This window comes from Nansenia antarctica, assembly GCF_963989245.1.
Source record: "Nansenia antarctica genome assembly, chromosome: 9".
NCBI lineage: Eukaryota > Metazoa > Chordata > Actinopteri > Argentiniformes > Microstomatidae > Nansenia > Nansenia antarctica.
In genome coordinates this window covers 12,533,438-12,677,616 of record NC_137679.1, presented here as the reverse complement: position 1 = coordinate 12,677,616, position 144,179 = coordinate 12,533,438, and the positions used below count along the sequence as shown (strand labels likewise).

The window sequence follows — 144,179 nt, the reverse complement described above, 5'->3', positions numbered from 1 at the left end:
GCACCGTGGTCTACAGTATGCCATATGCCCATGTCGGCGTAGGTTCGAATCCGGCCCATGCCCTGCTGACATGCCCTCTCTCCCTTCTTCTCCTTACTTTCCTGTCTACCTTCACTATATCTTTCCAATAAAATTAGAAATATGAGTGGGACTGCCCCACTCAGAATTAAAAAATAATGTGCACAGGGACCTAAAGGGGAACAGCTGAACATTGTCAATGTGCCTTAACCTCAGTGGAAGGCTGCCTGTCAGGGTGCACACCTCTCTCACCTCAGGGGGACCAGGGCTAGAGCGAAAACAAGAGCAACGTCACAACAAAGTAGAGTAACAGTGAAGAGATTACGTTTGAGAAGCCCAAACGATTTTGATATACAGTAATGTGTATGGCATATCCATTTAATGGGACATTTATGTGACAGGGTCTAATGAAATGTTCCCAAGTAGGGCAACGTCATTTTCAGTTTGTTCCAGATTAAAACAACATAACATAACATGAACATTTCTGTATCATACCACTTTCACTCAGGATCTTAAAGTAGACATGTACCTCTGACTATGACTGTACACTGTACTCTATTGTGAACTAAATGCATGTTTATAAATTCTTCAAAAAGCTTAACAAAAAGCTTACTCATAGACATAACATGAGACAGGTGCAGCAGATGTAAGTTGTGGGAATCCACTCTGTTGCTGTCTGAGAGGGGCAACATTGCATGTGTGTGTGTGTGTGTGTGTGTGTGTGTGTGTGTGTGTGTGTGTGTGTGTGTGTGTGTGTGTGTGTGTGTGTGTTAGTGTGAGTGTGTGTGTGTGTGTGTGTGTGTGTGTGTGTGTGTGTGTGTGTGTGTGTGTGTGTGTGTGTCAGTCGGCTACTATTCAAGATACTCCCAATATGCCTGCAGGATCTAATGCCTCTGTAATGCAAATTTCAAAATACAATAAGTAATACTATAATATACTGTACAGTGCTGCTTGAAAGTATGTGAACCCCTTGTGCAATTCTAGATTTGTTTTGCTTTTACCATGAAATCTTTATTTAATCAGAACCACAATCAATTTTTACCTGACATAACAGGTTTATATTTACCAATTCCATATGTTGGTTTAGAGGGAATCATGAGTGTAGTAGGAAAACTAAATTATAAAGAAATTAGTGCAGGTGCAAAAAAAAGTGAACCTCTTCAGTCAATAGCTTGTGGCACCTCCATTAGCAGCGGTAACTTGGAGTAAACTTCTCGCATAGCCACTAATCAGTCTCTGACATCGGTTTTGAGATATTTTTGCCCACTCCTCCTTTCAGAAGAGAGGCAATTGAGTGAGGTTTGAGAGGTGTCTGGCATGAACTACCTGCTTCATGTCCTGCCACAGCATCTCAATTAGATTTAAGTCAACATTTAACTGGGCCAATCCAAGACACAAATCTTTTTTATCATTCTCTCATAGATTTGTTTGAATGCTTTGGGTCATTGTCTTGTTGAAAGACCCATTCTCAGCCCAGCTTTAGCTCCCTTGACTGATGGCTTGAAGTTCTGTTAAAAACTCTCCTGGTATACCTCAAATTACATGGTTTCCTTATTGATATGGAGTTGGCCCAGAGGAGGATCTGAGCCCCAGATCATGACATTTCCACCACCATGCTTGACTGGTGAACTTGGTAAACAAGAAATCAAAATCATTATTTTACTCACCGAAACGTACATACTTACATACATGTAGAGTAGTGGGGATTACTCACCGAATCCATTGCATTGCAATGTTTTGGCTTGACTAGCAAGTGTCATTGATTTTCAACAAGGTTGAAATGTATTTACATTGTTCAGAATAAAAGTCTTGATTGGTTGCCCACTTGCCCGCTTTCACCAGCTGCTGTCACAAATGTTATCCTACCCAAATCGACAGAGACATTGTGAGAATGAGCTGAACTAAATGTATCCCTCTTGTTGACGGACAGGTTGAGATGAGCCGAAACAAGAGCAGAAGGAGCCGGAGAAGGGCAGCGCGGTTGACACGGATGCAGGACTACTTTTCCCAGAATGAGGAAGAGGCTAACGAGAAAGACATGGGAGTTGTAGAACCATCACAGGCTCAAAAAGGAGAAAACATACCCCCATTGAAAAAGCTATCTAATGGCGCAGAGATACAACCACTGCCACTTGAGCACAGCAAATCTGATGGGCATCAGATTACCTTGGATTCTATGGTTACATCCAACAAAATGTCTCCCGGTGTCCAGCTCGGGACATTGCCAGTACAGGACAGCACATCCAAGGAGGATTCAGGGAATCTTAAGGACATAGACTTAATGGGCAGCCCAGCCACAGCAGTGCTGAGAGGGGAACATAAACACACAGCGATCCCTGATCAACCTGACCCTCCTTCCAAAAATGGCAAGAAGTTTGTTTGCAAGGTGGAGGGAGGTGCACTGATGCAGACTGAGACTTATAAGGGGAGTGATATAGATGAATCTGACATTAGCACAGATAGAGCATCAGAAATGTATATAAGGTTAGAGAACAGTACTGCTGTCCCAGTCAGTCAGACCAATAGCTTTACCTTTGAGACTGTTGTGGCTCCACTTTATCATCAGGTGTTTTGTAGAATAGAAAGTGAGAGTCTGCATGTAACGAATAGAGGGGGGCATCAAATGAGGGGAAGATTTTATGAAGGGGATTCAGTAGCATGCACCTCTCAGAGTTACCCAATCACAGAAACAAAAGTGGAAACTTGCTCCAGTGTTTCAGCCTCTACTTGTGAAACCCATACAGAAAAGCCTGGGGATCAGAGGGAATCTCTGGAATCAGACCCAGAACATGTCATATCTGGATTTAACACACACAAAGAATGTGGTCCTGTCTCAGAGGAAGCACAAGGGCTTGTTCCCAGGACTCACACTGCCTCTGTCACGAAGGCACAAATCTCGAAGGCACAAATCTCCAATGCAAGCTCAGGTCTCTCAGGGCAAACAGAGCCTCCACAGGCTCATCTGCATCAAGACCACAAGCTTTTCCAGACACAGATCCAACCCACAGACCCAATACTTTCACAAACACAAACTCCAGTAGACACAACATCTATACTAACACAACCCCCACCAGACATAACACTTAAACAGACACAAACTCTAGTAGATGCAATACAAACCAGTGCTGAGATGACTGCACAAGGGATCAGTGGTGGGGCATCAGAATCTGGGAATCTTGATGAGTCAGAGGACATTGAGAACCCTCACTCAGCCAACACTGCTGAATGGTCGACAGGCACATACACAGAATTAGATAAACCCAAAGCCATGCCAGAGCCTTTGGATGACAACCTAAGACGTTGCTCTTCTGCAACAGAAGCAGAGAAAAAGTTCATTGAAGATAAAGAAGATCTTCGTGATGTGAAAGATGTCATGTCAAAAGACAATGTCAATGAAAGACATATTATGCCAATACAAACAACTGTAGATGTGAAAGAAAAAGATTGGGAGGGGATTGTGGAGGAGGAGGAAGGAGAGGGGGTACTACTCATGGAGGAGGAGGACTTATCAGAAGAGGGTAGAGAGGAGATTAGACGTGTTAAAGAAGAGCCAGATGAGATCGGGGAGCTGGAGGAAGAAGAGACTGAGATTACAGAGGAGGTGGAGGATCAACTGGTTGTGGAAGAGAGGTTTGAGATGGAAGGTGGGAAGGTGGAGGAAAAGGAGGTTGATGAGATGGTGAAGGAGGAGGAGGAGATAGAGGAAGATGTAGTTGAAGAGGAGGTGGAGGAAGAAGAGATAGGGGAAGAAGAAGAAGAGGAAATGGTAGTAGAAGAGGAGGTGGAAATAGAGGTTGATGAAGGGGAGATAGAGGAGGAAGTACTGGAGGAAATGGTAGTTGTGGAGGAGATAGAGGAGGAAGTACTGGAGGAAATGGTAGTTGTGGAGGAGGTGAAGGAGATAGAGGCGGAAGTACTGGAGGGAATGGTAGTTGTGGAGGAGATAGAGGAGGAAGTACTGGAGGGAATGGTAGTTGTGGAGGAGATAGAGGAGGAAGTACTGGAGGGAATGGTAGTTGTGGAGGAGGTGAAGGAGATAGAGGGAGAAGAAGAGGAGGAAATGGTAGTTGAGGATGAGGAAGAAGAGGAGATGATTGTTGAAAAGGAGGTTGTGGAGATAGGTCAGGGGGTGGATCTAGAGGAGTTGGACGAAGACAGGGTGTGGAATCAGAGGTGGGATGATGCACAGAATGAAGCTGTAGATCAGTTATCCTTACAAATGAACAATGCCTCTGACAGCGAGGATGAGAGAAAGGACACAGAAAACACAGACAAAGAAGAAAATGCATATGAGACAAATGTAGCTCATCTCTGCATGGAGGGGGATAATCCTTACAGCAATGAAGCTATCAATCAAGAGACACGGGACATTGACCACCCTGGTGGAGAGGAAATTGATATCAATGGAAATGGAGAGTCGACGTCCTGCGTACAAACAGGTGAAACTGCCAGGGAACTAGAGGGCGAGGATAATACTTCCACAGAATCTCTGTCTGATGATGAGATGGAGTTGTACATGCACAGTCTGAGAGCAGCGCAGAAGCAAAACCTAGGGCAGCCCAGACAGGATATAGCCTCAAGTGTTGGGAAAAGACCTTCAATAAGCAGACGCAGGTCATCCATGCCCTCCATCAGTGAGTCAGTGGATGAGGAGCACCCAAACAACTCTCATGCTGATCAGCTAGACATGGAGTCAGCGGAGCTTCAGCAGACAATTACACTGTCCCCGTCGGAAGGAGGACAGGACAGGGCCAGGAGCAATTCCATGTGGTGGAAATATAGATTTTCTTGTAATAATATCTCAAAGACACTGCTGTACACACTCCTGTTTTTGGTGTTTTTTGTTGCAGCTTACCGTTATGGTTTTCTCGCCTACTTTGCCCTTTACTTGGTCTCTGTGTTCTGGCTGTGCTGTCGGGGAGAGACCATTGAAAGAAAATAATTTAACAGGTTGAAAAACATTTTTAAATAACCATGGAAATCTGTTCAACTGCTGATGTTTCATATGGGCAATAATGTTTTTAAACACCTGATAATGTCTGTGATCTGCTGTCTTGAAGAAGAGATTCTAATAAACACTTTTACCACCTTCTGGTGGCCGATTGTTGTAATTATACCAGCTTAGGTTTTCTCTAGAAAATGGCTGAAATCTGTAGAAAGTCTGTAGTAATTCTGCTCCTCCTCTGTCTCTCAGTTTCCGAAATTCATACACGCAACATTGGATCTTCTTCCCCAATGCTACCACTACCCTGATCACGCAAGATTTATTATAAAAATAATAATAATATTTTTTTTTAAATGTATTGCAACATTTATTAATAAAACAATTATTAATATGAGTGTTTACTTATTTCCAGAAATGTGTTATTTGGGGTCTAGCTGGGCAATCCTCATCACTGCTTAATTTTCATCTAAGGAAAACTGGGTCCAGGTGTCTCAGAGTTAAACAAGTTTCTAACATGCATGTTTGTTTTATCTGAAAGCACTATATTGCATTACTTATTTGATGAAATGAATGAATAAAATATAAATGATTTTAAACAACCTCCAGAGACTTTGATTATATCCATGTACAGTACAGTATGTTACCTTGATTACTTTGTTGTTGTTTTAATGGTTAACAAAAGAACATAGATTTTCTGCTATAGTAACACACATTCACAATTTGCATTTACGGTCTCCTTGTGGCATAAATCTGAATACAATTTATTAAAACGTTCAGTTCATTTAACTGAAGATTACATGCCTTGGCTTATACTTATTGTGGTACTCCATCTGGCATACCATTGACCTTTAAGAGGTGAACTCTGCATGGTAATGTAGGTTGTCAGGGACTGAGGCTGTATTTTAAGCAGACATATTAGATTTCAGCGTTCCTGTGATCACTTGCTCTCACCCAGGCTTGTTAGGCCTTTAACAGCACAGGGAATCACAACTATGCACTGTTTATTGGCCCCAAATCCCTCATTCTAGTATTTTTTTCAAATAGTCTGGTATGGTAATAGTCTATCATCTGTAGATACATAGGTCATACAATCAGTGTCAACATAGTCTGAGTCCATATTATCAGTATATATACTGTATATATATATATATATATATATATATATATATATATATACATGTGTGAATTTAATACAAGAGGCTTAATCCATACTCCTTCAGTCCACCCAATATCTTTATTATACACAATAGCAGACCACCAATCTTTTTGTGGTTCACTCTTGGTAAATATGCAGAGTAAAATATTTGCTGCATTTCAGTGGTTGAAGATACCTGCGCAGTAGCCTACAGTACATACAACACTATCTTGTGTCAATGTTAATGAATGACTGATTATCCTTCACAGTTCTGGGGTCATACCCTAAGAGCTCCACTCAGTCTGAAAACATCTCCCTGCGTCATAGTGTTTGATTTGTTCAGCATATCAAGACAATGCTGTGTATATTTGTATTTCTGGTGTGTTGAAATGGTTGGCTTAACTGTGGTCAGATGGATAGTGGATGGATACTCTGGTATCGTTCTATTGCTTGTCTACATGAATGTTTAAATGCGTATCCTTCCCTTTATCAATATAGGGAAATAAATGTTTCAATTTCACAATGATACTTACAGGACAATGTGGATTCTGCTGTTAAGAAGTCATCAACATTTTGTCTGTGAACTATGACAGTCCAGATATTTAAATATTCTGCTAGTAACAAATACTTTGGCTGTTGCTGCCACAATCGCTGTGTCATTCCCTATAGGAATCTTGGAAGGCTGCTCTCCAAGGTGCAGCTGTTGCTAAACAGAGCGGGGGTACAAGAAGAGATGCAGCCAAGCGCACGTACTGTACAGTCGCAGACATCCTCTTACAGCGTCACATTCCTCCCCAATCAATCTTGGCTAAGCTAAGATCTCTTGCCACATACACACTACATAATACTTTTGTCATACTTGTGCAGTGCAGTTATTTGCGTCATGACATAACAGTACTGAAGAAGTCAAGATCACCAATAAAAAAATATGATGAAATAGATGGTCAATATCAGGAGGTCACTTGATAGTTACTGCCAGAGGCGACCTTTTAGCTTTAGCGGTCGCTTCTAGCAGCTGCAACGGCTTGTCAGGGCTCTCAGCACTGTCATCTGCAAGGATTATCACCCCCTTTTGGTTCACAGTCAAACACGTGGACATTTCTAGCTACCAAGAGGAGCACAGTGGCATTTTTGGCAAGTTAGATATGTAAGCATCTAACTGTATTGAACATTTAAAACGAAGGGTTACAAAAATATATTTGTGTACATTAATTTACTGACATATACAAGTTATATTATTGCTGATGGCAAAGAGGTGCATACATGGCTGCTTCTAAATATGATGTAACATTATGTCAGATGTAACATTACCAGTGTCATAATTATGGTTTGGTTACCCCCTGAAAGTCAAATGTTGACATGACTGTGTCTGTCAGAGCGAGGTGTGGTATAAGAGCTGGGCGTGCACTATAACTCAGACATGTGACAGTCTCTCATCTGTGTCACTGAGACACTTTTACGTCATCAAAGCATTCATGCTAAACCTTCATTCTCCCATGTTTCTATACACGGTGATGATAGATGACAATGTTTCAGAGATCATCATAGAACTTTAGAGCCTGTTGCCCATGTTCTGTACCTCTACTGCCAGATAACAAGTGTTGAACAAACATAGGACCTGTCTCATTTTACTCAAGCACAAGTTAATGGTTTATAAATACATCAATGCAAAAATATATATAATGTTTTAAAACAACACTTTGTCTCACCTTGGTTTTGTCACTGCTAATTACAGTTAAATGGTTAATTATTTCTTTAAACATTTAACTGTGAATATTACAGAATTTCTTGCACATGATGCTAAGAGTGTGTTTGTGTGTGTGTGTGTGTGTGTGTGTGTGTGTGTGTGTGTGTGTGTGTGTCACATGAAGTCGATCTGTGATGCCAATTAATATAGTCAGCCTAATGAAATAGGATATATCCCCTAACACAGTACTCTATCTAGCAGCTGTGCATTACCACATCAGAGGGGTGTGTCTGTCTAATCCCAAAAAAGCAAAAGAAAACAGTCAGTCATAATCACATGACCAAATTTTTAGGAGGGGATGCTAGTTAAAATTCGGCCAGGGATTTGAACAATAATTTACAACCACTTATGGTTCTGATGTATTTGACTACTATGACTGCAATTCAGTTCACACACATTATATTAACATCAAAGGCAATAGTAATATAAACTTAATTATATTTAATTAATTAAGTATATTATTATATATTATGATATTTTGCTGATATAAGCCACCCTGGTGCTGCGCAATCTTATTGCACTGATTCAAGTATGAAAGGTGACATTTCGGCCGCGTTCGTGAATTAGCTCAGAGAGCGTCGGAGCATCCACGTGACTGCCTCTTGTCCAATCAAATGACTTGGTTCCTTTATGACGTTGAATCCAGTGTGCGCTCCGGCGAATTTACGAACGTGCCAACATACAGCTCAGAGCTCCAAAGTGTGACGTGGCTATCTTCAAGTTCTCTTATCTTTTAAGTTCACATTTAAAATAAAAATAGAAAAACACCTTAACTTTGTCTTTCCATTGCAATAATACTATGTTTTGTTGCACTTCTGTGCTTGTTCAATATTACTTTTTTAGTTGTTAGCTAGCCACAGATCAAGCATATTGGTAAGCCAACAGCATAAAAGCAAACCAATCTGTGCAACTCAGCAACTTTTTTGAGGGAGATTTGGAATCCATAGCTAGAAAGACTCAAGACTGTTAGCAAGATTATTAGCTATTAATAATGTTGACACAATGAAGAGGAAAAGGCACCAGGCGGTTAATGTGCGTACACCATGACGCACATTTTGGTTGACAAAATATTTGTAAAAAAATAATTAAGACGTGGAATGGAATGTAGCCAATAAAGAAGTAAGCTGACTGACGCACTTTTGCTCTGTCGCACATGGCTGCCTCGTACAGGTCAGTCAGGGTACTACTACCCTGATCACGCGAGATTTCTGGCTTGGGGGACGAGACTCTAGTCTAGACTGTTGTAGGACAGATCTTTATGTATTATTATTATTATATATGTGGTGTGCTGGGAATATCAGCGCACACCACACATAATACGATCAAAACCTGTTCAATCCATGATTTTTTTTTTTATCTTCATGTGTGGGGTCTCTCTCAGATTAAAAAAAAATATCTGTTAAGATTTAGACAATCTTTATGTGTGTAGGCTTTAAGTGAGCTTGAGAAAATCCTGCAATGCTTGATTTCTTTTCGTTATGACGCCAGAAAATGACAGGTCGGAAACTCGGGACCTCGAGGATGATTCCGAGTTTGTCACTTATAATTACGACTTGGAGGGATGTTCAAATGTTTCCCACTCGGAGATGATCGTATTTGCGAGTTTCTGACTTGTCTTGAACGACCCACCACGAGAAGGTGTTTCTGTTCCCGCCTCTCTGATTGGTCAACGAGCTGTCAGCACCGCAAGCACGTGTGTCCAAGGGAAGCAATCAGCGCCCGCGTTGTTGGCTGGTGAAGTGGTACGCCGCCGGTTCGTAGGTAGATAGCTAGCAAGCTAATATATCTATCTAATCTCTCTCTTCTGCAGAAGGAGAAGTGGCAGCGCAGTACCATGGACCCGCTGAACAACGCTGAGACAGGAGAGACAGAAACCACCGAGCCGGAGTCGCCGTCCTACGTCCTCATACCGAGGGAAACGCGGTGCAAAAACAAGGAGCAGGAGAAGCTCTCTGGGGTCGTTAAAAACGTCCATAGGAAACTGCGAAGGAAATACAGAGAAGGTAGAGAGAGCTAGGCTGGTTAGCTGCCCAGGCTACCATGCAGCGACGGGAGGGGGTCTGTCTGTCTGTCTGTCTGTCTGTCTGTCTGTCTGTCTGTCTGTCTGTCAGAGCACAGTCACGGTGTTGAAACATGGAAAACAAGGCCCTGAGCCGGCCGGTGTCGTGTCAGGTAGTGTTGTCTTGTCAGGTGGTGTTCTCGGTGTGACAGAAAGAAGAGTGTGTTTCTAAGAGCGATATAATGACAATTGTTGTGAAATAACAATGATCGTGGCTTAGGTTACATCATGACACTTCCTCGAAAGCTGTTTTACGATGACTAATTACAGTTGTTGATACCATGATTATTACCATCTTGTTATTATATAACGAAACATTTGCAATTATGAGTAATTACTACATCAGTAATGATTGTCAATCATGTTCATTTTTCCATTCAATTGATTATTATTGATTGCGTCTGTAATCTTATATCATTCAAATAGTGTAATTATATACATAGTCAAATTGTGAATTTTGGTGTCAAATTGACACATTGCGATAACGTCAACTAAAGTCCTCAATTAAATAACTAATGTTTAATGTTCTTAAATGCATAAGCGCTTGGAACACAATGGTGACATACGTGTTGCCTTGGATACCTCTTACAACTACAATTAATAGAGGGAACACTATCTGACATGGAAACACATACTAACACGACATGAAGGTATTTTTCACAAACTACAAATGTAATGGTTGTGTAGCTATGCTGTGTTGCCAGCCAGTGCTGTCTGTCTGTCTGTCTGTCTTTCTTTCTTTTTCTTTTTCAGTTTGCCTTATCATATTTAGATAGATGGCTGGCTTTCAACCTTCTATGTCTCTTTGGAAATGTCATGCAATTAGCCGAAGTATGCAGAACTAATCGGGTTCAGCGAATCAGACGCTGTCATCTTCAAGCAGTGTAGTCATGGCAACAATGTGAAAGTAGCAAGTCGTGGTGAGGGCAGCTCCCCTAGCAGCTCTGTGTCCAGTTGCTTATTGTAGAGTTCAGTTGGCAGGGAACAGCAGCACCAGACATGTGAACTTGGATATAGGAGTACCCAGTTGGCATGCATGTGATGGGTTAGCTGCAACTGTGACATGACTGCTTCCCACTTGGGTTGCACACAATTACACAGGCGAAAACAGAAAAACACACAGCAGCTCTGTTGCAGAATAAAAACCTGTGTCAGGATATCCTGTCTTTTTGTGTTGTTCTTTCGTATGCAAAGTTGAAATTAAGTCAACAGCAATCAGAAGAGATGTTTTATCCATGTTCCCCCTGTGGCAGTCAATGACGTCACGTGTTGTTGGAAAAAGGACAAACAGTCTTGTTCAAAACTGGTAGTAATATCTTGAAGCAGGTTTATATTCAGTGATGGAGTGCGTTGGTGTGTTTTTCTGCTTTGATTAGTTGCAGCTAGAGCTAGGCTAGTGTGATGTCACTCTACTGTACATCACTGGTTTCAAATCAAACTACTTAAACCAAAAGTTCAGCAAATACAGTAAGACAAAAAACAGCATGCTGTAAAATAAACACAACAGAAACATGAGCGCTGAAACTCATAATGGGTCCTTGGCAGTATATACAGTGTGTGAGCCGTGCCTTAGAGAAAATGTAGCCTTTCATTATTTTTACTTCCCTCTAATCACAAAGCAAACATTAAAAAAAATCAGAACCCCAGAAAGCATTTTTTTTCAAACTGTTTCGACATAGCCCATGAAGGAAATAGGAAAAATGAAACCAATTCGGAGACTAGGTTCCTCACAGGCTTATGTTGTTCACGAGGCCAGTCACGCAAAAGGAAGTATGGCCTGGTTCTGTATGGTCTCGTTTGTGTAACCCACTGACTTGATGATGATCTGATGGAACCCACGGATGCTCTCTTTGGTTGGTTGATGTTTTTTTTGTGGTTGGACAAGTACTTGTGATGACTGATCAGCATGTCAGGAGGCTAATGTGCAGTAACGACCTACCTGGATTTTTGTATAGATAACCAATGGTGTGACTTGGTAGGCTGCTAAGAAATGGCATTTATTATCATCCCGTCTAAAAAGAGAAACGGCAGTTTCCTACAGTAGGCCTACTTGTTGTCATTATTGCATAGCAGCAAACAGGCTACAGTAGGTCTTACAGGTCCCTTCCATTTCGCCAGGACAGGCTGCTTTACAAGACACTGCACAGTGGTCACAGTTGTCTAGCCCCATGATTGGTTAATAAGTAAGGCATGGTCTGGTATGCTTGGCGTTGTGTAACCGTAGTCAAGCTTTATAGGGCAGCCCCTCTTGTTGTTGTTCTTTAATTTCTGCAAATCTGATATAGTTGTTTTTTCTTTTTTTCCCCTCATGGTCATGGGATTTCTCCCTTATCAGCATGTTCATTCTCACAAGCAAACTGCACACTGCTGCAGATCTGTGAAGACCTGGTCCAGGGAATTCCAGCTCTATAACTAGTATGAAAAGGGCTATTGAAAAAGTGTAGTTTTTCAGACATACTGCTTTGGTAGGATAGGTGCTTACCAAGTGATGAGGGACTGTTGCAGAAAGTAAGGGACATGGTTCTTAACATTTGGGCCATGATTAGCTTCGGCTGTTTTGAGAGAGGGAGAGAGAGACTTTAATTCCTAGTTCTGTTGGATGGCCTCACTTTGCAAGTAGGTACACTGTTGTTGTCTTGTGGGAATGGATACTACATTAATGCAGGCACAGAGCATCTGTACTCTTCAGATTACCACAGAAATTGCATATTTGCTCATGCTAAAGACTTCTAAAAACATTGGTTAATTCCTTCTTAATGAAATGTGGGGATGAATTTGAATGAATAATCTAGGCCTGCATTCTACTTAAGTGTGCGATGCTAAATACTTTCTTGTTAGTCTATGTGTGTGTCATGCTGTATATTGCAGGGATACTAAATTGGTGGCTTATGGACCAAATGTGGCCCACCAGACTTTTGAGTGCCCCCCCCCCAGGAAAACCTTTTTTTTAAAAACATTTTTAAAACATAAATTATGACTAAACCAGGTAGATCTGAACTTTTATTTATAACAATATTTGGAAGATTCCACCTTTTGACACATTTAAATTTGATCTTCAATTGTTGCTTGCCAGAACAGCATCGTCAGCTCAGTCCTTAAGTCTTAGAGGATAATCATGGTGAATGGGTTAATTTGGTACAAGGTGACCAAAATTGAACGAGAGGGTACTTAGGGCAGGGACAGGTACTGAAGGGGGAGAGGGGGTGCTCAGGATAGGAATAGAGGTATTGATGGTGGAGATAGCGGGGTACTTAGGGTCTCATTGATGATGAGTGTAGGGGTAATAACAGACCCACAGCTACTGATGGAGGCAAAATGTGTATTCAAATAATATTTATATGGTATCGTTTATGCGTGTGTGTGTGTGTGTGTGTCTTGCCCCTTTTCCTTCCACAGTGGGGGATTTTGACAAGATATGGCGGGAACACTGTGAGGATGAACAGACGCTAAGCGAGTACGCCCTGGCCATGAAGAACCTGGCTGACCACCACTGGGCCAAGAGCTCCGAGGGGGAGGGACGCATCGAGTGGTGTCGCAGGTAAACCCTTTAAACATATTCTACCGGGGCGCTTAGGTGGCGTAGCGGGTTAAGCGTCGACCATGTAACCGCAGGGTCCCCGGTTCGATTCCGGCCGGGGACATATCCTGCATGTCATCCCTCCTCTCTCTCTCACCCATCCTTCCTGTCATAATCTAAACTGTACTGTCAATAAAAATTTTGAAAATATGAGTGGGACTGCCCCACTCAGAAAAAAAGAAAGAAAAAAAACATTCTACCAACTGAGAAACCCTTTAAACATATTCTACCAACTGAGAAACCCTTTAATCATATTCTACCAACCGAGAAACCCTTTAAACATATTCTACCAACTGAGAAACCCTTTAAACATATTCTACCAACTGAGAAACCCTTTAATCATATTCTACCGGTAAACTCAACTCGACTGCACTACTGCACTCTGCAGATGGCTCGGCCAATACTGTCTACTGTGATGTTTTATACCTCTATTTTTCCAGTGTTTGTCAGGAGTACTTCCTGGATGGTGGGATGAGGAGAATGTTGGAGAAGGATGAGAAAAGTACCAGGCTTGCCTTGGCCATGACTGCAGCAGCTTTAAGTGCCCAGCCGTGCAGCCCCATCCCCATCCCCAGGTACTCTGACCCTGTTACACCCCAGTGGGTCAAGTTTTAAATGACCTATTTTGTCACTTGTGTTAATTCCCTAATGTGATAATGAAGCTTCCTTTTAATGTTCTGTTTTAACCTGGAGTACAGAGATATAGCCTCCTGTTGACTAGGTCCAGAAAGTCATGTCATATCACTCCCATCTTTGCATCCCTACACTGGCTCCCCATCAAATATAGAATTAATTTCAAGGTTCTGGTTATCACCTACAGAGCCCTCCATGGTCAGGCACCTGCCTACATCTGTGACCTACTGTGTCCTTACAGCCCCAGTAGGTCTCTCAGGTCCTCTGACCAGGGTTTGTTGGTTGTCCCCCGTGCCAGACTGAAGACCAAGGGTGATGGAGCATTCCAAACCGTGGCTCCCAGGCTTTGGAATGCTCTTCCCTTGGATCTTAGATCAGCGGTCTCGGTCGAGGCTTTTAAAAAAACAACTAAAGACTGTCTTGTATAGACAGGCTTTTGGATAGCCCCAAAAGCCTGTCTTTCTGTGTCCTGTTGATATTGTTGTACACCGGTTGTCTGTTACGTGTTCTTATTTTCACTTGTTTGCCTATTTTAACCTGCTATGACTTTCGCTCTTTTATTATGTTTTGTTATGTTTCTTCTTTATTATGTTCTCTATATGTAAAGCACTTTGTGACCCTTGGTCTGGGAAAGGTGCTATACAAATACATTATACTTACTTACTTACTGTAATCTGGATCCCTTCTAGACACCACCCTTCTTCATTCACAAATGAGCCCCTTATTTAAGGGTAAGCAACATGCATTATTAATATCATGACATGTTAGATCATTGACTTTAGCTTGATTGATAGAAGAGTATTCTATGAATACAATGATCTCATGGTGAGTCAACCAGTGTATTGAACTCCCTAATTCCCCCCTCCATAATCACTTCAGAAGAGTAGTCACAGCGCACACCTGCTTTTGTGTTTGGAGCGTTGAAACCAATTGTACCGCATTAAAGTTCAAGAAAGGATGGTTCGCAGTCAAACATCTTTTAAGTCTAAAGAGTACAACATTCAAGTCATCTATTCAAGTCATCTGGTGTATATTCCTGTATTTATTGCAGAATTTCTTTTTTATTTGCCATGTCGGTTTTCTCCAATATTGTGCAACCCTATTACGGGGTCAACCCATCCCAAACCATACTGCAGGCTGGGATATTTTCCTTTTACATCCTTTCCGGCACTGTTTCAGAAACTTTGGTGGATGTGTAACCGGGCCAGCCCAGTACAGCTCAACTGAGTTCTGCTCTGTAGAGTGAATTAGGGTTATGTAAGAGGTTCAGTGTGGATTTCTCTGTGTTGCAGATCAATCCCTCAGTCAGCAAAAATGCGCCTGCTTGACGTGGGAAGCTGTTTTAACCCCTTCCTGAAGTTTGACGAGTTTCTCACTGTCGGTATTGACATTGTGCCTGCGGTCGAGGTATGTGCCATTTAGATTAGATTAGATTAGATTCAACTTTGTTGTCATTGGCAGAGTACAAGTACCAGACAACGAACTGCATTCCAGTCACAACAACAATCTTCAAAAAGGTCCTGACTCACTGACTCACCCACTGCTGAAACTAAATTAGGGTCAGCATTTTTCCAGACTGGTGTCTCACATTGTAGTAACAGAAAGCCAACAACAATAGAACCAGCTTATAAAGTAAGTAAGCTTGGTTGGAAGAGACAGCAAGAAGAATAGAATCTCTATTCATTGTATTTATTCATAATAATAATAATAATAATAATAATAATAATAATGCATTTTATTTGTATTGCACTTTTCATTAAAAAGAATCTCAGAGTGCCACAGAGAAAAATAAAGAGCCTAAAACATAATAAGTTCAAAACCAAAAAAGCATGAAACAGATAACAGACAGACAATAAGTGGAAAAAAGTCAAGTTTCCATTCATAGAAAACATCTTTAAGTTTCTATTCTGAACCTCTTCCCCTCCAGAGCGTGCACAAGTGCGACTTCCTCAACCTGCAGCTCCAGCAGCCCTTGCAGCTGGCGGAGGACGCGGTGGAGGCCTTCCTCCGGCAGCTGCACAGCCCCATCGACGCGCTCCCCGCCCAGCTCTTCAACGTGGCCGTCTTCTCCCTGCTGCTGTCCTACTTCCCCTCGCCCTACCAGCGCTGGATCTGCTGCAAGAAGGCCCACGAGCTCCTGGAGCTGCACGGCCTGCTGCTCATCATCACGCCCGACTCCTCCCACCAGAACCGCCACGCCCTCATGATGCGCAGCTGGCGCGTGGCGGTGGAGTCGCTGGGCTTCCGGCGCTACAAGTACGTCAAGTTCTCCCACATGCACCTCATGGCGTTCCGCAAGGTGTCCCTGGCCACCACCAGCGACCTGGTGAGCCGCAACTACCCGGAGATGCTCTACATCCCGCAGGACTTCCAGTCCCCCGAGGGGGAGGACTACGCCGACGTGCCGCCCGTCCAGTGCCCGTCGCGCTCCGACTCGGAGGACGACCAGCTGGCGTGGGGCTTCACGGAGCTGCCCGACACGCCGTACGACTCGGACTCCGGGGAGAGCCAGAGCAGCTCGGTGCCCTTCCACGAGCTGGAGGACCCCATCCTGCTACAGAACTAGACCTGCTCTAGAACTAGACCTGCTACAGAACTAGACCTGCTACAGAACGAGACCTACTCTCTCCCTCTCTCTTACCTGTACCCCGCCCCCAACTCTTACATGTCTACCTGTTCCCCCGCTCTTACCTGTATCCCCCCCTCACCCACTCATACCAGTACCCCCCCAACTCTTACCTGTCCCCCCTCCCCCAACTCTTACCTGTCCCCCCTCCCCCAACTCTTACCTGTATCCCCCCCTCCACCCACTCTTACCCGTACCCCACCCAACTCTTACCTGTCCCCACTCCCCCAACTCTTACATGTACCCCCCCAACTCTTACCTGTCCACCTGTCCCCCCACTCTTACCTGTATCCCCCCGTCCTCCACTCTTACCTGTCCACCCAACTCTTACCTGTCCACCCCCCACCAACTCTTACCTGTCCACCCCCCACCAACTCTTACCTGTCCACCCCCCACCAACTCTTACCTGTCCACCCCCCACCAACTCTTACCTGTCCACCCCCCCAACTCTTACCTGTCCCCCCCTGTCCCCCCACTCTTACCTGTATCCCCCCCTCCTCCACTCTTACCTGTCCCCCCACTCTTACCTGTATCCCCCCCTCCTCCACTCTTACCTGTCCACCTGTCCCCTAACTCTTACCTGTCCACCCCCCACCAACTCTTACCTGTCCCCCCAACTCTTACCTGTCCACCCCCCACCCAACTCTTACCTGTCCACCCCCCACCCAACTCTTACCTGTCCACCCCCCACCCAACTCTTACCTGTCCACCCCCCACCCAACTCTTACCTGTCCACCCCCCACCCAACTCTTACCTGTCCACCCCCCCAACTCTTACCTGTCCACCCCCCCAACACTTACCTGTCCACCCCCCCAACACTTACCTGTCCACCCCCCCAACTCTTACCTGTCCACCCCCCACCCAACTCTTACCTGTACCCCCCTGTACCCCCCAACTCTTACCTGTCCCCCCCCAACACTTACCTGTCCCCCCAACTCTTACCTGTCCCCCCCCAACACTTACCTGTCCCCCCAACTCTTACCTGTCCCCCCCTGTCCCCCCAACTCTTACCTGTCCCCCCCTGTCCCCCCAACTCTTACCTGTCCCCCCCTGTCCCCCCAACTCTTACCTGTCCCCCCCTGTCCCCCCAACTCTTACCTGTCCCCCCCTGTCCCCCCAACTCTTACCTGTCCCCAAACCGCTGCAGTGCCAAATTAACCCTTTGCATTCTTCTCACACTCCTCCTCTCCCTTAACAAACCAATGCAGTTTGCACAGAGTGAAAGAAAGATGTTTACAGAAGTTGTTTATTTTCTATATCTTAAAAGGTTACTTTCACCACAACTGTGCACACACACAAACTCTCTCTCTCTCACACACACACACACACACTCATTGGGCCGGTTTCACATACAAGGCTTAAGCCTAGTCCTAGACTAAATCACACTTTCAATGTAAAATCTCCATTGAAGATGTTTTTTAGTCTAGGATTAGGCTTAAGCCTTGTCTGTGAAACCGGCCCATAGTGTAATAAATGAGGTATTTTTTTAAATAATGAGTTGGTAGCTGAATGCCCTCAGGAGAGAGAGCTAGCCTGCTCCTTGATGTTCATCCCATCTTCCAGTAAGTCTCTACTAACAGGAGACAGTCTATGCTCCTTCAAAGGCTTCGTCTTAGTCATTTCTGTGCCAGCAGGTTGCTGAGTTTAATTCCCGCTTAAATGCCAAATACCAGAGTGGTCTGTCAAGCCTGGTCCCAGCGGAGAGATGGATATGAAAGAAGGCTATGCTTACTTCTGTCAGTCATGTTAGATTTTCTCAAATTCTTGGTGGATCATTAACAATAAAGTGATATTTGTAGCATTTTCAGCACCTGAAGGTAGGCATCTGTTAGTTTTACTATTGTGAAAATAACTGTTTTCTCATTGTGTAACAAGGTACGAATGTTGCAAAAAAAAAAAAAAAAACTTTTAAAAAAAAAAAGGGTTATAGTGAAGTCTCATTAGGTAATATATTCAGAAAAATAAGAATGCTCTGCAAGTTCAGTCCACTTAGGTTAAACAAATACATCGACCAAGAGAAACCTCTTTCAAACAATTGATGTTCATCTCATTTTACTGTACTTACATCATATCAGAGGAGTTGGCAGCATTGGCCTTAAATTCAGACATTTCTACTTTGTAATGAAGTATAACATTAAGCTGAAAATGTAATACTGCTAATTTTTGTATGATTGTTTTATTTAAATGTTTTTGACTTGTGTGTTTTCATGAATGGCGTGCCACAAAGTATCAATGAGTATAATTGCGTCATTTCATTTGACGTTATCCCTTGAGATGTCTTTGTATCAACATGGAACTGCTTAGTGTGTACTGTGCTTGAAGTTAAAACTATTTTCCAAATGATCTTGTTCTGAGCTTGTATACCTTTCCAAATTATTCGCCTCAATGAGGTTTTGCACTAAAAACCTGTATCGTCACAGTCACGCAATTTCTGATCTAAGTGCATTTTAGCAATAGCAAGGTGTAACCTTAAAGTACTGTATTTTATGGGGGGAGGTTTTTCGTATAGTACCCAATGACACTAGCGTGTGTGTTTACGTACGTGTACCCTTGTCTGGCACTTTACTTCATCATTAGTCATCTCTAAGGGTGCCATGTGTCAAATGTGATTCCTGTTATGGGGATGTGAAAACATTTGGACACCCCATGAAATATTTAATTATTTTTAAAGAAATATGGACATATCAATATTTGTTCTTCTTTCAAACAATATCTATAGATAAAGGTGATGTAGTTGAACCATGGGGTCCAACATCAAATGTCCATATGTTTAAATATGGTGAGAAAAAGACAGGTTTTCATGGGGTGTCCTATCTTTTTTCACATGCCTCTAGTCTCATTCATACAACCGCTATGATGGACCTTATCTCACATCAGGATTACATGTAATCCTAAAGGTGCCTTCTATGTCCGAGTAGTTTTGTTTAAACCTTTTTGTTGCCCATATGTTGGAAAACTCACACTTTTCACTTGGCAGCATACAGTGAGCTTCCTTTGCCAAATGATAGTGTTATGTGCAACTGTCCCAATTAGCAACCATACTGCATAGCTGCAATGTTTAACCCTAAGATCAAAGTATTTAGTTGAAATTATGTAATTTGTTAACAATTACATTTTACTTTCAACTTACTATTTATATGTGTTAGTTCTGGTCAGTTCTTGTTTGGTGTGCTTTTCAACTATTTCTCTCTTAGGTAACAGAAATTATATAGACGTCACAGTGCATTTTACACTGTAAAATGTACCAGTTTGCATTTTTGGGATAGGCCTACATTGGTGTGCTTGTCTTCCCAGGTTTCCATTATTTGCATGAATATCTTCATTTTCAGTATTAAGGATTTAGACAATTACAGGACAGTACAGTGTTTTCTCTTTTATAAATGAATGTAAATGCAAATTTCATGCGTGGTTATTGAGTCCTCACTGCAATCACTTTACAGGGTTCCCATACTTCCTGTGTCCACTTTAAAACTCCTCCTGAGGTGTCATATCCTGACATATACAACTACCTTATTGAATCTCCAGGTAATGTACAGTATCTCTGACATCTATCACTTTTTTGTCATTAAGACATTATTTTTGATAAATCATAGCTAGCTAGCTATAACCTCTTCATATACTGTAGACATAATACTTTATATACACTGCTCCAAAAAAATTAAGGGAACACTTAGTCTCACAGGTTCTGGCAAGAGCCCAGGGGCCTCATTTATAAAAAAGTACTTGAACGTCATCTTTGACTTTCACGTAAGCACATTTTTCTAAACGGACGTAAGCATTATTTATAAAACGGGCTGTGATGGTTTAAAATTGCGTACGTGCTTCCTTCTATAAATACCAACGCAGGTAAAATGAACGCAGGTGAATGAGGTTGTATTAACGCCCTGTGATAGCGGCTGAATTAAGACAAGTGCTATAAAATAGGGTAGGCGTTTGTCTGGAAGCGGGTTAGGGCAGAGAAGGGTGGCTTCTCGGTAAGTTGCATTTGTAATGTTTGATCATGGCAACTAACCAGGCAAATGCTTATACTCAGTACTCAAGTTGTAAAAGAAAATCAGGGGAGGTGGTGGATTTTATCATGAGGACAATTTTAGCATCCCCTCAGCATCAGTGACTTCAGTGTCGGTAACTTGGTAAAAATGTCATTGCATGTGTGCGTGCCCCCTCGCACCTTGAAATAGCAGTAATATCACGTTCATTGATAAAATGGAAAGAGGGGGACGATATAAGTGCTGCTTATACTGTAATAATATAATGGTCTTATTCTTATCAGGTGGTCTTATTTGCTCACTCCCTTTGTGAACTCCCAGACACCGGAGAAAATCCAGTATAATTTAGCGCGTGGCCGGGCAAGGTCCGTTGTGGAACGCACTAGGCATGTTGAAGGGGAGATAGACAGCTCCGGAGGGATATAAAGAAATATTGAAATACAATCATAAACATCAGTTCCTTTTAAATCTTGAATTAAACTAATTTTCTCGGCTGATAACAACATCGTTCATTTTATTACGAGCCACTTGCATGAATTACAGTAGGCAGTGCTGCTCACATGCCTGTAATAACTCTGCATAACCAGTAGGTAATGTGCGTACGCAAGGTCAATACTCGACGTAGAGCTACTATCGTTTCCATGGTCAAATTGACTCACGTTGAAATTGTATAAATCAGTACGTTGACGTGGTTTTCTACGTACGACACGGGTAAGATCAAAATTTGATCTGAGTACTTTCTATAAATGAGGCCCCAGGACTAAGGTTGCTACAGAGTAAACCCTTCCTCTGGCATGGATCACCGTGTTTGATGCCACTTAAACACTCAAACTCTCTCTCTCTCTCTCTCTCTCTCTCTCTCTCTCTCTCTCTCTCTCTCTCTCTCTCTCTCTCTCTCAGGTGCCAGGTATGAACAGTAAACAGGAGAGTGTATCAGGTCATACAGTATGTGAAAATACAGTATGTTGAGAGCATCTTATTTATAATAATGTGAACACCCTGAGAAGTCAAACAACCTCGATTATGTAGAGTCATATTTTGATAGATTTTTATTAGGAATTTACAATAGAATCATTTACGCATTATGACACTAAGTAATGTCCAGAGGATAGCACTTGAAAGTGTAGTGGTTTTATATCATGTTATACTGAGAAATGTGGGTCTCTCTGGAGTAGGGGCGAAATCGAGCACTCAAGGAAGGCCCATTTCCTTCCTGTAAGCCAGGGATGAGCCAAGATCTGTGGCGCAGTGAACAATTCTGACTGGACAAGGCCCATAACTTATGGAATCACAGATTTGTATAATATGATTGGTTCCCAAGAATGGTGACCTCATGACCAAGGACAGTTCTATAAATATGAGTCCCACCCATCGTTGGGGGCTTTTTTGGCTTCCTGCTTGCTTCTTGCTGCTGCGCTCATGTAAACATTGGCTTAATAAAAGGCCTCTTTGGAGACAATTGATCTAAGCTCTTTGTGCTTTGTAAGTTCTACTAAATCTATTAAGAATCAATTATATCCACAACAAAAGCATTATTTAAAACACTTATTTCCAAAGTGGTCCTCGATGGAAACATAAAATGAATAAAATAAAACATCACACAGTAAAAAAACATAAAATGAATAAAACAAAACATCACATCATAAAACAGCATAAAAAACAGTATAAGAACACAGCATAAAAAAACACATATTAAAACACACACCATGGAAACATAACATCAAACAAACATATCTTATGAGGCTGGAGAGGCTGGGCTATATCTGACATTGCTGCTGCATATTCACCATCTCTAGCAGACACACTGAGAGCACAAATTATGATAACAAACGATAACCAAGTAAAAAATTACTCTGTTTGGTAAATTACACCATAATCTTCCCTAATGAGTGACAACAGATAAATATAATTCTAAATGTGCTTATTTTTCTGCGTGGTCAGAGTTAGAGGTTAAAAATCAGTCAGAGTGATTGACAGGAGAGATGATCAGAGGGGCAGTTTTACCACCATGATTCAGGCCAGGGCAGAAGAATGGATAGAGTTTCTCAGTGAAGGTGCAGCCAGTGAAAGAGTAGATCAGAGACCTGGCCTCCACATCATAAAAGGAGACCTGGCCCTCCTCATAATCCACAAACACCCCCACCTTCTGGGGCGTCTCTCTCAGGGACAGGGGGACAGTAGGGCCAGCATAAGCCTGGTACTCATTTCCATTCCTCAACACTACAGTCCAGTATCCATCCTCAGGGGTCAGTGTTATCTGCCCCTTCCTGTTGATGGACTCTCTGGCCACTCCTACATCCCACTCCTTCCCCTTCACCTCCACTTCATAGTAAAACCTCCCAGAGGAACAACCCTCCTTTCCTAAAACACAGGCACACAGAGAAAACCTCTCTGCGTTATGAGGGAGCTTCTTTCTTGTGTCTCCTAATCTAACTTGTTTCCCATCCTCAGACAGAATGAGATTGGGATGTGCTGTATCAGGGTCCAGAGTCACGTCCACTGCATACTGCTGACTTCTCTTCAGCTTGACTTCAGGCAGCTTCTCCATCTCTGTATTCAGTGTCTCCTCCAGCTCAGACAGAACTCTCCTCACAGACTCGACATTCAGATCACTGTGGACACTGACCTCAGACCAGTCCTTGGTGTGTGGAGGGGTGGACAGGGATGGGAAGCTCTGGAGGAGGTGGAGGTGGTCCTCAGTGTGTGAGAGCTGCTCCAGCTCAGTGCTTCTCCTCTTTAGCTCAGTGATTTCCTGCTCCAGCTCTTTAATCAGCCCCTCAGCCCGCCTCTCTGCTGCTTTCTGCTTCTCCTCGATCACGTCAAGGAGCTCAGCCTGGCTTCTCTTCATGGAGTCCACCAGAGCAGTGAAGACCTGTACGCTGTCTGCTTTCTCTCTCTGTGCATCTTTCTTACTAAGATCTACTGAGTGTTTGATCTCTGAAACCTTCTGCAGTCGCTCCTGGATCATCTGCTGAACATCTGCCTCTGTCTTCCCCAGCTGAGCCTTCCTCTCTCCATACTCCTCCTCTATGGGGACGGTGACATGGGTCTTGTGGTCTGTTTTCATGCACAGCAAACACACACACATTTCATCACTCCTACAGAACAGCTCCAGGAGTCTGTCGTGTTTCTTACACATCCTGTCTTCCAGGTTCTCCACAGGGTCGATCAGCTTGTGTCTCTTTAAGGCTGTGACTCTCTGATGAGGCTCCAGGTGAGTCTCACAGTAAGAGGTCTGACACACCAGGCAGGAATTCAGAGCCTTGCGCTTCGTCCCAGTGCAGATGTCACAGGACACTTGTCTAGGTTTGACAGGTGTGTCTGGGGCTGGGCTGCTGGTTGCCTTCACTTCAACTGACTTCCTAAACTGAGCGGCCATCTCAGAGATGAAAGTATTGACAAAGAGATCTGGTCTCTTATCAAATGCTTTTTTACACATTGGACACTGACACAGGTCATTGCTGTCCCAGTACTTTCTGATACAGGCCATGCAGAAGTTGTGTCCACATTGAATAGTGACTGGGTCAGTGAACACATCCAGACAGACAGAACACAGGAACTGCTCCTCAGACAGGAGACTGCTGGAGGAAGCCATATCTAGAGAGACCAGAGGTGACACCATAAAGCATTTCCTGGAATCAATCAGATCTCGATAGTTTCAGCTATGGAGCTGTCAAGACTGTCTTATGGGATTATACAGCGACCAATAATGATAACATTATTCTACATCACATAGAAAATAGTCCTTCAACCAAATCAATACGTTTTACATACTGAACCGTCTATAAAAAGAGTGTGAACACAATAGTTTATCTTGACTTGTCACTGTAAGTCTCTCAACTCACCTGTCTGTGATTCTGTGAGAGTGTGGATGCTGTCTCTGTCCTTTATACTGTATGTGTGATTATAGATGTCTCTGTCCTTTATACTGTATGTGTGATAGATGTCTCTGTCCTTTATACTGTATGTGTGATAGATGTCTCTGTCCTTTCTACTGTATGTGTGATAGATGTCTCTGTCCTTTATACTGTATGTGTGATAAATGCCTGTTTGAGGACGATATCTAACAAGTTTGAGAGAGTCTGCCCTTGTCCACGATACACTTAACGCCTCTACACAGTTTAGTTTCATTTCAGCAAACTGACGTTGTTGAGATGCTCCTCCCCTCCCAGTACAGCTCTCCTCCCTGGAACAGAGTTAACCCTTTACAGGCTGGTCTGTTTCTAACATGTGGTTTTACAGATACGCTCTTCTTACCTGTCATTTCCAATCACCATATTGTTCCCAGTCAGTATAAACTGTAATCAGAATAATATTTGTGATCAGGACTAAGGTTGCTAGAGTAAACCCTTCCTCTGGCATGGATCACCGTGTTTGATGCCACTTAAACACTCATACTCTCTCTCTCTCTCTCAGTGCCAGGTATGAACAGTAAACAGGAGAGTGTATCAGGTCATAGGTTGCTACAGAGTAAAGTCTTTCTCTGCCACAGATCTCAGTGTTTAATGAGGCTTAATTCACTAATTGACAAAGAATTCCGGAACACTCACCACATAGAGTGCCAAGCGTTTTATGTGGTATTTACCTAGCAACAACACTTTGATTGGCTACAGGGTTAGGATTAGGTATTGTACCAGGGTTTCGTTTCCGCCTGACGACGGAATGAAGACTAGTGTCCAGTGTTTTATGTGGTATCTACCTAGCAACAACACTTTGATTGGCTACAAAATGAAGAGTCATAATTGATGCATTTTTGGTGAATAAAGTCACCCATGGCAGTCTAGAATGTTGACAATGTGGGCGACTGATGATGTTTGATGTGCAGTGATGATAAAACCACCACAGAAACAGACTATTAGACAAACGTATAATATCACATAGAGAAGATCTATCTCTCTCATATTACAATCACAGTCACCCTTATTAAACCGTTTTTAAGCATACTCGATTCCCTTTGCAGGCCATTAAATCATTATTATTATTATTATATACATTATTATAGGCACTGGTCATCTCCCGCCTGGACTACTGCAATGTACTCCTGGCTGGGCTCCCCGCTTCAGCCATTAGACCTCTGCAGCTCATCCAGAATGCTGCTGCCCGGCTGGTATTCAACCTCCCCAAATACTCGCATGTCACCCCTCTCCTTCGCACCCTGCACTGGCTCCCGATAGCAGCTCGCATCAGATTCAAGACCCTGGTGCTTGCATACCAGGCAGCTAAAGGGACAGCCCCTGCCTAGTACCTGAAGGAAATGGTAACCCCAAAACCCTGCCCGCTCACTCCGCTCCTCCACCTCGGCTGGCCGACTGGCCCCACCTCCTCTACACAGCAGTCGGGCTGCCCGATCACGTCTCTTCACAACACTGGCTCCCCGCTGGTGGAATGAGCTCCCCACGGCTGTCAGAACGGCAGAGTCACTACCCATCTTCCGTCGTAGACTGAAGACCCATCTCTTCAGGTTACATCTTAACTGCTCCTCCTGAGACATCTTCTGACCCACTACGTCTCCTAAAGACACCCGCTTTCCCCTCTACTGTGTCCCTAAGAACTTCTATTGCCCCCTTGTACTGTTTCTCCAGTTAAAAATAAAAGTAAAAAAAATAAAAAAAACGTTTTAGAAGAAGGTGATAGGGAGAAGGTTTTTCCTTCTATCAGTGGCCCCGGGCCCGAGCTAGAGTACTCTTCCTGCAACGAATGGTGGATTGCTGATTCACATGCTTAGTATTCAAATGTATTAATTGTAAGTCGCTTTGGAATAAGGCGTCTGCTAAATGCCAAAAATGTAAATGTATATTATTATAATATATATTATTAATTATTATTATTATTATTATATATATATTATTATATATTATTATTATTATTATATACATTATTTTCAAACGTACATTCTGTTAAATGTAATTACGTCACACACATGCAGAGACTGAAGGACAACTTATGTTTTTGTTTTATAAAAAAAAAAACGTATGTTTTTGCAGACAGACAGTCTGCTACCTCACCATCACCATTCTAAAGCTCTGGGACCTGGACTAGACTGATTATTAATGTGGTCAATGGATCTGATCAATCCAAGTGAATTTAATCGTCTGAACATCCTCAATTTCACTGTGTACACACCCAGTATTCATTACACTCAAAACCCCCAAAATACTTTAAATTTAAAGAAAACATTAAAATGATAACTAGCTAATAACTAAAATACAGTATGTTGAGAGCATCTGATTTATAATAATGTGAACACCCTGAGAAGTCAAACAGTTTCATATATAGAGTCATATTATTTTCTTATGAGGCTGGAGAGGCTGGGCTATATGGGGTGCAAACTGGTGATGGCCCAAAAAGGTGACAATTATCAATGTGTGGATAACATTTTTGTTGATGGGGTTGGGGTGGATAGCGCTAGCACTAATGGTGGTCTCAGCGGCGGTCCTAACCTTAACACCCGCATAATTATGTTGAAAACAGGTTGCTTACTGTGACTGTCCTCCACACTGTCTAGAATTGTATCTAGCTGCATGAAGCTAAAAGTTATTTCAACAGCAGCGGAGTTTAGCAGACAGGAAGATTAGTTAGAAGAATAGTCATCATGTGACTTGGATGAGACGTAGACCCCCCCCCCCCCCCCACCCCAAATATTTTTTTTGCAGATCTACACGATTCACATTTCACGTGGATGACCTATTTTTAAGTAAAAACGGCTAATTTAGCAGAAAGGTGACAAGTTTGCACCCCTGAAAAGCAGCCAAGCAGCTCAACACTTCTGGGAACTCCTTCAAGACTGTTGGAAAACCATTCCAGGTGACTACCTCGTGAATCTGATTGAGAGAATGTCAAGAAGTGTGCAAAAGCTGTCATCAAAGCAAAAAGGTGGCTACTTTGAAGAATCTAAAAAATATAAAACATATCCTGGTTTGTTTAACACTCACCATCAATAACCTGCATCATAGCTAAAAAGATGGTTCGAAAACGCATTGGAAACTGCACTTGCCCATTCCCTCCAAAAAGTGAACAACGTCCACACATACAACACCAGAGGAAGCTCCACGAACCACGTTCAACCGCGTTGCACCACAAACAAGGGGTTAAACTCGTTTGCAAACTATGCAGTAAAAATGTGGAACGCCCTTCCTATAATCTTAAAGGAGTGCAAAACACTGCCCACCTTCAAAACCACTCTCAAAAAACATTTACAGGAGGCTGCAATCCGTAACTGGACCCTCTAAATCAAAAATCAGATTAAAAGACCCGAACTACCCACTGTACATACTTTGTGTTTTGTCCCCCGCCCCCACCTGTGGTGTATGTCCCCACCTGTCCTACCCGCTGTACATACCTTGTGTTTTGTTGTATTGTTCTTCCCATGATGGATGTATGTTTATCTTGTAGATAGTAATAGTTATTTGTCTGTATTATCTTGTAGATAGTACTAGTTTTTTTTGTCTGTCTTACATGTAACGATGAATTGAGAATCAAGGACCCCAATTGAAATAAGCCAGTGGCTTTCTTGGGTTTTTATCCTGTTAGTTGACCTTGTATGTAATATGTACTTTCATGTACCTACTTCTGCAAATCTTCTAATAAAGTTTTCAATCAATCAAAAACCTGTGAACGTCACGCCGGGAGTGTCACGTGTCACAGCTCACGTGCTCACAACAGGAAACACTATTTGCGTCATTCCGTATTTACCGGAAAAGACGAACGCTTATGGAAACTACCAGAAAACATATCGAAGCCAACCTACAAAAAAATAAGAAAACTCGACTAAGATTCAGGCGAGGCCTTGTTTGGAGTTTATGTTAGGAGACAGTCATATCTAATAGACAGCTGGCATATTATGATACAGTGAATAGTTACCCGGGTTTTGTCATAGTTACCAGGGGGATTGGCCATTTTCAGCTAATTGAACCTAGCGAGCTAGCGAGCAGCATAGCTGGGGAGATAGTTAGTAGTTGTTATACACCTGCTGGTTGTTTCCACCCTCTTACAAACACCATTACATAGATCATCTACGGACAACAGGGTTAGGGTTTAACAGTTCAATCGGTGACATTTCTGAGGTTGAGAAGAAGAGGCTAACGTAGCTAGCTGTCAAACTAGCCAGGCAGCATAACTACAAAACAAACATGTCCATTTAAATGGTCCTGTTTCGAGATTGAAGGCATGACAACTGAATAATGTCATTCATCATAGCTATAGGTTTAACCTAGCTAAGCCAGTTGTATAGTTAGTTACAACAAGAAGGAATTGCGATCGCAATTGTATAGTTAACCTAGTCGTCACACCTACGACCTAGCAGAGTAGCTAGCTAGCCCAGTAGGGTGTGTGTGTGTGTGTGTGTGTGTGTGTGTGTGTGAAGATAAACGTGCGTGTGTTGACCTTAATCTCCTGACTATCCTCTCTAAACGACAGACAGGGAGTGCTGCTCTGTGGGCTCAACCCCGGGCCGAAGTTGTCATATAAGACTAGTACTTAAAGCCTAATGGTATTTTGTCCACTGTGAAGATTTTGGCGAAACACTTACCAGGGTCAACATCATGCCCTTACTGTTTTTGGAGAGGTTCCCCTGGCCCAGTTTGCAGACCTACACAGCCCTGAGCGCTGTCCTGCTGGTGGGGACTGTCCTGAGTGCCTACTCCACTGTCACAGAGCCGGGGTTTGACTCTGACCTTCCTGTGTCAGAGTCTCAGGGCATCCTTGAAGAGGAGAAGGAGGATGAACTGACCAGTTATGAAGACGTGGCGGCCAATGTCCTGTTGTACTTGATTTCAGACAGTGTTTTTGTTTGGGTGAGTTTTTGTGGGGTACTCTCTGCTGATGGTATCTGATGGTTAGGGTAAAGGATATGCAGTTGTCATTATGTCTGTGTGGACAGAGACCTTTATCTTACTGCCAATTTGGTAAAAGAGTTGGGGGTAGCATCAACATGCTGTGGTTCATTGTAGGGTGTAACTCAATCTGCTACTGTATGCCCAGGTGATGGTGAACACTGCCTGCTGTTTCCTGATGCTGATTGCAAAGGTCATCCAGTGCATAGTTTTTGGGCCACTCAGAGTCAGCGAAAAACAGGTCAGTTCTCAGTTCCAATATGTCAGTAATGTTGTTTCCATATAATGAAATCCTTACCCTGTTACTTGAATAATCTCACTCCAAATGACCTAATGTTTTGTAATGACTAGACTATGGATCCTAGCTAGGGTATGTCATTTTTAACAGCCAACCAACCATTCCAATGGGATCTGTATAACTTAAGACCATTTTATGATGCAGCTCTGTGTTGTAAATGCACTGAAAGACGTTGTGCTCTCTCTCCCTCTCTGTCTCAACAGCACCTGAAGGACAAGTTCTGGAACTTCATCTTCTACAAGTTCATCTTTATCTTCGGGGTTCTGAACGTGCAGACTGTGGAGGAGGTGGTCATGTGGTGTCTCTGGTTCGCTGTTCTGGTGTTCCTGCATCTCATGGTCCAGCTCTGCAAGGACCGCTTTGAATATGTAAGTTCTACATTCAAAGATATGAATACAATAAGCAAGGAAATCATTCCTGTCAGAGCCTGTCAAATATATCAGAGCAAAGGTATAATTGGCTTGAGTTCAGTAAAAAAACAAAAACGTTATTATTATATATATCGCCAGACATATCGGTTGTCAGTGAATCTTACCCCACATAAATCGGACCCAAAAATCCACTATTGATCGGGCTTTGATTAGGGCTGCAACGATTAGTCGACATAATCGACGACGTCGGTCATAAAAACTTGTCGACGTGGAATTTTAGTGTCGACTAATCGTATTTTTAAAAAAAAGACGGGAGCCATGCAAGAATCAGCTGGGTAAGTTTTAGCTAACGTTGTTAGCCAAGTGGCTAACGTTATATTGTTAGGGTCGTAATGTTTATGTTAGCTTTACTGTTACATGTTGGAAAACAACGTCTCATGTACAGGGCTGTACATGCTATGAGCGTTTGTGCTATTAATTTATTTGCCCTGTGGCACGCGTGTGACAGACAGAGGCGCTTGTATGTAACGTTACGTAGCAGGGGTTTTCCATGTTGAAGCCAGGAGAACGCGAGATGAAATGAAGTGAGGGGTGGTCGCTATTAAAATACCAGGTAGTCATGGTGGATGATCATGAATGATGCTTGATAAGTGAATGCTATTTCAATTATGTTGAGTCCACCAGCGAGCTGTCTGTACGATAAACAGCACCAAGCGTAGCCTACTAACGTGAGCTGTCTGTAGTCTAGCCAGCAATGCTAGCTAGCCAATCAACTAGCTCTGTGAGCAGCTGTAGCTTGGCGTAACGTTAGGTTAGATAGCTAGTTAAGCCGGATTTATGCTTCTGCGTCGCCATTTACGCGCAGCGAAAAGCCACACGACTAATCGGAAAAATAATCGACAGATTAGTCGACTACCAAAATAATCGTTAGTTGCAGCCCTAGCTTTGATTCACATTCAACAATAGATTCACATCCTATTCCCTCTGGCACCACTGCCCTCTGTAATCATCAGAACAGTGAAGCATTTCTCTAACTAGTTAACCCTAACCTCAAAGTATTGTTTGATTTCCAATCCATAAAGTAGATTATCAGCTTTTATTTTAGGGTATTTGTATACATATTGGTTTCACAATTTTTTAAAAACAGCTTTATACATAGTCCCCCTATTTACATTTTTTTAAGGCACCAAAAGTATTGGGACAGTTTGCTTGACGTGTTCCTGGTTAATCAGGTGTGTGACCGTCTCTTCTTTGGTGCAAGCATAAGAGAGCTCTCAATTTCCAGTAGATTCCAGGCTTTGCGTTTGCCTTTGGAGTTCGCTATTGGTGTCTGTCAACAAGCCATGTTGAGGCTGTGAAAATTGGATTCACAAGAAAGCCTGATTCTGAGTCAATAGGATTCACTACACTACAAACGAGTCATCTCAAAAATACCAAACCAATTCTAAGAACTCGTGGCAATGCGTGGCAATCCGCTACAATATAAACCGTGTCGTTGTGTCATCATGTCAGTTTCTGTGTTCTCATACGGGGTGTGTCTGTGGCTTGCAGCTGTCCTTCTCCCCGACCACCCCGATGGGGAGCCACCTGAGGGTGCTGGTGCTGCTGGTGGGCATGCTGCTGTCCTGCTGCGGCCTGGCGCTGCTCTGCGGCCTGCTGGGACACGCCCAGGGCCTGCACACCGTGGCCTTCATGGCTGCCGAGGTACCTCCCTCCCTTATTTTATATACATCACTAAAGGAAAACCCTGGCTCACGAGACTTATAAAAATTCTTGTGAGACTTAAGCCAGGGTTTTCCTGTAGTGACCTTGATGGAATACCCCTCTGTTCTGTTTCATTATGCTTCCTGTTGTTATTGTTGTTGTTGTTTTTTTCGTTTTCTACCTAAACTGCTGTTTGATATTGTCTTTTTCTTTTCAGTGCCTGCTGGTTACTGTCAGAACAGGACATGTCATTATTCGGTAAGGGTTTGCACCTGTTCTTTGCTCAGAATGCTGTATGTCTGAAAGTGTGAACTGCCTGTTAATCTTGAAAAGGATAAAGCGCATAGCTGAGCCACCTTGACCCTTCTAGGTACTCTATCCACCTGTGGGACCTGAACCACGAAGGGACCTGGGAGAATAAGGGCTCCTACGTCTACTACACTGACTTTGTGATGGAGCTGGCTCTGCTGGGTCTGGACCTCATGCACCACATCCACATGCTGGTGAGGTTACCCCCTCCGGTCCTCCACTGTCACCACGGGTGAACAGAGTGCTGAAATAGAAATAGTACTGCTAACTTCAGTGAAAGTGTTGTCAAGAAAAAGGTCATGTCTAGGAAACAGCTTGAGAGTAAACAGTAGATTATTATGAAGGACAGTTTTGACACCGTTGCTATTTTCTGTTTTCTAAAAACCTGCCCTTAACAGGCAAATGCTGCTGGTATGATTCTCCTATGAGTATCATTGTACTCTGTAACACTAGACAGAAGAAATATAATACTTTATTCAAAAATATACTCAAGTAAATTATAGGCTTTCAAAAATACAAAAAAGAATGACAAATCCTTGAAAGATCTACTCAATTACAGTAATGGAGTAGTCCACCTCTGGCTGTCACACTAAACACCCACACAGCAGTTTTATATCAAAACTCTTTATTTGATTCAATATGTAAGTAATTCATCTGTAGGCTTAACCCCGCATTGATGTCTAATTTCCCTCTTCCTGTCTCTCTCCATCCCTCCTTCCCCCCTCACTCTCTCCATCCCTCCTTCCCCCTCACTCTCTCCATCCCTCCTTCCCCCTCACTCTCTCCATCCCTCCTTCCCCCTCACTCTCTCCATCTCTCCTTCCCCCTCACTCTCTCATCCCTCCTTCCCCCTCACTCTGTCCATCCCTCCTTCCCCCTCCACTCTCTCCATCCCTTCTTCCCCCTCACTCTCTCCATCCCTCCTTCCCCCTCACTCTCTCCATCCCTCCTTCCCCCTCACTCTCTCCATCCCTCCTTCCCCTCCTCACTTCCTCCTCCCAGCTCTTTGGGAACATCTGGCTCTCCATGGCCAGCCTGGTGATCTTCATGCAGCTGCGCTACCTGTTCCACGAGGTGCAGAAGAGAATCCGCCGCCACAAGAACTACCTCCGCGTCATCGACAACATGGAGGCCAGGTCTGCTGCTCGACTAACGACCCTTCATCTGTGTTTTGCGCAATACGAGTGTGTGTCTGTCTTTAGATTGTGGTTTTTCTGACGGAGGTGTTCTCTGCCGATTGGTCGATTCCAGGTTTGCTGTGGCCACCCCCGAGGAGCTGACAGCCAATAACGACGACTGTGCTATCTGCTGGGACTCCATGACGACGGCACGCAAGCTACCCTGCGGCCACCTCTTCCACAAGTGAGCAGCTGCCCTGAAATGTTCCGTGCTGTGTACTTTGTGGTACATTATCTATCTGGTTACTGTTGAGTATAATATACCAGCATATTATATTAAGGCTCAATAGCCGTGTGTGTGTGTGTGTGTGTGTGCAAAGAAATACGGCTGATGAGTCAGTCATTATCATGACCTGTGTGTGTGTCTGTGTCTGTGTCTGTGTGTGTGTGTGTCTGTGTGCGTGGTCAGCTCCTGCCTCCGCTCCTGGCTGGAACAGGACACCTCGTGCCCCACCTGCCGCATGTCCCTGAACATCAACGAGGCGGCCGGGGAGGGGCGGGAGGAGAGGCAGAGGGAGCCCCAGGATGAGAACCTGGGCCCGGGCCCCGGGCCGGAGGCACGGCCACACATCAACCAGCACAACCACTTCTTCCACTTCGACGGTGAGGCTCCAACACTCTCCCACCACACATGTTGTACACAGGGTTCCCGCGCTGGTCCTAAAAAGCCGTCAAGTCTAAAATCCAGCAATCCAATTTATAAGGCCTGAAAAGGTCACACATTCCAGTTATTAGGTCTAAAAAATGAGGTGCTAGGTCTAATGAGATTAGCTTGTCCTGCAAGGAAATCAGTCCGACCACATCTATTTACGCAGAAATGAAAATTTACTTTGGAGTAATTATGGGACTTATTTACTTTATAATAATTATCCTTCAGACTTTTTTGTCTGTATGGCAGTGAAATCCCTAATTTCATCACCTCGAGGATGACAAAAAGCTATCACATGGTGTCGAATAGGTCTAAAATTAGGTCTAAAATTATATTCAAAGAGGTCTAAAAAAAAAAAGGACTAAAAAGGTCTTCTATTTGACTTGTGGAAACTTGTAGGAACCCTGTGTACAGTATGTCCTCCAGTATCATATAACGTAGACATAACACCTCTCATGAATGTATGATGTATTAAAGTTGGCTTGACTTGTCATTTCCCTCCTAGGTTCTCGCATTGCCAGTTGGCTCCCCAGTTTCTCAGTGGAAGTCATGCACACGACCAACATCCTGGGCATCGCTCAACAAGCCCACAACTCCCAGCTCAACGCCATGGTACGTGTCGTCACCTCGCATCATGCAGTCGGATCGAAGATCATTTTCCTTGAGCGCGAACGTTCGATGAACGTGAAGAAGCGCTAGATATTTCTGATGACACCAGATGAACGTGTCTCAGTTGCCTACGGCGGTGATTTGATGAGATTGGATTGGTTGAAATGGAAATGAGTCACACCACATGGTTATCTTTCACCTGTCCAATTCTGTCATCACTAACAACAAGGGGACAGTGAGAAAGTCGAGGTGTGTTGTTGAGACACTGTTAACACTAGGAGAGCTGTGGGTGGGGTCATTTGACCATGTGAGTAAAACAAAATGTTATATCTTTGCACTCGATCAAATTTCAGGACCCTCCTTTTATGACTTTTCCTAGATATGTGCGTTCTACCACCCAGTATCCTTACATTTTCAAAATCACACCAGGATAAGCTAGTAAGAAGCTATTTAGCTTTTTTTTTTCTGTGTAGGAGGCAGGCTAATTTACAAGACGGACAACTAGTGGTCGTTGTGTGTAAACAGTATCTTCCCATTGTAAAGACTATGGTCATTTGACCCCCTGAGGCGGCTCTTATAGTAGGTAAAAAAGGCATGGCTGTTCTAGTGTTAACCCTCCTCCTGTCCTTCCTGCCTCAGGCCCATCAGATCCAGGAGATGTTCCCCCAGGTCCCCTACCACCTGGTGTTCCAGGACCTGCAGCTCACGCGCTCTGTGGAGGTCACCACCGACAACATCCTGGAGGGCCGCATCCAGGTGCCCTTCCCCATCCAGGTCAGTCACATCCAGGTCCCCTTCCCCATCCAGGTCAGTCACATCCAGGTCCCCTTCCCCATCCAGGTCAGTCACATCCAGGTCCCCTTCATCCATCCAGGTCAGTCACATCCAGGTGCCCTTCATCCAGCCAGGTCAGTCACATCCAGGTGCCCTTCATCCAGCCAGGCTCGTAGCTGGTAACTAGCCTTGGCAGTCCTAACTAGTCCTTATCACAGGGTTCCCACAGGTCCTTGAAAGTTTGTGAATTTGAGAAAGAGAAATCAAGGTCTTAAAACGTTTTTTGAAAATAGACATGGGTCATTGAAAGTGCTTGCATTCCCCTCTCTCCCCACTCTCTCTCTCTAAACATTTTTATTTTAATTTTTTAATTAGCTAGTCAACTAGTTCTGTCTCAAACTATGCCATGTTGGGTCCTTGAATTTGAGGGAATTGAGTCTTGAAAGCCCTTGAAAGTGTGGTGAATGAGAGGCCGTTGTAAAGCTCTTTGGAGCAGCTTTGGAGCAGCAAAGAAGGCACTATATAAGTGCAGTCCATTTACCATTTAAAAGGTGCTTGAATTTGATGTTTCAGAAGGTGTGGGAACCCTGTTATCAGCTCTGCTGATGAAGGATGCTAGTGAGACTTTGTGGTGACGTTCACGAAACAGGAGCTTTATTTCCTCCGCAGCAACAAACACAATGGCCTTAATACACAGCCTTATCACACTGTTATGGTGTAATCCAATTATATTCTATACTATAGTGTGTTTATATACGTTTCTATATCTATGTAGTTCATCATCTTTCGGGTTCTATCGCACACGCTCACGCTCCACCTCCCCAACAGAGCGGGCATTTTAGTCCTTTACAAATCCTTCCGAAAACTCTTTAAAATGTTCCCCGTTTTTAATGTTTTGTCATGCCCGTCACGCTTCACCTCCACTTCTACCACCTAAGCCTTATTTATATATATAAAATTAGGCAGGAAAACCCCCCCCCGCATAAACAGTCCCCAAAATGGCTGACTTCTTCTTCTTCTTCTCCTCCCTGTCCCGGTCAGCCCCCAGAACGCTCAGCCTCCCAGGTGAACTCCCCCCCTGAGGACGGGGCCAGCGGGAGCTCAGAGGCGGTGATGACCCCCGGGGTGGAGGACTTCGAGGTCAGGGGCAGTCGCTTCTCCAAGTCGGCCGACGAGAGACAGAAGATGCTGCTGCAGAGGAGAGACGAGCTGCTGCTGCGCGCACGCAGGTACGACGGTGTCACGTTCACACTACATGAACACATGCACCACGTGTGTGTGTGTGTGTGTGCGCGCGCGCGTGTGTGTGTGTGTGTGTGTGTGTTTTGCTGCGTCTTCACTCTAACCCGCAACATTTCTCGGATGCTATCCTATCCTTTTTCTATTTGATGCTTCCTGTTGTATTCCATTATGGCCCATTATGGTATCTCTCTCTCTCTCTCTCTCTCACTGCTAATTGTGCTCTCTTTTTGGAGTGATGCCTAGTTGTAATGATGATGATGATGAGGCTCTGAGTACTGACCTCGTTAGCAGCACATCCATCCAGCAGTGTCCCTGTGAAACACACTCTCAGTGTCCCTGTGAAACACACTCTCTGCTCCTGCCTCCCCCCCCCCCATCAGGAGGTACCTGAGCAAGAGTCCTGAGCAAGAGGAGGCTGCCGCCGCCGCCGTTAACGACGACGACGAGTACGACGACTACGAAGGCCTGCCCTCGCTGGAGGGCGACGCCGTCCCCTTCTCGGACTCCATGACGCTGCGCCGCAGGATGCTGGCGGCCGCCGCGGAGCGACGTCTGCAGAGGCAACCCGACCCCTACCATTAAGGACAAACTGGCGACCAGTGAAGAGTACTACTGGTGCACCTGCCCCCCTGCTGCACCCCCCCCCGCCCCCCCGCTGCACCTTCTGTCCCTAAGCGGAGTCCCCCCACTAGGGACGAAGTAGCCTACTGATCCGGAAGCATCCGTCGAATTCATCTGAGCAGACATGAGATTGATGCATGACATTTGCTACTGCTGTGTTTTGTTTTTTGTTTTTTTAAACATACTGTCTTGGTTACAATAGCTAGATAAGGTTATGGGGGGGTTGAAATCTTTTTTTATTAATTGTCAGTCTTGCCCCATGAAATACCAAGAATCGAAGTAGGCTGTCTCTGAATTGAATCATAATTTGCCCACTAAAATCTGTGCATGAGTAATTGATTTCGATTTTGATTAAGAGCGTATGTAATCTGGAGACCCTGGAGAGCTCTGTACAGAGGGAGGTCCTCGGCTCCAGAAGGGATAGGTTCTCAAGCTAAGCTAGTTGGTTGAATTCAGGCCCCCAAAGCTCCATGTTGCTCTGCTTGTACCAAAGCAGTCTTTGCTATGATTCAGGTGTGATATAGCCTGTAACGCACCCCTGAGGACTGGAACCATTTGAAATATCCACAGCACTGTCGCGTACACACTGCATATGAAGGGAGTACACGGTTTGGAGTAGTCGTAGAATGTGTTCACTGGAAAAGGTATGTTCGCCTTTCACGCTAGAAGTTTGGGCTCGCAATATCGTCACCTCAATGTAACCCTCTCTACCACCACTAGTGCTAGAAAATTAGGCAGATTTCAGAACACGTTTTTCAGTTAAGGTGGAATAAGAGGGCTAAAGTTAGTTTCTGTTTTTTTAAGTTACGGGGTAAGGTTGTTACAGAGTAGGTTTCTGTCAAAATGTCCCTGAAAATAAGTCCTCAAAGTTTTTTTTTTTTTTTTATCCCTTTCTTTTTTAAACTTTGCATCCCTTCATGTTTCTGCAGTTGAAATCACAGCAACCCCCCCAGTCTTAGCTGATGAGCTCTGTTGGCCTCTTGTCAGTATTGGCTGTTATTTACTATAGTCTTCTGTATTTGTCATGACTGCTCCTGTCTCTGGCATGAGGAGTGAGGAGATACGTTGACTTGCATTAGTCATCACATGGGTCTTCATCCCTTGATGGGTTCTGCAGAATGCAGTTAGAATTACATTCTCTTTTTTTTCTCTATTCTGAATTCACAAAATGTTACTTTGCATGATAAAGTGCTAAAAGCAAGCAAAAACGTTTGAGAGCAGCTTAATGATCCATGTTAATGTCGAGAGCAGTAAGCAACTAATTCTGAAGATAGATACTCTTTAGATGCACATTAACTTTGACTATTAAAATAAGAAGATGTCAGGTGCCCATTTGCCATATGATAGTGTACCAGTTCTAATATGTTTAAACGTTAATGCTAATTAGGAGGTAATTAGGAGGTATTTTAAGTTGTTTTCATTGATTCTTTATGTTGAGTAAATGTAATAGGTAATATGGGCTACACGATGCTTCAAAACACAGGCTTTAGCTTGACTGGATCACAGTTAGATTGCTTAGTCATTGTCCTTTGCACTGTGAGATGACTATTTTAAATGGTATTTTATTTAGATCATGCTATTGTCTTTTTATTTTGGATGTCATTTTCTCTATGCATGAATCTGTGCATCCAAGGCGTAAAACAAATCGTCATGATACAGTATGTATCCGTGACGCTTCTCTTCCTAGTATTTCTCTAAGAGTGTTCTGCAGATAAAGCTCTCTGGAAATGGACAGCGATACAGATATGTTTCACAAGGTTGGGCAAGGTCTTTGTGGACCTTGAATATGACGTTGGTTGTGTTTTTGTGTTTTAGTTGCACATTGCACCTTGAAACAGTATTTCTTGATCCATAGATGACAGGGTCACCTGGATGATGTATCTGTTTACAGACTGGTTTGTACCATACTTTTGCAAATGATAATAGAAAACTAAATAAATTAATGGAATGCATTTTGTAACACAATTCATCTGTGCCTAAATTCTACAGTGGATAAAGAATTGTGATTTTGTAAATACTTTTGTAATGACTGTATTATAAATGTGAAATGACCGTGTACAAATACAATTCAGAGCTACTATAGAGGCTTTGGATCAATCCCCATATTTGCTGTCTGTGTCTTGATTGAAAATGGCTGCAGAATGATTCAAAGAAACAGTGTATTCAGTAAGGTGAAATGTTCACAATATCACAAGTAGAACTTATTGTTCTATTCAACTCTCATTTTACTTTACAGACCCTCAAACCAGTTGTAAACTACCTTTCCATCAGAATGTTCTGTTGTCTACTCGGTAGAAGATGCCTGACGTCTATAAAAGAAGAAGAGTAGATGAAATACCAAAAAAATGTGGAAATGGAATTTGACTGTTTTAGATTTGATGTGTGTTTCTTTCACAACTGGATGTCGGTAAATATATTTTTAAAAAAAATGATATTGATCATACTCTGGGACTAACTGCAACATGGCACTAGGGGGCAGTAACATACTTCAGTGTCCATGAGGAACCTTTGCTGAATACTGTATGTGCATTATAAGGCCCAATCCCGATTCCCTTTTCTACCCCTATGGCTCGTTTTCGAGTGCCACTCGATTTTCAGCCAAGGCCTCGGAAAAGAGCCACAAGCCATAGTGGTTGAAATGTTTCCCTATGAAATGGGACAACCCTTCAAGACCCTACTCATCAGTAGTATCATAGAAAAGCATTGACGCTCGCAATTAATTCACAACTTAATCGCTATCAATCGATCAAACAAGTCATCAAATAAAAAAGAACAATGCTTCATTATCAGACCATGACAGAATAACGGCGCTCTAATCTGTATGAAACCTGTGCTCCTACCCTGCCAGTCTGCACTGATATAGGAACAACAGTGCAACAACTTCGCGGCTGAACTTTAGTTAAATTTACGGCGTCATATGCCATCAAAGGGAAACATGGAAAAATGCATGACTTACAGGGAGTGCAGATTTATTTTTATGGCGTTCCGAAATCCGATGTGACAGGAACGCTGGAGAAACAGCCGCTGTCCACTGCATTAATCAACTACATGATGAGTCTCCCGCTCACTGCTCTCCATCAAAAATGGCACATCCATCAATAATATTACATAATAACAACTGCTTGATTGCAGGTTGTTTTGGTTTAATAAGTGCCGCTATACAGCTGTATCGTCATATACCATCAAGTGGGGGAAATGTTACATGGAACCAGTGGTGTAGTCTAGTTTTTTCTAGTGGGTATACTGTGATTTTGCCCTCCCAGTCAGAGCGACACCTGTCCCGTAGCGACACCCCATAAGCACCACCACAGCCACACTCACTTATGCATACAGTATGCATCTACACCAGTGTTTGCTGCCTTGGGGGGGGGGGGGGGTGGCATGGACTGTACTTGTACATCAAGCTGCCTCACGCTACAGAAACAGGAGATAGGCTCCTGCCCCCTAAGGGCCGTTAGGCTCGAGAACCATCGGTTCTCAAGGCTACTTACTTATCCTATCTAGATCCAAGATGGCGGCGCGCTTAGACGCGAGGCTCGGAGTGGCTTCCACGCTGGTGTTTTTTTAGTGTTTTTAAGAATATTTGTATGTACATTTTTATTTTAATACTTATTAAAATAACGTGAAAAAATACTTTTGTGCAATATGACAACCCTAGTTGACTATCTGTGCAGTATAGTACAGTGGATTGTGTACATAGCCTTTATTTATGTAAACCAGCTCCTTACCTTACCTTGTGATTTTGTGCTTTTTCTAAAATAAAAAAAATAAAAAATCCCTTTCCTAACACCAGGGGAGCCACCCCTCCTAAATTTCGTTGTTTGGTACCTGTACTGTAGCAATGACAAATAAAGTCCATTCCATTCCATTCCATTATGTGGTCTTGACTACCTGTCCACTTTCTCACCTGGTTCTTGCTCTCTCTCTCTCTCTTTCTGGTGTGCCGACACCATCCTGCTCTCTCTCCTTCTCTCCCTCTCTATCCTCCTCTCTCCCTCTTTTGCTGTCAACCAAAAGGCAAATATAACAACCAAAGTATTTATAATTTAATAAGAGGTATACATTGAATTCATATCAAATCATAACATCATTCTAATTGAATATTGGGTTGCTGTGGGCAATGCAGTCAGATACTGTCTTTACTTACTCTCTCACCTGTAAGAAAATCGTATGTCCAACTACAAAAAACAGACATTTCCAATGAGTGAGGGTTTGTTCCAATGCTTCAATCCACTGTCCATGTACTGTAAATATACCATTATGGTATTACCATAAAGCCCAATTCTAGCAGAATAAGAAAGATTGTATATCTACTTTAAGTAAAATAATAAAGTGCCTCCAGTTAGCTCTTTAGCTGGCAAGTGTGCAGCAGACTAGCTCATCTCATCACCTCTGAGCACGCTAGCTAGCTTGCTAGTTCTTTGACACTATTATTCACACCATGAAACTATAATCAGACACTTTCTAATCACAATAATAACGACTCATTTGAACCAACTTTCTCTGTCAGAACACAGTAATTATATTTGCTAACGTTTCAACTTGCTTACTTTCTTCTGCAGAGCTTTCACCCTGCAAAAACTCTCTCGCGTCGCACGCGCACACAAAACAAAAACAAACCATTCTCCCGCGGCACGAAGCTGTGTGTGGAGGTCTGGCCCGCCCGCGAATTTGCGAAACCTAGGATAGTAAGGGGAGGCAGGGCAATACCGCTACCTGATTGGTTGGCGAAGCACTCCCTCATTGCCCCCTCATTGGCTGGCGAGATTCCCCCTACCATCCTAGGTTTCGCAAATTCGCGGCCCGCCCACCCCAAGGCTCTGTAGGGGAAATACTGAGACATTCTGAACGACTGGTTATGCGATAACAAACATGTCAGAAAGTTCGAAGTAAGTGCTTCGTAACACAGACGGGGTGAATTTTATGAATGAAAGTGAAAGTTCTGTCACAAAACGCCGTTACGTATTCTCGCGCATTTTTTAGTGGGTGACACGCAAATCCTTGGCCGTTCCTAGTGGGTATACGCAAATCCTTGGCCTTTCCTAGTGGGTATACGGCGTAGTCCTGCGTATCACGTAGACTACACCACTGCATGGAACTAGGTCAAAACGTGTGACTAATCATGCAAAAATCTGCCTAATGTTAGATAGATTACTTAACATTAAATATGTCTACCATCACCCGCTGTCAAACGCCACAGGTAATAATTTATTTCTAAATAAACAGGATTGTACATCTCGGAAATGTGAATCGCGCTCCGTGCCGTGCCTTCTATGGGAAGGCTGTGCTTGAGCCAAATGCCGGTAGATACCCGTGTTGCTCCCTTTCACGCATGTCGCAAATTCCCTGCGCGCTGGACTGTGTTATGCTTGTTGTAAAGAAAAGGTATATAATGCATTGAAATGACATTAGTAGGTGTCATATGCCATCAGACATGGAAATAATGTCAATATGCGCAACTGTCATCCACAAATCAGCCTGTAAGGGTAGACACAGCATGTCGCCATAAAAGCGTTTTTTTTGTTATGCTTGTTATAAAGAAACGGTCTATAATGCATTGAAATGACATTAAACTAAGATAATAAGATGGTTATCATAATTTGTCAAATCTTTATTAATAAGTAATTACAGAGAAAGGAAATGACATTTGTGGCTGTGTTCCGTATTGAAAAGAGCGAAATCAGACTTCTGTAGATGATTCGCAATGCATCCTGGGAGCAAGGCAGTGGTGTGCCGTCAGGGCCAGCAAGGCCTTCTCTGCTGGCCTAAACATCATCAGAATATACATTTTATTTTAATATATATTTTCCACAAATATGTATTAATGATTCCCCATAGTCTATTCTCTTCATTTCATAGCTTTCCTCTTGGTTGCGCTGCTTCCAGTCTCCGATTGAGATTTGGAGGGCTGGCCTTTATGTTAGAGCTTTTATCCAATCAAAATGTGTTGCTAGGGGGCTCAAAAATCTGCCCGCCTTCACATTAAACGGTGCTGCGGATTCGACCTGTAACTTAACATTGGAACGAGAAAACCTGTGGCGTACCTAGTAAACCTACGTAGATGCGAGCAAAAGCAACAACGGCGCCTGCTGTAAGGCTCAATGATGTCAGCACCCAGCACGTCTTTTGATTGGATACGCACTATTGCTACGCACTATTGATACGCACTATTGATATTCACTATTGAGATGCGGAACTATGCCGGAAGATGTGAAACTTTTGAAAGTGCGCAGGGAAACGGAGCCTCACAACGAAAGCTTTCGTTGACTGATCGATAATACTGATCGATTGTGTCCTGTTTTTGGGTAAACAATAACTTTCATTTAGGGGACACAATGAAAGCGCCAAGTCCACAAACAGAGGAAACTACGTTGAGCTTCTTTCTTTTCTGGCTGAAAACAACCCAGATTTACATTACCACCTGTCCACAAACAAAGTGTTTACTGGGACGTCAGGCAAAATACAAAACGACCTGATTTTTGCTATTGCTGAAGTGATGGAAGAAGAGATCAAAATGGAGATTAAAAAGGCACCCTTTGTCGCTATTATGGTGGACGAGACGACAGACGTGGGTAATGTAGCGATCTTAAAGATGTTAGTTTAACACTCTTCATTGTAAATGCGGATTTATTGATTAAAAATGCTTCGGAAATATTAATATAACTCTGTTGTACTTGTCTGACTATGTTAAGGTGATGCAACGCCCGGTTATACTGTGTTTCTGTCTAGTTTCTAGAGCCATGGCGTCATAACGATGGTATTAAGAGGTAGAATAATTCAGGTAGGAATGTGTCGGACATCACTGAAGGCCTAGGTGTGAAATGCACCGCCCGCCACTGGAGCAAGGGGTATGGCTCCGAAGCTAGTCTGGTCCTGAAATCGCTCCAAACGAAGCCGTGGATAGCCCTCCCCCTACCCCTTAGCCCTTGATGAAATATGAATTGGGACACCCCTACCCTAAACGTGAACGTGCAAAACAAAGCCATAGGGGTGATAACAAAGCCGTAGGGGTGAATTTGGATTGGCCCCAAGTGTAGAAGTCTGCATTATGTGCAGGGTTCGAGTTATAAGCTGAGCTTTGTGGGGGTCTCCAAAATAACAGTGCGAAATGTTCTTCGGAAGCACTTGATTTTGTTTGAGCTCTGCTATTTCAACAGTTTCAACGTTAGGTGTCATAACAGGTGCAGCTGAATTCAAGTTTGGTTTCTTGGATGAAAACCCGAAACTTTCCAGGCTTGTCGACTCGGTCGGCAGCAGTGGCCTTTTTTGGGGCGGCATGATAGCTAGCTACTGAATGTTTTCTTCTCAATAATCGTGTTTTCACGTTCGCAAGCTCTCAACGATCATATTCTGCTGTTGCACAATATTCTACTGCGCCCCATAGTGTCTTGGTGGTAAAGTGCAGGCAGTCAAAGGCATACTGTCATCACAGGAGATTAATGCTGGTGCGCGTAGTTCTTTTGGAAAACGTGTTTATTTTAGAATATTTATCATATAAATAAATATAAATAATACTCATTACATTGACATTTTTGATCAAATAATGGTTGTGGTAATGTATTATTAGCGACCCCCACAGATGTATGATTTTACTGCTTTCATGGGAGCTCAGACCTTCCTTATGGGAGCTCAGCTTCCATTGGCTCCCACATAACTCGAACCCTGATTATGTGTTCCGATTAATTTACTCAGTGTGATGAGTGTGGAGAAGAAAAAAAAAGAGACTCAAATATTTGCTCGTTTTTTCACTGTGTACAGAGAATGAGTCTGGAGAAAAGCAAACACCATCAATGTCTTGATCAAATGAAAAGGTTAACACCGCGGTAGTAGCATCACAATATGTTCATAAATACATCTAATAAACATATTTACCTTGTTTACACCTAAATTACCCAGTGTTTGCATTAACAACAGATACCCTCATGGAAACCAACATGATATGAAAATGTGTAGGCAGACAACACAAAACATACAGCCGTTGTTGTGCCTTAGTTAATTAGCCTCTAACCCTCTGCAAATTGCCTGTTGTTGCCACCAGTGTTGGAGACAGCATAGGGGTCTAAGTGGGACTCTAGCAGTGAAATATTGTGGTAATGCTGCTAGTATAACAGTATGTGCTGAGCCTCTTATCAGGCTGACCATACTGTCATTCTCTCTGCAGGACTCTGAGCTGTTGAATTCAGTTTTAATTGGTTCTGCACTATACCGGGGCTGCCAGGGACAGAACCAGTTGCCGGAGGGGTCCGTGTGGCAAAATCCGGGGTTTTTGCTTGTTGCTGTTGGAGAATCTTAGCTGTGAGTGGTTGCTGTGGGGGAGCTGTGAGGGGTTGCTGTTGGGGGGCTGTGAGGGATTCTTGCAGGGGGAGGTCAGACTAGCCAGGGTTCCGGATGAGCTCCCAGTCTGTGTGGCCATAGCAGGTTTTTAGGCACAATGAGATGGATGACTCATTGCAGTAACTGAAAGATCATATGCTAGCTACCCAACACAGTTTACTTTAATTTGTTTGATGTCGATGTCTCTTCTATTTTTCTACCTTAAACAATCATTTGACAAGAGCTGACCAGATTTGAACATTGTTAATTATTATTTATTAAATCTCTCTCTCTCTCTCTCTCTCTCTCTCTCTCTCTCTCTCTCTCTCTCTCTCTCTCTCTCTCTCTCTCTCTCTCTCTCTCTCTCTCTCTCTCTCTCTCTCTCTCTCACTCTCACTCTCACTCTCACTCTCTCACTCTCACTCTCACTCTCACTCTCACTCTCACTCTCTCTCCCCTCCCCCTAAAGCCCTAGGTAGTGAGTTAGGGCCTGGGGCTAAACGCCCCCTGTGACTCCCTGCATGTGTGGGTTTCACTTGTCAGGTGATTGAGGATATCAGAATCCATAATTTAGCTCACGATGCCCCTGAGGAGGCTCCGGTTCAAGAGCTGGTGACCTACGTCTCACAGCTGCACATTCACTGTCATAAGTTCTTGAATAATCACATTTCATGAATACGTAATCTGCATGGATATGAAATGCAGAGGTATTCCTACCGATAAAAACAATGCAGATTTTTCCAACAGATTCTCCCTACAAAACATCATTTGCGTAATGCTATTCTGTGAACTATAAAGACTCGGAGAACCGTGTGCAGCTGCAGTGCACTGGCAATGTAAATTAACCATATAGCTACTGGTGTTTACAAAAATGAATAGATCAGGGTTAATAATCCTATTGAATAAAAGCTGGAGTCGAGGTAGCCTCTCACACAGGGGAGGGGGATGGAGGTAGAAATCGAAAGACAGGATCATTGTAATGCATGGAATGGAATCAGGAATGGTATCATTTAAGGGTACCATTCCTCATTCCATTCAATCTATGCATTACAATGACTCAGTCCTCAGATTATTGCCTCCCAACCCCCCACCCCCCCACCCCCCCCACCCCACACCCCAGTGCAGCTTGACGATACCAGGGCAGTCACTGCTGACATTTGGAAGTAGCGCTCTTCCAAGCACAGGGGAATTGAATTTCAGATGGGCATCGCTCATAGCGTCATGACCTGTGCTCAGTTCAGACATATAGCAGAATAAATAAGCAGTAGAGTGTAAAAGGAAATGTCTCGGGCTCCCAAAACGCCGGGACCAGAAAATCTTCTCCAGTGATTTTTGCACAAATATCCACTTTCCTCAGCGTTCACCACTGTGAAAGCCACATCGGCCTCATGCGGTTAGTGTGAATTCAATTTACCATTTCATTTCTATTGCCTGTGTTGGTAATGTAATATGATTGTCATGTTCAAAGAGACAATGTTGCTCTTCCGAGGGGTTCCTGTGTTTACTGAAGTAAGTACAGCTTGACTGGTTTTCTGGTCATCCTAGAGCAGAACACTAGAACAGCCATGGGTGGGGTCATTTGACCTTTGCACTCGATCACATTTCAGGATCCTCCTTTCATGATTTTTCCTAAGATACAGTGGGGTGCAAATCATACGCCATCATCTGGAGGGACTGCATTTATTGCAGTGAATATGCGCCATTTCTTGAATTATGTGACCTTGCATAATCATGCGCCATTTACATTTACATTTACATTTACATTTTTGGCATTTAGCAGACGCCTTATTCCAAAGCGACTTACAATCAATACATTTGAATACTAAGCATGTGAATCAGCAATCCACCATTCGTTGCAGGAAGAGTAATCTAGCTCGGGCCCGGGGCCACTGATAGAAGGAAAAACCTTCTCCCTATTATCGCCTTCTACTAAAACTTTTTTTTTGTTGCATTTAGCTGATTATGCATTGAATTATGCGATCAAAGAATCAAGTTTTTTTCTGGAGGGACTGAATAGCTGCAGACTCCAAAGGCAAACACAAAGCCTAGAATCAATACTGACATTGACACCTCTCTTATGCCTGCACAAATTATGTGACGGAACACACCGGAACACCTGTAAACAGTAAACAGTAACACCCATTACATTTGTGTGCCCTGAAATAGGGGGACTATGCATTAAAAGTGTGTAATTTCTGAATGGTACAACTAATGTACACAAATACCATCAAATACAAGCTGAGAATCTCTACTTTAACCTCACAGTCATTCTTGGATCTCAAATCCAAACTTTTGGAGTGTATTAGAGCCAAAAGAAGACACAATGCTTCTCTACTCCCATTCCTTATGTAGGGCCCTGTACAACAATAACAAGTCAAACAGACCACAGATAATTCTGTCGGGTCTATGCTCCACCAGGCGAACCACATTCAAAACAAATATTGATTTTGTCTGCTGGTTTACAACAAGCAATCAAGTTACTCACAAAGTGTTCCAAATGTCTATAATCAGGGCGGATTTGCCATGCCCGTGGGTATTGCACAGCCAGCTGAGACTATCTATGCAAAATGATGGCTTGTAAAACAAAAGTAAGAAGCATACGTATGTTTAGAAATATGGGTGAGGAAGGGGACGTGACTGCTTTTTGCAGGCTGTGTGCGTGCGGCTGTGCGGCCTTCTACGCACATGTACCGTAATCGCTTTAATCATGCAAATAGTTCTAGTCCGTCTGTCTGTGTTGCTGATATCACCATTACGGTTGAAATGGTTAGCGATTCATAACTGTAAAGTACATTTCATAAAACCGCCAGACAACACGTAGAAAGTGTGTTTGTCTCATCCATTATCCACATCATTACCCTCATTACCATGTTCAGTAGTACTGTTATCAACATCTATGGTGTTTACTCAGATACACATACTCTACTATGGCCTATAGTACATACACACACAAGAGGAAATGTCACAGGATGCTCATTAAAAACAAGGTCCAAACTGACAAACTAGAAAAACTGTGTTTTGACATCCAGATGCCTCTTCTTCTGAGGCTGTAATTGTGCACTGATCATGCAAATAACTGTTATTGTCTTTCTGTCTATATGTGCGACCAATCATGTTTGCCATGGGTATGGCATTCATAACTGTAAGGTCAGTTCAGATTCACCGTGATGAGTGTAAAAGCTATGGTGAGGGGAGCAGGTGTTAATCCCACCTCAGGACATGACTTGGCTATCAAGAAAAGCTGTGGTAGTCATGAAATTCTTCTTTTTATATATGAAAAAGATTATTATTATTATTATTATTATTATTATTATTATGTTACAAACAGACATTTAGGAAGAGTCAGGGAAGGAGGATGGCATGGGTTTCACAATGGTAGAGTTATTTTATTGTTGTCAAATTTGTGTCAAATCGTGGCCGTGGACGTCTGGTATGACTAGTATTAAAAGCTCTTTGGAATGTTTATGTTTTCGAACAAACAAAAAAAGCAGTTTGTTTACTGGGAAGAGAGGCCATTTTGAAAGGTTTTACAATCCTCCATGTCTAGGAGCATCCATCACATTGGCAAAAATCGTCTAATTGCATATACAGATGTCCTTAAATCAATATAAAGAGAAATACATGAGTTATTTATTAATGCACAGGCATCGGGTAAATAAACAGCCATCTAGTGGTATGTGTGCCTTATCGAGCTTAGCTGGATAATTATTTTGCCATCCCATGACAATTATGGCCCTTATGTTTAGAAACCCATTAAAAGCCAATCAGAAAGATGTGCATGGTTGATACAATAACAATGTTTCAGTAAGTATTTTGTTGACTTATTCAGTCAGGCATCACACTTCTGGACTTTCTAGGGCTCTCTCAGTAAACAGCGAAACCAGCAAATGTTGCCTCGAACAACCCCTCGTTGCCAACAGAGGCACACAGAGACTTTGAGTACTGCATGAGTCATTAGGTATCAATGGCACACAGAGTTCACAATAATGATCCTGCCAATACTCTATACTTAATGACTATCAAGGGCTTGGCATGGCAGGGTAAAGCAGTAATGGTGCTTTTCCAACTCAAATCCTTCTTCCACTACCATCAATCATACTGTGAGATTGTTCACTCTCGTTGTGTTCTAGAACTTCAGAGGATGCCTCTCCTGATTTCTGTTGGACAGACGTTGAACATAACATCACAGGCTGATATGGAAATCTGTATTGACCTGTGCTGGACACATTAGACCCTAATGGGTTTATATATCCGACCTTCCTGAAGGAGAGAGAGGGAGAGACAAGGAGAGGGAGATGCAAACAGAGAGGGAGAGAGATAAAGAGAGAGAGAGAAGGGGAGAGAGAGAGACAGACAGACGAGGCAGACAGACAAGACAGCGGGGGCTAAGATTCAGAGGTAGGGCTGACACCTTTGAGCCAAAGCCTTCATAGCACTTTAAGAGTGATTGGTGTCATAACAAATGCTATTAGATGAAGGAACTGTGTTCTTTGCAGAAAAGAAAATGTTGATACCCTTGAAAAAGACATATACATGCCGAGTGCCTAGTCTCTTATTTGCACCATTAAGCCTTTGTACAATTGTATTGACCTACTCCACGCTACATTTACGGTCAGTGATGTAGTATTGCCATTCACATTAGAGAATACTCTCTAGTGCCACTCTTAACACTAGGACAGCCGTGCCTATTTCACCTACTCTTATTTTGCCTCAGGGGTCAAATGACAATAGTCTTTAGAATGGGAAGCTGCTACTTACACACAAAGACCACTAGTTGGCCGGCTTGTAAATTAGCCTGCCTCTTAGCAAAATAGCTTCATACTAGCTTATCCTGATGTGATTTTGAAAATGTAAGGATACTGGGTGGTAGAACGCACATATCTAGGATAAGTCATGAAAGGAGGGTCCTGAAATTTGATCGAGTACAAAGTTATAATCTTTTTTTTTTACTCACTTCAAATGACCCCACCCATGGCTGTTCTAGTGTTGATTGTATTGTAAGGCAGATGAAGCAGTCATTAAAACAGGCTGTTTTATGATTTGTGAGTTCCTTCTAACCTCCAGACCAACAGGTGTTCAATATGACTTATGCCCATGGCGATTAGGTAACAACTGCATGACATCTGTAACCTCCATTACCTCAGTTGCATGTGGCTCAATGGAGTAAATCAACAGATATTAATGTCATCCTCTTCTCCCAATACAATTACTTTTCAATAAAACGACAGAACAGTTAGGCTACCATATCTCTTGAGTTTTATCCTGTCAATGTGATTTTTGCAGCATGTACAGTATTTGAGAGCTAAGGCTAGTTTCACTGGGACAATGGCATCATGCAGCCATGATTTCTCATTTAAGATTCAAAGCGAGTCTGTTTGTACTTCACCACTACAGAGACAGTTATTACATGAGAATGGCTGGGCCTTTGATGGTTTGCTCAAAAACAATGTGCTACACTGCCCATTCCATCAGTGCTCTCTTATGAGAGGAGCAAAGCATAATGTGCAACCTTCACCCACCGTTCAAAGTGTATATCTTCATATTTCCTCTTCTTATGCTTCTTATTGGTATTTGGAAGATCCGCAAAGCAGTTTCTGATATTGTTAATTGAATCCTCAAACATTAGTTGATAATCTTTAGATTATTTAGAGGAGGTAATACATAAATATCTAATATACTGTATACTTAATTATCTTCTTTAGATATTACATACCAGGATACTTTTACATCAAGAATTTATGAGATGTTCTTCAGCAATTAAGAGAGATGCATTCAAGGTCATAGCACAGAGGAGATAGAGATCTACAAAGCTTAATTCAACATGGATTGTAATACTGTATATTACAATATTATTGTTACAGTTTTAAATTCCAATAAGAGCATACACTTTTTTCTTTTTCATTGACATCATCTTTCCAGACGGCCACGTCTCCAGATAATGAACTTTAATTCATGTCAGAGACTGCAAAGAAAACGTTATTGTGCAACTTTAAATATGCAAGTCGTCATCAGTTGTCTGACTAAACCAGTGTTATTGTCATTGTCAGAGAATAATTTACCAATCTAGAAGAGCAAAGCGTTGGACAAAGTTCTTCTTGTGCTAAGTGGGATTGATAAAATAAAAAATAAAAAAAAGGATCAAAGCAGCATAGATATTGCCGGAAGCTTTGAAAGAAAAAGGGGTGGCTCAACCTCTCAAATGAAGTACGCTTGTTATGTTATGCTATAGGCGTTTTAATTTTTTTTGATTACTTTGGAGACTCATACAGTACATGACTCCTGGAGCCAATGTCCTTCCTTTCGACCCATTTCCAGTATAAACTTTTGACTTCAACCCTGCTGCAACGCTAGTATCAATGATGGCCAAAGGCTTATGGTTTCTCCATACTGTCACTGTGTGAACTAGCACTTACCATGTGCAACTTTGGCCTTACAAGATGGAGAACTTCCCCTACCAGGCCTTAAGGACACTGACTCTGACTCCGAAGTGTGGATCTACTGCGAATGGACCCAGTTACATATGCGGGGGAGGAAAGGGTCAGCTGTAGAGGCATAGGTGGAGGCGGGCAATATACAGTACTAGTGTGTAGGTGCAGGGGCGTTTGTAGGACTAGAGGACACAATGTATGTTAACAGCTAAATAACTCAGCAATCTGGCGCACTTCAAAAGTCATAAAACGATATAAATACAATACGAGACATTTTATTGTTAGGTAATTTGCACCTTCCCACATGACACAGCAGACACAACCAGTACTCAGTTCAAGTGTGGGTCTGTACTCTGGAACACATAGGCATATCTACAATGCAATATCTACAGTGTATCGTACCTCCATACCCCTCAACAACTTCCCACACACACACTAACCTATCCAATGAGAGACTGACAGGCCCAGGTCACTGTATAGTTAAGGGTTAGGGTTAGACCAACCTGTATAGTTAAGGGTTAGGGTTAGACCAACCTGTATAGTTAAGGGTTAGGGTTAGACCAACCTGGATAGTTAAGGGTTAGGGTTAGTGAAGTGGACATGGAGTGGCTAATTCTACAGTATTGGTTATTGATATTGGGCTAGGTTTAATAATGATATTGATACTAGATATAATTGCCTAGGTTTAATCATCTAGTAACGTCTTTGGAAAGGCTAGTAAAGGCTTTTCTGTCTCTGCTTCTTGTCTCTTGTATTCACTAGTCATTCTTCTGCGATGGTCTCCTGAGGGGAGGTGTGGTGAAGTGGATCAGGAATAGAGGGTTCAGCCTCACACTAAACATATACAATTAGCACCGAAGAACCTCTCAGGAACATGCGAGGGTCATTACCAGCATGAGCCCAGGACACATTTAATCAAGGGCATTCAAAACACATCTGTGATCTGTAGCAGCGTGGCTCTGGCCGAACACTACCATGCTAATGACTCACAAGCTCTATTCCCGCAGTAACCAGTGACTCATCAGGTCAGAGACTACTCATTAAGGCTACTCAAACATAATCTTGATGGGCCAGTGGCTGTTGCTCTCAGCCTTCTCACCCTTGTAAACCACATCAACATTCATTTGAAGTAAAAGGACAGACACTATTTAACCTAAACCATGTGACCTCAGTAGAGGGAAGGTTCATTAGACCTAAAGGCGGTACAGGACCTTGGCCGCAAGGACAAACAGACTGAAGAACAGCTTCTACCCCAGGGCCGTCCAGGCCCTGAACACAGCAAAGACCTAGGTTCTGGGCCCTGGACAGTCTGGACGGATTGATGGCAGCTGCTGGACTGAAAAAATCAGGTGTAGTGCTGAGGCACAAATATGTACATTTCAAGCCTGCAAACTGCGACACTTTAAATAAATGTGCAATAACACTATTGTGCAATATGACAACCCTAGTCGTCTATCTGTACAGTATAGTATAGTGGATAGTGTACATAGCCTTTATTTATGTAAACCAGCTCCTTCCCTTCTTGTTTTTAGTTTTTTAAAGTTTTTTTTTTCTTTTTCCTAACACCAGGGGAGCCACCCCTCCTAAATTTCGTTGTTTGGTACCTGTACTGTAGCAATGACAATAAAGACCATTCATTCATACAGGAGAGAAGGTTAATTCTCAGGTCTACATACAGGAGAGAAGGTTAATTCTCAGGTCTACATACAGTAGAGAAGGTTAATTCCCAGGTCTACATACAGTAGAGAAGGTTAATTCCCAGGTCTACATACAGTAGGGAAGGTTCATTCTCAGGTCTTCATACAGGAGAGAAGGTTAATTCCCAGGTCTACATACAGTAGAGAAGGTTAATTCCCAGGTCTACATACAGTAGAGAAGGTTAATTCTCAGGTCTACATACAGTAGAGAAGGTTAATTCTCAGGTCTACATACAGGAGAGAAGGTTAATTCCCAGGTCTACATACAGGAGAGAAGGTTAATTCTCAGGTCTACATACAGGAGAGAAGGTTAATTCTCAGGTCTACATACAGTAGAGAAGGTTAATTCTCAGGTCTACATACAGTAGAGAAGGTTAATTCTCAGGTCTACATACAGGAGAGAAGGTTAATTCCCAGGTCTACATACTCACTGTTTAATATCTATTACAGGGCCGAAAGATACGTCGTTTGATCACCCACGCGCCTTTGGGGTGCAACCGTCCTCAGAAGAGGTAAAAACCCTGTAGTGTCTGAGAGACCCTGGACTGTCCTCAGATCAGCATAATTGCATTTCAAACTGGTCAAGACCGTAGCAAGAGAGGAGCAAATCACACGGTCAAATGAGGCATGGAGCGCTTCAGACGGCCTCAGGATTTCATTACAGAGAACAGGAAGATCCGACAGAGGGCAAGCCCATTGAAATATGGATGAACACCTGACATTGAAACGGGAGAAATGTGTTTCTCAATGATGGTCTTTATTCCCCTCTCTCGCCCGATGTGAAGGTTTTAGCCGTGATTCATTTCTTGCTATTGTTCTCTTACTTTTCGATTGACGCTTGGATGTTAAAGGTAGAGCTTTTTCCTGCATTCTAATGCCTCCCTCAGGGAACTAAGGAATAGTAAAGAGAGACAGACCAACATCAGCAATAACAGCCTAATAAGCAGAGGGAGCTGTCCTTGAGGAAAATAAATGTCATATTGACATATGGTTGAATTATGTTCCTTATTATCTTCAGATTTACCGTTCGGTGGGAATTCTTAAATTGCTTCATGCATAAAATCTCCCTCTGAGTGATTTAATGTATTTCATAGATCCTTAATACCCCATAAATTCGGAATAAAAAACAAGACAGAAGCATCCCTCTGTCCGTCAGGTGACAGCAGATGGTTCTCTGTAACATTGCAGGGTTTTGTTATGTTTTTCAAAAGATTCTTTACCGTCATTGCGTTGTCTGTAAGCAATTGTTTGTCTAAATAAGGGCATGTGCCAAGAGAACCAGAGTAACCTAGCAGCTGCAGTATGCCTTGTTTGTTGTTGGCAAGGTAACAGAAAATATGTTCATAAAGAGGGCAGCTTTTTTCCAATTCTTTGCAAACAGGGATACAAGTGAAACGTTTAAAGATGCATTTAAAGTCCTTAGCGACAAGCAGCAACAGGGAGAGAAAGTACCAGGGTCTGGTAGCTAATGCTAATAGTTGAGATGTTTTGGTGCATTAAAATTAGAATCAGGTGGTGCTGTTTGCTCACAAATTAGGGTCTTGGGAATGGAAAAAATCATACAGAATCACATTCCTAAACATGAGGGGATGATTCTCTGTGAATTAATGATGCATATTTTAGCCCAGCAATGTAGGTGTTTGCTTCCGTGAGTGGGTGGTGACACAGACAGCAGCGCTGAGCCTCTCCTCTGTTGGGAGGTCTCATCACAGAGTCACACAGCTGCTACTATTTCACAGTCAACAACCAACTCAGCTACATTTGCTAAATGTACTACAAATGTTCACCCATTACTTTTATATAAATATGGGCTCCAAAATAAATGTTTATTTTAAGAGGGCAGTTCTCCCACTCAAGATGATCCTAAAAACTAAATAACTACTGCATAGAAACATTTTAGGATATTAAAGATGATTATAATGATAACAGTACAATATTAAAAGAGGCAAACACACACACACACACACACACACACTCACACACACACACACACACACACACACACACACACACACACACACACACACACACACACGAGGCATTTAACACATTCTAGTCTTTTGTCAGGAATTTAGCAGAACAACGATCCATCTTACAACTACATCTTGAATTGCACTTAGAATGTACAGAATTTCAACATGTATGAATGAATGAATGGTCTTTATTGTCATTGCTATAGTACAGGTACCAAACAACGACATAAATAAAGGCTATGTACACTATCCACTATGTAGGACATGTATCAAGTCTCTATGCGGTACAGGCTCCTTCAAGGCTGTTCGAACAGCAATGTCTCTCTGAAAACATGAAGAAAAAAAACTCTCATAACATGACCCTCCACCTATTGAGAAATTCTGATTCCAAATCACAATATCTTGGTGTTCATCATATTGACAGTCACTGAGCCGCTGAGATGCTTCTGATCCATAGACATATTGGGACACAGAAGGGCAGCTTCGGGGGGGGGGGGGGTCTATCACAGCGTGTGTGGTGTGGGTACTGTATGTACAGGTACATGCCCGTGGACAGCCCTTCCTCAGTCGTCCTCCTCATCCTCCATGGACTCCGTGTTGCCGTGAAGGAGGGGCCTCCGGTCTGGCGGGAGGGACGCTGCCATCCTCTGCCACCGATTGGGCGGCCAGATGATGTGGGAGGCCCGGCCGTGGACCAACCCCAGAGACACCTTCAAAGGGAAAAGGGGTCAGGGGAAAAAGACACTTAATGCTTAACGATATCCAGAACCTAACCGGGGTTGATAAGGGGTTAGTAGCATTCCGAGGCCTCTGATGTAAAGTTATTTCTGCCAGGAAAGAGATGATATTCAATTCTGTTCATGCTTGTTGTTGTTCAATTTGCTAAATCCACATAGGGATAATTGCACATAGGCCATGTTGGACCAAGAGCTAAATATGCTGTTTGTTAACGTTTTCCTCCTGCACAATTCTTGTCTGTCAATTAAGCAGTTTGCATAAGGTTTACAAAACACACTGGCAAATGTCAACAGCTATTCATAATGCCTGTTATCATACAGGACGCAGTGCCTATATTTACAAATGAGAAAAAAGCAGAATAATTATTGCCGCTATTCTTGAAGGTAACCTTTTGAAAAAAGTTGGATTCGGCTCGTGCCCCAGGGCTTGTTGAAGACACAGAGAAGGAGGCCTTGCTGTTTTAACTCCCATGGTAATGCACTGCCCGGGGGGATGGTTTCAGCACAAAATTGGCCTCACTTTTGACAGCTAATGTTGAAGACATTTTTAACTACCCAAACAATGCCCATTAATTGCATGGGAAGTTCAAGATTGCAGCATAATGAAATAGCCTACAAATAAATACCTTCATATTCTTCACTCCACTCCTTCAAAGGAAGAACTTTTTTTTTTCCCAGGGTTAGCAGTAGAAATTATTTCAATTAAGTCATATTCCTGTATACAGCTGTTATGGGAAACCATGAGATATCTTCCCTCCCTTAATACAGTATATAATACAGTATATTGCTCATAAACCATCTCCCCTGCAGCATGTGAGAGTAGGGACTTTAGATTGAACCCTGGTCTGGGGATCAGAGATTTCCCTTCCAGCTACCATCAATGCTCCACTGAGGAGCTCTGCGTGTGTGGACACACGCACGCACTCACCATTGGGAGGAGGTTTTCCATGTAAGTAAGTAAGTAAGTAAGTAAGTAAGTAAGTAAGTAAGTAAGGTTCTCGAGCCTAATGGCCCATAGGGGGCCTGTTTCCATAGCGTGAGGCGGCTTGAAGTACAACCCCTGGATATGACGCTGGTATGTCGCAGGGTCTTACCCCCCAATCCATCCCTTAATCCTGAGTGCCAAGCAGGGAGGCATCGGGTACCATTTCTATAGTCTTTGGTATCGACTCAGCCGGGGATCGAACTCACGACCTCCCAATCTCAGGGCGGACACTCTAACCGCAAGGCCACTGAGCTGAAGTTTGCCCTATAAACTACAAACTATGAGGGCAAAATGCACAGCACACGCCATAACAATGAACCACTGCACTACAGCAAGATAGCACAAACAACAGGCCGCGGAACTGTATTCACAATAACATCTTCAAATGCCAAGGCTGCTAAAGTGAGCAGGGATGGCCTGGAAGGCTAAAGTAACTGTTCCACTCACACAAGAGGAATGGCTGCCAAGGATGCGCAGACACCAGGGCCGCTGACAGATGACTGTAGAATACCAACACCCAACACTTCTGCCTCAGAAGAGCTTGTGAGTGTGGAAAGGAGCTACTAAGGGCGTAATACAGATGCATTTCTCATTCCTTGTCCTGTGGTTGGATCGTAAGCGCTGCGTGATATATTGACTTGACATCAGGATGTCTTGAAGGACAACAAAATGTGCTTGCTTTTTTTAGTTTCAGTTTTATGGAAATGCTCACAAATCTGGCTCAAAGTTCTTAAAATGTCGACTTCTAGATTTGCATGTCAGGGAATGATTTGAGTAGGAGTAAGACATGAAAGCGTCACGATGTGATAAACAACATTTATTTTATGTTGTTTGCTCTCCCATACCGATAGACACAACCATTGCACGTAGTTTGAGGAATTCAACACATTTAAAGCTACAATAAATACACCGTCTGATTTTAGTCGAAAAGCATGACTGTGACATTTGTTAGGTGATATCTGACCTGACAGCTCACTCGGTGGCTACATCTCACACAGCACTTCATTCTGCCCCTACCCTCCTATGGGAGCACTAAGAGCTTATTGGGTTATAAGACCAGTAAAAAAATAACAGAGAGGGAAAGAGAGAGAGAGAGCGAGCGAGTGGGAGAGGCAGAACAGGTACTGAGAGGCATGTTAATTCACCTCCTAGCGAGGAGCATACATACATTTGGGGAAGAAAACAAGGTTTCCTGTCCCAGTAGACCCATTCAATTGAAGTCAACACAACACCAAATTGGACCATTTCTTCCACTTTGGTTGTTTTCCACCGAAAAATGTAGTTACTAACCTTCGCTTCACCATTACCCAGAAATTCTTTAGCAATAATAACTACTAGAGTGTAGATTAACACTCTTTTGTCAGGAGAGAAATGCAAATTCTGCACTCAATAATGTTAGAAATATGTTTAGAATTCTAGAATTCGTGGGTCAGAGAAGTTTACAAAGCTTTCCCTTTCAAATGCATCTTAGTGTATTAGGATCCTGTACTCCATCTAGACCATTATGTGTGCAGTCACACATACCAAAAACTCGTTTTTTTCTGTTGAATATTTCATACATTCTGATACTGCCAGAAAAACATGAATAGTGCAGAGAGAGAGAATACAAGAGTCAAAATGAGGACGGTAATAATCTCAAGTCTCTGCATTTGGGACTGGCATCTGGAAGTACATCCACACTGTCAGATGCATTCCTTTTGGAAATAAAACAAACAAACAAACATGCCATGTCAGAACGATCAATGCATTTCTGATTTAGACGGTAGTTGGCCATCATAATAATAATAATAATAATAATAATAATAATAATAATAATAATACATTAGATTTGTATAGCGCTTTTCTAGACACTCAAAGACACTTTACAAAACTGAAAAGATTGAGTATTAATAATAGAAAAACACAACAAATAAATAAAAGAAAGTATAGGGGCCTAATTAAGGTAGTGCTGGGGACACGTGGGAAGGGGAGGGGGAGAGGGTTAACTGGTGAAGGCGAGCTTGAAGAGGTGGGTTTTGAGGGCCTGTTTAAATGTTGGCAGGGTGTTGGCCTGTGTGATGTGGTTGGGGAGGCCGTTCCAGAGGGACGGGGGTGCGGCTGAAAAGGCCCTATCACCCCAGGTCCGGAGCTTGGTCCGAAATAAAACAAACAAACATGTAATGTCAGAAGGATCAATGCATATCTAATTCAGACGGTAGTTGGCCATAATAGAGCAGTTCCCAAACGTGGCATCCCCTGAGAGAATCTAACTAACCTCAGTGATTTCATAAATAAGACTCAGACACTTTTATTTCTTCTGAAGAGGAAGAAAAAAAAAAAACGTTTGGGAACCCCTACCTTAATATGTACGCAGAGTATTCATGTTGTATGTACTCCATAAGATGTGACCATATAAACATACATGTAAGACACGGTCAGGCTTGTCGATTTTTCCAGTGGAAAGCCTCACTAAACCTGGGTATCATTAACCAACCCCCCCACCCCACCCCCCCACACACACACATAAAAAGCCTGTATCTCTACCCATACGCTGAAAAGTTGACTCAAAACTCAAGTCAAGACTCTTATCTGGGCTCATTTGGTATATACTGTATATGAAAACCCAGAGAGAGAGAGAGAACACTAAGGCTTCCACACAGCCACCGCTGCAGGGTGTGCCCAGTGAGGCCTGTCAGAGACTAATAGAAGGTAGGTGTGTTAGTGTGTGGAGGAAACAGCCTCCAGTTTCCTCTGAGGGAACTTTGTTTTAATAAGCCCACCGACAGTAAATACAATCCAGGTTTGTTCGCCAATGCATACCATTCAATTATTTTCACACAGGCACTTATTAAGACCTCCTCGGGGCCTATTGTTGGGGTTCTTAACAGGCAGCTGGACACAAGACATAAGCTGTGTGTTTCACTGGGCTGTGCTATTCCCACCGTGCAGAGGAAAAAGGCCGCAAACAGAGATCTTACCGGTCCAAAGCTGTTGCTGTCCAGACTGTGTCCGTGATGGTCTCCCTCGATCCAGAAGTGTCCATCAGGCACCCTCACGTAGCGGTTCTTATAGCCAAGTGTCCTAGAGAGGAGGAAGAGAGGGCGACAGAGGAAGAGAGGATTTAGAGGAAAACATTAGGGACACAAGTGACGGCAGCTGGTGAAAGGGGGAACAAGTCGGCAACCGATCAAAATGTTCCTGACTTTTATTCAGAAAATGTTTCATAAATGTCAACGTTGTTGAAAATCAATGACGCACTCGCTAGGCTCAAGCCAGAAATATCGCAATGCAACGGATTCGGTGAGTAATCCCCACTACTCTACTCTAACTAGGCAATATCCCTTTTTTTTATCAGTATGGGTTTTATGGAAGCTGCTAAATGTTGCAGTGGGAGGTTGAAGGGAGTTTAATGGTGTATGGGGCATAGAGGATGGTGAAGGGGAGACAGGCGCCAGGCTCACACTGCACTGTGCTCCCCTGTTGGGGGACAGCTCCTGGATGGATCTGACAGGTCAGGTCAAACGGAGTCTCCTGTGTCGTACAGCCTGGCACACAGCGCTAGGTCATACTGTAACTGCATAAATACTCCTCTCTGATTCTGAAGACACACTCGACACACACTTCTTAAACTCCCCATTTCCCTCAGCGAGTGCACTCAGCGGATAAGCTTTTCAGCAGAGCAACAATACCCGCAATACAGTAGAGTAACACTTCTTCGACTTTTTTTTCCTTTTTTTACATGGGGGTGGCGGCGGCGGCGGCGGGCGGGGGTCTAGATTGCGACCCGTGATTAATGTCCCGTAGCCGTCTTTGTTTGGAGATGAATCTCTGAAATAGCCCTCTATCTATACCTCCGGGAGCAGCCTCCGCTCTCCCTCCGAGTGGAGAGCGGTAATTGGCTGAGAGGGGGCTCCTCTTCCTGTGGCAGCAGCAGCAGCAGCAGCAGACAGTCTCCTGTGTGCGTGGCGAGATTAAAAACCATAGCTGTGATTTATGGCAGGCTGGCCAACAGGCAAACACACACAGCCCACCGCTGCCCAGCTCCTCCCGCCAGTGAAGCCATCAAACCTGTGTTAATTATTAATCTCCTCCCCGGCATAGCGACCTGTAATTTGTTCAGTTGGCGGCCATCACAAATAGTTGCCAGGATGAATTACACGGGGGACAATGTGTTATGAGACGTGGCCCGCCTGTCTGATTCTCTCAGGGATCCTTTCAATTAGCGCCCGCTCGGGCTATCGGGGCTGTTCGGGCTACGGCTGAGATTGGATGCGTTCACTGGTTTCGAAAGGAGCGAATGCAACGTCTTAGCATGAACTTTAACAACACTTACTAACACTTTAGCTAGCTACAGTAGATAAGAGCACGTAAGACAAGCAGTATGCTGGCTGGGTATAAGAATATATGTCATGACATTATGTGGTACACATATCACAACACAATGCAAACCCCATGATACGATACGTTAGATTAGATCGACTCACTCACTGGATGGAATGAATGTGTTCACAGTAACTTTTCAGGTCACCTACTCCCATCATCCCTATGACTTTGGTGGAAGTCAGTCATTAACAGGTAGGCTAATAACCAAGCCTGAGCCCTGTAAATCGAAAAATGTTCAAGCGGTCTGGCCTTTGATCAAGATGAGAGATAAATGGGGCGCTTAGGTGGCGTAGTGGATTAAGCGCTGACCATGTACCGCAGGGCTCCCGGTTCGATTCCAGCCGCGGACATATCCTGCATGTCATCCCTTCTCTCTCTCACCCATCCTTCCTGTCATAATCTATACTGTATCTGTCATTAAAAAGAAAAATATGAGTGGGACTGCCCCACTCAGAAAAAAAAAGAAGAAAAAAAAAAGATGAGAGATAATAGTCATCGGGGGCCAATTCCTTCGTCTTAGTCTCATAACCATCCGGATGGTATCAACTCCTCACACCCATCAGCGCAGACCTCGCTGAGTGTGACTCCCACATCACCTTGAGGGAGGCCACTGAGAGAGGACATGGTCTTTGTGATGATGATGATGACTCGTATAAACCAACCAACACCTATGCTACAGTCTGACACAGACCTGCCTTGGATAGACTCCAATTGATAGGTTAGTCACCATGGGATAATACTGTAGCAACCGTTGAGTCACTCAAGTCAGACTCTCGATTTAAATTAAATGCGGGTCATTTTGGTATGGCAGGTGTCAGGAATAGCTGGGCTAGGTGGCTATAAATGGCGTTTTAGAGACAGTATTATTATCACATTTCACACGCTACACCTGGTGAAGTGGGCAGTTGAGGTCGGGGTGGGCGTGGGGATAATGAAAAGCTTTAGACGTCAGTTGGCTGCTGTTTATCTTGCGAATGAAAGGAGGACAAATGCAATATGATTGCTGTGAGAATGAACGGCTCTTTTATACTGTGAGAATAAATTGCTCTTTCTGATTAGAATCACATTAATATACACAGCATGTTGTTTTATAATAATAGATTTATCATATATTACGCTGAGATCTTACATGTCACAATATTCCGATTCAAACAGGCATATGGGGTCTTAATCTTAGTCTTAATCTGAATATTCTCCAATCGGAATATGGCTTTAATCGGGTTCGGTACGTGTTTACATGACTCTTGCCCAATCGGAATATTGAGCATATTCCGATTAATACAGGAATATGCTGTGCATGTACCAGGTCTTCCGACCAAATAGAGATGAGGGCCTGGACCTCGCTGACTGTCCAACTCGCTGAACTTTTGTTTTCCATGTTGAGATTTAGTAAGTAAGTAAGTAATTTAACTAGATTTGACAAGTCATTCGCTAGGTACTGTTGTACAAGCCTGTTGTGGTATTTAAAAATGGTGGTTAGCGGTGAACTCGAATATGAACCTGGGATGACGTTATTGTGACGATTTCCATTGACCAATCAAAGGTCTGCAGCGTCACATCGTAGCACGGATAATACCTTTCGCTCTGAGTCAGGAAGGGTAGCGGGTAGCAGTAATAATTACGCACATAAGCCTATCCATTAGAATTGCTCAAAGATGTCCCATGGATCTGTCGATATATCATTAATGGTCGACTGTATTTCACTCACTGTTCCATGATGTGACCCCAATTACCATCGTCATTACTGGACTACTGTTGTATGCTTCTCACTGCTCCAAGACGTGACCAAGGATGTTGTTTTGTAATGTTTGAGTAGTTTGTCTTATTGTGTGTCCTGTCGTAGCGTTGTCGGAAATGTGAAAAAAATAAGTATTACAAAAAAGAAAAAAGATGTCCCACGGTGGTTGTTTTGCAGAGGTGTAATACCCCCCAAAACATGTGGGGAAAAAAGCTAATAGTTGACAAATTCATATATTAAACACTGACCTTATTCATGAAAGCAATATTATGGATTGTGGTTTTATTGTAGCTGATGGGCATCACTAAATTATGGCTACATGCTAAGAGCTGAACTTTGTACTGTAAACAGTTAGTTGTCTTGTAGCAGCAGTCCTATGAGTTGTGTGAAGCCATTAGGAAAGCACTCCTACAGTAACTGTACTGTACGTACTTGATGAAGTCTCCCTCCAAGGCAATGACCCGCTTGATGATCTTCTGTTGGGGGTTCTTGGGCGATCTGAAATCAACAATAAAGATATATGAGCTTATAACAATAAACATGTAAAACACTTAAGATATCTGCCCTCTAAAAGCAGCTCTTATTCAGACAGTCGATGCATATCTCTCTCTCTCTCTATCTCTCTCTCTCTCTCTCTCTCTCTCTCTCTCTCTCTCTCTCTCCCTCTCCATCTCCTCTCTACCTCTCTGTTACTCTACAACACTTGGTCATACTGCTCCTAACCGCCTACACATACGCAGGGTTCCACTGAATAAAAAAGACGAGAGACCAAAAAAAACTGATTAAGAATCGGCGGTGCTCCTTGTCAGCAGGGAGAAGGAGACTGCAGTGAGTATCGAGGGGGTTATGAATGAGAATTCCACTCGTCCTCCCCTCATATCGCCTCCTCGCCTCTCTTTCTGTCTGCTTCTCAGCAGGTGTACCTCAGACACCACAGGGGAACACACACAGCTCTGCAGCAGACTCCACAGCCCATGGAGCAGAGAGAGAGCTCATTCTCTTTACGTTCGCAGTAAACGGTTTATAACTGCAACTTTCAGTTAATTAATTCGACAGCCATAAATCCCACTGCAATGACCTCTTTCACAAGTCCATTTCTGTGAAGTCAGGACACAGAGGACGAGATTAATTTGATACCGATACCTTTTGAAGACCAACAATACAGCAGATGTATATGTTCTATGCTTGTGCATTATGTTTAAGTCTATATGATCAATAATTCTGTGCTATATTCATCTGAATTACGTTGAGTCACCTTTTACATTTTAAATTTGGTTTGGAATGTATATCTTAAACAGTCAAAGAGAACAGTTAGCATATTTAGCATCAACCATTTACCATTTTACAGTGCCCTGTGTAAATAATGGGACAGTGAAGCATTTTTTCTTTTGGCTCTATCCTCAAACGGTTGGAATTTGAAATCAAACAATTGCTATGAGATTAAAGTATATTTGTCAGCTTTTATTTGATGGTATTTGTGTACATATTGGTTTAATCATTTCGAAATGACTGAAGAGTGACTTGGCCAGCCAAACACTTTTTGGCACTGGAAAAACTCTCTAGTTGGAGGCATTTGCTTGCACACGAGCAGTGCGGTTTCGGAACACTTCAGAATCCATTCTGCTGCTGCTGCTGTCGGCAGTTACGTACGTCATCACTTAAGACAAGTTAACCAGTTCTAATGGCAGTTAAACATCCCCAAGCCCTCCACTATGTTTCAAAGATGAGGTGGTATGCTGTAAATCTTGGACAGAACTTTCCACTTGCAATCACTCTGGTACATAATCATATTTTTCAGACCTCTGCAGGCTTTTTAGGTACTTTTTCAAATCTTTTTGGAGAATAATTATTGATTTGCATCTTGCAGCGAAGCCTCAGTAGTTGGGCTGGTGACAGAGTCTACCTTCTGGAGAACGTTCTTGATCTGTGGGACAGTCGTTTGTTAGTTTTGTCTTAATCGTGGTGGTCTTCGGCCAGCCACATCCTCCTTGACCTACCAGCCTGGTTGTGATTACTGAGGTCACCAGTGATTTCTTTCTTTCTAAAGATGTTCCAAGCTGTTGATTTTCACAAACCTACGGTTTCGGCTAAATTTCAGATTTCTATGTTTTCCAGCCGATTGTTTCAGCCTAATAACCTCTTTGGTCCTCAGCAGGCTCCAAAGGCTAACACAAAGCCTAGCATCAGTACTACGTATTCACAGCTCTCTTATGCCTGCACAAATTATGTGACAGAACACACCTGATCTACCAAAAAAACTCCTGTCAAGTCGCCCTGGAATAGGGGGATGTATAAGAAGTGTTGACATATCTAAACGGTGTAACCAATATGTACACACATACCCTCAAATAAAAGCTGACAATCTCTTTGCTTCACTTCCCCATTACTTATCATTCCATTACTTACGCAGGGCACTGTAAGTCTTGGCCTACAGGGTAGTCTATCCCGAGACCGAGGCCACTAACTCAAATAATCATTCCTTGGCTTCTTTAGTCTAGCCGTATTCTACACAATGCGTTGAATAATGTCCCCCAGAAACACCGTTTGTTAAACGTTGCCTTCAAACCCCGGGAGAATCAAACAGAACTGCCAGTCTTAATTAGGAGCCACATCCATTCTCCATCCCTCCCGTTTTTCTCTCCTGCCATCCCTCTCCCTCCATCTCTCTCGCTCTCTTTAACACACACACCCCCCCTCCTCACCCCCACCTCCACCCCCCACACACACACTCTGTCACGCCCTTCCTCCCACTCTCTCCCACACGTACACACATTTGCTCTCCCTCTTCCTCCTCCTCCTCCCTCATATCTCTCACCCTACCCCCCACCCTCCCCCCTATGGAGATCATGACTGATTGACAGCCTGCTCAGCCAATCAGACACATCGGCAGCTCCAAGAAAAGAGCCCGGGAGCTGAACAGTGATTGGCCTGTCTCTGGGGAGGCTGGGCCTGTGTGCCTGTGTGTGTGTGTGTGTGTGTGTGTGTGTGTGTGTGTGTGTGTGTGTGAGTGTGCCTGTGCCTGTGTGTGTGTGTGTGTGTGTGTGTGTGTGTGTGTGTGTGTGCCTGTGCCTGTGTGTGTGTGTGTGTGTGTGTGTGTGTGTGTGTGTGAGTGTGTGTGTGTGTGTGTGTGTGTGTGTGGTTATTAACGACAGTGGAGCAGGCAGCAGAGTGAGCAGGCAGCAGAGTGAAGGCTGATCAGCTGAGTGATCACTGTGTTGGAGGAAGGAGGGATAGAAGGCTCTGCTCTGCACTGAGCATCTCTACCAGAGACACACACAGCCAGTATAGTCTCTATCTCTCTCTCCACTCTCTCTCTCATACAACACACACACACACACACACACACACAGACACACACACAGACACATACACACACAGACACACACAGAGACAGATACAGAGACACACACACGCACACGCACACACACACACACACACACACACACACACACACAGTGGAACAGGAGGATCAGAGCTGAAGCTACCCATCGCTCCCTCCCTCCCTCCCTCTCTCTCCTCTTTCCTCCTCTCCTCTCACTCTCTCTCTATCCGTGAAACAGAGAAGACGTACGCTCTTGGAAATACACGGGATAAAAAATAAAACATCGGCTGAATCCTGAATCGTCAAACCTGCTGGAACGAACGACGCGCTAATGCCCACATGTACCGTTAGCCATGCGAGGGATACCTGCTGCTCCATATGTGAGGGGGGCTCCCGCTGGTAAGAGTTATCCACTTCTCTTCCTATGTGTATGAGTCATATTATGTGTTGTGTGTGTGGTGGTGGTGGTGGTGGTGGGGGGGGGGGGTGTATAAGATTTTCTCTGTGGCACTGCGGTAGTCCTTGAGCACAGATTCTGTGTGGAGTTAGCAGAAGGCAGAGCCTGCGGTGGTGTGGGAGGCTCGGCTGTGGGGGTGGAGAAAGAGAGACAGGGGCTTTGTTGCAGGTTTGGGTGAAGAATACGAGGGGAGCTGCGGTTCTTTCTAGAACAGTGCTCTGGTCCGGCCAGGAGAATCGTTTTCTTTGCGTCTTTCTGGCGGAAATCTGTGGTATTTTTGAAACAGGTAAAAAAAGATTTGTCTGTTTGAGGAGGTAGTTGTTGTGTGTTGGCATGAGCTCTACAGGTTACCAAGGATACCAACTCTGAAGTAGGCTGTACTTGTGCCACTGTTAACAGGCTGGAATTTGAGACGTCTAAATTCTGTGACGTTGCTTAACCTGGACAGGAAAAGACTGACTATGAAAGACCCCAACATTTTTTGAATCACATCAAATATACACTGCATGTGGCTGTTCAGCGTATGTGACGGGAAACAAAATATAGGATCGAAACAATATTTTCCCATCCCTCAGGAATACATGAGGTGAACAGGAGTGGAGTGTCAGAGTGTTGGGCTGCAGGGAGCTCTCCTCAAACCAGAGGACAAGACATTCCCAACACTGCGTGCCTAATTTACCAGAACGACACGCTCTCTCCCCCTCTTTCTCCCTTCCTCCCACCCGTTCCCTCCATCTCTCTCCCTCTCTCATCCCCCCCTCCTCTTCTCCCATCACTCTTGCCGTATTTAGGGCTTGTTCATAATTAACCACATCACACTGAGGCATTTTTAGTGCACAGACCTGGTTCAGCTCATTTACAACGTAGCTTAAATTGGGTCAAATAAGACGACGGGGAATCACGCCGTTCTCCAGAGATAATCATGCTAAACATTTTGGATTTTTAATGCTGAAATGCACCAATGTCATGGCTAATAGCCTAGCAATGAATAAATAGAGCTTTTAAAGAGGTAACACTCTCATTTTCTCTCTCAGAGGATGACTATAATAGAATGGGATAATTCACGTTGCCTTGATTAAATGTGTGAAAATGTGAAATGACAAAAAAACAGCCCAATTATCCATCTTACATTGACAGTGGCTTAAGTTCCTGAAGACTTCCTGTCTGTCCTTTGCTCAATGAATAGGGGAACTAAATGGTAACCAGACCCACAACATCCCCACTAGGAATATCAATGTACCGTAGCACATGGGATCCCAGGGCTAAACAAAGATTGATTTATACACTACTAGGAAAACCCATTCCCCACAGATATGACATATCTGAAGCACAGATTCCCAAAGTGAATCCGTAAGTATTTTCCAGCGCAGCAGAGGGACACGGTACCTGAGGCTTTGGAAAAGAGGAATGGTCTAACACAGCATTCATTTCCACTTAATGCACTTACATTACCTATTTATGCAACAATCTGTCATAGTCATATAGCATAATCCAATGTGAAAACTTCATAAGAGGCAAGTTAGCCACATCCTGCAGATACCTGATTATGGTGTTGGAAAGGTGTCATCAATCAACAGACTAGGTTTACCTGTGGGTTTGTATGTGAATATGCATACAGTATGTACTGTATGTATGTAAATGTGTGTGTGTGTGTGTGTGTGTGTGTGTGTCCTCCTAAGCAGTAGAGAGCGTATGAAGGGGGGGTCTGGAAGCCGGAGGGAGCTGACAGCTTAACATCGATCCCTAATTAATTGTTGACTTGCTGCTTATTTGTAGGCGGCGTTGAGCAGATGTAAGGGGGAAGCGCTCCTCTCCAGATTTCATTATGCATGTGTGCCACACAGTGGGCCGTGCTAATGAATGTAGCCATAGAGCTAACGCTAATGACAGGCACATAGCTAGCATTGGTAATGCAGGCAGCAGTTGGGCTGCTCAGCTACAGGAAGCCTAGCAGGTGGTGTAGTAAGGTTCTGGTAGAGAACACAGAAGGAGCAGGTCATGTTGAAAGCACACACAGTTTTAGCTCGGACAGATTTAATGGTAAATCAATGAGAGGGAGATGGGGGAGGAGGGGGAGGAGGGGGAGGGGGCAGGTACCTCACTTCATTTACCTCACCCCACCTCCCACTTTGGCAAGCCGCGGCCTCTGATGTAGTTAAGACTAACATGTGACACGGGGGGGGGGGGGGGGTGATGAGACAGAGAGAGAGAGAGAGAGAGAGAGAGAGAGAGAGAGAGAGAGAGAGAGAGAGAGAGAGAGAGAGAGAGAGAGAGAGAGAGAGAGAGAGAGAGAGAGAGAGAGAGAGAGATCAATAATTCCCTTGGGTGCTGAAAGGTGAGACTGCTGAGCGCCTGGTCTACTGTGTAACACAAAAGAACACAGGACATCACAACTGTTCACAGCTGGGTTAGACTGTAGCTGCACACAGCTGGGTTAGACTGTAGCTGCTCACAGCTGGGTTAGACTGTAGCTGCTCACAGCTGGGTTAGACTGTAGCTGCTAGTTAGCGGTGTGGTGCCTCATATAAAAAGGAGGGAAGTGTGGAGTAACATTACCAGTGGCTGTAGCTTTGGGGTTTGGCCTGTGGTCAATTCCTTTAGGCCTCACTTTTATCTTCATGCATCCATTTCACATTTATTTTACATACAGTAAATAGTGAAAAACAAGTAGCCTACAACAACGTACAAGACCTGAATTAATGGGGCATATCCAATAGGGATGCAGTGGTATATAATCCAAAAACAACTGTAGCTTTCATTCAAAACCATGAGGGTATACATGTAAACCAAGGTCAAGACCTCAAAGAGTCCAGTACAACCCCATCTCAGACAGAGAGGACGTTAAAGATCTGCTCAGGCTTTTTAGGAAAGAAAGGAAAAGGAACCCTCACACGAAACCAAACGTGAATAAAACGTGAATAATATATTGAATATAATAATAATAATAATTTTTATTTTTATTTTTAATTTTTTTTATAATAGTAATAATAATATTGAATGAGTCTGAGTGCGGGTCACACATACAGTAAGTCTTATAAACTACATACATTTGACATATCAAACATTCGAAAACATTCTCTATGAAAGCTTCACACTCTGGACAGGACGTGACCGAATTAAACTGGACATCGAACAAAGACCAGAAGGCTTTAAGTGGTCACTATTTCCACCTACTCTCCATTTTGTTTATTACACTGTCTCTGGAACACACGCTTTCATCTCTCTACTCGATACGGGGTGCACTTTAAACACAATCTATCCTCGCTTTTCAATTTCCCCACAATTTGTTGTGAGGAAAACAAAAACACATTAGCTGACAGAAGATTCATTCCAGTAGGCTCACACCATATAGACAAGGCAGGGCCTTGTCACAATACGCGTCAGCTCCAATCGCCCACATCCCTTGGCATGCTCCTAGTAACGCTCACGCTTCCTGTGTTGTTGGTGCTGTGTGACAAAGCCTCGCTGCTCTTCACTCCAATGTAGTGATCCTACAAGTTCCAACAAGTCAAATTTAATACCTTTTTAAACCTTTTTAAGACCTATTTGGATAGAATTTTAGACCTATTCGCGACACAATACGATAGCTTTGTGTCATCCTCGAGGTGATGAAATTAGGGATTTCACTGCCATACAGACAAAAGTCTGAAGGATAATTAATATAAAATAAAGTCCCATAATTACTCAAAAGTAAATTTATTAACATGAACAGTTAACTGTAGAAAGTCACTTCAACGGGAAGAGAACAAAGTGCACAAAAGCTTCCTTGCAGGACAAGCTAAGACCTAGCACCTCATTCTTTAGACCTAATTAGACAAAATCCCTTGCATTTAAGACCTTTTTAGGCCTTATAAATCGGCTTGCTGGATTTTAGACTTAAAGGCTTTTTAAGACCAATGCAGGAACCCTGGAATAAAAGATGGTAGAATGGGACCCCTTTATGAGGCTGCACACGTAAAATTCACTCTGGAAATCTGATCATCACTCATGGAATGCTTCTTGTCCAATCAAATTTCTTGGGTCCCTTTATGACGTTGAACCCAGTGTGCGCTCCGGCGCTCTCAGAGCGAATTTACGAACGCACACTGAGTCTACCACATTAGCGGGGAGAAGTGAAAGAAAAGTCTGTGGCCCATGGACTCTCTCAGTACAGAGTACGGTTCACTGTATGAAACAACAACATCAATATTTCAGGTATGGCCTAACCCATTTGGAGAATGTCAATATTCAGCACTTAAAAAGTGCCCTGGCGTGCAACCTTGCAGGGTTAAATATAACTATTGTAGCTAGGTGGACAACTTCATCTTTTGTTACCATGTTGGTGATGTAATGCATTACCTAAACCACTGAATTATAATTAACAAAACAAAACGCTGTTTTTGCAGCGTGTGAGTTTTTTTTTTAAGTGTGGATTTTCATTGTGTAAGCTGCAGCTTACGAGACTTTGGAATGAAACCAACTTTATTTACTGGCAAGCAGTTATACGCTCATAGGTCAACACTCTGGACTTCTCCACACAATGAAATTGTTCCATGTTACCACAACCATTCACCCTTAAGGTCACAACAGAGGAAAACATGATTATTATTATTTTTACTGTTTTCTGAATAGCATTCTATTTCTATTTCATTTCAGAATGAGAGTAAAGGAATATAACACAACTTCAACAACAAACAACATCAGATAAGCAGAGTTCATTACCACTCAACCACTGTGGTGTCTGAAATACTGGTCAACATATCCACAATGTAAAATAAACTATTCAGTGAGCAAAAAGAGTTGGCTAAACAGCGACGTAATACAAGTCATACAGGATCATAATAGGGTGTACCAAACTGAAAAATACAGGGTGAAGAGGTGAAATCTGATCACAAACAGCAGCTTTCCAACTATTGAATCTATACCCTTGCAACACCATCCCCAGAACCACAGACACAATTACTAGTACAATATGTTGGGAGACAATCTACTACCACTCAAATCTCCATTTTATCTAATTGTGTGCAAAAGGGATGTGAGTGAAGTTAGTGCAGGCTCTCGGTGTTAAGTAATAAAAGGGAAATAAGCATTAGCGTCATGGAAACAAACAGCTAATATTAAATTAGCCCCTGTGGGCGTCTCTGGAGAACAGAAGAGAACACTTTGAGTATTGCCCACTTTGGAATTCAATCCGTGTTCTCCTTATTAGAATGCATGTTGTTTTTGTCCAAAAATATATTGCTTCCATCATAGTGAAAAACATATTTGTATACAGTTGTCCACCTGGGATGGATGGATGAGGCTGGATCCCAGTGTTTAATGAGGTGCATATAACCATAACACAAAGGGATCTGGGAATAGTAACTGCAGCACTGCTACAGTGTGTGTTTCATATATCACCAGCATCTGATACAAATAAATAATCACATGAATTCATTGTGATTACATTCATTCAAAGTTCATTGTAACTGCAATTTCCACTCCAAAAACCACAGGAGAGCTGAAGATTGCATATGTAGAGTCACGGGTATAGTGTCAACAAAATATAAAGTGTCTCCTAAAAAATCTTAAATGAGAATTCCATGCAGAGTTTGGGGAATTCAATGCATAAGTTATTTGGTGTGTAAATTGAACACCTATTCTTTACAGAATAGAGCAGCTAGGATAGAATCTGCAAATGTCTCCCACAGACTGCTGAGCAGGAAACTGGATCTGAATAAAAGAAGGAAAAAGCCACAGGCAAAAAATCTTTTAACGACACCTGTGTGTGTTGACTGCCATAAACAAGCTAATGTATGCATGCTCTGTCATAGCACGTATTCATCACCAACCTGCTCTTATAGCCTTACCGACAGCTTCATCTACTATCTCACACAGAGTCACGGCTTCTGCACTCAAGGTCACAAATTAATCAAGACATCAATATGTGCAGTCCACACAAGCAAACCTGGCACAGACCTGGCACCTGTAGGAACAACTTTGATTCAGTTCTTCATAAATAATGCAAGAGGGGCTGAGGAGGAGTCACAGCAAAATACCTGTGGCAAGCTTCAGAGATCTTTCTGGTGAATCTAAAATACCTTGGAGTGCCATGTATTTACGTTTGAGCAACTTCTGGGTGATTTTGTGTGTGCGAGGGTTGATGTGTGTATGCGAATATGTTGTTCACTCAAACAGGTTGGGTAAATATGTGATAGGCTCGCAGTGTTAAGCTTTTACAACTTGTTATTTTGTGATCACAGGGATTTCTTGGGATGTTGCCAAGCAGTTACTGCTGTGAGCGAAATATGAAGCATTGTTAAAATCCTCTGTTCCTGAGTCAGATCTTGTGCCCTTCGGTGATATCGAGTGACTCAAACGTGCTATTATTAGTCACAAAGCTGCCAAATAATATACATAAGGTCAAGTCTATCATAACTCATCACTTTGATGGCCAAGTGAAAGCAATAAAATCAAAAGAGCTCGAATTATGTCTCGATATTTCCTAAATGTCAATATGCCTCAATCTATCAATAATGCCTTGTTGAATGTGGCGTATTTTTCTTCTCTTTTTTCCCCCCAGATGGAAATTGACACCAGCGACAGTGATCGAGGGTAATAATGATGGAAGACGGTGTGATCTGTCCCCCAGGCGAAGCCAGAGCATTCCTCAAGCTTTCCTGTGCTCCACAGACCCGCTCCCTGAAGGACACATTGACCTTCACATTTCCAGCTTGAATGACAACCTGGCAGAGGCTAAATTGAAAGGTTCTCTCCTGCCAAGGACGTGAAGACAACAGGGCCAAAGCTTTGGGGACCAGGCGTCAGCGAAAATCCACTCAGTCTCGCTGTGCTAACAAATGAGCCTTTATTTGTGAAGTTAACAGTGCTAACAGCTGACTCCATAAGGACCAATTACTGACTGAAGGGAATAGGGGGCCAAGATGAAGGAGACAGCGTTTGCAGCTTGTTTGTTAGTCGAGCTTGCTCTGACTGCCTTTGTTCTGGCCTCAGATGAGGGCGCACATTGCCCTGCATTGTGTCGATGTGAGATACGAGCCTGGTTCTCTCCCAGCTCTATTTATACAGAGGCTCCCACAGTGGACTGTAATGACTTAGGCTTTTCAACACTGCCTGAGGGACTACCCCTGGACACACAGGTATTACTGTTACAGACAAACAATATCATTACTGTGGAGAAATCCTTGGATTACCTGACCAACGTCACTGAGATCGACTTGTCTCAGAATAACATATCCTCAGTGAGCGATGTCCATCTCGGGGCCATTCCCCAGTTGCTGTCACTGCACATGGAGGAGAACTGGATTCAGTCTCTGTCTGACAGCTGCCTCCCTTCCCTACCCAACCTCCAGGAGTTCTATATCAACCACAACCTGATATCCTCTATCAGCCGCGGGGCATTCCAGGGGCTAGGGAGGCTTCTACGACTCCATCTCAACGCCAACCGCTTGCCAGGCATCAGCAGCGAGTGGTTCCAGCCCCTCCCAAACCTGGAGATCCTGATGATCGGGGAGAACCCCATCCTTCAACTATCAGACATGAACTTTAAGCCCCTGGTCAACCTCCGCAGCTTGGTTCTGGCCAGGATGAATCTGTCAGAAATCCCAGGCGACACTCTGGTCGGCCTGGAAAACTTGGAGAGCATCTCGTTTTTTGACAACATGTTTGACAGAGTTCCCCGAGCCGCTCTGAAGAAGGCCCAGAGTCTGAAGTTTCTAGATCTTAACAAGAACCCCATTGAAAGGATCCAGAGAGGCGACTTTGTGGACATGATCCACCTGAAAGAGCTGGGCATCAATAGCATGCCTGAGCTGGTGTCCATTGACAGCTTTGCCCTAAACAACTTACCTGAGCTGACCAAGATCGAGGCCACCAACAACCCCAAGCTGTCCTACATCCACCCCAACGCCTTCCACAAGCTGCCCAGACTGGAGACGTTAATGCTGAACAGCAACGCCCTGAGCGCCCTGCACCGCAGCACTGTCGAGTCCCTGCCGAACCTGCGCGAAGTCAGCTTGCACAGCAACCCCATCCGCTGCAACTGCGTCATCCGCTGGATCAACATGAACGGGACCGGCGTGCGCTTCATGGAGCCCGACTCTCTCTTCTGCGTGGAGCCGCCAGAGTACCAGGGCCAGCACGTCCGCCAGGTGCATTTCCGGGAGATGGCCGAGATCTGCCTTCCGCTCATCTCGCCCGGAAGCCTTCCCGATCGCGTCACCACCGGGAAGGGGAGCGCGGTGACGCTGCACTGCCGGGCTTTTGGAGAACCGGAGCCAGACATCTACTGGGTCACGCCCTCAGGTGACAGAGTACTGCCCGGCAGCGGCTCTGATAAATACTACATGCATCCCGAGGGAACCTTCGACATCTACGGGACCACTGAGAGTGAGGCCGGGCTGTACACCTGTGTCGCTCACAACCTTATTGGAGCAGACCTCAAAGCTGTATTAGTGGTCGTGGACGGATACTTTCCACGTCCTGCCAACGATTCTCTACATGTACATATCAAATCTGTACAGCCTAATTCTGTTTTGGTGTCCTGGGGAAATACTGGTGGTTTTGTATCAAATATAAAGTGGTACATGATGGCAGATGCCAACCACCCATCCATGGCATTCACTGCTAGGGTTCTGTCTGATGTGAAAGAGTACCGTATCACCCACCTGCATCCCTCCACCCAGTACCGTGTGTGTGTGGAGGTGACAAGCATGCAGCTTGGACATAATCGGGACTGCGTCAATGTCACCACAAAGGGACGGGCTCTCCCAGTGGAGAGCACTGAGAAGTGGGACACGGTGGTGATGGCTGTCTGTGCTGTGTTTTTCATTGTGGTCACTGTGGCTTGTTCTGTCATATACACATCTCTACAAAGCCAACACTTTTACAGGAAGTTGATGGTGCACCCCTCCGAGCCAGGGTTGGGCCCTGTTGGCCTCCCTGTGTCTTCTCTCACAGAACAATGTGTGTCTGGTGTCAAGGTGAGAGCAACAGTAATAGACTTACCAGATAATTCTGTTTAAGAAAATGTCCTTGGTCATGGAAAAGAATGCTCTGGATTAAAAACAAGGTGAAAGTGATGGACACAGAACTATGTGATGTATGTGCCCTCTCTTGGTGACATTGACAGGACACCTAATTCTGGAGCTTCACAAAGAAGTGGAATCAGAGGGGCTCATGCATAAATATGTAACCAGCTAAAATCAGACAGACTCTTTTATACAACAAATGTGTCATTGCAGCAACATTTTCACAGACAGGTACCTAAATGGTGATCTATATGGCTTCTGGTCATTCACACGGTGCAACCAGAATAAAGCACAGCATAAAGACATTGTTGTCTCTGTTATTGACCGTGGTTTATAAGGTCTTGTGGAGTCTTTGAGGGCCACAAGGACTATTTTCTGTGCTGTTTAACACTCAAGGGCATGAGTAAGAAATGCCACTTAGTATAGTTTATAATGGGAGAAACTTGTTAGACTAGTATTCAATAACAGTGGCTATGATGGTTTGATCCATAAATATTTTGAATAAAATAAATAAAAAAACAGTACATTTTCTTAGGGTTGGGCTGGTGTAAGGTATTACTGGTAGCATACAGTGTACAGGTGTAATTTCTGCCACACTGTCCATTCAACTATATTGCCATTACACCCACCGAGCGGAGGGGGCATTTATTAAATGAATAGCAATGGCATATGCAATGGTGAGGCATGATCAGCGACACTGTGAGCCTGCTACGGTAGCCAGAACGAGAGAAAACACGGTTCTGAAGATAAGCAAACAAACCTACACTGACTGTGCTTCTTGTGCTACGATGGTTGGGTCAAATTACACTCACGTGGGGGGAGTGGAAGAGGTGTTTTGGTGTAAACATTTTTAAAAATGCAACCGCCCCAGTAGGGCAATATTCTGGATCCATAACAAAAGGTAGGCACCATGAGAGCTGGCTTAAACATTAAAACGAAAGTATGTAGGCCTATGTAGAAGCTAGTCTTATGTAGATAAAAATTGCTTTTCAAAATGTAATTCAACATTAACTGCAAAGCACATAACAGAATACTACCTCGATTACTTGTATTAATTAAATAGGCTACTATAGGCCACTAGATTCAACTTGTGCACATGGCGACAAATGCCGGAGGAACACATCTGCCGTCAAGAGTCTGAGAGGCTCGTCTGACCATGACCGCTGCGCCAGGAGGCACAACACTTTTTAAAATGTAAGTGTTTACTGGTGTGTGTGTTTTTTTTTTTTTTACAGGTATTAACTGGTGTAACAGGTATTTTGGCTGGAAGGTTTACTGGTTTTGGGAATTCTGATACTGGCCCAATTCTACATTGACTTGAAAGGTAGGGGAGACGAGAACAAATGTGGGTCAATTGTAACACCCTGCTTTTCTCTAATCAGAAAAACTAGTTAGAGAGATGAAACTCAGTCCATGTATAGTTTGGTTTACTCCCTGCATGAACAATTATAATATAAATAGTCAAATATTTCAGAATTTGCCGGTTTTATTGGCAAAAGGGGGGGTAGAATGTAACTATAAGGTTTAATGTCTTTGAATCCTGACTTGTATAATTATGATTACTGTTCTGTTAGCTACAAATTCACATGAATGACATGTGTCAGAATTCTTGCCAGTTAACTAGCACATAAGATTTGTTATGGTTGCTAGGGTTGGGGGTAAATGTAACAGTTTTACCTGAGGGCAATTCTAAAATAGTGTTGGGCAAGTCCTGAGCACAAGGGGACTGCACAGATGGGAGAATGAAGATATTATTTTTAAACACCACGGATCAAAATAGTGTTCAAATTAAACCGTCTCTACAGGATTTAGCGATTCTGCAAATGCATAAATCAGTGCAAAATCAAGTATTGCCATTTTAACCAATCACTGTAAACATCACATAAAAGGGTCCAATCAAAAAAGGGTATGCAAATGTAACCAATTACCGCATTATCCAGTCCAAACCACATATCAACAAACTGTTTTTGTCCGTCTCATTTGCCTAAAAAAGAAACAGTGGAAGCAATTTGTTGTTGTAGTACTTAGTGCAATATAGTGCTGGAACACAAGAGAAAGCCATCAATTATTTAGAACTAAGCACATAAAACATTTTAATTGCTTTAAGTGAAATTAACATAACAAAACATTGCAAATTGCCTCGCAAAATTTCAGAAAAGTCGAATCAAGCTTTTATATTAGGCTTAGATATCACAACAAAACATTGCGAAATTCTGGAGGGACTGATTAAACAGAGCATTATTGTGTCTATTTTGTCTTGTACATTGTGTTTGGAGTTCAGTGGGTTTAGCCTATTTGGTGCTTTTGTGTCCAAGTTGTTACATTTGCCCCCGCCTACTGTTACGTTTGCCCCTATTCACAGACTGGGATTAAAATCAATACTGTGATCCACGTGTCCTCTTTAGAGACCTACACATTTAGAAATGACTAGTAGACATGTATGTTTCTGATATTAAAATAAAGCACTGGATACATCTAGGTTGAATGGTCTCTGAGTACCAGAAGTAATTGCAATTTTTATTTATTTATTTTACAATTGCCCCCTAACGGGTCTCCCCTAAAGCGCTATGTACTTGAAATCATACTTGAAAGGGGTGTCTTGCAAAACCATTAATAAAATACTGGAATACTCAAAGCAAAAAAAGTTCCCACCATCAATAACATTGTTGTCCATGAAATGTAAAATGTTATAATTCATAAATATGAATCCCATAAATCTCTCTGTATCACTGTTAAAATCATACAAGAGGAAAACCGTGTGATGTAGACAAACACAATTACTGGGACTGCCCTTGAAGGCAGACATTTTAACATTGTTACAAAAATGCAATCTCAAGTAGGAGGACGTGTTTAGCCAATGACTGGGGAGGAGTGTGCGATGTCATGCTTTTGTGTGTGTGTGTGTGTGTGTGATTTCATGCTTTTCTGTGTGTCTGTGTGTGAGAAAAGAGAGAGAGAGAGAGAGACAGAGAGAGAGAGAGAGAGAGAGAGAGAGAGAGAGAGAGAGAGAGAGAGAGAGAGAGAGAGAGAGAGGGTGTGTGTCTCCACTGTATGTGTGAGGCATTGGAGAACCCATTGACTTTGAATTGCATTATATTCTCTTTCATTAAAAATCCAATATGGATTCCTAACACAAACCTCAGAGGGGTGATGAATCGGCGTCACACGGGGACTGATGGGGGGCATTTATCAGGGGGACTCAGCCATATATCAACTGAGTTTCAGCACCTTGGACAGGGCTTTTAGAGCGTGGCCATTTGTCACCGCCACAGGAGCTAAAATATGACCCATTAGAGCGCAGGTAGTGAATAGGTCAGCAAGAACGTGCTCCCTCTCCCTCCCTGACCCGGGCGAGACAGAGCCGCCATTACAGGAACAGCTCAGCAGATCCTCTCAGGCTCGTTTGTTAAGCACTTCACTTTGAACCGGGACGGGGAAGGAGACAAATGGACCACAAAATGAGGAGAAAGTGGGTCTCTGGGTGTCAGGGACAGGACAGACAAGGACCAGGTAGCAAAGCAAGTTAGCTACCTAGCCATGTTCACTAGAGAATTAGGGACCTCAATACAGTGTATTCACTACTTAATTAGAATACTATCGTAAAAGGATGGATTTCTCAGTGGAAAAAAACATGCAGCTGAGGCATCATAACATGGCCACCGGCCACTTTATTAGGTACACCTTTTGAACTGCACGCTAACGCAAATATCTAATCAGCCAATCATGTGGCAGCAACTCAATGCATTTAACCAAACATCAGAATGGGAAATAAAGGTGATTTAAGTGACTTTGAACGTGGCATGGGTGGTGGCATGAGCATTGAGTATTTCAGAAAGTGATCTGATCTACTGGGATTTTCCCGCACAACCATCTCTAATGCTGTGGGGGATATTTTCTTGGCACAAATCTTCAGCAACTGTGTGATGCTATAATGTCAATATGGACCAAAATCTCTGAGGAATGTTTCCAGCACCTTGTTGAATCTATGCCACAAAGAATTAAGGCAGTTCTGAAGGCAAAAGAGGGGGTCCAACCCGGTACTAGCAAGGTGTACCAAACAGAGTGAGTTTGTTTCTCACTCCTCCATTAATCTGGTTTGAACTCCATCTAACCCCACACAAGCAAATTATGTGTCAACGTGCAATCCACTCGGCAAGAAGAAATAATAATAGACGTGCCTTATCAAATTTTCACACATGCAAACACTTTCCAATTCAGGCGCAATGGGAAAATGCCCCATCCCCTCAATCAGTTATTATTGTTGCACTACCTAGGGGCATGCAATATGGTGAGAAAAACTAGAGAGAATCTGTTACACTGTATGAGTGTATCAAAAGGAATCTCAAACTGTTTATCATAATATTAGCCATGGTAAATTACATCTTAAACCTCTTTTGATATTATTGCAGCACACCAACATCCATCATAATGGAAAATAAGTGAGATAATGTTCCCAGTGAATTAAGTTAATATTGGTCCAGGGTGTGTGTGTGTGTGTGTGTGTGTGTGTGTGTGTGTGTGTGTGTGTGTGTGTGTGTGTGTGTGTGTGTAGAGTGTTAAATCACCTCATCCTTCACCACACACAGTAGTGGGCAGCAGGTATGTAGCTATGATTAACCCACTGATTATTTTCTCACGGAAATATGTCCAGTCAATATTATGTGTGCATCACAAGTAGGCTCAGATGACATGCAATTGAATTATGATATCCATGGAGAAATCTGGAGAATTAGATGGCAATTTTTAGAGTCCACATAATTAGTCATTCTTTTTAATAACATCTCGCAGGACAATATTTGGTTGATTGCACATTAGAATTAGCAATTAGAATACCATAATTGAATGTGACAAATTCATTGCAGAGAGAATTCAAAGCTTTAAAGGTATTTATGAGGGTATAGGACCGAATCCTAACACACACATGTAACTTGAACTTTTGCACAAATGTGGGTAACACTTTACATTAAGTTGCCCCACAATGTAATTACTGTGGTAACAACGCAATGACAATGTAATTAGTCAATATGTCTCCTCATAGCACAGTGACCACACTTTATGCAGCATCATTATTCTTTTTGAGGGCATAGAGAGAGTACAGTATGTACGTGTGGAAAAGACGCTATTACAAATGTGGTAGTGGAGAAAATGAAAGAAAAAGAAAAAGAAAAATGCAGTATCAGTCAGAGAGTGAAAGACTCTTGTGATTGGGTTTAGTGCCGGGCCGGTTTTAGCCTGCTATATTAGGGTGGGCTGGTAGAAAGAATAGGTAGGCAACTTGGGCGGTAAGTAGCCCAGAGAGAAGTGGACTAGTAGGTATATATACATATGTACAGTACATCAGTCATATATACATTTCTTTCTTTCTTCATTTCTATCTACTGTATCTATCCATCTACCTATCTATCTATCACATCAGTCTCCCGTTTCCCTTGGCAAATATTCTAACGAATTTGGAAATGGAACTCTCACATGACGCTGAAGACACATCCATTACCACGGCTGTTACATACAAATTATGCAACACAGGAAAAGCTTCCTTACACTCGTGCAGGTGTTTACACACAGTGGACAGGTCTGTACATCGGACATTTCTTGACCAACGTTGGTTTTGCAACACAAATTTCATTTTGCAGACTCCAGACTCCAGCAAGCACATGCAGAGGGTGCAACAAGGTGGGATCTAGAAATGCACTAGATTTGGGTACAACAACCCTGGATATGGCTGCCACATTCTCTTGGGAAATGTGTTTTCCATTTCTGAAATGGCCCCTGTCAAGGATGTCGAGCAGGGATCTTTTCAGAGACTGACAGAGGTCAGAGGGTGATGGTGGGATCGTCAGGATCTGTATGACCCACAGTTGAGAGCTTTCACCAAGGTGTTTACTCAATGTTCTCCGTCTCTTTGGAGGATGAGTCATCCTCAGCAGGTGCCCGAGAAATCTCTATCGAGCAATCATCTATACAGAGGTCTTTTAAGATCTCCTGGGATGCACCAACGACCTCACAAGCAGTGCACATATCCACAGACTGAGACTGCAGAATTGCATTCGCTGGTTTCAAGACACCAAGCACCCGCACTTAGAAATTTGCCAATCTCAAAGGCCTCTTAATATGAATGAACAGGAGTGATGCCTCAGTGCACACATTAACCGTGGCATCATCATCATCCTCTGAGAGCTGTGACAGGATAGTGAGAAGACGGTCTTCATTCTCAACAATGCACCTTGTCACATCATAATGGCTTGTCCGGCGAATTTCAAGCAGTCTTTTGAGACAAAGAGCAGAGAAGTTATACAGAGAACTCCAGAGGTTGAAAAACCTTTTGGCACAAGGCTCACCCTGCATGGCATGCACAACCACTAAGTGTAACTGGTGGTTATAACAATATATGGAATATACGTATCTAGCAAGCTTCTTTTGAAGCAATGCTTGCACACCACCTCGTACTCCACTCATCACCGATGTACCATCATAACACTGGCTACAGTGGCGTAGCGCAAAATCCCGGGGCCCCCCCGCAAGGTGGCGGCGGGGGCTCTTTTGCAACGGAGTAAAAAAAAAAAAGTGCGTTTTTTAGAGGCCGATGCGTTATTGACGTTGCGAAATTTCGCAATATGCACTCTACATTCTAAATGCTTGACTTAGCAAAAGGTACAAACAAGTGAGAGCAATAGCCTATAACTAAAACCAAATGGTAGACTACACTACATCAGTAGAATGTATTATAAGTAGAATAGTACAAGCTTTATTTCTTTTAACAAAGTGTGGTGTGCACAGCAGTGTGATATCTGTAAACATATCTGTAGACTCTCCGCTAAGGGTTGCCAGATGGGATTGAGAATTTCCAACCTAATCAATCTAAAAACTTCTAAATCCACCAAAAACCAGCCAATCTGGCAACCCTGTCTCCGCTGCATCAGAGTCTACTTGTTGCGTAAAATTGGCCAGGGTTAGTCAAATCCTTTGTTGGACATCTCGTTTCTTAAGTCCTGGTATATTGTGGCATTTCTTTACTGTTTGCCATCTGGTCTAGGAATACCCAGGGAGACGCAGACAGCAGAAGTAGAATAGAATAGTAGAATAGAAAAAGAAACAGCTATATATAGCCTAACCATGCTGAATTATGTACCTGTATAATGCACTGACAGCCTGTGACTGTGAACCTGGCCGGACCCTGCCTTTCTGCCTGAGTTTGAGTATGATGCTGCCCAAATAAATGTTATTGTTTAGTGCTGTACGCTTTCGTGGTATTATATTGTGTGAATTATCATCTGTATGTTGTTTTTCTTTCACTCGACTAACCGCCGAGATAATACTTGAGACATGTACTTCCGTAAACATAAATTTTTTATTGGATTTTTTTACAATATCGGACCGACAGTCCCACATATAGCGGCTATAATGTCCGAATAGAGAATCTATCACCACCTAAAGAATGCTTATTGTACTTTGTATTGTATTTTCGCTTGCTCATTTTCCTTGTGTCTCGCTGCCTACGTGTGACGTCAAAGTCATGTTGCTATTGGATATGGCTAACCATGTATATATTTTTAAATATAGGCCTATATATTAAAATTAAGGTTGACACAATGAAGGGCCACTTATTTTCTTTGTTTTATATATTTTTAAATTATATAAAAAAAAAATAAAAAAAATGTGGATCCAATGTTAGGGGGCCCCCTAGTGGCTGGGGCCCCCCCGCGGTGCGTCGCTTGCGGGCCCGTCCGCTACGCCACTGACTGGCTAACTATGTAGTCAGCAGCACTGTAGCCAACATCAAAAACATGTCTCAATATTTCAGTGGACATAATGTGACACAGTCTAATCATTTTGGTCCGCATGTCGGGATCCGATGTAATGATCTGACTTTTCTTTCGAAAAATGTAAATACATTTCCGTGTTGTTGAAAATCAATGACACATTGAAATATCTTTGCAGTCAATCACATTTTAGGACCCTCCTTTCATGACTTTTTCCTAGATATGTGCGTTCTACCACCCAGTATCCTCACATTTTAAAAATCACATCAGGATAAGCTAGTAAAAATATATTTTGACGTTTTTCTGTGTAGGAGTCAGGCTAATTTACAAGCAGCCAACTAGTGATCGTTGTCTGTAAATAGCAGCTTTCCATTGTAAAGACTATGGTCATTTGACCCCCGAGGCGGCTCTTATAGTAGGCCAAACAGGCACGGCTGTTCTAGTGAGCAGCTGCATCACTAGAGGAAGAAGCAGCCCTAGGCTTGCTATAGGCTTAAAAAACCAATACATCGCACAGTAAGTGTTGTAAGTTGCTTAAATAAAATAAAAAGTAAATGAATGGAATGTAGGTCAAACTATGAGCTTTCACTAGCAGCACAGCATTTACAAACTGAGAGAATGGGTAAACCTTCTAGAAAAGTCAACGTAATTCTATCATTAAAAAGGTAGTAGTGTGGTATCTGTTAGTGTGTGGAACAACAAACCCATCTGTTCACCAAGGCCTTTGGCCCCTAGTCACTGTTTCTGTTTTGTTTTGCTTGTTTTCTGTTATGTAGCATTTCCTGTAGAATTGTAAAGCGTCCTTGGGTTTTATGAAAGGTGCTATATATATCCAAATTATAATTATTATAATTATTATAATTAATATTATTAACAATATCACCGATAGGTGGGGGACTATTCTCTGCTGCTGGGTGCAGGACTTCTACTTCTCCTCACTACTGGGTAGGGGTCTGGCCAGTGGCGGGCGGTGCATTTCACACCTAGGCCTTCAGTGATGTCCGACACATTCCTACCTGAATTATTCTACCTCTTAATACCATCGTTATGACGCCATGGCTCTAGAAACTAGACAGAAACACAGTATAACCGGGCGTTGCATCACCTTAACATAGTCAGACAAGTACAACAGAGTTATATTAATATTTCCGAAGCATTTTTAATCAATAAATCCGCATTTACAATGAAGAGTGTTAAACTAACATCTTTAAGATCGCTACATTACCCACGTCTGTCGTCTCGTCCACCATAATAGCGACAAAGGGTGCCTTTTTAATCTCCATTTTGATCTCTTCTCCCATCACTTCAGCAATAGCAAAAATCTGGTCGTTTTGTATTTTGCCTGACGTCCCAGTAAACACTTTGTTTGTGGACAGGTGGTAATGGAAATCTGGGTTGTTTTCAGCCAGAAAAGAAAGAAGCTCAATGTAGTTTCCTCTGTTTGTGGACTCGGCGCTTTTATCGTGTCCCCTAAATGAAAGTTATTGTTTACCCAAAAACAGGACACAATCGATCAGTATTATCGATCAGTCAACGGAGCTCCGTTTCCCTGCGCACTTTCAAAAGTTTCACATCTACCGGCATAGTTACGCATCTCAATAGTGAATATCAATAGTGCGTATCAATAGTGCGTATCAATAGTGCGTATCCAATCAAAAGACGTGCTGGGTGCTGACATCATTGAGCCTTACAGCAGGCGCCGTTGTTGCTTTTGCTCGCATCTACGTAGGTTTACTAGGTACGCCACAGGTTTTCTCGTTCCAACGTTAAGTTACAGGTCGGATTCGCGGCACCGTTTAACGTGCAGGCGGGCAGATTTTGGAGCCCCCTAGCAACACATTTTGATTGGATAAAAGCTCTAACATAAAGGCCAGCCCTCCAAATCTCAATCGGAGACTGGAAGCAGCGCAACCAAGAGGAAAGCTATGAAATGAAGAGAATAGACTATGGGGAATCATTAATACATATTTGTGGAAAAAATATATTAAAATAAAATGTATATTCTGATGATGTTTAGGCCAGCAGAGAAGGCCTTGCTGGCCCTGACGGCACACCACTGGGTCTGGAAGACACAGATCAGAGATCATTCTCCTCAGTCTGTCCTTCTCCCTTCATACAATACATTCATTAATTAATTTAGTTGATGCAAATGGACTGCTGATAGAAATTCATTAGTAGATAAATCAGAGATTACTGTTTTTGTACATGATCCCTGACAAAAATAAGCGTAATAAACAAAAAGTTAACTAAAGTTAAACACAAATGTGTTCCAATCCATACACGAGTTAGAGCAGGTTATGTGTTTGAGTGTGTGATTTTTCACGAGCAGTGGGACTGTGTGTGCTTTTACTTGCTTTGCCTTGCCCTGTGTGTGTGCAATCTGAGCCATCAGAGTTCATAGTTGTCATGGCAACACCCCTCCCCCTCGGCATGCTCCATTGGCTGAACAATTTCTTTTTCTTAACTTTTGATTGAGTGAGCAAGACACACATTTGGGTGGGCTGAGCCGACCCCTGCCCATAGCCACCACCGGCCTTGGTTCAGTGTAGGGTTGGACGGTTTACGGTTAGACCGAAAACCGCGGTCTCTAAAAATAACAACGGTTTTGCTCAAAACCGTCATAAAACCCGACTTCTTTTAAAAATTATTATTATTATTATTAACATTTTATCACAACCTCATGAATTGCTATATATAATAAACACCTTAAGAGTGTGGTTGAAGATGCTACGAAAGTGGGTTTTGTAAACAGATGCGTCACGTGACAGCTTCCCCTCAGAACAAAGAATTAGGGAACAGCGTATTCCCATCCAATTGTGCTACTTATGATCACACTGGGCGGTTTTTAGACTGTGGTTGGGCTGGAAATCAATCCCATCTGGCAACACTGTTAGGAACACGAGATGCTCCCTTAAAAAAAAGAGTGTGTGTTCAGCACAGCAGACAAAGTTACAAGCCCTTCTGAAGACTGAAAAGGTGAACAAGCTTGTTGTTCTGGCAAAAAAAAACTAGAATAGCCATACGGACTAAATAGACTAGTATTGATGCAACTTTCAGGCCCACTGTAATGGGGTACATTGCAGACCGCTACAGACCTTTCGGTCTATGGGTGCGTCTTAAATGCACAAATAATGTATTGAAAAGAAATCGCATTCAAGCATCCACTTATATTTGTGAAACTATGAAGTAGCCTAATTGTGTTACAACTGTGCTTCCGGTGTTTTCACTGTGTTTTCGACATAGTAGTAGTATAGTATAGGGCTCCATTATTTGAAATTGGCGACTCAACAATGTCATTTTGTATCCCGGTTAACCGAAATAATCTGCGGTTATTTTCGTTAATGGTTTCTCGGTTTCAAAAACTGGAAAACGTCCATCCCTAGTTCAGTGTTGTAATGGGAAGCATGGCTGGCGAAGACTAAGCTACAACAAAGAATATCCAAGACAGGGAATCCAGCAGAAAGGTACAGTAACGTATCTGATGACTGTGATACGATCTAAATAAAACGAAACAGCCCAGAACACAACCTCAGAACTTAATGACATTTAGAAGCCAAACGGGTTGTGTACTACATGCTGTTCTTTCATTTCCGTCAATAAAAACAGTCTAATGACCTCTCATTATAATGCCTCTCATTATAATGTTTCCACTTTTAAAATGTGCAATTTCTGTGGAACTTGTCAGCCCCTAAAATAAACAGAAAAACAATCTATTGTTCCAATGGCTGCTCAAATCCTCCCATTTTGAATGATTACCCCCATTATCAGCATTTTATATTTAGGCCAGACCTGCTGCGAGTTGCTTGGAGTAAGTAAAAATAGGAAGGTTCACATTTACCCAGCATTCCTCAAACAGCACCCTGGGGTTTTAAGTAATTATTTCCCCACTCATTGGCCCATTAAGTTAAAACAACACTGGTGACTTTGTGTGTTCTTGTAATGGTGCATTGTGTGGGTTTTGTTGGTTCCAGTCCAACTCAACTCCCAGGCAGTGTGCTTCTTATTCCTTGTTGAGGTCAACAACTCAAAATACAATGTTCTTTTCAATATACTGTGATCGGAGAGTGTTTCTCCTGCAAATGAGGGTGTGTTCTCACTAGAACATTTGCTTCACTTGGAATCGGAGTTTAGGATAAAATTCGCTTTGCTCTGCGTCGTTTGGAGCTGTGAGAACGCGCATTCGAAGTCACTCCCGGAGCAAACAGCCGACGGATGCTCCGCTTGAAAAGGGTGGTTTAGCTCCGGTTAGAAACAACGCATCGAGGCTGTCCATAGGAAAACAACAGCGCATGCGTGTTGATCTGGATAAGAGCGGGACTAACGGGCAATTTTCTATTTTTCTGACCAATCAACTACCACGTCTGTTGCTTCGATTGCGTATGTTACTTCGTTTACATAAAGGGCTGTGAGAACGCAAATCAGAGAAATAATTAATGCAACAATGTTGCAAACTCATCCACTTGCTCTGGGTCATGATTCGGATTTTCATGTGAGAACATGACCTAAGTGAACATTTATTACCTCCCTCTCACTATTTAGTTTTGTCAGTCGCTTTCTCTTTTGTCAACATTTGCTTCTTAACAAAATCCCAACTTTAGTTATTTTGTCAGTTTTACAGAACAGTAAATAAAACGTCTCGAAAATCAAACAAAGGGAGCAGAACACTGGGACGACAACCAGGAAGCTGCTACACCATGGATCCACAGGAAGCAGGAAATAGGAGAGCATTCTGCACTACAGCTGCCATTTCCTTTTGCATTAATGAAAGCACTGAAGGAGAAACTGTGCTTTTATGTGTCAATCTACAGTTCAAAAGCAGGAAGCACTCCAAAGCTTTCACTGCTGTACTCCACCAATAACACACCATGGGCAGAGATGGAAGCGGCCGGGGTACATCTAACAGCTCCTCTGCTAATAAGGATGGCAACAGAAATTCATTTACATATATCATACTCATCCATGATGATGATAGCCTCTATTCAATGTAAAGCATCACTTCATACACTGCCGAGAAACATCTAATAGACTGCAATTATGAGAGCTACAATGTCCGTGCCTGTGAATATACCGGAAGTATGACGTCATCTGTTATGAAGCTATGGTGATTGATTGATTGATTGATTGAAAACTTTATTAGAAGATTTGCAGAAGTAGGTACATGAAAGTACATATTACATACAAGGTCAACTAACAGGATAGAAAGCCACTGGCTTATTTCAATTGGGGTCCTTGATTCTCAATTCATCGTTACATGTAAGACAGACAAAAGAACTAGTACTATCTACAAGATAATACAGACAAATAACTAGTACTATCTACAAGATAAACATACATCCATCATGGGAAGAACAATACAACAAAACATAAGGTATGTACAGCGGGTAGGACAGGTGGGGACATACACCACAGGTGGGGGCGGGGGACAAAACACAAAGTATGTACAGTGGGTAGTTCGGGTCTTTTAATCTGATTTTTGATTTAGAGGGTCCAGTTACGGATTGCAGCCTCCTGTAAATGACTAATTCTCCTTTAACAACTCAACTCTATAAACTTGTGAAAGTTATTCATGACAATCATGAGTCAAAGAGAATTACTTTAGTTCTGCCAAAGTCAAGTGTCATCTGTACAAGTCAGGGGCAACTGCTGCGACAACAAACTAGGAGCAAATCTATGTGTGTGTGTGTGTGCACATGCACCCGCTCACAAACCCTGGAGCAATGAGCTGTTGGAGTGGTGGTAGTTAATTACCTCTTGATTTGCCACAGCTCCATAACCTCTCTGTGATCCTTAGATCCCCCTGGTTCATCATGACTCTGCCTGCGTGAGTGGCCGTGGCTAGCTAGCTAGCTAGCTCTCAATGGGGGGATTGTGAATTCCCTCCTATCCTCCACAACACCCTGGCATTCAAAGCACTGTCACCAAAGGCTTTTCTATGATTGCACATTCATGTGATGAATAATTTACTTTTTCTTAATGACCCCGGCTTGCTGGTTCATTTAAACGGCGGCTTCCTTGTAGTGTGGTGATTATAGCTGGGAGCCAAGGTGAGAAAAGTAGATTAGAGGAAATTAAGACTGTCTCGTAAGGGGTGTCTATCCCGTACAACAGCTAAGCTGGGCTACGGGGTGGCTGTGGGCTCAGGAGGTAGAGCTGGCGTCTAATGGACGCAAGGTCAGCGGTTCGATCCCCGGCCGGCCATGTGCCAAGGTGTCCTTGAGCAAGGCACTGAACCCCGAATTGCTCCAGGGACGCCGTCTATGGCAGACCTCTTGCCTAGAGCATAAACTACCAAACTCCAACAATTTACTGACAAGTTGACTGCATGGCAATAAAACAATTCTTATTATTTATTATAGTAGCTACAGTACATTTTGTTAATGCCGAAACCAACCGAACGTTGGCCCGAATACCATTGCAACCCATAACAGGAGTTGGGTTACTACTTGGTAACCACATTGAGATGGTTTTCACTCTTGTCAATCTGCCAGTCATACATGTGTGACATGTGTTCTCTGGTCCATTTTAAAAAGAGTTGGCTGGCTTCAAGTGATCCAAATAAATACAGTCGTTCAGGTTATTCCTCGGAGACGAACAGCATATTTATTCATTGGTCCGAGGTCTGGCCTTTCAGAAGGGATGGGTGTTTTTGGCACAAACAGTGCTGTGTAAACACTGGCCAAATATATAACCCTGAGAAATGACTCTCAGGTTCTCATCATGCACCACTGGTAATGTTTTCAGTGCTAGTACTTTATTTATTTTTTGGGAACGGGCTTCCACGCTGATAGCACTTGGTTAATGGCATTGGGCTTAAGAGGAGAGTGCTCAAATCTAAATTATTCCTTACCGCGCATCACTTCTCGTTCCGCTCCTAATGTAAGGGCCCCATTCTAACTGACCTGCTGCTGTAGGTTCAGTCATCTGCACGCTGAGGCGACCAGCCACTGTACCAGATAGACTGTGGTTAGGCTGAGAATTTCCAGCCTAACCACAGTCTAAAAACGCTAAATCCACCAAAAAACCAGCCCAAAACCTATATTGTCAGAAAACCGCTAATTGCTATTGGGCAGGTGCCCATCTCCTGCCCCCTAAACTGTATGTCTGTTGCCAATGATGTTTGTAAAAAATAAAATAAAAACCCGCCCCATCTGGCAACCCTGACCACAGGTCCTCTGTATGCAGTGAGCCCTCCAGCCTGATCCACAGCCCTACGATAGCTTCATCACTTCATTACTGTGTTCTAATCTAAATACCGTTGGCTGTGCTGCAAATTGTTTGATGTTCCATCATATCATCATCATCCACACATCCTCTCTCCCCACCCCCCGCCCCACCCTCCCCAGCTGGCACTCCAGAACCGACAGATAAGTCAAATCCACCAAATTAGGACACATCACAGCCAAAAAAACACATGCTGCTCTATCTTAATGACGATAATTGCATTTAACACTAATTGGGTATTTAAAATTATTTGAATTGTAAATGAGCAAAACAGGAACGGCTAAAAGCTCTTTTAGCGACTGAGTTGTTGTTGAGTTGTTGCACCACAGGACTCGCTTACAAAGCAGCCTTCCGGTGCAGCGTCTTTCTCAACAACATCCCGCCCGATTAGGGGACAACACATGTACTGTACCAGTTAACACCAATAACCTCAGACATTTGCTTTTAGTGCAGTTGAGTTTCTAAACCCCCCCCCCCCCCCCCCAAAAAAAACGAATAAGTTAACCAAAAGTGCATTACTACAACATGACCCCATTTTGTTGTAGACTTCCACAGACAGACGCTGGTGACCATAATGAAACAAATGGAACTATCAGTGCCTTCACCGTCATTGGGTGAGGCGGTTGACTAAAAGAGACACCCCCAGCAGTGACCTATTTGGAGGTGGCCGTTACACATTGGCCATCGATGACAGCGTCAGACAATCGGCCTAACGTGAGCTGTAGGATCCACACCACTTAGCGCCAGGAGGAAGTGTTCTCTTCAACAGCTCCCCTCACCTCACACGGACGTCACACATATGCAATATCCCAGGTGGTCAGTGAGGAAACACAAGACACAAGAGTCTCATCTTCATAACATCACTTCATTCTGATAAACCTTTTATGATTGATTGATTTAAAATAGGGACAATGCACATTGATTAACAGAAAATGCAGTAAATGAGCCACGATTAGCCTAGCAGGCTAGTTTTCAGTCTGCTGTCCCTGGCCAGATTTTAAGAGGCAACCAAGTTTTGAGTGCGATTCCTCAAATTATACAGCAAGAGTGGACGGACAGTGGATGGACAATGCACACAACAGCCTTCAGTAACCCGCATACACCGTCCATTACTGACTGAACAAACACACTTTTCCTTTGTACTCATAAATTCAACTGAGAGAGAGAGAGAGAGAGAGAGAGAGAGAGAGAGAGAGAGAGAGAGAGAGACGGAAGATGGAAAATTGCCCATGACTATTTCTAAAAGGAGAGTGCAGGAAGCAGTTTTCAGAAAGAGCAGCACTAATGTAGTGTCAATAGTTCATATGTGTACACTCCATACAGCCCACTTGTGGTGCAGCTACAGTAAAGCAAAAATGAAAAACCTTCAGGTGGCATTTAATGATGCACTCAGAATCTGGCTCAAGCTCCAAAGACGGCCAAGAACAAGTAATATGTTTGTGACTAGTAATATTCCCACCTTTCATGCAGTATTGAGGAATTTTATGTACGTTATGTATTAAATGTATGTCGATTAATTGATTCAAAAAATGTAATCATAATGGCCTTTACTGAGCTGACACTAAGTGACACAAGGTACTCCTTTTGTTTTTGGAAACATTGGAACAGATGTCTGTATGTATTTTAATCATTGTGGACTTAACTGAACTGAACTGGACTTAACTGAAATGATTATATTTGTGTTGTTGTCCTCGTATTGTATTTTATAATTCTTTAAAACAATATGGACCTATGTGTCTGAAATAATGTTAAATTGAATTGAAAAACTAGAAAGACGCTAAGAGGGACCTTTACAGAGACGAGACGGCCAGGGAAACCCTAACCCAGGGGAAAAGTGCATCTTTGATATTTTTATCACACTGGAGGCTAAACCCATCCTTTATTGATAAAACCATCTATATAAAGCCTCAGATGTCCAAAGTACAGTACAGAAAACGTAATCCTTGATCCCCAGGAAAGTAAAAAAAAGCCCAAGGTTTCTTCACAATAACTTATAGGATATAAATATAAATATAACAACAAACTCGGACATGACTAACCTAAAATACCATACCTACGGCAAAACTTAATTTGAGGCTTCAAGAAAAGTTCATATTCCCAAAAAGGGATATTGGTTGTATATGCCATAAATGTATTTATTCAACATCGTGTCCACACCTAACGCGAGCTACATATTAAGACTCCTAGAATTTCATCAGCAGTGAATGCAGGTGCAACTCGAAAAGTCTGCCAAAGTCAAGAATCTACTAGCTGCTGACACGTTGAAGAGAAACAGAGCTATTCTGGGCTCTAATATGCCGTTCCGCTCTAGAAGATGCCTCAGCATTGTGTACCATTCCATTTGTCACTTTCTGTAACCACAGGCGGGGAGATCAATGGGAGGCTGGTCGGCAGTGAAGTCTGCTCCAGGTTAAATGCCCCTGGGATCGATGGTGTAACGACATCCCAGAGCTCATCTGGTTCAGGGTGGACTTTTAGAGGCCAGCCAATCATTTTCGCCCATTGAGCCGGCTGTACTCTTTGAGGAGTGAACAAATGCTCTGGACCAATACAGGCGAAATGAGGGAATGATCGTATTATTGTATACTTTGCCTACCTGACCTACCTTGCCTACCTGACAACGGAAAACACGTTAAGTACGTTTATGATTGACAATGTATTTATTGACAATATATTGAATGATTGTATGAATAAGGGAATTTGCGGTAAGGGAAAGAAGAGTAGAGATGAATACGTTCATGCCCCTATTAAATTATCCTTTCTATAAAGTCTCTCAGTTGTTGAAAGGCTCAGATGATATGAACCTGACTCCGCATCAGTGTTTCAACAGAGAGTATAAAACACATTTTGATATTCATATAATTCATATTCATATACTGTAGATATTCCTGTCAGCTGCAATGCAAATTGTTAAAGCATACAACACTGAGTTACACTGATTCGTGTCCCGGGAGTGTTTTTTTCACATTAATGAATAGTGTCTCTGCTGCTCTTCTCCCTACCTAGTCTATGTCTATCTGTCTGCTGCTTATCTTCCCTTAGCACTCTCAGTCATTTTGTGTCAACCCCCTCATCCATCTTCTCAGAGACACTCTACCTTGGCAGCTGTGTGTGTACCTACACAGTGCTGCTGTATGGTGTACAACAGAACCTTGTGTATGCTTGAAGACCTATACACGTGTCCCAATGGAAGGAGGGAGGAGGAGGAGGGAGAGAGAGAGAGAGAGAGAGACATTGAGAGCTCTTGAGAGAGACCAATAAAGAAACTGACTGACAGAGGTTGAAAGAAAACAAAAGAGTAAAAAGACCATGAAGAAATGAAGGTCAACACCATGATTGGTAATGAATAGCACAATAGAATGGAGAGAAGCTCCACTGAGATGTATTATGAGAAATAGTTCACTATTACAAATCACACGTTGTGTTCCTTACTCTGAAAGGAGTCTATAGACAAAGCAAACTTCAATCCACCCATTGTTTCTGTTTATCTGGGCACTGTAACTAACAGACAATATATATGAATATATATAATATGAACTATACCTTTAACACCAAATATTAAACTCCATTATGTGTATACTATTTGCAAAATGGAATTATGACCATGAACCATTTGGCTTCCTTTTAAGTCCTATCTTATATGATTACTAAAAAGGTTGTTACATTTCGTGTATGAATTTCAATATGCACCCTGTAGAGTACAAGTTCAAACATGAAAGGTAGGCTAATTCTCTTTTTAGTAACCATAGGCTGGTCAAATATGTGACACAGTCTGATCATTTGGTCCGCATGTGTCGGCAACCAATCAAAATGTTCTGACCTTTCTTTTGAAACACGGAACTACGTTTCAACGTTGTTGAGAATCACAACACAAACTCGCTAGTCAAGCCAAAATACTGCAAGGCAATGGATTGGGTGAGTAATCCCCACTGCTATCTAGCTAACTATAACACCACTTCACATTGTTAGCGGGCTCACAAAACAAGCTGTGTTAGTTGACTAGCGACGTGTCATTGACTTTCCAACAACGCTGAAATGTATTCACATTTTTCGAAAAGAAAATCCGATCATTACATCAGATCCCGACATGAGGACCAACGCATTAGAACGTGTCAGATATGTCCAGGGCTGTGGTTGGTCTGAGCTTGTGGCTGGACACAGGCCACAAATTACAAAAGCGCTTTCCCTTTCATCAAGCTGACGTGGCAGCTGTTGCTTCTTTAGTAAACACGAACCCTAAACAACATCCCTTCCTTGTTTCAACCCTCCCTCCCTCCCTCCCTCCCTCCCTCCCACCTCTCCAGCCTGAGGCAGATGAAAGATGAGGTGAAATATGAAGTGGCCATAATAAAAATGGAGAGCTGTGATCTCAGAGGAGGAGGAGGAGGAGGAGGAGGAGGTGAATACACACCAATAAAAGAGTAGAGGTAATAGAGAGGCCTTGGTTCAAAGGGCAGCGCGGCCTATCCAGAGAATAAAAACAACACCTAGATAAATCACTCCACTCCGGAGGTCTGACACCAGCGCTCCCTCCATATGGCCACGGCACCTGCTCAGGAGAGAGGGTACACTATCTCAGCACGGAGGAAAGAACGTTGTGCTGGCCGTCTAACCTCCAAAGCACAAGGGTAATGTCCATAGAGTTAGCCGAGCTGAAAACCTTTTCTATCCACAGGGCCATGTTAACAGTGTTGGCTACAAGAATGGTAAATTCATAAATCTAAGACTTGAGAACTTCTCAAGAGAGAGGCTTACGGTTCAGAAATCTTCTTGGTAAAGACCGAATTTGATACCGAGAAAATCTTAGGGGAGCTTAGAATAAAGCGAACGGGGCTAATTATTACGATAAAATATAAAATGCTAATAAAACATTCATATGCATGATGTTACCATGTGCTCCTTAAATTATATATAGAATAATGCATCCTATTAATAACAGATACGGTGGTCATATATTTCTTTTTCCAAAGTGAGACCGATTTGGGTACACTAAGCGTATTAGAAACTGTACGACCGTTCCGTAATGTCAAGTAAAAACGACATACTGTATCTTTACCCAAGACCTTCACTTTCTGCCTCTAAGACTGCACAGTTGACAGGCACCGTCGACATGAAATCAATGTTATCAATAGCATGGCTGCATTACTTCTCCAACATCTTTGAAGGCTGTCTCAATGAAGGCTGTCTCAATGATGGCTGTCTCAATGATTTCTGCTGCCTCAAGGATTTCTGCTGCTAAACCTGAGCCGGTGTAGACTGCTGCACTGTCGGTAGAATGACATTCCTGGTCAAGATTTATATTCTGGTCATTCGGTCCTTTTGATAGGGTTGGGGGAGATGGAGCACTGATTTTGATCTGTGTCATTATCTCCAAGGGCATTTAAGTGCCCTAAAGGTGGTCTACAGGAACATCAGATAACCATAACAATTAACTCCAATCAATAGTCTGTGGCATTCATGCTGTGCAGCGGGCCAGGCCTCTCTATTGGAGGTTATTGGGTGAGCATCGGGGCAGAAAAGACACAACACGTGCCTTCCGGGACAAGCAAGCAGTCCCAGCCCTGCTTCTGAGAACTGAAGTGACAGAGATCTGGGAATTGATCTTTGATGTTATTAGCTTTTAAAACTTGTGATACTTGTCTTGAAGATACTTGCAGGAAATACGAACATACTAGGCTTATCTTTTTAACTGTAATATAAGGCTTAGCTCTAATGTTAGGCAGTACGGGTTATTGTAATATACAGTATTCTCCCTATAGGCAGGCAGCACATTGGACAATGCATAATAAATAGGCAATTAATAGTAGTGATTAATTTACAACGCCCTCCATAAGTATTGGCCGCATTTTCTCTTCTTTTACCTCAAAAATCCAACAATTTGGATTAGAAATGGTGGGGTCAAAGTAGCGATTCAGACTTTTAATTCAATGTGGGAGTTTTTCCTAGAAAGAACAATATTTAAAAATATTTAAAAAGCCCTATTTTAGGGCTCCAAAAGTATTTGAAAAAATTATATCATGTCCAAATAAAGTACCAATGTTTAGTATTCAGTTGACAATCCTTTGCATGCAATAACTGGCAATGCGAGCCACTGAACCCGCAAGACACTTATTCCTGTTCCACAAGATCTTCCCTGGTGATGCTCTTCTAGGCTGGAGCCATCTTCAGTTGTTGTTTTGAGATCTTTTTGCCTAAAACCTTTTTGCCTTTTAAAATTAAATGCATGTTCAATTGGATTTAAATCTTAATCTTACATCTGGATTTAAATCAAAAGATTGACTTGGCCAGAACCTTCCTGAAAAACTCCCTAGTTGCTATGGCAGTATGTTAGTTGCTATGGCAGTACGTTTGAGGTCGCTGTCTGTCACTGTATGATGAAGGACCATTCAATTCAATTGTAGGCATTTACCTGTACTCGAGCAGACAAGATGTTTCTGTACACTACATTCTGCTGCTGTCAGCAGTGACATCATCAATTAAGACAAATTAGCCAGTTCTTGGCTATAGTGGTAGCTATACATGCCCAAACCATAGCACCCCCTCCACCATGTTTCACAGATGAGTGGGTATGCTGTAAATCTTGGGCAGATACTTTTTTTTCTCCAAGCTTTCCTCTTGTAATCGTTGGTAAATGCTAATATTCTGTCCACAAGACCGTTTTCCAGACCTCTGCAGGCTTTTTAGGTACTGTTTAGTAAACAGTAACTTCACCATCCTTTTGGAGGATAACTAGTGGTTGGCACCTTACAGTGAAGCCTCTGTATTGTTTTATTTATTTATTTATTTATTTTTCTCAGTGGGGCAGTTCCACTCATATTTTCCCTTTTATTGACAGATACAGTAGAGATTTAGACAGGAAGGATGGTTGAGAGAGAGAGAGGAGGGATGACATGCAGGACATCTCCAGAATCGAACCGGGAACCCTACGGTTATGTGGTCGACGCTTAACCCGCTACGCCACCTAAGCGCCCCCAGAAGCTGTAGTAATGATAACTAGTGGTTGGCACCTTACAGTGAAGACTCTGTACTTATGATGACTAGTGGTTGGCACCTTACAGTGAAGCCTCTGTACTTATGATGACTAGTGGTTGGCACCTTACAGTGAAGCCTCTGTAGTAATGATGACTAGTGGTTGGCACCTGGCAGTGAAGCCTGTGTAGTTTGTCTGGTGACGTATTCTGCAGATGGTGGTCTCTGACACATTCCCGCTGATCTCCCGGAGAGTGTTCCTAATCTTTGAGATAGTTGTTTTGAGGAAGTCTACGGTTGTTTTTTTATATGTCAGCCTCATAATGGCATGCTTGACTTGCGATAACATCTCTTTGGTCCTCATGTTGACAGACATCAATAATAGACTCCAGAGGGAAATGGAAAGCCTAGAATCAATACTAGACATTGACAGCTCTCTTATGCATGCATAAATAATGTGACAGAACACACCTGACTAACCAGAAACAGATGTCAAGCCAATTTTCCAATACTTTTGGTGCCCTGAAATAGAAACGTTATAGTCTACAGGTGCATCTAAAAATATATACAGTATATATCGTGGAAAAGCAATATTTTCCGTAATTGAATTCAAAGAGTGAAACTTTCATATATTCTAAATTCATTACACAAAAGTTAAATATTTCAAGTCTTTTTTGTTTGAATGTTGATGATTACGGCTTACATGAAAATGAAAATGAAATCTTATCTCAGTTTCAACCAGTATCTCAAAATACTACAGTATTACATAAGACCAATTAAAAAAAGTATTTATAATACAGAAATATCAACCTTCTGAAAAGTATGTGAATTTAAGCACTCAATACTTGGTCGGGGCTCTTTTTGCACGAATTACTGCATCAATGCGACGTGGCATGGAAGCAATATATAAATAATCCCCACTGCTACCTAGTTAACTACTTTACAGTGTTAGCAGGCTCACAAAACAAGCTGTGTTAGTTGACTAGCGATGTGTCAACACAGAAATTTATTCACATTTTTCAAAAAAAATGTCTGATCTTTACATGGGATCCCGACATGAGGACCAAAGCATTAGAACGTGTCACAAATATTCTCAAGTGTGTTCAGGCTCTGCAGTCTCCCAGAGTCTTCCAGCTAATTGACTAGTGCTGCAGCACGGTACGGCTGTCCGCAGCAATTTCCACACAATCTATTTGGCTCCATCTGTACTGGAGGTATCTATTGTCACAATGGGCAATTTGTTTTGCAGCAGGTAGACAATAAACTATGTGTTTTTTTGTACAGTGTTTGAGTGTGCGGATGCTGTTATTTTGCACTCTATTGATACTCTTCAGTTCCAGCACCTCAGCAAAGTCTGATCACGGATGAGCGGTGGTATTTTCACTAGCAAATAGACATTAAAACATACATGCAGTATGTTGAATGCTTACATTTGAAAAGCTATGCGAACATAAAGGAAAGAAGTCATCTCTGGTTGACATACAGTATACCTAATACCCCTCCCAGACAAAGAAATATTGCTATCGCAGTGCTTCAGTTGCACATTTTAGTTCTCTCTGAAAGGAAACCCAGATGATTGTTCAGTTATAAAAGCATATCTGAAGACGCATTTTCTGTCTGCCAAGGGCTCAGTACTATGAAGCTACCTACGCACTAGACAATTGATAAAATCTTACAGTTGGGTAACCTTTGACACTACAAGCAAGGAGAAAGTTCCATTGCAAGATGTGTGGCTTTGATAATGACTTCACTGTAGAAAGTCCAACCTTAGTGGAATCTTGTGCATCAGGCTAACTTGTTGTTGATGTTTGAAAGCCGCCCCATCAAATGCGTTTGGAGAACACATGACACCGTACGAGAACTGTGGCAAATACTGTGGAACGCCAAAGCAACTTGAGTGTCACAGAATAGACAAGTACCAACACACCATCAAGCACCTGAAATTAAACCACCGAAATGGAGCCAGATTACTAATGTTAAAATATGCTTTGTGGCTAACCATACAGAGCCAAAACAACCCTGTCCATTCTTCTTATTGTAACTGCCAACATAAGGCTCTACATTAGCTAATAGATAGTATTAAGAGTTGGAGACCACTGGCAAATGAAGTACAGGGCTCAAGAAACATGTTAGTGGCCATGCCCAAACTAGATGAAGATCAGTGGTCATGGGCTATCGACAGATTGTAGCCTACCTCTTGACCCGATGACCTTTTACAGGCTAGCATTGGAGAGGTCATCTGACTGTCAGCAGGTCAAGGGGTGTGCCATGTTACTGACAGTTGATAGATAAGAGGGTCCCATTGATTTGCAGTAAATAGACTGATTGATGGATTGGGGTGACTGAGAAGTGTATTGGTTTAAGAGAGCAGAGCATGCCTCACATTCAGTCTGTCTGCACATGTGTGGTAGAAGAGGAGAGGGAGGAGGAGGAGGAGGAGGAGAGGAGAGGGGGAGGAGGAGGAGGAGAGTTAAGAGGTGGAGGATGATTTTTCTTGGAAGCAGGTGCACAGAGAGCCAAGGCTCTGGCAGTATTAGTAATGGTCTTCCTCATCTCTGATGATTTCTCTCTGGGTTTAATTATTGCCGCCGGTCTGTGCTGTGATTTACATTTTGGCCTAATCAAATCTGGTTCAATGTGCTGTAAATACTACAGGTCCAGGTCACCCTTCTCTCACCCACACTCTGCAGCCTTGCTCGGGCCAAAATATGTATGGAATAACCACATTGGGATTAGCCTTGTGAGACCAACTACGTATTCACCTCAAAAGTTCTCGCTCTCACTCTCTCAAACTCTCATCTCACTCTCTCAAACTCTCATCTCACTCTCTCAAACTCTCAAACTCTCACTCTCACACTCACACTCACTCTCACTCTCACTCTCACTCTCACTCTCACTCTCTCACATTGTTCAGTTATGGTAATGACCTTGAGGGGCAGCACTTAAGGTGATGCGACTGTCATACTATTTCAAACTGTCATACTAGTTCAACGAGCAGACACTTCCATCCCCTTAGTTCCCCAGTAGGAGCTGTGGCTAACCGGAGCCTTTGATATATGACAGTGCCTCCGTTCAATTACGTATTCCCAGAAACCCACCCCTGGCAAATATAATCCCATTCTGTGAGGAGAGTTCAGGGTTGTCCTGAGAGAGAGAAAAGATAAAGATAAAGTAGTTTTTTGATGAGGACCGTAAAACACACATAATCTAATTGAATGACGAGAGGGAGGAGATGGATTGCTTATTAGGAATGGTTTTAGCTAGGAGAACATTGCACAACTCCCTAGTGCGTGAACTTTAACTCTTCTTTATATAACTCTCTATAACTCTTCTTTGGCACACGAAATTATTATGTTTCTCTCAGTCTTTTAAATTGAAGAGTATGAAAATGAAACACTGAAGAATAGAGGACAGGTCAAACATAAGATACATTTATTTAGAAATGCCAAAAGATTCTATACATACATACAGTTGTATACATACATACTATTTCAGGGCACCAGACAATTGGCTTGACGGATGTCTCTGGTAAGTCAGGTGTGTAAGAGACCTGGGTATTTATTCTAGGCTTTGCGTTTGCCTTTAGAGTCGGCTGTTGGTGTCAACTTGAGGACCAACGAGACAGTTAAGGAAGCCAATATTAGGCTGAGAAATCTGGAATCAGAAATCTGGAATCAGAGACCCTCACCACTACGTCTCCTAAAGACACCCGCCTTCCCCTCTACTGTGTCCCTAAGAACTTCTATTGCCCCCCTTGTACTGTTTCTCAGTTTCTCCAGTAATATAAAAAATAAAAAAAAGTTTTAGTAGAAGGCGATAATAGGGAGAAGGTCAGTGGCCCCGGGCCCGAGCTAGAGTACTCTTCCTGCAACGAATGGTGGACTGCTGATTCACATGCTTAGTATTCAAATGTATTGATTGTAAGTCGCTTTGGAATAAGGCGTCTGCTAAATGCCAAAAATGTAAATGTAAATGTAAAAATAGCCAAAACATTGGGCTTAACAAAACAACAGTTTGGGACATCAGTAAAAAAATAATAATAATATGGTGACCTCAGCAATCACAAACGGGCTGGTAGGCCAAGGCAGATCCCACAGATCAGGAACACTCTCCAGGAGGTGTGATTGTAAATGGACTGCACTTGTATAGCGCCTTTTATCCAAAGCGCTTTACAACGGCCTCTCGTTCACCCGTTCACACACACACATTCACACACCACTGGCTGCAAGCTACCATGCAGGGCGCCGGCCTGCTCACTGGGAGCAATTTGGGGTTCAGTGTCTGATTGTGTCAGAGACTACTATTTACCATTTTACCATTTAACATCCTCAGAATACATCACCAGCCAGACTACAGAGGCTTCACTATAAGGCCAAACCATTAGTTATCCTCAAAAAGGATGGTAAGGTTACAGTTTGCTACAAAGTATCTAAAAAGCCTGCAGTCTGGAAAAAGCGGTTTGTGGAATCATGAAACACGGGACGTGTAAGATGAATATTATCATGTACCAGTGTGATTGCAAGAAGAAAGTTGGGAGAAAAAAGGATCTTCCGAAGATCTACAGCATACCACCTCATCTGTGAAACATGATGGCTTGAGAATGGAAACTGCCACTCTAAATGGCAAACTTGTCTTAATTGATTATGTGAATTGATGAATGTATTCTGAAGTGTACAGAAACATCTTGTCTGCTCAAGCACAAGTCAAAGTATTTTGCCGACAAATTCATTGGATGAATTTTAATCATAAAGTAAGACAATAACCCACAACATGCTGCCATAGCAACTAGGGAGTTTTTCAGGTTGAGCAAAAAGTGTTCAACCTCCCCAAATGTTCACACCCTGCACTGGCTCCCAATAGCAGTTGGCATCAGATTCAAGACCCTGGTGCTTGCCTACCAGGCAGCAAAAGGGACAGCCCCTGCCTACCTGCAGGCAGTCACCCCCCAAACTTCAGCCCGTTCACTCCTCTCCTCCACCTCTGCTGGCCAACTGGCCCCACCACCTCTACACCAACGCAGCAGTCACACTGCCCGGTCAAGCGTCCTTGGGTTTTATGAAAGGCGCTATAGAAATCGAAGTTATTATTATTATTACTATAGAAATCGAAGTTATTATTATTATTATTATTATTATTATTATTATTATTATTATTATCCACTACACTCGCTCCCCGCTGGTGGAATGAGCTGCCCACATCTGTCAGAACTGTAGAGTCACTCCCCATCTTCTGTCAGAGACTGAAGACCTCCATCTCTTCAGGTTACATCTTAACTGCTCCTCCTGAGACATCTACTACCCCCCAGCACTGTGTCTCCTGAGACACCTGCTCCCCCCCCTACTGTTTTCCTGAGACATCTACTACCCCCCAGCACTGTGTCTCCTGAGACACCTGCTTCCCCCTATACTGTGTCTCCTAAGATTCCTACTTCCCCCCTTGTACTGTTTCTCCAGTGTCTATAATTCTTTTTTTCTTTTTTTATTCTTCTATCACAACGACGGCCAATGGCCGTTGGCGTAATGTATCGATTGTAAGACGCTTTGGAATAAGGTGTCTGCTAAATGCCCAAAATGTAAATGAAATGAGAAAAATGCTTCACTGTTCCATTACTTACACTGGGCACTGTAATACTGTTTCATGGTGTAGAGAAACACTATGGAGGGGCACATTTGACAACAGTCCAGTAGCACAGAAGACTGTGCCTACTGTATGTGGGCATGCACAATAGAGCTAGCCTTGGACACAGAGGTTTCCTTGGCAACTGCTTTACTGAAGAGAGATCACAGAAACCTTGGAAATGAATCCAGCCTGCGTGCATGCGTGCGTGCGTGCGTGCATGCGTGTGTGTGTGTGTGCGTGCGTGTATGTGTATGTGTGGTTATCAAAAGCGGTGTACGGCTTGCACAGGGGCCAACACCATAACATCTGTTATACTCCTACACAACTCTCTTCCACTTTAACACTAGAACAGCCGTGCCTTTTTTACCTTCTATAAGAGCCGCTTTACTGCGATGGGAAGCTGCTATTTACACACAACGACCACTAGTTGGTCGCCTTGTAAATTAGCCTGCTTCCTACACAGAAAAACTGCAAAATAGCTTTATACTAGCTATAGATATAAAAGATAGATGTTTAAAAAAAAATACTCTGGCTGTTCTAGTGTTAATTCCGTGCAAAAAAATCTAGATGTCATAAACGGGTCTGCCTGGATGTCTACACTGATGTTGAGTTCTTATTTTGTGCTGCCTTCTTTGAATAACTTTTAAGCAGCTCTTTTGACCATTGTAATGTGATAGGCCTACTTGTTACAAATCACTAGCACTACATATAGGTTCGCCCCTACTTTCCTGAGTTTTGTTTATTCAGTATTTTATAGATTTTATGGAGTATTTTAACAGAGCACATGGCACTTGTACATACTATAAACAGGAATATCATCTAGTCCCTTGTGAACTGCTTTATAGGAAATATCTTGTATCAACGACCTTCTTACCTCTGCTAGATGATGGTGACCTCCTGCACATGAACGCTTCTGCTCAATGTCTGCATTCTTTAGATTCTGTGTATCATTGTGCCTTGAGATTTGTCACTGGTTGTAAACACCTTACTCATCACTGCACATTGTATATAAAAACGGACTGGCCATCCTTGTATGTACGCAGGTATACCCATTGGTTGAGCTTTATATATAAAACACTCCTTGGCCTGGTCCCTACCTATCTGTGTACATATCTCCTCAGAAACCATGAACATTATAGCCTCCACTCACAGGACACTTTATAATTGCATAAATGTTCCGCATGCACGTACTGAGCTGGGCAAAAGAGCGTTTAAGTACGCTGCCCCCTCTGCCTGGAATACTCTCCAGAAAGACTTAAAATTAAAAGAACTAATCAGTTATGAAGCTTTCATAACGATTTTTTAAAAGGTTAGAAGGTGAAAGTATTGGAAATTGTCATGGCTTTTAATTCAGTATCTGTGCCCTCCCAAACATGCTCTTAATTTCTTGTTATTTTGTATTATGTACCTTATTGGGAATTGTCATTTAATTCAGTATCTGTGCCCTCCCAAAACTGCTCTTAATTTCTTGTTATTTTGTATTATGTATCTTATCTTATTATCTGTGTATTGAATGTATGCCTGTGTCCTTGTGCTGCCCCTCTTGGCCAGGTCCCTCTTGGAAAAGAGATTCCTTATCTCAATGAGGTCACCTGGTTAAATAAAGGTTTAATAAAAATAAAAAATAGAGCAAAGCTCAGTCAATTGCTACTGACATAACAAAGTGTTGGTGCTTTTAACAATTTTCAAACAGCAGGAAAGAACTGCATTTCGCATTTCGAACTGCATTCCGTTGTCTGGTACACTGCATTTCGTTGTCTGGTACTTGTACTCAATGCAATGACAATAAAGTTTAATATAATATAATCTAATCTAAGACGTATGGGTGACAGAATAACAATGTGATAGGAGAGAGTCAGCTGAAATCCAAAACACAAGACTCTCAGTAATATGGAATACTAATAAAGTTCATGGAAAAGTGGCTGTCAAATGGAAAGGGAGGACAATTAGACTCCAATAGATGCAGTAATGTCCTCGCCAGCAAAATGTGCAACATTTCTGTTCCAATTATAATTGACTAATTGCCTCTAAAGACATACTGCATTTCTGAATAGTTCCAGTATTTGCAAACACGAATAAGAGTGCATATGACAGGACCATTAGAGTTAAGATTTATAACCAACAATTAGAACATCTGTGATGCATGTTGATTTAAAAAAAAAAAGTCTCACACAACAAGGCTAAAGCTGAGAAGCTGCCATGACAGTGGAAGATAAATGAGGAACATTATTAATGCACTATAAAGCCTAAAACCACAATAAATATGATGATGAATTACACCCTTAAACGAGCGATGAGATTGAGATTGTAATGAGTATTGTTATACGAGGAAAACAGACCTCCCATATAATTTCATCCAAAACAATTTGACTCTTAATCTTAAGTAGATTGTAATGCGTAACCTCAGTAGATGTAATGAATATGGGAATGTCAAGGAAATATGATCTGTCTGGACCAATTCAAACCTTTATGTATTGACTTTCATGACCTTAATGAAGGAAATAACCTGCTAAAGCCTTCTGAAATTAGCCTAAACATATTCACCGTATTAAATATTCAACCTTGTGGGAGTCAGTGCACTGCAAATCCCTATGTCACTCTTCTTCCTACAAGACCTTTTTGCCAAGCCTCCAAGAAGTGAACACACAACCACTGCCAGACAAATGTTGGTGCTTCCTACAATAGTCCAACAGCAAGACAGCAGACAAGTTAGAAAGAACATCAAATCCTCAGTCGACAGGCCTAGCTGCAGGCATCTTTGTTGATCACTGTTGGAGTGGAGAGTATCCAGAGTACTGTATCTCTCTACATGCAACTGGTATCAATCACGTGTGGCATTGCTAGTGACACCTACGTCTATCTATATGTCTAAAAAATGTTTGAGGGGGGTGACTAACAATTTTAGTCAGTGTTATTAATTATAATATATAATTTGGTTAGCTAGCTAGTCTAAAATATATTGAACTTTGACCCTATCATTGCGTTGTCACGGTTACCTGGCCGTGAAGCATTAGGTAATCCCTGCTTTTCATCACAAAACGTGAGTTTAGATATTTTACTTAGTGCTTAGTTTGCCTTTAACTTTTACTTGTTTATACTTTTCACAAACTACAACAAAATGTATGATGTCATCCAACAACAGGATGTTCATGATGTCCATGCGCTTGGTGGCGTAGCACCGCAGGGTTCCTGGTTCGTTTCCGGCTGTGGATATATCCTGCATGTCACCTCTTCTCTCTCACCCATCCTTCCTGTCAATCTCTACTGTCTCTATCTCAATAAAAAGAAAAATATGAGTAGGACTGCCCCACTCCGGAAAAAAATGAACTTGAAAAAAGACCTTTGTGGATTCGTCTGTGGCAAACACCCTCACACACTCGCCAGTGTTACTATTATTAACTCAAGTTTAATACAGAGATTTCAAGAGACATGTATTATGACACCAGCACAACGCAAAAGAGTACTTTGAAAATGTAAAATAGTTTGATATAGGTCTTATGCAAAGATATGCAAATGGGTAAAAAATATGCTAAATATAATTCAGTTCCATCTAGATTAATTAGTATGAATAATTATCGGCTAAAACAAACGGCATGCATATTAACACATTTGAAATTGAGTGAACTCAACATTGCAAATGAAATCCTTAAAATTCCTATCCTGTCGCTACGAGTATCCTCTTGAGGGTATGATTTAAAAACAGTACAATGTTATTCCTTTTTTTAGTTTCGTTGAGTTTTTTTATCTGACATAACAACTTTAAGTTCAGTTTTTTCCTGTGTTTATTTGGAGTTCTGAGGAGTTCTGAATGATAAAGTTGGACTACAGTAATTACACTAGCTGAAGTCAAGTGCTCATTACGAGGAAAAGAAAGTTAGAGGATGGAAGAAAAAACCAAACCAAAATAGTTAATGAAAGAAGACATCTGCATATCTCTCTCCAGATCAACTTTACAATTAGCACACCTCACTTAAGGGAAAAGTTAACTTAAAAGTTAACTTAAAAAAGAGGGGGGTATGAACTATGAAGGTGGCTTTAAAGATAAAAGTCCACAGAACATTAAAGTCAATATTTACACCACATCAAAAGAGATTTGAATATGCATGCCTCAGACTCTGAAGGGTCTGTAAGTGTCCCAATGCAATCAGGATTCTGCCCACAGTATAATGTATGTCAATGTCAAAGTCATATAAAAGAATGACAAGCCAACGCCTGACAAGAATACAGGATGGACATGGGGGCTTATGATTTATGATTCCATGTAGAGAGCAGGGGATATGTGGAAAAATGTGTACGAAGATAGGAAAATGAGCTTCAGAGTTAGCCATATCTATCTACTGTACTAATGACTGGTATTTACCCGCTAAACATGCATAACCCACATATAATAATCATAATAATCATAATCATAATAATCATAATAATCATAATAATAATACATAGCGCTTTTCTAGACACTCAGACACTTTACAAACTGAAAAGATTGAGTAGTAAAATAAAAAGAAACAAAAATAAAATAAAATAAAGTATAGGGGTCTAATTAATTTTTAGATTACCAAATCTAAATTTAAGTGTCTTTGTAGGACAATCTACTATGTATACTGCAAGTATATCTAGATATATATGCATATCTGCATATCCTTCATATATCTAACTTCATCTCATCCCTACAGTATCTTATGCCTCACTCATGTGTCATTTGTATTTTAAATATTCTGGCTGTAAGCAGACCTACAGATCAGCTAAATGTGATTTCCTTGAATCAATGTAGTAGCACATCCCACACACACAGGCACCTTATTCTACTGCTACCTGCTGTCATATACTGCTGCACTCATGCTATTTCTATTTTCTTTTTTATTACTTCTATTATTATACTACTCTATTGTCTCTTGTCTTATTGTTCTTCTTTAACTATTGCCATTTTTCTCTTGTTGCTGCAATGTCAAGAAACTGAAGCCTGAAGAATGATACTCTCTTCTACTTGTATACTGGGAGGTAACAGTAAACCTGATTGTGATTCTGTGGGTACAGTAAGTGTACGTGCACGTCTCCTCTTCAGTCCGTTTAACTGCTCCACGGGGAGACATTACGTTTTGTTGTTTCACAGTTTATATTAGCTTGTTGGAGAGAGGAGAACATTTCATTCCACACTGCAGATGGAACACAGTCCATAAGCCCGAACAGCAAAGCACGGTCTTAAAAAACTCAATAACAGCCATGGGCAAGAGAGATCCCTGTTGTTGATCATATTCTACCAAGAGCCCTGAAATGTGAACCGACTCCCAACACACACAGGCACAGGCACACACGCACACGCACACGCACACACAGACACAAAGACGCACACGCACACACACACACGAGGGATGCATCTAGTGTTACTTTACTTTATCAAGTCACCTATGCCGGTTCCTAAAACCTGCCGTTACTTACTAAGCATAAACATTCCAACACAGCTAATGGCTTGCATAATCGGCATGACACAAAGCTGTGACTTATAGTTTTTAATTAGGAGAATATCTCCACAGTAAATCAAGGGATAATGCAGATAATGTGACACGATTACCAAGTAGCCTAATACCCTGTCTGAGGCCTGTCTGCATTCCTAATGAGAGGAAAGTCTCTACTTTGATCATGGACCTCAAACTACATATTAAGTACATATTAAAAAAACTGAATATTCTACTTCAATTCTAGTTCTTCACCCTTAGCTCTCGTGGAGTAGAGTTAAGGAGGCCAGTGAGGAAAAGGGACTCAGAGTAGCCAAGCTCTGCTGTTCACCCTAGGGGTGGTTGGAGTCCTGTAGGGCAGGACACTGAGTTGGCGTTCTGAGCCTTGCTCCTGAAATCAAATGCCGCCGCCTGCCGCCGCTGCTCCTTCAAGCACCACAGACAGTAAACGGAGAAGAATTCCTCCGCCCCCTCTGCTAGCCTCCTCAAAGCTCTGTACCTCAGACGTCAAAGCAGCACGTTTAACACCGAAATACGGTGTGGCATCGCTCTCTCTGACGGTGTGTCTCTGACCGACAGGACGGAATAAAGACTGGATGCGAGGAGGCGTCGGATGGAAGCGTGTCTAACATGGCTGCGACTGCATAGTAATGCACTTAATGCTCTTCTATCTGCTCATTAGTCCGCCAATTAGGTGGCCTAATTTCACACTGACATTTAGGAATGTTCCTCCTGCTAATGGAAAAAGCGAGAGTGAGAGAGAAACATGAAAGTCTCTTCACCGAGGACCGTAAAAGAGGGAGGAACGTATCGATGAACCAGAGGCTAGATTGGATTACACAACAGAGATGGCATTAAATAGATTCCCTTCCTCTTTTAATAGAGATAATGGCCTAAAAAGGATGGCTACGGCATGCTTGTTAGGTTAAAGATGTTAACCACATTTTCGAGGCTATCAAAAAAGTAACAGCGTGACACATTATATTTCACTTCAAGTCTTAAATTGAGCTTATTATCCTAAGAGGATATGGGGATACCAAAAAAACAAGCAAACAAGACGTCAAATGTTACTGCAAAAGGGACGACTTCTGACTAGAAGCTAATGGTGTTGTGCCATCTGTAAGATGGTATGAGAGACCATGAGGCTAATCACTCTCTTTTCACTTCCAACCCCAGACCCCTAGTCTCCCCATGCATATATCTCCCCCCCCCCCCCCCCACACACACACACACAGGGCTCGTAGAAAGCCAGACAACTATAAAACCATAGAAATATAGTCTCATTCAGCAGAGAGAGAGAGCGAGCGAGAGAGAGAGAGAGAGAGAGAGCAAAAGAAGGACAGACAGAGAGAGATGGAGTGGGAGGACAGAGGTAGTGAATGAAAGCCTTGGGCTGCTCTGTTTGTCCTCCGCCTGCCCCCGTCCGTCATCTCCCGAGCAGGGTCTGCAGACGCACCTCGTCGTCATTAACAACCCAGGATTTAAGAGGCGAACGATGGATCCAGACGTTGTCACACAATGACGGCCCCGCTTTCTTTCTTTTCTCTGTGCACACACACGCACATGCACACGCACACATAACAGGAACAGTTCATCTTGTCGTTTTTCCTCCCCATCCTCTCAGACTGCACCATAAGAGACATCAGTATCTGAAGATGTGAGACCATTTGAGACACTGATGGGGAGAATGTCTGCAGGTGTGTGATGGCAGGATTTGATAGAAATAAGGGGAAGGCAGAAGGTGGAGAGAGAGAGAGAGAGAGAGAGAGAGAGAGAGAGAGAGAGAGAGAGAGAGAGAGAGAGAGAGAGAGAGAGAGAGAGCAGCCAGAAAATGTAAAGGCATTGGAGCGTTTCCCAGGGGAATGTGCAACAGACTTGTTTGGCTTCTTCCTGTCTGACAGCTGTGCAGAGCCTAACACCAGAGTACACCAGCCTCACCCTGTGAGGACTACAGTACATCTGCAAATGACAATGAGACAAATTGATTAGTTTTTTTTAGCATCTGTGTAAAACACTGAACATGTGCGTGTTGCATGTTGTCTATGTGTTGCACACAGTATGATACTACAGTCATTAAATACTAGAACAGATGTGCTTTTTGGTCTGCTGTGGAGGAGCAAGAGAGCATTTGCAGATAGCATTCTCTCTCTCTCTCTCTCTCTCTCTCTCTCTCTCTCTCTCTCAATGGTGACAATAAGCAGTGACAAAAGGGGCAGTCACAATTTGTAAAAGTCACATATATTGCTGACTGGGCGATTGTGTCCACACTGCGGGCAATAAACGAACCAACAAAAAAGATTCTCCCCATGTTTTGCAATGAAATAATTCAGGTCATTTCAGGTATGAACCGTACAGCTCAAATGAACTCCACATACCAGACAGGAACCAGCTAACTGAAACATGACTGCATCATATCAATCACAAAGGAGTTTGTGAAATACAACCAAAGTACGGGGGGGGGGGGGGGGGGGTAGGTAGATGACAGAGATCGATTATCTGTGGAAGAGAGTTACTAAAAACAGGCCCTTAAAAAGACATTACACTGTGCCGTGTTTCAGACTCATGAACATCGCCAGTCGTCCATTCTGCTTATCGTAGGAAGCCATTCCCGCTACGTATTGCTACGGCCACGACGTGACAGACGATGTTATATCTTCACTATGGCGTCTCATCTCACACAGCGGCACTATAACAGAGACCGGATGCCCTGACGTTTTGGGGGGGAAAAACTATATTACAAGGAGAGAGGACATCCTCAATATGCTAGTAACATGACTGCATCACATCCGTCACCTAAAGACAAACTTAGACGCACAAGCACAATCTTCTAACCTGCGCATTTTTTGTTGTCTCCGTTTGGGAGAGCAAAAATAATGAACAATATTCAATTATATCATGGTGGGAGTACATTTAGCAGCCAAATATGGCCGTTTTCATGTCAGTTTTTTCCAGTGCCGAACATTTCTTTGGGAGTCACTTATACCAGCAGCGGATGATGTATTTTCTTATTCAAACAGCCGAAATCACAGAGAAGAGATTATTTCCGGGTCAAAGGGTATACAAGGCAGGATTTGAACCCTGTCTGTGGTGGGATGACAGCAGAACCGAGACAGACGCCCCCAGAGTTACGGTCGACTCATACCACAACGACGAGAGACTAAACTAAAACAAACGAGCTCAGATCGATAAATAACCCCAGTTGGGAATGGTTAGGTTACAATGTGGTAGGGGGGGGAAAAGGGAACATCAAACAGAAAGTGTCTCTTTGAGAGTGTACAGTCAAAGAGGGAGAAACCGACTGGTGAAATGATATAGTGTAACTATATTTTTTTTTTTTTTTAAAGTCAGGCCATTCAGCCTCCAACAGAGATGCCTCCCACAGCAATCTGCGGTTTGCAGTTTCCCCCATATCAAGATTCACAGACATCCTGCTGGCTAGCCCAGATGAGCTCTCAGTCTGCACCCAAACAACGTCCATAAATCAGACGCCCCGGAACTCAAACATGCTTAAACATAAGTCAGTGTCCTGGTGGGACAGAACATCACACACAACACCAGTTAAAAAGGGACATTCCCTTTCTGCATTGCAATGTCTCTATGAATAGCAAATCCGATGCACATTTATCATAGTGTGCAAGGAAGTGCCAATGGATTGCTAGACTAGACAGCCATGCCTCCTTTAATAGATTAATATCCTTGGTTTGCCTCCCCAGTGGTTTCTGATTACAGAGAGTGATAAAATGATTACTAATGAGCTTAGGAAACTGAGGTTCTATTAAAAGGGGAAGTCCAGCCAACTGCAATTGCTCTGATTTCAGTAGCACACAGGTACAGTTGCCTAGGTAACAACAAACTGCTATGCGATATTATTTCTTGCCAAAATCGTCACAATGCATAAGAAAACAGTTTTTTTTTACGCCTATATTCATCCGGAAAACAGACTGTGCCGGCTGGCTGGGCATGGTAACATAAATAATGTATTAACTGAATATTCAGCATGAACGTAATGTTACTGAACACACAATTGCCTACCCCAGCGACAATTACTGCTAGACTTCTGCATATTAACCACCCAGAATAAGTAGGCTAGCTATCACATTATCTCTAGCTCCAGGTGAACACAATACTTGCTAGCTCTCCTCCTTCATACTTCCCCTCAAAACCCATCTTCTTAAACTTGCTTTTAATCTTTAACTATTTTTATTGTTGTTTTTACTGGCTGCTTTTATCTTACTTTTAATTGATTCTTGTTCTCTCCATAAAATGTAGTGTCTTTGAGTACTGAGAAAAGTGCTACTCTAAATAAATGCATTATTATTATTATTATTATTATTAGTAGTAGTAGTAGTAGTAGTAGTAGTAGTAGTAGTAGTAGTAGTAGTAGTAGTAGTAGTAGTAGTAGTATTTATAACTAGCTAACATTAACACGATAGCTAGCTGCAGTTTACAAAGCTTCTCTTCTCCAAATCGACCACTGATGAGATTGCTAGCCATCAATTTCCATGAATTCTACCTTTGATGCAGTCTCTTATAGCATGGCTATATGCTTCTTTTCAAAGATGCTTGTTTACTTGTTTTAACACTACAACAGCCGTGCCTATTTTACCTACTAGTAGAGCCTTTTTAGAATGTAAATCTGCTATTTACACACAGAGATCACTAGAGGGCGCTTCTTTTTTTTAGCCTGCCTCCTACACAGAAAAACTGCAAAACAGCTTTATACTATCTTATCCTGAAGTGATTTTGAAAATGTAAGGATACTGGGTGGTAGAACGCACATATCTAGGAAAAGTCATGAAAGGAGGGTCCTGACCGAGTGCAAAGATATTTAAAAAAAAAAAAAATACTCACAGAGGTCACTGTGACCCCTCACGGCTCTTCTAGTGTATACCCATGGTTCTCCCATGCAGTTTACAACAGTGGCTTGTCCATTGAGGAAGAGGAGGATGGTTCTCCTTTGAGTTTTGTTTTAAAATACAAGGATAAACAATTCTGCACAAAAGCGGTACATCTCTTGCCCCAAAATGCACTCAAACCCCCCAAAACACAGTGAAGTTTTTAAAGGTCTCAACAGTGATTCTGAAAGGTTGAAAATGGTTGAATGGGTATAGAGGAGACTTAATTATTCTTCACTGCTATGTAAGCCCCTTTCATTTATGTTTTCCATTTTGTCACCTTTTTTTTAAAAGCCAAGTCATCAGGGGAAGAGGACATCAGTGTGAAATGAGGGGCTTCCGCAACAGAGCACACACTACCTATGGCAAACCCATGTCCTGACCATCCAAGGAGGAGATACTTTTCCTTTCAGTTTCTTTCGGTTCTATTTGTTGAGTTCTTTTGCTAGATTTTAATCCAAATTATTATAATAACCAGTCAGCTACTGTAATCAGGCAGCTATCAATCAATCTATCTTGCTAGCTAGCTAGCTTCGTCGAACTCCACTCCAAATACTTGAAATTGAAATCACAGTTTTCACTGGACTGCCCCTTTAAAAATGGACAACAAGAATAAAACCAAAAAAAACAACAACAACAACAAGCGGATGGAGCTCATTTTCAAACCACCCCCATTTCCCTGACCGATGTGACATGAGTAAAATGCACTCAGCACTACAGTTAATGGACACTAACTGTACATGGACAACGTGGACACTAACTATGGCATGTCTAGAACTGGAGCAGGGTCGTGAGCTGGGCTGTGTCTCCATGTCACTGGAGGTATCCAGACGACAGCCACGCACCTTAACATCACAGCAGACATGCCAAAAACAATCCAGACATTCTGTCTGCCTGCTCAGAGTCCTGACGTCGCTTACAGGCAGACACATAATGACCTGTCACTGGGATATCCACCAAGGAACAGTATCAAGACAACAACACAATGACACACTCAAATTTCAAATTGCCATTGTAGGAGGAAATAGACCTACAGTATTCTTACTCGCCTCGGAGGATAAATATTTGATCCGAACAGACTGTAAACTACCTGTATTTGCATAACACCTGTTCTGAGACTCAGTTCCAATACAGTTATTGGCACTTTTCCTGTTCCAGACAGAGGAGTACATAAATGATGTAATAAAAATGTACTTCATATTGGCAGAACCGTTTTTGCACTGAATTAAATAATTGAAGCCTAGCGTTCACAAGCAGTAGATACGTGCCTCCTTCAGGTGAGAACGAATGTTACTTACAAGTGATCATTTGTAATGATATTTCTACCTCCAAAATGGGCCTTCATTAAAAGTGAACAAGCTGGGAGACAGCATTTACTTAACTGATATAACATTGACCTTAATTCCCTGTATGGTGGCAACAGTACAAAGGACCACTTATTGTCAGGAGGACAAGGTCACATTGCAGAGGGACTGGGATGTCAACTGGCTTCAAATGATGACACCAACGTCCGGAGGCAGTCTGTGCTTCATAAGAGTCCCTCAAGGCCTCTGTCACGGGTGAGTGATATCGACTGCAAGCCATGCTGTTTCGCGGCCTTCACAAAAGAGTGTCTAATTCAATGACCGTGTTTTATGCTGGTACTTGCCATTGATTTTAGAAGGGTATCCAAAGATTTAATTACACAAGTAACACATAAACTGTCCCATGCCAATAGTAGTTACAGGCTGAGAAAAATACAGCCATGCCCAGTTAAAGTAATGGCTGTAGCGGGTTTGTACTAGGGGAGAGGACTTCAACGCTTTTGGTGTTGTTCTGCTTCTAGTTTAAACAATATTTTGCTCGATCCAATAGTGTCCATAGAGCAGCTACCACACTTTGAACAGAGCAATAATTACTTATCAGCTGAAATTTAAATCAGCATTAACCTTACTCGTTTGCAGTAATTAGTCAAAGTCACATCCATTTATTTTTCTCCTGCAGTTCGATTGTCAAACAGTTTACCTATGCAAATGTTAAATAGCCACAGGGATCAGATTGTTAAATTCTGGTAATCAAAGACAATTCTAGCTTGGAGACACAATGCTCATTGAATATTTCCAGCCAAATGACAAGATTGCAAAACTAAAGGATGGTAGATAAATGCATTTAGATCCAAACTGATCATTTGTTGGCATGAACAGTTGAAGTTTAAAATCAGAACAGTGCGGATCTACAAATTGCTTTTCTTCCTTGACTTTTAATACTGATCAACATCTGGGAAGCCAGATGAAAGGGCATCAGTCAATCCATTCATTGGTTGATTAATCAAGTAAATGGGAGAGGAGTAAACCAGGGGAAGCTGTTGGTAGTGAATACCCCCCCGTTTAAATTATGGCTTTCAAAAGGTGGATCCACTTAATTCAATTACGTGAGCATCGTAAATTCCACACCCTCGGATTGGCAACACTTTCCATCACATGTTATATCTTCCTGTCGATTCAACCAGAGTCAAGTGACCCCTCTGAGCAGCTATTTCAGTTTACACATCAGAGAAGCATGGCCTGCGTCTCCCCAGAATGTCACCCGCATGTCATCACTTCCTCATAACGGAACATCCCCATTCACACCTCACACCACAGGTGCAGCAATAAGCAGGAAGGCCAACTTGCCAGCAGTCTTTTCCCAGGAGAAATCACACCAATTGCCATTTGGAAAATGAATTCAGTGACCTATGATAAATGTAAGATTCATTTGCGCTGTGCTTGAACTAGAAATGCTAGCTTTCTCTTCTCCTTTGACTCATGCAAAATTCATTGGAGATAATTATCACACGACAACATAGAAAACAGAGCAGTGGCGAGGCAATGATTACATTTTCTACATGAAATATGATAATTAAGACCAATGCTTTGATCCCGTTTCAAATGACTTGTGATTGAGAGTGTCACAGAGACAAATTAATCGACCTGAGCATTTAGTGAACATGAGGATATGTACAGGTGCATCTCAAAACATTTGAATATCGTGGAAAAGTTTAATATTTTCCATAATTTAATCATAATATATTCTAGATTCATTACACAAAGTGAAATATATCAAGCCTTTTCAGTTTGAATGTTGATGATTACGGCTTACAGCTCATGTAATGAAACAAAAATGGGGTTTATAATAGAGAAATTATAATAGAGAAAAAAAGGATTTATAATAGAGAAATGTTGACCTTCAGAAAAGTATGTTCATTTATGCACTCAATACTTGGTCGGGGCTCTTTTTGCACAAATTACTGCATCAATGCGGCGTGGCATGGAGGCAATCAGCCTGTGGCAAATGTTGCATTTCATTTGGAAATCAAGGTAGAGTAGAGTAGGGAGGCACAGAATTCAAGCTGCTTGAAGTCCAGTGTGAAGTTGATGAGGAAATTGCTTTATTAGGAATAACCCCTTGAGATATGATATCTCGTTTTCGATTTTCGTTTTGCCATGTCATCTGCTGGTGTTGGTCCACTGTGTTTTATCAAGCCCACACAGGTTAACGCAGCCGTCTACCAGGAGATTTTGTACTTCATGCTTCCGCCTGCAATTTGTGCAAAAGGAGCCCTGATCAAGTATTGAGTGCATAAATCAACATACTTTTCAGAAGGTTGACATTTCTGTATTATAAATCCTTTTTTTGATTGGTCTTTTGAGATACTGGATTTTTATTTTCATGAGCTGTAAGCCGTAATCATCAACATTAAAACAAAAAAGGCTTGAAATATTTCACTTTATGTGTGATGAATTTAGAATATATGAAAGTTTCACTTTTGGAATGAAATTACGGAAAATAATGAACTTTTTCACAATATTCTAATTATTTGAGATGCACCTGTATACCGTACACTGTTTGAAACTCTCCCTACAGCAGTTGCATTGCCTACAAAACAATGTCTACAATGCAGTAGAGTAAAGGCTAGAAACACACGCTCTACATCAGATATAGGGCCATGATATTAGGTACAAGTGTTTGTCCAAAAAGGACATTGGTATTTCAAAGGCTCCTAAAGATAGAGAAGGACAGTAAATACCCCCCAAATATATAGATATTTATCCCAGAGAGACACATATGAGGGTTCTATCCATCCCAGAGAGATAAGTGAGAGGGTTTTATCCATCCCAGAGAGACAAGTGTGAGGGTTCTATCCATCCCAGAGAGACAAGTGTGAGGGTTCTATCCATCCCAGAGAGACAAGTGTGAGGGTTTTATCCATCCCAGAGAGACAAGTGTGAGGGTTCTATCCATCCCAGAGAGACAAGTGTGAGGGTTCTATCCATCCCAGAGAGACAAGTGTGAGGGTTCTATCCATCCCAGAGAGACAAGTGTGAGGGTTCTATCCATCCCAGAGAGACAAGTGTGAGGGTTCTATCCATCCCAGAGAGACAAGTGTGAGGGTTCTATCCATCCCAGAGAGACAAGTGTGAGGGTTCTATCCATCCCAGAGAGACAAGTGTGAGGGTTCTATCCATCCCAGAGAGACAAGTGTGAGGGTTCTATCCATCCCAGAGAGACAAGTGTGAGGGTTCTATCCATCCCAGAGAGACAAGTGTGAGGGTTCTATCCATCCCAGAGAGACAAGTGTGAGGGTTCTATCCATCCCAGAGAGACAAGTGTGAGGGTTTGTTGTAGGTGTGGACCCAGGTGCGGTGCAGCGCAGCGCAGAGAGCAGACGGTAGGCAATGACAGCAAATCAAAATACACATAAATACTCCGGTGTCAAACATCCACAGGTGCAACAAATTAGTCCCTGATGACGGGGAACAGGGACTGAGGCCTGTTAAAGGGGGTGCCAGAGGGAGGCACCAAGGAGTCGTCAAGGAAACTGCGACCGCATCTATAACAGATAAGGGTTTCTATTTTGGGTTAAATAGCAGCATACTTTCATTGGTAACAATATTTGGTTTTTAAATGAGAAAATGATACAGATTCCAGAATTCCCGTTCTGTTGTGATAGGACATGTCTCTGTTACTGGGGAGAATCTTTAATATGAAATGCGTGCCATCTTCTCACTTGTTTGTGGACAGACAGTTTTGATCAAAATGACAGTGGCTGCACCAAAGATATATAGTTCATTTCATCTCATTTGGAGTAAGAAGAAGTAAGTGTACAACTCAATCCTGTCGGATAGAATAGGCACTCAAATTGTGAATCATTAACTGTCTGTATTTTCATTCACCCACCCACACACACACACACACACACATACACACCTTCATGAGCAAATAAAAAAAACATAGTTAGTACAAAGCAGATTCCTGCAATATCACAGGGGAGCCAAAAGCTCTTGGCTGTCATAGTAACAGCGCAGGGACCAAGGTCGTGCTTTGTAGTGCTACCTGTCAGCCAGCCAGCCGGGAGAGCTACCGCAGCAGTTTAATTAGACTTCAATGACTCAGTGATGCTGCCACATCTAAACAGCATCAGGACTATTACCTCAAAACCACACCTCAGACAATGTAAAAGACAGTTACTCCACATTTACTCCATTGCACTAGGCAAACACCATACGTTTAATGCAGTGGGTAATTACCATACTGTACTTTGAATGGAGATAGGGTGATATTGACATAATTTGACATTTGGTGTTGTTATGGGCATTTTTTACTTTGGGGCTTTTATTTTGGATGATTTGTGTTGAATGTTTTGAGTTATATTTATATTTCAGGATTAATGTTTATTTTATTATTATTAGTGTTTTATTCGTAATTGATTGTCACGTGGTGAGGTGATAGCATAGGCCCAGGTGTATTTAGGTAGACAATTAGTTGCACCTGTGCCAATGGAAACAGGTTGGTTTGGAAAAACATTATTTTGACCACGTTCACGCTAATCTTTAATCTCTCGAATCGCGAGTGAAAATCAGAGGCTCTTGAACCAGAAATCATTGGTCTCCCAATTAAAGAACGTATTAACGCGTGTTACACCTCAGGAAAGGTGATGTATGGACAACAGTAGCAAGGTGATGATTCCCTTTATATGGTCCTTTGTTTGATCAGTGCAAGTGCATACATTGTTCAGCAAGGCTTAGGCCTACGATGTATCAAAATCCACAAATCCTACCCATCACAAAAGTATTGGTGTAAAATCCTGATTTAAGACATGCATTGATATAGATGCATGACACGATATCAAGTCATTCTAATTTCAGGAATGCTCAAGCCATCGATGACACAAAATAAAAATAAAAATGTTATTCCAAACAGTTATATTGCGAACCATAATAAAATAAAATAAATGTATAACCACAGACTCTAGTCCATCAGAAAAATCACCCAAAAAATAAGTAAATCAGTTGAAATGTCCTAATTTATTAGCATACTGCTTGAACAGGTAATGTGTCATCAGTTCCCAACAAAAAAAAGGAACCTCAAGCTTTAACTAATCCTAACTTCATGAAAAAAAACTTTAATAGAACAGCTGCTTCCTTATGTGTGTTTAGGGAAAAAAAATATATGGTAGCTGCAATATAACGTGTATTGGATGTTCTGAAAGTCCACAGTAGTGGCAAGTGGTCTGTCCATTTCTTATGGAAATGTGACTTCCAGAATTATCATTCCCTTCCAGATTTGCATCAAAAGCCAAATGCCTAGCCAAATGAACCCAATTGAAAAATAGCCAGACTGATGACTGATAGCGTAGCTTCCACTTGTTGCCTTAGCAACGTCTAAAAATGCAGCCAAGAGAGCTACTCCAGTGGTGCAGTGACAGAGAGACGGGCAGGCAGGTTGGCTGGATACATGGTGTGTGACAGGACCGACAGAAATAGTACAAAACACAACTAACTGGAAGTGTTCGTTTGCATAGTTGAGCGTCAACCCTAAGATCCAGGATTACCAGAGATGGCCTGGGAGAGACTGCCAAACATGCCATGGATTACTGCTGTTTACAGTGATATCATGCGCTGCCTAGACATCTAGAGGAGGCAATACATTTCTACAATGGAAGATAACTGAATATTTCTCACAAATGTGGATCCTTGTTAAAACATCACGTCCATCCAGCTATTTGTTGACTAGAGTCACGATGAAGGGTACTAGTATATATAGATCGGTATCAAGTAATGTCAACTGGTGTGCCATTTATGATGAATGTCGAGTACATCGAGTAAAGAAAAAAACTGCGGTTTATAAGTCATTGGACCAACCCATGTCATTGCTCTTATTTATTCAAAGATGTGGAAGGATAATCCCTCATGTGATACTTGGGTCCTCAAGTCATCATGGTGGTGCCCTTGGTGTGCCTGTGTCGTTTATCATCTTTAAAGTAGGTCCGCTGCGGGAGCTCGTCCTGGGTCCTGAGCAGCAGAGTGGGAGTGTGGGACTGACACCCAGCCTAGGGCTATGGGTCATATTTCATGGCTTAAGCACCGCATCCGATCCGGCGTCTGCCGCCCAGCCGAGATGTGAGATAACCCGGATCCCTGGCTGTGTCGTTGCGGCCTGTTAATCGCACGCCTCCCGAGTCAACCTCTCCCACCGTGAGAACGCAGGACCCCCACCCTGAGAACGCAAAACGCCCTGACCAGAGAGTCAGGAGGCTCCGTCCATAGAGGACGGGACGGGAATTTGTAAAACAGCACTGGAAGAAGGAGCCTAATCCTTCAGAATAAAGTCAGAATAAAGAAAAACAGATCTAACCACTATCTAACGTTCCAGAGTTCTGTATAACACGGCGTTCGACGGCACATAAACGCTCGTAAGCAACGATTGAGGGTCCGACTTTTCGGGAAAGTCGTCAAGTTTTCCGGACCGCGTCATCCGTTCACCGAATGAATTGTGATATAAATGGAGTTACGTTGCTCCCATCAGAAGGTGAGGGTTTCTGGCTGTCTCAAAGTTGAACGATGCGGTCGAAGCAAAAAAAAAAAGAAAAGAGAGCCCTGTCAGAGGAACTGCATTCATACATTTCCCATTCAGCAGACAGTTGACTGCTGCAGATTCCATCGCCCCTCAATTTCCCTGAGTGGAGGTGGAGATGAGAAATGGGCTAAGTCAGCCCAGGGGGCGTCTGGGTCCCCGCCTCCGGTGTCAGATAGGGCCGGGCTGAAGTGACTGGATGTTTATTGCCCCAAAACGCTGCCAGGCTGTCACCTGCGGTGGCCCAAACAGACGGCGTTCTGTTTGTCCTCACGACAGAGGTCCTCACAAAGTCATGAATACAGAGGGTGGAGGAGGGGATGCTGAAAGGGAAGGCAGAGGTGGTGGTGGTGGTGAGGGGGGCGTGTATTGTGTTCCTGCCTGCCCTGGGCTGGACCCCACGAGGCAAAGTACAAATTACCAGACCTAAAATAACAGGCCTATACTTGCCCCTCTGTACCTCTGCCAGGGGGAGGGCGTCTGCAGAGTGATTCGCCGCCCCCCCCAAGTAGAACTGAGCTTATACAACTGAGGACAAACCATCATTCTCAATGACGGTTTATAAATACACACGTCTGGACTAAAGGTGGCAGCTAGCTCTCTGCCCGCTGATCGCTACACCATAGCAGCACCGAAGCAGGGTCCTCTGTCCAACTAACAACGACCCCACAATAACCTCAACACAGAGGGGCCTCCAACTCTGTTAAATAATTTTCCGCAAAAATAGTTGACACGTAAAGGATTCTAGAACAGTAGCTTATACCTACAGAGCCTTACACTAAAGGACGTTTTGCTCATGGCGACTGATCACTTCAGAGGAAAAGCAATGCCCTGGCAGAGACTACCGTACTATTCTCTGAAGACTGACTGACTGCATCTCCTTCACGTCTCCTTCCTCCCGCCAAGCTTGCGCCGCTGCGACACGTGAGACACATCCCACATGTGATGCCGGAGCAAAACGCCATAATCACTGGAATTATGTGCCATCCCTGCCAACCCTGCACAATGATTACAATCCATTTTTTTAAATTAATGCATGCCTGCCAAGCCAGCAGAGAGCGGGCCTACTAAGGGAAAGTACTTTACAAAGCGTGAAGCATTGACAATTTAAGAGGCACAGTTTAAGCAACATTTGGCACGATTAGCATAAGCATGGTGAAACGCAAGTGACAGAGAATTTAACGCACGGCCCTGTGGAAGAAAAAAATAATAATACGTGGGACAACTGCAATCGCTAAACATAGTCCACAGCCCAGGAATTTGTTTTGCTTTAAAGAGCACTCAAGCCATCCTTATACTGTCTGTACAGTATTGGCCCTATCAGCAATTGGAAGGAACATTAAAGCACAGACAGCACACACAAAATGGGCTGTAAGGCCTGTATGGGTATCTGTTTAGAACTCTTAAATCGAGCCACTTGTTTTACACTTTCACATCCTCCATTGTCACACATCAGCCCATACTGAAGGAATTCCGGCTCAGTTTCTGCCCGAACTACGAAAGAGCCCCACATTGAGGCCACGGGATAATACCATCTCCGACTTGTGTCACTGTAACACTCCAAATGATAAATCCTGTCCCCTGGCATTTGAAACACCCAATTTCCTTCCATCCAGCCCCAATTTCAACTTAAAGCTTTATTTTATCATGCCCTCAATATGTCAAGGGAGTAACCTACCCTTGGTATTGGGCAGGAGAGCTGCTGTTAAATGGAAGAAATTAGGAAATATTTCATGTCGAGATAATTCCCATTTCATTGCCGCGTGCCTCCTGATGGATGTGAATGCCAGAAAAAACAGCTTTGATGTTTGTGCAATTACACGGAGCGTGAATGAGAGTTATATCTCCTCCATGCATAAGCAAAACCACCCGCTGGGATCAGTGACAGGTCTGCCATGTAATGAACAACATCATTTGTGTTTGGAGAACCGGTTCTTCTCCACGTCTCCTCATGAAGGGAGCTTCTCCAATATGTACTGTAACATGGGGAAGATGGAGCAAGAGATAGGAACATAAAAACAGAGAGGGGCTGAAATTAATTAAAATACAAGAGACATCACGACAGCCGAGTGGGAATCTCTGTGTTCTCTCTGTTTAAAGTTCTATGAAAACAACCTGTTTATCTATACCGTTTCGTTTGAGTGTAGACCGACCGATTCGGATTTAGAGTAGGGACTACCACATGTATCACTATAGGTGGACTACTGCAGCATCTCTTCTGATGAAGTGAACTCCAAACATAGACCTTATCCCCTGCCCCCCCCCCCCACCACCACCACCACCACCCCCACCTCCCTGGCTTCAATCTGCTGCGGCTCCCGAAGGTTCTTATTACACCGGCTAGGCTTTGGCTCTCTTCATACGTCATGTTGACACACACAACCACTAAAGAAGTCAAGGTTCTTAGCCATTTCTCTCTGTTGACTGTGGAATTTTTTTACCCCAATCAACTTTCTGAGGCGCACCGGAGTTCAAGGCGACCTATCTAAACGTAAAAACTTACCCAAGGCAGAGGCGTTCATTCATCACATCTGATAAGTGGAATTGAACAGGGAGCTGAGTTACAGGGCCAGTAGAGAGACAATATCCCCAACAAGAAAAAGGCTGAGGTGAAATATTCACTGCTCGAAATCCTGAGGCTTAGAGGTTGTCCCACTTAAACAAGGGTGCACGTTTGTACGGCTTGTCTCTCCAACAGCTGCACTGTTGTGTTACAAAAGAGGATCATTATGAAGCCCTAACCTCTATGGGCCTATTTAATTAGTGTTTCAACAAAACACACAATACATTTTAGTCACATTTTGGGATTATTAAATACATAATGAAGATGAATGAATTTGGAGTACCTAGGAGAGAGAGTTGTAATTAAATCTGATTAAATTAATCTTGGATCTTTCTCGACACTCCAACAAAGCAGCAACAACAATTAAATAATAAGTAATAAAAGTGACAAAAACTGCAATGATGAGCGTGATAACGTCAGATGCCTTCTGATCAAAGGGGGGGATATTATTACTACCTCATTATGCTATTTATATGTCATATTTATCAAAATCCAGAGGTAGGCCTATACAGTATACAACATTTGAAATTACTGGGAAAATGGCAGACGTTGGCTTTAATTAAACTAATGCTATTGAAGCATCAGCCATGTTTGCCCGGAAACCTATGAAGCATATTCAACTGTAGCCTAATGATGAAATAACTTGTACTTCTGCCTTTCCTAAAATACAACCATTTATTTATTTATTTTTGTGTGTTAAGTGTGAAGCAGGGGGACATCCATTAAACAATGAATCAGTTTGTATTGACTTAACATTATCACACTTTGCTCTCTGGTAAAAATGTTGCCATGTTGCCATGTTGTACCATGAATAGACTCTGCAGTTGACATGCTACAGTACTTCAATGTCCTGGCTGGTCATCCTTCCATGAATAGACTCTGCAGTTGACATGCTACAGTACTTCAATGTCCTGGCTGGTCATCCTTGAGTAAATCTAGACATTTTCAACATTAACAGTAGAATATTGAATACTACGGCCCCAGCAAAGTTAGGTGAACAACACAAAAGGGTGGAGGACACAAATAACCTGATGCATCAGAACCTTGTCTGTAAAAAGGCCATGACCTAGACATTCCAAATAAAATGTTTGTACAATTCTGAAATAGATTTTTTAAAGAAAAGATACAACTTTCAAAAAGGTGAGCCACTAAGCCAATAAGAAAAAGCAATCCCACTCCATCAATCAATCAATCAATCAATCAATCAATCAATCAATCAAACGTTATTTATATAGCCATCCAAGTCATGCATTGAATGCAACTCCAAGTGCTGAATATAAAAACAATAGTAAATAAAATACAACACAATAAAACAAGAGGTAGGAGATAAGAAATAGGAGTAAAAGTCTGAGTTGAGATAAACACTAGATAAAAGCCAGGTCTTTTTAAAATCTCCACACTCTCTGCCACCCTCAAGTCCTCCGGCAAGCCGTTCCAAAGTCTGGGTCATAGCAGCCTCGCCATGGGTCTTTGTCTGGACCCCTGGAACCCCCTCCAGAATCAAACCCTTAACTGATCAAATATTGATAGCCAAGACAACTCTTCCTTTCACTCTTTCAGTGTGTTTACCTGGGAGACGTTTAAACAACTTAAGCATAAAGCATTACCCTAAATCTAAACGCAAAGATATGAATACTTCATTTATTGCCCTGATGAACAGGAGTTTATACATGAATACATATTTGTAGAGTGATGAGATTTCACAGGGCATTACATTAATTGACTAATTCAGTCCATTCTTATTAACATGTTGAATGAACTGGCTGCCTCTGGGCATTCAAATATAAACACTTTAAGAGAGGGTCTAAATCTAGCACACAGAGTACGAAAATATCAATCACATGTCAATTCAGGTGTGACTGCTCTGAACAATGTGCACCTATGGGCGCATGTTTGATTGTGTGTGTGTGTGTGTGTGTGTGTGTGTGTGTGTGTGTGTGTGTGTGTGTGTAGAGTTGAATCGGGTATTCATACCTCAAAGGGCACAGCCTGCTTTTAACAGAGGCCATTACCCAGCCATCAAGCTCCTGCTGCACTCACACACATTAGAGATAATGACACCGTTAGCCACCGACCAGTCAACTCACACGTCAAAACATCGTGATCTGGGAGAGACGGACTGAAATCATCTCTCTCGGCAAAGCAAACTCTGTAAACCTCCCTTACTGCCCTACCCTGCCCTCCGCTGCCTCCCTCCCTCCCTCCTTCCCTCCTTCCTCCCAGTGTGGGGGGTCTGTTCTGTTCAAGCTCTTCCACAGGGACATGGCACAGGGAAGGGAGGCCACCCAGCCTTACTACTCCCCTGCATTTGCAGGCTGCAGGAGAAGAACTCCACCGACTTATGCTGCTCTGTTGGCCAAGCAACATGCCTGCAGAGTGCAGATTGTCAGCTCTTCTAAGCATCTCAGAGGCTTTTGCTTTTCTCTGCAGTCCCCCCCCCCCCCCGCCCCCCCCACCCCGTTTTTGTAAAAGAAACAATGGGACTTTGGTCCTGGATGGCTAAAACACAGCTCAACAAAGCCAGGATGTACTGGAGTTCAGTGAGCTGTTACTGAACTGGATTGTGTTGAGGCTCATTACTGTACACACAAACTCAAGTCAGAAAACTCAGTCCAAAACCAGGTCCTGTTTTTTTCCCTCTTCCTGGCATTCACACTTCAAAAGCAAACGGACAGGAAGACACTACTGAGAATGCAGACGTGAAGCTTTTGAAGGTTTACATAGCTGCTGTGTTTTTGCCATGAATATTCATAACTCGGAGAAGCAAAAACGTTCACGTCAAACTTTGCTCAGGCTCTTTTTTTTCTGTCGTTCCAGGATGGTGATCGTTAAACCTTGTCGTGAACAAAACAACAGTGCCAGGAATGGGGGGGGGGATCTATTCATCTCTGATGACACCTATTTATAACCTAGGGACAGCATTTCTCCCCTTCTTTTTTGCAGAAATCTGTTTACAGCAGAACATACAATCAACAGTCTGAGAGTATGACATGCCCAATGCACCTGATAGCACTCTATATGGATTCATAAACGTGGCGACAGAAACATTTTTCTTATTGCCTGAAAATGAGTGTTGCTGTAAATAAGATATTACTCTATGGACTAGAATATTCCCATTTGCTTTTAAAACGAGTGCCAATTATAAGTGAGAGCCAGTCTCTCCTGCAGTACGCCAACAACAACATCACATTTGAAATTTAAATACAGGATTCTTGGCAGATAGGAAAACAGATTTATATTTGTCTTTTTTTTAACTGCGTCAATTTGTTTGATGTTTGGTTGAGCCAGTATATGCAGACTAAAAACACGTTTATAATATAATGTGCGTGGGTAATAGAGCGGAGCTGATCATGCCAGAGGGATTGTCAAGAATATTCTGTGTAGAAATGTCACCTTTATTACCGCAAATGCACTTGAATATGATGAGTGCTTACATGGTCATACAACACTGCCATATCAGCCCCCACTGACTGTAGTAACATGGTTCCTGTTTAATTAATCTGCAATATAGGACCCAAACTCACTCTCTCTCTCTCTCTCTCTCTCTCTCTCTCTCTCTCTCTCTCTCTCTCTCTCTCTCTCTCTCTCTCTCTCTCTCTCTCTCTCTCTCTCTCTCTCTCTCTCTCTCTCTCTCTCTCTCTCTCTCTCTCTCTCTCTCTCTCTCTCTCTCTCTCTCTCTCTCTCTCTCTCTCTCTCTCTCTCTCTCTCTCTCTCTCTCTCTCTCTCTCTCTCTCTCCCTCTCCCTCTCTCTCCCTCTCTCTCTCTCATAATGGCTGAACGTCCTGTTCACACTCACAGCGCTACACGTCCCCTGCAGGGAGAGGCTGCCATCTTGGGGTAATTATGGAAGAGGGATTTATCTCGCTGAGGCACCATCCTGCCACTGTCCATCCTGCAGCCCACTCAATCCACATGGCCAGAAGGAACACCTATAATGAAACACCCACAGCAGTGAGGCTCACTTAACACTAGAACAGCCGTGCCTTTTTTGACTTACTATAAGAGCCGCCTCGGGGGTCAAATGACCATAGTCTTTACAATGGAAAGCTGCTATTTGATCGCGTGAAAGTCCAAATTAGTGTTGCCCCTGTTTCACAATAGCCTCAGTGTTCATATCAAATTTAAGATGATCATTAAAGATGGCACCCAAGTTGTAGACTTAAGGCAGTTATTGCATGCAAAGGATTGTCGACCAAAAGGATTGTCGCCCAACTGGAGCCTGGTAAGTAACCGATTTCTTTCCCAGGTCACATGACATCCAACATACATAAACATACGTGTAGGCTAGTTTACTGACCTGCTAGGCAGCTGTAGACCTCTAGACTAGACAAACGTAGCATTAGCAGCTAACTGGCTAGTGGAGTTCATAACAAAAGCAGTAAAATCTGCGAGGAGAGATCCGAGGAGAGTTCTTTCTTTTTAGCGGACACATTTGACTTCCCATGGTGCTTCGGGAACAGAATAGTGTGTCTGAAAGCACACAGCCTGACGAGGGACGTGGGTATGTGCCACTCTAATTGGTGCCTTGGTAATCGCCTGCAGTGCCCCCCCCCCCCCCCCCCCATCCTCTCTGCATTGGAGCCGTGTCAACAGGCTCTCGGCTTTCAACATAAAAGAACATGTTTAAAGAAAGACTCAGGGGCGCATGGGAACGTCACTGCTCTGCTAGCTGTGGGCAGTGGTTGCCTACTCCACATGCAGAGAGATAGTTCTCTTCAGGAGACGGAGAGCAAGCTAGAAGGCCCTCTGCACTCAGGGAAGCGGAGGAGCGATAGCAGGATGTGGGGGATGTAAGAGGACCTTACTGACATGGATGAGGGTCGGTTGATTGGGCTGCCCTTCACACTCTGTCCTACACGTAGGTGTGTAGGAGGCTCGGAGAGAGGCTCTAATGATACCAGCCTCATCTTTGAGGAGCATCGTCAATGACTCTGCTCAAAGGTCAGCTCACTTTAACAGGAAAAAGCTCAGATATCGAGCATAAAAGTATCGAATCCATGTCAACACGTGAGGAGGGATGGCACATGCAGGTAAGGCTTGGGGCAAGATCCAATAATCCTATCATTTTATCATGTTCTCACTGCATGTACTGCAGCTAGAATCCCTGATCTTAGCGCCATCCCAAGAGCCCCTGCTACTACTTCTAGTACATGAGCAACAACAAACCCTGAGTTACCATAGTTACTTACAGGACAGACACCACGTCTCCACGTTGCACTTGGTAGTTCCTCACACTCCAGCGGTTCAGGAGGACCACGTCAGACGCCAGCGCTCCGTCAGGGTTGAGGGAGGGCTGAGGGAACACAAGACACACACAGTAGAGTGATATATCCCTCTCAGAGTAGTGACGTAGTGGCATGCTGCCATGCTGCCCTCTGTACATGTTCTCCTGTGTCTGCTGATTCCTCTTGGAAGATGTGGGTGAGATGCACCGTAGCCCCCCCCCTCCACAGATAAACATCTTACCTTTAATCGGAACGGAAAGATTACTCGTATCGAAAGTCAGATTAAGGTTCACATAGAGTGCCCCGCCCGCGTCAGTGAAGCATTTTTGTCCTTCTTCTTTTGGCTCTATACTCGAGTTTGGATTCGAAATTAAACAATTACTATGAGGTTAAAGTATAGTATTGTCACGGGTATTTTTTGTACATGTTAGGGTATTTCAGGGCACCAAAAATGCAAATGCTAAGCCAAGAATCTAAACCATATAGTACATTGAAAGCTCTCTGATGCAGGGTCGGTGCAGAGGTCTAATACTGTCTGTTGCCACAACAACATAGCCTTGGAGAACCAGTATATCTCTGGAGTTCACATTCTGTTTCACTTCAAGTGAAACGAAACATGCTAACAACAACAACATATTCTCACAGGACAAAAATAAGTCAAGGGGGAAACAGGTGTCTCAAGAGGCACACAGTGCTGGGGGGTAGTAGATGTCTCAAGAGGAGCAGTCAAGGTGTAACCTGAAGAGATGGGTCTTCAGTCTCCGGTGGAAGATGGGGAGTAACACACAAACAAAATATACCAACAAAATATCAGAGTTTTATCCACAGTACACAATAAAGCTAACATCACAGAGTACCGTACATTCCTCTGCACAGTCGACTAATAAATTAACCCTTTCATACTTTCATACTCAACAGACACGCAACAGGACTTTTTCCAACAGCCATGACTGCAACTCTATCCCACAGTTGTCTGTGAAGAATCCCCTCCGAATTATATATTCTTACAACTTAGTTTATGTCACTTCATCGAATGACTGGTGTGTGACGAAGCCCACTCAAACTGGTGGGTGACATGACACAGGCAGAATGATTCATTAAACAGGATGTGCGCAGGCCATTTCACGCTTGCCGGCGTAATTGACAGAATATCTCTTATCTGTCTGCCGAAAATAAATATCCCTATGAGTGCTGCCAGCCGCAGAATCTATCTGTTACAGCTGGCTACTTTATCATTCCCAGTTTCAGTCATATTTTCCCCATATTAGATGCGTGTATTGTCTAAGAGATGCCTGTCATGCTAGCTCGCGAGCACCTAGAATTCATAACAACAGAAGAAGAAAAAAAATCAGAGACAGGAGACAGTTTGATGAAATAAGATTGTCTGGACGACAATTACATTTCGTGCTGCGGTGCCTAAGGCGAGATCAGGGAACGTTGTAATAATTCCATTTGGAACGCTCTACGACAGGGACGTGCGCAGACACGGCAGGTGCTTTTTCCCCCCCCGAAGAAAGGCACCTGAGGGAGTGGGGGACACTCTGTGAGTGGCAGGGCAAAGAGGTAGGGTGTCTGTCTGCACATCCCTGTTCAACAGGGAGAGGCAACTGCATATAGGTTATGGCCGAGAGCATAGAGAAATCAGAAATACATATTCAGAATGCCTCAAATAGTGTGAAAAACCTTTTTCCTAATAAGGGAGTGCATGGGAGCAAAGCGGGGCCTAATGTAACCTTGATATTGACAGGGGGCCTTTGGAGTCATCTTGCAGCTCTATCACGCAAGCTGTCGGAGCGTGAAGACAGGTACAGCACGGTGGAGAAGGAGTGTCTGGCCATTCGGTACTCCTGTACTACTGCTGGGCGCACGTTCACCCTCTACTCCGACCATGCTCCCCTCCAATGGCTCCACCGCATGAAGGACGTCAACGCGAGAATCACCCGCTGGTACCTCGCGTTGCAGCCCTTCAATTTCGTGGTGGTCCATAGGCCGGGGGCGCAGATGGTCGTGGCCGACTTCCTCTCCCTTGCAGCGGGCGGGGGGGTAAGTGGGGAGAATGCCGCGTCCGGCCTGCAGAGGGGGCTGCGGGACAGTTGGTGGAGTGTGGATGGGGTCCTGACTGACATCGGCCAATTAGGACCTCATCAGTTGGCTTTAACCTGTGTGTTTGTTTTCCCTGGCGGGGCAGTGACACCGGGTGTGACAGTTGGTGACCAGAGGCAGTAGGAGCAGCAGCAGAACCAGCGCGCCGAAAGGGTGGGCTGTGGAGGAGCGACTGCCGAGTGTCATAATTGTTATTGTTATTATTTATACGGACCCCTTTTTGCCAGCGCACCTGGAGTGGTGCGGCTGAGGACTGTTGAATAAACGGGCTGTGCCCAAACCCTCTGTGCCCGGATCCATTACAAGAACAAACAGGTTGTTTTTTTTTTGCACAGGGCCATGTTGTGGGATCTGACTCAGGGTCAGTAAAGATCATGCCACCTGTTGCAGTTGTATCAGGTGAGATGAGGACATTGTCTTACATGGTACTCCTCTCTCTCCTTTTTATAGATTATTGAACTCCATGAACTCTGCTACAACAGGAAAAGGTACAATAAGATCAGTAACAATGGGTGGAGAAAAGAGAAGAGTTTCACCTGCATCGAGGCCCCCTCTACCCGTGCCACGTAAGCCAAGCGGTCGAGGACAGTCACAGTGACGGGCACGGCCACGAAGAAGCCGCTCACAAACGCCCGGAAATACCTGCGGCCAGCCCCAGCCTGCTGAGCCATCGCCTGGGGAGAGAGCAGAGATCAGCCAATAACCATCAGTACAACCAACCATGTCCTGCAACAACCAATAGAGATCTGGATTAAGATACTGTTGAAACAAAGTGGGCTTTGATTTCACACTCAGACAGAGCACTGCATCAAATGATTTTTTAATTAGAATTTCTTTGGTTTTGTTTTTGTTTTTTGTTTTTTTAAATCTCCCTCTCTTTTCACTGCAAAGATTATGAGGCCCAGAAAAGTGTGAAATAACAGTCTCACTGGCCAAGTAATCAGTGGGTTTATATACTGCAACAACAACAACCAGACCTTCCACCTTTGGATCTGACTAATCCTACTGACAGTATAAGAGTTTTTACAGTTTGTACTTCATAGGAATATCAAGAAGGCCTTAGTGCTACATGTGTCATTACCTCCCTTGGGTTACCTTGTTGGGTTCAGAAAACCTCACAACTTTAAAGAATTCTAGAGGAACAACAAATATTGATGCAGTTTCCCCACCTGGAGTTTTGACTGTCTGAAATGCTAGTTAAAACAACACAACATTTTGAGACATAGCAGTGAGTCATTTTTAGCGGGTCACATAGCAGTGAGTCATTTTTAGCATGTTTTTAACATCAGTGTGGCTCACAACTAACGTTTCAGAGAATCCATCCCTTTATGTTTCTCCAGTCGCCAGTCCATGGACAGCAGCCCATTTATTGCAGATGTATTACGGCCTACGTTCTTTAAAATAAAGTTGATGTGAATTCATTCAGTGAAGCTGGTCTCAGAGCAGTAATATTTAACTAAAAGTTTTTAGTCCCTAATAGGCTAAGGAAGCAATTTACCATGAGAGGAACCGGCTTCGCCTCGTGCCACAACCCTGTACCAGTGGTAAATGAGTCCACAACCCCCGCCCTCGAATGGTAAATTGCTTTTCTACAACAGCCACCACATAATATAAAAAAGAAATACACAGTTGTAACATTAAATTCAGGTATTTACAATCATTAATCGTTTCAGAATACATATATCCTTCCGCCACAGAATATAGTCCCATAAACAAGATCAATCATTGCATTGTAGGTCAGCACAGGTGTTCTTAATCAGATTGATTGGGAGGCGCATTGATACTGGAAATGCGGTCTGAACTGAAGGTTGTTGGGATATTTTCCACTGTTGCTAGCCAACCAGAATCCAGTATCCAAACATGCTGTTGTAGAATAGTTGTTTTACTTTTGTTACTTTGTGTTAGCTTAGCTGTATGAGTATGGATACATGGCTAACGGCTAGCATTGTGACACAACTCTCAATAGTCAGATTCAGAGACAACATTTGTGAACATAATGCTTACATGAATGAGTCTCTTGTTATAAAGGAGGCAGGGAGAGTTATGAATGAGTTTTTTATCCTTGAATCCTGGTTTGGCCCTATCTGGCAGAAACCGCACTGAAATAGAACTTCCAAACCATAACAGGATCATCCTGAGGATGAGAAGAAAACACAGAAGGGCAGGAGGACGACGGAGAGAGGAGGACAGAACCGTGGTTCGCCCAAGGACAGAGCCGCCTCACCAATTATGAGCGTCCTGCAGCAAAGTGCTCTGCCTCTGGTCCTAGCTCCACCTGATGTAATGAAACTAATTAAAAGGCCAACCACAGAGCAGGTGAAGTCAGCTATCGGCTGCAGGCAGACACAGACGCCCCTACAGCATCCACAAACAACAAACGAAACATTTCCTGTGCCATATTTTTACGTCCTATTAAACACATTAACAGTCATCTCTTTTCTAAACCCCATCATAGGGTGTTCTAAGACATCAGTTACCAGGTGCTAGAGGGAAAGCACTCCAGCATTGAGGCAGAAAATCCATTCTAGCATGAAAATCCATCTGACATGAACATATTGCCATGCTTACTTGCACTCTCATGTAGCCTTGTACACAGTCGCAATCCATAATAGGAACAATTGTAAGCTGCATGAGGCAATATTGGAGAGCAGGTGGGAGGTGAGATCACATTGACTGCTTTAGGGTTTTAAAACACACCGGCACCCAATGTCAGCTGAGAGACCTACAAGTGTCTGGGAACCAAAGTCTAGGCTTAAATCTCACTGACACGCAAATCTCATCCGGAAAAGATGACAGAATCAAAGACAGGGGTGCAGTACTGTGTGGGTACATGGAGACTGTATGCCAACAGCTTGAGGTAACACTACAGTAGTGGGATAGTGTGTGTGTGTGTGTGTGTGTGTGTGTGTGTGTGTGTGTGTGTGTGTGTGTGTGTGTGTGTGTGTGTGTGTGTGTGTGTGTGTGTGTGTGTGTGCATGACAAAATAAACTCTTTCCCCACAGAGCCATGACCAAAGTCCCCCATCTCCCGTCCCCCCCAATTCACTTCTCCTGTTTCTCCCCCAAAGGTTTGGTTTTGGTGCTTCTGGTCTGCAACATCTTCCTTTGCAGGGCTGCCAAGACAAGTTGTGGTATTATCTGTATCAATAATGCACTGAGCGCCTTAGTGTTGCATTGTTTACTGCGATATGACAACTGCACTCAAGCACATTAAAGCACACTGCACTGAGGAAAAAAGCCTTTATCAAAGCTGAAGAGAAAACACATTAATACTGTCGACATGGTGACAAACGAGTTAACGCACCACATCTCTTTCTGAGCTCATTTGTATTCATGCCAATGCCCAAATGTGCAGGAGCGAGCTCTGTAACAAGCTGTGGCAATATACTAGACAGGTTATCATAAGCAAGCACTTATATGGTGTTATTATATTGAGCTGGGCAAACAAATTTGAGCATGCAACATTTTTTTGTTGTTGAACAAGAAGAAAGTAGACAGTGGCTAAAGTACACTGTAGTCACATTGTAGTTAACCATGCAGGTGGTTAACATAGGCCGTAGTTTCGGATGCCTCCAAAAGAAAATGTAAAATATACTTCCAGTTTTTGTGAGGCATTCTATTACAAAAATATAGAATGATATAAATCACACACCCAGGTTACCATAGGCTGATGTTACCAAAACCATTGAAAACTGAGAACAATTAGACCCAAGTCATCCCACTTTCAGACACTTGATGTGTTTTTAGTGTATTTAGTTGGGATCTTTAGTGGTTTACTGCCAATGGTTCTACCTTGGGTATTATTGAACTAGAATTGCATTTCTGGGCCCTGTGTTCCATATCACATATGAGTAATGTCACACTGGAAAGGCCGGGGTAACAAGGGATGTTACACTAGGGCACCAAGGGATACTGATTACGGTTAGCTATTACTAGATTTCCCCAAACTCTCTGGAGTTCTGCAACCACAACAGTTCGCAGTTTTACAGCACAAACCCATCACCCAGAGAGAGAGATTGATGAGGGCTTTAGAGACCAAAAGCTATTGCAACAGGAAAATGGACTGGGAAAAGCCAGATTAAGCCAGACTTACCGAAATATGTGTCTGGCTATAAAGGAGAACTATTATGCTCTTTTTCCACAAGTTAATGGGTGTGTTCGAAATGGCATACTAGCATACTACTCATACTAGATATGATGTAGATTTGAGTATGCGAGAGCGTTCACACTGTACAGTATGCAACATTTTAGTATGCGAGAAATCTAGTATGTATACTCAAATATGTATGTATACTTAAATATTTTAGTATGCGATCGATGCATGCTATTCATACTCAACATCCTGCAAATGCATTGCACGTCTCTTCACTCTCGTCAAACTGCGTCATACAGCTGTTGTTTACAATGGTCTGGGAGCCTGGAGACCGAAAGCTCGCAATAAACATCGCGTTTTGCACAGATTTGAGTGTGCAGATGCTGCTTTTTTGCACTCTATTTGATACTCTTCAGAAAGCCTCTAAACACCTCTGTTTCAGTGCTTTTCCCCACATGCTGTTTCATGGATGGGGCTGGGTCAGGAAATCATCAGCGGTTCGCTGTGCGGCAGCACGGAGAAAAAACACACAACTACACATAAAATAAAATATCCCTGTGTTCCCCACAAAACGGAGGAATCCAAAACCATTTAAATGGAATCGATCAGAGTTTCCCTTAGAATGTACGAATGTGCGGGGGAAATGTTCAACATCCACCCACCCCCACCCCCCCAATGAGACCCCACACTACGTAGCAGGAGGCAGCCAGTCTGAATGGCTTGTTGAACCACATGTTTGTGTTCCTGTTCCTGTTCTGTTTCTGTGTTAGTAGGGTCATCAGAGACCCAAATGTATAGCACAAGCACTGAAAAAGTGAGTTTTTCATGATATGGGACCTTTAATGTTACACCTAAAAATTACAATCGAATGAAATGCATGTCATAGGACTACTGGACCACCTCTTTCAGCCAGTATGTGTGAAGGCAACACTGAAGTAAAGATTACACATGAGAAATACAGAAATAAAAGAGCCATAATATCAAACATTTTAAAGTATAATCACAAAGCCACAAAGACCTTGGTTATGTCAGTAGGTTATGAACTGAGTATGTCCAGACAGGACCTTGGTGATGTCACAGTAGGTTATGAACCGAGTACGTCCAGACAGGACCTTGGTGATGTCACAGTAGGTTATGAACTGAGTACCGGTACATCCAGGCAGGACCTTGGTGATGTCACAGTAGGTTATGAACCGAGTACGTCCAGACAGGACCTTGGTGATGTCACAGTAGGTTATGAACTGAGTACGTCCAGACAGGACCTTGGTGATGTCACAGTAGGTTATGAACCGAGTACGTCCAGGCAGGACCTTGGTGATGTCACAGTAGGTTATGAACTGAGTACGTCCAGACAGGACCTTGGTGATGTCACAGTAGGTTATGAACCGAGTACGTCCAGACAGGACCTTGGTGATGTCACAGTAGGTTATGAACTGAGTACGTCCAGACAGGACCTTGGTGATGTCACAGTAGGTTATGAACTGAGTACATCCAGACAGGACACTGTGCAGCACCAGGCCCAGATGCTCTCACTAACCCTGCCTATGGAGCTGCTCTCTCACTAACCCTGCCTATGGAGCTGCTCTCTCACTAACCCTGCCTATGGAGATGCTCTCTCACTAACCCTGCCTGCCTATGGTGCATTGGGAAGCATGACCTCTGGAGCACAGCTTGTAACAGCCCTCCGCAACACATGGACTACTATTTCAGCTCATCTCTGGTCTGATTTCTTATTTTCACCCAGAGAACCCACATCGAGACACATATAAAGCAGACCACTACCTCATAGGTATGAGCATGCCTCTAGGCAAGTTTTTTTAAGTTCAAAAGTTCATGGCTTAGGCTATATATAAAATAGTGTTTCATTAATTGCTCATAAAACACTGTTTCCACTCTGGTCTTGGCAAGGTGCAACGGCACCAAAGCAGGAGTCAGGGCTGCAAACACCAACACATTGCAGTGGAGAAATTAGAGGCAGGAGCAGCGGTGCAAGACCTCAGGGCCAAGCAGGTAATAGTAAAGGACATACCGTACTACTGTAGCAAATCTCACAAGAAATAGGCTATCCTTCATAAAATCAATGTGACTGATTTGAAGCTTTTCGAAGGCTTCCGTAAGTTCAGAGAACACATCACAACGGGAGAAGTGGACAGGACACAACGTCAGCTAACAAATACGTCAAGTGACAGTGTGTGACTCTGTGTGCTAAAAAACACCCAAAATATCTCTCTCCTCAACAAATACCTCCAGTCCTTCCTCTAAAAAACACCCAAAATATCTCTCTCCTCAACAAATACCTCCAGTCCTTCCTCTAAAAAACACCCAAAATATCTCTCTCCTCAACAAATACCTCCAGTCCTTCCTCTAAAAAACACCCAAAATATCTCTCTCCTCAACAAATACCTCCAGTCCTTCCTCTAAAAAACACCCAAAATATCTCTCTCCTCAACAAACAGTCAAGTCCTTCCTCTGTGTGCTAAAAAAAACACCCGAAATATCTCTCTCCTCAACAAATACGTCAAGTCCTTCCTCTGTGTGCTAAAAACACCCAAAATATCTCTCCTCAACAAATGAATGAATGGTCTTTATTGTCATTGATATAGTACAGGTACCAAACAACGAAATTTGGGTCTCCTTCGTAAAAAGGCAGAGAAACTGTTGCGGACTTCATATTAAATCTTTCTTTACGATTCAGATTATTTTAACAAATACATCAAGTCCTTCCTCTGTGTGCTTCCTCTGTGTGCTAAAAAAAACACCCCAAATATCTCGCTCCTCAACAAATACCGGACTAAAAGCACTAATTAGAGAATCCCATTATCAATTTGAAAGAGCCTTTTTCCATTAGAGAGCTGAAAAACAGAGTGCCGGCAGCAGATTGATTTTTCTTGATGAGTGCTTAATTAAAGACAAGGGTCCTCCTCTGCAGATGGAGAAGTAGCAGCTCAACGGCTCCATCTGTGACTACGGCTCAGCAGCCAGGGTCCACGTGGTCAGTCCACACGGCTGTGTGTGAAATGGTGCATGGCGTCTCCTTCGTAAAAAAGGCAGAGAAACTGTTGCGGACTTCATATTAAATCTTTCTTTACGATTCAGATTATTCTAACAACCTATTTCAGCGGTTATTTGGTCGGTGTGACGTTGTTGGTGTGAAGTTGTACACTAGGGTAATCCCCTTTCCCTAATCACTGAATATTTATTCGTCTCCAGAAGCTGAATGAAATAGTGTGATGCAGGGCATGACCACGCTCACTCAGCCAAAACTAAGGTGATTATTGGAGGGGTGTCAGTTTTTTGACTGTAAGCTCACAGGATACAGGCCCACTGCCCAGACCCACAAATGGGATTTGTCTCTCAAGCAGAACATCAGACTCGGGTCTTAAAGTCACAGCGTTTAGAACAGCATTACAACAAATCCCTTCCTCTGCTGACCTTGGATATTTGAGGTCAGGGTAACAAAGTAATCACTCACTATGAAGGGTATCCTTTTTTTGAAAACACAACATACTGTTAACTGTCAAAAGTGAAGAGAGAATTGGCTCAGCCCTCAAAAGGGATCAAGTTCTACCACTCTGACGTGACGTAAACAGTCTGCTTTCATCCTATGCACCAGTGATGCCATGGATTTAGAGCTTAATAATAAAGCTGATATTTTATTGTTTCCATTTAACTAACGGAAACCTAAGGTAGGCCCATCATTTGACTATTTGTATGTAAATTATGTGAGGAACACTCACTGTTCACTTCATACAGTATAAGTCTTGATGAGTACAAAACGAAATGGGCCTATCTTAGGTGTTGCCCTCTATGGTAATTGATTTGTGACCGTATCAATCTGCTATCCCAAGGAGAGCAACTTCAAGATAGAGCTTTCAGTGTGGCAGCTCCCACCCTCTGGAACTCTCTCCCCACAGCGATCCGCAATGCCCCTACCCTGGACACTTTTAAATCAGCCCTCAAAACCCACCTGTTCTCTAAGGCCTTTGGCCCCTAGTCTAGTTTTTTGTCACTCTCGTTGTCTTTGTTTCTTTGCTTTATTTTTCTGTTCTGTCTGTCTGACTGTCTGTCTATGAAATCTGTTAAGTGTCCTTGGGTTTGAGAAAGCGCTATATAAATCTAAGCTATTATTATTATTATTAAGATCAAGTAGGCTGTCTGGCTCTAGACCTGGCTCTAGACAGCCTACTTGATCTTGAAGCACAAAAGGATACCCTGTCATACTGTAACACACATACTACTAGGTAAAAAAAAAAAAAGCATTTTTAAAACGTTTGTGACATGAAAGCTTCAGTTGTGACACAATGGCACAGAACAACGTTTATTAGGAAAAGACAAAATTACTATGAATGAGTTATAATATAACTATATCATTAATCTACGTTATGTCCCATAACCCAAACACAAGACATTATTTTATTGCAAAACCGTGCAATATACTAGGTGAAATCCTAGTCAAGAATTTGCATGATGCAGCACTGCAGATCAATCATAGATTTACCTTTTATTATTACCATGTATATTGTTTCAATAAAAGACTGTTTGGATTCACTGTGTATTTTGCATCGTGTTGATGCACATGTGTGTGTATGGTGGTGGAGCACAGAAAGAAGAACAGTAGCTGGTAGTAGGCTATATGAAAATTACATAAAGATAGTAGAAAGGGGGGTGGGGATGTTATAATTAATTGTATTAAACTGTCATTAATATAGCATGTTGAAATGTGACCGTGGAAACAACCTCAAAAAGTAAAGTATGTTCAACAACCTCAACATTCTCATTAAAAGGCTTAGGGGGATCCCTTGCATCCCTGCTGTTAATGTTTTGAAGGGAGCTTTGCATTGAGTGAAGTTACACATAACACAAACCCATCCACTGTTTATGAGTATCACACCAGTGGTACAGCCAACTCCACTTGTGTAGCGTTATGGGACTGTTCCTTTATCCACTTGAGTAACACCATCCTGTATCTAGGTTATCTGGTATAATTGGTAACAACGGGTTCATATAACGTTAATAGATAAGAAAGACACTAGTCACACAGTACACATTGTGCAGCCTCGCGACCTTTAATCCTGCTGCTGTACGGATTTATGTCACAACATGCTAGCATGCTAACTAGAAGAACAACTAGGTCCTGGTCTGTCTGCACTACTTGGTTATATGCATTGTAGCAAACAACGGCAGGCTATCGCTGGTTATACAGAGAAGGTTGTCACACCTTCCCTTCTCTGGTAGGCTGTCTACTTCCCCCTAAAATGCCACTTTCCCAACTCCAGACCGATCATTTCACTCACCAGAAATGTGACTTCCGTGCTCGTGCACCACCTGTCCCTTCTGGAACGCCTCCGCGCCCCCGGGTCTTAAAGGGTTAGGACTTACAGTGAAGTATATTTTTGAAAGTGTTTTCTCCACTGATCCCCTATATCAGTGATTGGTGGTGATTCTCAACAACATTTATGGTCAGCAATGTAATGTATGTATATATACCCAGAAACTGCTTCTTCAACAGTAGCTCTTATTAACGTTTGTAGGCTCCATCATGGCCGCCGCTGTTAAATCGTTGCCATGGTTACAGTTGAATGAATTGATTGATTGATTGATTGGTTGATTGGTTGATTGGTTGATTGATTGATTAATCAATCGAAATTTAGGAGGGGGGGCTCCCCTGGTGCTAGGAAAAAAATACTACAAACAAGAAGGGAAAAGAGCTGGTTTACATAAATAAAGGCTATATACACTATCCACTATACTATACTACTATACTATACAAATAAAACACTGTGCTGTACTCTATGCTATGCTATACATATCATTTATCAACATTTCCTATCTCTGAACCTTATGTACACGAGGGTTGTCATATTGCACATAGTATTATTGCACATTCATTTAAACTGTCGCAGTTTGCAGGTTTGAAATGTTCACATTTGTATTTCAGTATTGCACTTATGATTACAATCTAGTAGCTGCCATCAAATTGTCTAGATTGTCCAGGGCCTAGAACCTAGGTCTTTGCTGTGTTCAGGGCCTGAATGGCCCTAGGGTAGAAGCTGAGCTTCAGTCTATTTGTCCTTGCGGACATGGTCCTGAACCGCCTGCCTGAGGGCAGCCGAACAAAGTGTTCGTTCCCAGGGTGGGATGGGTCCCTGGAGATCTTTGAGGCCTTCCTGGGGCAGCGTGTGTTGGAGTGCAGATGGAGAAAAACAAACCTTCAGGTGCACTATGATATCTATAAAAGAGAATCTTCAAAAACCATAAATAAGAAGAACCAGTTAATCGTTTTTCTCTAAGATCATAAACAATAATATTGATTTTTTGAAATGGATTCAACAACAAGGAGGCCTACTTTTTTCTTTTCTTTTTTCGGGTGCCCACATTCCAAAATTCCACATTCCACATTCCAAATACCAGCGCCAATACGTACACTCTGGACACAAATATCAATAAACATTCAATAAGTAACATTACAAAAAGTCTGAACATTTGATCGGCTGCCAACTTGTTCCTGGTTTCACCAGCTGCTGTCACAAATATATTGTCAGGTTTGACTGACAGTGGTTAAGGCCACAACATTATTGGCCTGGAAGCTTGATTTGCACCAATCCCTTATAATACAGGGAGGAAATCCAGTTTATTTTGAGCTAGTGGTTTAATTCAATGCAGAAACTGTTTGGCTAAATGGAACAGATTGAAGAGAGCAGGACCCTATCATTTTTATCTCATTTGAGAAGGAACTTCCTGTTCTTCCAGCAGCATGTCTTATGAAGAGAAATTGGGTATTGGCTACAATATCTCATTCACACGCTTAGAGCTATGGAAATACAAAAGGAGCAAATTACACAGCACTTTCATCCTGACTCCTCAAACCATTTAAGAAGAGAAACTGAGCCTCACAGCGACAGTATGCATCAAAATAGAGGCCCTTGTGTCAAAGAGGAACTATTTAACAGTGAAGGGAAACAATTGGTGATAATTAAATCATTTAATGACGTATGCTGAAGTAAATGTGCAATTTAATGCAGGTAACTTGTCAATAAGAAATCAAAAGGTTGGGTGAGCACGGTTGTGACATGGCCCTTACATGGCAGTGTTAGGAGGCTTAGGAGGCTGTAGTATTCGTTTACAGAGCTAGGGTGGCTCTCTCGTTCTCTTTGATCATGTTGGAGAGTCGCTGCAGGGTGGACATCATTCCACCACAGAGCTGCCAATCACAAAGCCAAAAGAGGAATCATCTTGCTTGCCCTAATTCCATAAACACTGTTCTGAGAGCAGTCTATAATAAGAATCCAGAGAGGGGAGAGGATGTTATTCCCCCCATATTTTCCCTTTCTATACGGTGAGGAGGATCATCTGCAGATAGGTAACAGAGTCTAGTCCCAGGCATAAACTACACCCTCCAAGGACATTATTTTTTTATGCTATCATCCAGTTCCGTTTCATATATTTTTCAACCTTTTAAAAATGTAGGGGTCATGTCGAGTGAGATACTCAAGGACAACGTTGGTGATACATGCCTCAAGTAACCTCCAGAAAAGCATAACCTTCCTGAAGAAGCTCTAAATGTGTATAATGCTATAATTTCATACTATATCCAGCATTCCAGCATGCTTGCCTCTGGCATCCCATCCTTCTGTTGCTAATTGGTGTTCCCCCCATCTTGTTCTGCGTGTGGCTAAACTGGTCATCTTAGAATGGCTAGAGTGAATGGAGTAATAATGTAATAATAATAATAATAATTCATTATATTTATATAGCGTTCTCCGAGGCTCAAAGACGCAAACGGAAAACACAGAAACAACAAGCAACAGATAACATGAGCACATAGAACACAGAGTTAACGAACAGGGAGGGGGGTGGCAGGGTCAGGGGAGATGGCTAGGGGTAGGGGAGATTGTATGCATATCCAGGGGGGGAGGGGAGGTGGCAGGGTTATGTTAGGGTTAGTAATGGCTTGAAGAAGTTGGGCTCTTCTTAAAGGGAAAATATTTAGTTAGATCATTGATTTTACATGATTCATTAGATTCTAGTCTCCCAGAGCCCTCGAAATCAATGGCATTGCTCACTTCATGCCA

General features: G+C 42.8%; 5 protein-coding genes across 5 annotated transcripts; 3 read left to right on the top strand and 2 right to left on the bottom strand.

The window, feature by feature from the left end:
* Positions 1 to 9,679: 9,679 nt before the first annotated feature.
* samtor (S-adenosylmethionine sensor upstream of mTORC1) lies at positions 9,680 to 16,680 on the top strand (the record flags this gene model as incomplete). The annotated part of the gene is made up of 5 exons (XM_080539501.1): positions 9,680 to 9,848; positions 13,301 to 13,442; positions 13,922 to 14,056; positions 15,407 to 15,521; positions 16,042 to 16,680. The coding sequence occupies 5 exons, from the start codon at positions 9,680 to 9,682 to the stop codon at positions 16,678 to 16,680; spliced, it is 1,200 nt and encodes a 399-aa protein (XP_080395627.1).
* Positions 16,681 to 22,686: 6,006 nt separating this feature from the next.
* LOC308165214 (E3 ubiquitin-protein ligase TRIM21-like) lies at positions 22,687 to 24,324 on the bottom strand (the record flags this gene model as incomplete). The annotated part of the gene is made up of 1 exon (XM_080539353.1): positions 22,687 to 24,324. The coding sequence occupies one exon, from the start codon at positions 24,322 to 24,324 to the stop codon at positions 22,687 to 22,689; it is 1,638 nt and encodes a 545-aa protein (XP_080395479.1).
* A 4,201-nt stretch (positions 24,325 to 28,525) lies between these two features.
* On the top strand, positions 28,526 to 39,408 carry amfra (autocrine motility factor receptor a). The gene is made up of 13 exons (XM_080538874.1): positions 28,526 to 29,521; positions 29,709 to 29,801; positions 30,062 to 30,226; positions 31,781 to 31,933; positions 32,151 to 32,191; positions 32,304 to 32,436; positions 33,245 to 33,378; positions 33,494 to 33,604; positions 33,830 to 34,023; positions 34,575 to 34,681; positions 35,318 to 35,452; positions 36,494 to 36,681; positions 37,075 to 39,408. Exons 1-13 carry the CDS (start codon positions 29,270 to 29,272, stop codon positions 37,274 to 37,276), a joined length of 1,908 nt encoding a protein of 635 aa, XP_080395000.1. The 5' UTR covers positions 28,526 to 29,269; the 3' UTR covers positions 37,277 to 39,408.
* Positions 39,409 to 55,568: 16,160 nt separating this feature from the next.
* On the bottom strand, positions 55,569 to 141,428 carry immp2l (inner mitochondrial membrane peptidase subunit 2). Its single transcript, XM_080539401.1, has 6 exons — positions 141,402 to 141,428; positions 132,552 to 132,689; positions 129,877 to 129,980; positions 63,981 to 64,046; positions 60,406 to 60,508; positions 55,569 to 56,436 (listed from the first exon to the last, which is right to left on the bottom strand). The coding sequence occupies exons 2-6, from the start codon at positions 132,684 to 132,686 to the stop codon at positions 56,290 to 56,292; spliced, it is 555 nt and encodes a 184-aa protein (XP_080395527.1). The 5' UTR covers positions 132,687 to 132,689; positions 141,402 to 141,428; the 3' UTR covers positions 55,569 to 56,289.
* lrrn3a (leucine rich repeat neuronal 3a) lies at positions 73,465 to 76,445 on the top strand (the record flags this gene model as incomplete). The annotated part of the gene is made up of 3 exons (XM_080539118.1): positions 73,465 to 73,488; positions 74,221 to 76,287; positions 76,437 to 76,445. The coding sequence occupies 3 exons, from the start codon at positions 73,465 to 73,467 to the stop codon at positions 76,443 to 76,445; spliced, it is 2,100 nt and encodes a 699-aa protein (XP_080395244.1).
* Positions 141,429 to 144,179: the final 2,751 nt, after the last annotated feature.

What these genes read in the sequence shown, in the direction of transcription:
- amfra (XM_080538874.1), top strand. Translation starts at nt 29,270, where the DNA reads ATGCCCTTACTGTTTTTGGAGAGGTTCCCCTGGCCCAGTTTGCAGACC. An exon ending in CAGACAGTGTTTTTGTTTGG is followed by an intron (nt 29,522 to 29,708) that starts GTGAGTTTTTGT and finishes CTGTATGCCCAG; the next exon opens with GTGATGGTGAACACTGCCTG. An exon ending in GCAAGGACCGCTTTGAATAT is followed by an intron (nt 30,227 to 31,780) that starts GTAAGTTCTACA and finishes TGTGGCTTGCAG; the next exon opens with CTGTCCTTCTCCCCGACCAC.
- immp2l (XM_080539401.1), bottom strand. Translation starts at nt 132,686, where the DNA reads ATGGCTCAGCAGGCTGGGGCTGGCCGCAGGTATTTCCGGGCGTTTGTG. An exon ending in GGAGACGTGGTGTCTGTCCT is followed by an intron (nt 64,047 to 129,876) that starts GTAAGTAACTAT and finishes TGTTGATTTCAG; the next exon opens with ATCGCCCAAGAACCCCCAAC. An exon ending in ACAGCAACAGCTTTGGACCG is followed by an intron (nt 56,437 to 60,405) that starts GTAAGATCTCTG and finishes TTCCCTTTGAAG; the next exon opens with GTGTCTCTGGGGTTGGTCCA.